The 120,872-nt window shown below is 42.0% G+C and overlaps 3 protein-coding genes across 4 annotated transcripts; all 3 read left to right on the top strand.

Moving 5' to 3' along the window:
- Positions 1–2,564: 2,564 nt before the first annotated feature.
- Positions 2,565–11,677, top strand: fam161a (FAM161 centrosomal protein A; the record flags this gene model as incomplete). The annotated part of the gene is made up of 7 exons (XM_080758892.1): positions 2,565–2,738; positions 4,901–5,157; positions 6,083–7,237; positions 7,561–7,728; positions 8,671–8,770; positions 9,818–9,954; positions 11,320–11,677. The coding sequence occupies 7 exons, from the start codon at positions 2,565–2,567 to the stop codon at positions 11,675–11,677; spliced, it is 2,349 nt and encodes a 782-aa protein (XP_080615018.1).
- A 1,072-nt stretch (positions 11,678–12,749) lies between these two features.
- On the top strand, positions 12,750–37,009 carry xpo1a (exportin 1 a). The gene is made up of 25 exons (XM_080759306.1): positions 12,750–13,354; positions 14,096–14,225; positions 17,570–17,671; positions 19,400–19,472; positions 19,603–19,664; positions 19,802–19,846; positions 20,799–20,980; positions 23,358–23,406; positions 23,504–23,623; positions 23,882–24,010; positions 24,422–24,580; positions 26,145–26,342; positions 26,786–26,924; positions 27,129–27,310; positions 27,933–28,089; positions 28,204–28,367; positions 28,609–28,743; positions 29,081–29,264; positions 29,347–29,453; positions 29,770–29,964; positions 30,288–30,456; positions 31,053–31,187; positions 34,569–34,725; positions 34,866–34,962; positions 36,015–37,009. The coding sequence occupies exons 2-25, from the start codon at positions 14,100–14,102 to the stop codon at positions 36,159–36,161; spliced, it is 3,213 nt and encodes a 1,070-aa protein (XP_080615432.1). The 5' UTR covers positions 12,750–13,354; positions 14,096–14,099; the 3' UTR covers positions 36,162–37,009.
- A 4,382-nt stretch (positions 37,010–41,391) lies between these two features.
- On the top strand, positions 41,392–108,535 carry usp34 (ubiquitin specific peptidase 34). 2 transcript variants are annotated; one of them, XM_080760243.1, is made up of 79 exons: positions 41,392–41,731; positions 49,216–49,306; positions 53,019–53,577; positions 55,058–55,108; positions 57,479–57,628; positions 58,334–58,401; positions 61,683–61,875; positions 62,519–62,580; positions 62,970–63,051; positions 63,148–63,240; positions 63,620–63,745; positions 64,058–64,187; positions 64,928–65,049; positions 65,529–65,833; positions 66,813–67,295; positions 68,063–68,277; positions 68,909–69,027; positions 69,416–69,543; positions 70,506–70,595; positions 72,358–72,453; positions 73,005–73,087; positions 74,498–74,652; positions 75,024–75,137; positions 75,627–75,726; positions 76,759–76,921; positions 77,060–77,186; positions 77,946–78,096; positions 78,223–78,326; positions 78,444–78,659; positions 78,968–79,093; positions 79,620–79,742; positions 80,862–80,945; positions 81,245–81,331; positions 81,988–82,188; positions 82,783–82,865; positions 83,033–83,073; positions 83,229–83,353; positions 84,219–84,371; positions 84,824–84,928; positions 85,050–85,105; positions 86,043–86,347; positions 86,887–87,050; positions 87,153–87,218; positions 87,483–87,629; positions 88,046–88,102; positions 88,401–88,478; positions 89,039–89,133; positions 89,475–89,647; positions 89,835–89,985; positions 90,358–90,436; positions 90,531–90,584; positions 90,669–90,764; positions 90,895–90,959; positions 91,519–91,594; positions 92,045–92,092; positions 92,194–92,259; positions 92,404–92,484; positions 92,849–92,934; positions 94,006–94,174; positions 94,384–94,458; positions 94,937–95,088; positions 95,187–95,340; positions 96,171–96,215; positions 96,661–96,765; positions 96,964–97,111; positions 97,370–97,674; positions 98,990–99,319; positions 99,600–99,757; positions 100,022–100,100; positions 100,607–100,733; positions 101,419–101,526; positions 101,814–101,918; positions 102,701–102,825; positions 103,601–103,724; positions 104,060–104,139; positions 104,583–104,723; positions 105,197–105,343; positions 105,888–106,044; positions 106,788–108,535. In XM_080760243.1, exons 1-79 carry the CDS (start codon positions 41,689–41,691, stop codon positions 107,597–107,599), a joined length of 11,136 nt encoding a protein of 3,711 aa, XP_080616369.1. In that variant the 5' UTR covers positions 41,392–41,688; the 3' UTR covers positions 107,600–108,535. The 2 variants fall into 2 exon arrangements, with proteins under 2 accessions (XP_080616369.1, XP_080616368.1); XM_080760242.1 differs by having other exon boundaries at positions 94,907–95,088.
- The last annotated feature ends 12,337 nt before the right edge of the window (positions 108,536–120,872 follow it).

Here is a 120,872-nt window from a genome sequence, read left to right as displayed (position 1 = left end):
GCTGGGCACAGGCCGCAATTTTGATTAATTAATTAATTTGATTAATTAATTAATAAGATTAATACATTAAGATTAATTTGTATTATTGCTCTTGTATTGCTATTGGAGACACTGGGGGGACACTGGGCAGGCACTGAGGAGGCACTGGGGAGACACTGGGGAGGCACTCAGGGGCACACTGGGGAGGCACTGGGAAGGCACTCGGGGGCACACTGGGGAGGCACAGGGGAGGCACTCGGGGGGACACTGTCTAAATGTATACGTCTAAATGTATAATAATAATAATAATACATTTTATTTATAAGGCGCCTTTCAAGGCACTCAAGGTCGCCGTACAGGTTAAAACAGTACAAGTTAAAAGCAGAACAGTTAAAAGCAGAACAAAAACACAGCTTGTATACAGACGTCTAAATGTAGACGTCTAAATGTGTACGTCTTCTCTTATGGGGGTCCCTGGCATATCTTTTCAAATGGGGGTCCACAGGCTAAGTAGTGTCAATTTGGGGGTCCTTGACATGAAAAAGTTTGGGAACCACTGCTTTAAACACTTTAGCACTTATGAACATGAACAAAATAGATGGGTCCCCCCTGGAACTCCCTCAGGTACCCCTGGGGGTCCCCGGACCCCACTTTGGGAACCACTGATCTAGTCTAAATCCCTGTCTCTCAGCTGGTGCGCAAATGGCTAGGCTGTGGCAATAATAATAATTAAAAAAAAGAACAAAAAATAACTAAAATCGTTCATTTTTTGGAACCATGAACTTTAGTTCAAAATGTTGAATTATGAACTGAATTAGTTCCTTTAAAAAAAATTAACTGTGAACTGAACTATAGTTAATAAAAAAAAAGAACTTTCCCAACACTGAACACATGAATCAGCCACACCGCAAGGTACATTAATACAAGTAAATGTGAAAAAGTTGACACCAAAAGCCAGACAGAGGGCTTGTTTCCAGTTTGTTTTTTAATAAACAACCAAACTCAGCATTTTTGCCTGCCTATTAGGCTATTTGTTCGGTGGAAACTTGATCATGAAGTTGATAAAAATATTTAAAAAAAAAGTAGTGTCCATGTAGCTAGCTACTTTTGCCATGTAGCTTATAGTGTAGCTTGCTATAATTATCTGGGGATAGCTTTGTTGTAGTTGAGCTATATTTAATAGAGAGTAACTGGTAGTGTAGCTTACTACATTTTCCAAGTAGCTTGCCCATCACTGTTAAAAATACAGATTTAGATGTTTATTTTGATAGTTTATTTTAGCCAATGACAGCTCGTTTTTCTGGGTGAAATGATGATTGGTTGTTGGTACAAAGGAAGTGACCATATTTGGATCAGACCACAGTCAGCTCGAGGTCCAGACCTTTCCAATGATATATGCCATTATATGTTGTTGCCAAGGTTTGGATGAGATATTTTGTCTCCAAATAGTGGCTTCAAATAAAACGTTTTGGAATTTTACAATACAAATCTTTAAAGGCCGTTTTCTCAAAATAGGTTTTCCTCATACCTGGGACAAAGAATCTCCACTTCAGTTGAACTCACATACACCAAACGTTCCAGTCTCATTCATAACTATATTCCGCAGACATTTACACATGGATTTGTTGATATATCATTCACAGCCTGATTTACATCACATTTTATACCTAAAAACATGCCAAAAATGGTTTTTTTATGCCTGTTGACACTATTTTCTGATTTGTGGAGTGATAATTAGAGATATCAAAAATCCCATGAGTAATTTTCTTTGTCTCTAATGTGCCAACAAAATGAAATGATAATTTTGAACCTGGCTTTATCCGATCTTCAGATTTATCGTCCCGAAATGTATGCAAATTAGCGCATATAATTCCTAATTTGCATATTTAAACATATAATTTCAGAAAACTTGTAATACAAAAAATCTTATTTTTAATATAAGTAATCAACTGGAGAAGTTTCGTTGTGATAGCTATTATTTAACTTTTTTTCCCTATTCACCTGGGGTGGCATACCATTATGGGAGGTCCCAAAAGATATGACCCCCCCAAATAAGGGGTGGGGGTCGGGAAAATTTGAACCCCATCATTTTCTGACAGTTTGGTCCCTATGAAAGCCAAAAAAGCAAAAAAATCACTTTTAGCAAAAAAATCCTACGGAAATACACATCGTACCACACTATAACTCTGGTCCATAGCTCTAATGTAACGCATTAGAACTATGGACCAGAGCTAGTCCCGTCCCGTTCATAGGGGGGTCCCGTCCTAGCTCTAATGAGTTCATTAGAGCTATGGACCAGAGCTAGTCCCGTCCATAGGGGGGTCCCGTCCATACTCTAAGGAACCGTCCCCGCCGGCGTGTCATCACTTCCTGTCACCATTTGACCGTTTCCTTCACAACCACGCGTCGCGTCGCTGTTACCAAGGAGGTGAAATAAAACGTCCGGGTTTCCGAGGCTACCAAGGAGGAGTTAGGACCTGTTGCTGGCTGCTGTCTGATCTGAATTCTGGATGTTCCTCGGTAAACAACAAGATATTAGCCAAGTAACAGTTTCAAACTCAAGAGCAAGTCGGAGAAGAGAAACTATGGCCAACGACGCCCATCGGACAAATGTGTTGGTCACGTCGTGTTTAAAAACCCCAGTGGACCCGCTCACCAAAGCGCCGGTGGCTTTGTACGAGCGTGAGCGAGCCGTGCCATACAGTACCGTCCCAACAGGACACAACATGAGGCACAACCTGGACTTCTTTCAAAGAGAGGTGAGGGTGAATGACTAAATACAGTTGAGTCAATCCAGACGGTGAATGAGAAATTGTTCAGCGAGTGTGGTGTCAGTTCAGTTGAGTGCAATACAAGCACAACGGTGTCGCTTGTCGACAATTACAGATTTTCAGCTGTCAAGGTCGCATGATCGTCTGAATTCCTTTTCAGTATACATTTGGCTTTAGTTGACTGACATCCTTAATTTTTTACTTTTTGGAATGCTGTAATGTAGACTAATTCCTTTACAAATTTCAAGTAGGAACATTCATCATTGTCAACTTCTCTCATTTCCCAGTGTTTCCAGGCCAGCCTGCGTGATTAGACCTGTATATTATGTTGTCTTTACTATTTCTGGCCTCCTACCTTGACTAGATTATTATAAGTCACAGTGCTATCATAATCCCAGATGCTTAATTTTCGTCTGGACAGACAGACAGCAATGCTCTGGTGCTCTCATGCAGCAGTTTAAAATGCCTGGACCCCGGCCTGAGGAAGATCTTAAGCTGTCTAGTCAAAAACTAATGATAATTGGAAGAGAGATGGAGGAGGAGGCACCGAGGCAGCAGACATCTGACGTCTTTATTTGCGACAGACACCCTGTGTGCTCCACCATATGGCTGTACTAACTGCAGTTGCAGGGGGATAATAAGCTTAGACCCAAAGAGGAGTCATTTGTAATTACACTGTGTGCCGTGCCACCACTGATCTGCTGCAGGAGGATTTGGTGGTTAGGGAGACCTTTCTGGTCTGGGTGATGGCAGGTTGACCCCTAGTGACAGATACAGAGTGTATCACCATTAAGGAATGCAACTCAACCCTGCATTAAACCTCGTTATGGCAGCCGAGGCAGGCAAGAACCCCCCCAACAGGGATCAAATGGGGACTAAGAGTATCACAAAATGTAGCCTACTGTTATCACTTATGAAACTCACACATCAGTTATGTTGTAGTGTCAACCTTCAATCTAGCCTGGTATCACTTCTTGAGTTGACAAAACTGAATGAGTCAAACCACAAATACACACTTGGCATAATGTTGCGGCGTGCATATATCTATTCAGTGATGCAAATAGCCTGCATTCTACATCCTTAGACTCACTAAATTGAGAAACAACGCAACCGTGTCACCCTTCGGGGCTCCTGGGATGCAATACTGTACTCAGTACTGTACTCGGACTCATAAAATGTCCATGGGAACCCATCTTAAAAGAAACACCCCTGGGTCCAGGGATCAATTACATTGAAAACCTATTTACATCACTGTCTATTCATTTGTGTATGAAACTTACTATATATAGAGCACAACAGTGGGCGTGGTTTTCTGGACCCACTTAAAAATCTGCTATTAATTTTTCCCATACAGATTTACAAAAATATATCAATTATTCTAAGACTAGAATCAAGCCATCCAGGATCCCGGTGAATCATGACCATAAAACCTTTGATTCGGTGAAAAATAATAATAATAATACGAAATTGAATATTTTATTATATGATATACTATATTTAATAAATACCATTTGTTTTTCATTTTCATTTTTTCACAGAATCAAAGGTTTTATGGTCATGACTCCCCAGGATCCTGGATGGCTTGATTCTAGGCTTAAAATAATTTATGTGATTAATGCACCCTGCTTATATGAGACAATTTAAAAAGAAACTTCTATGACCGTGCTGACATAATGAAGTGACATTATTCCGGTACAGTGTGTCAGCCTAAGGTGTCAGCCCTTCGGTCGCCCGTTGCCTTAAAGCGTCTTACTGGTATAAATAGTTTTGTAAATCTTGATCGGAAAAATGAATGGCAGATCTTTCAGAGGGTCCAGAAAACCACACCCACTGCTATGCTCTGCTAATTGCTATGCAACCCAAAGACATGTGGCAGAAGTCTGTGAATTTACCTCAAGTACCTCAATATGTGTATAAGAAAAGCTGTGTAATGCTGTCACAGAAATCATTCAGACTTCAAATGCACAGTATAGATCAATGATCACCAAATAGCACATCCTTCATGCAGTCTGTTGTACGACGGTGTTGCGTGCTGAAAATAACTGCTCTACAACCTCAAAATGCATAGCATCGCAAGCAATGCATTGTGAGCTTGTAGATCTGTTATTTTAGGTGCGTAAATTAAGCTTAACCCATCACCTTCTTCTCAGATGGAATACGAGGACTCTGGCTCTGAGTTTGGCGATAGGGAATCTTCTGGAAGTAGCCCTCTCATGGTCAAGGACTACAGGGTAACGGGGGATCAGCTGGACCTGCGTGAGATATTCTTCTCCAATGAGGAGTACTACAGCAAACTGGAGGAGCTTAAGAAGGCCCATCTGAGGACCATGGCTGAACTGGAGGGCATGTACCGCAAAAATCTGCAGCTTCAATCTCCCCTGGATGCAGCAGTGGAGACTGGGCAGAGGTGTTTTGTTATTTCTCATGATAATATCAGTCACCATATATAATTACATTACATTAGCCTGGTAAAATAAAAGTATGAAACATAAAATTGAATTCCACGACCAGGAGGGTTTACCCGGCTACCATTATTTCAGTTGATCTAAACTTCTAAAGGGACATACATTGTCAATAATTCTTCACAATCCTAGCCTTTTTGACATTTATAATCCAACATTATCTGCATTGCAAATTAAATTAAAAAATAGTATATACAGTCCTGTCTTTTGTATCATTGTGGAAAAAAATAAAAGACTTGTATGACATGTTTGTCTAAATAGAAATATCTTAAATATATATATATATTACATACCATACAACATGGTACGCATATTCATGGTATGCAAAAAAATAATAATGTGCTTACTTACTTAGGCTTAGTTCCTCCCGTTCCTATTGGAACATTTAATTGGGCGACGAGTGCTCTCCATTTACCTTGCACATTTATAATGTGCACAATGCACATATAATGTTATAATGCACATTTATAATGTGCAAGGCCTGTCAAATGATGGCTAGTAACTTGGCTAGTAACTTATGAGTTACTTTTGCCAGGCATGTCATGTCATTTGATTCACTACGTTCCGTGGACTTTTTTGCTACTAAGTGACAAAATAGAATCCACGGAACGTAGTGTATCAGGATGGATCCTAGTTTTTTTTTTTATATTTTATTCTGCTTTTTATGCCTTTATTTCATAGGACAGTAGACCCCCCCCCCCCGACATGCTGTCAGGATGGATTAGCCTAGGTGCCCGGACGTCTACGCCAGCCGTCCGGGCCTGAATTTTTATATTTTATCAGCTTTATGTATTAGTGGTGATATTCTAATTCTCTATATTATGAAAAATTAATCACCTTTGGTTAACAGCAGAATGTGTTTCTCACTAGACTACCCTGGGTAAAGGGCAACCCAGCAGCTTCACAAGGACTGAGGAAGTTCCACTCGGCTATAGAGCTCCGCAGAGGTTCTGGACTCTGTTGGACTCAGATGGACGCATCCGATGAAGAGGAAGCCAATGCTAAAGACATGGAGAAAGATCCAAAAGATCACATCAAGAACATGTGGAAGGACTTTAAGTTGTCACACCGTCACCCATCCTCCTCCTCACTCCAGAGTTTGCCATCAGATAACAGGACAAAAGGGAGGGGAAAGAAGAATCAGGGACGTAAAGAATCGAGTCACAGGGTTACCGTCCCAGAGCCCTTCCACATGACCTTGCGCGAAGCAGAGAGACGCCGACGCGGCATCAAAACTCGCTCAGAGATTGAACATGAGAATGCAGAGCTGCGCAAGCAACTGGAGGAGGTTACAGAGTGCCAGCGAAAGTTCCGCGCCAGCCCCTTGCCCGCACATGTTCGCCTGCCACTTCACGGAGATCTCCGTGGAGAGGAGCGGCGCCGTTCTACACGCGAGCGGCAACCATCTGTCCAGAAGCCATTCAGCTTCCTGGAACGGGAGCGCCTGAAGAAGGTGCAGAGAGAGGAGCAGCTCCGTCACCTCCAGCCTTCTGAGCAGGAGACAGTGACGCCCTTTAGGGCTAAACCTGTGCCCAAGGCTGTGTATGAGGCAGCGACTGGGGAACAGATGAAGGAGGAACAGCTGTATCGTGCCATCAAGATGCAAATGAGAGCTAAGGAGATGCTCTGCAGCTCTTCTATGCCATCCAGCATTCTTGCACAACGACTCAGTGAGCGGAAGACAGCCTCCCTGGCTGAAGAAGACTCCCACAGGCCTAAGATAAATAAAGAGATACCGGACTTTGACGCCAGTTACAGGCGCTTCCTGAAGCACCTGGAAACCCGAAAGGAAGTGAGACCTGTGACCACGTGTGAACCCTTCCAATTAAGGACGTCCCAGATCTCCTCACACCGCGAACGTATTCTGGCTGACATTGAAAAAGAACTGACAAGCCCCCGGTTGAGACGTTGGTCCGGGGCCGCCCGCACACACAATTCTAGTCTCTGTTCTTCTCTCTCAGGAAGCCTGGAGCTCCTCCCAGGAAAAGTCACAGATGCCGCCAAAAAGCGCCAAGAGGCTGTGAGGTACCATTATAGTGGATACCGATGGCACCCTAGATAGACGAGATAGTCAGAGCCTCAGAACCCACATGGTCCGTTTAGACATATTGACAGTGAAAATTATTTATTTAATTTAATTCTACAATGGATACTGTAAATCCCTCTGGAACTCATTTCCCATTTAACACTCACCCCAAACCCTCCACCTACAACAGACTTCCTCCTCCTACACTATACCCCATAGTTGATCATTGTACCTAAAAGTCCTCAAGTCTCTAAGTTAGTCCTCAAAGTCCCTTCTCCACACGTCTTCCACCATCTGTGACTTGATTGTCTTCCTTGAGTAGAAAGGTGCTTGAGCAGAGGAAGAAGGCAGAGGAAGATGAGGAGATACAGCGAGAGAAACGGAAGCAGAAGGAGAGGAATCTGCAGAAGGTAGTGCTGAAGCGTGCTCAGGCCAACGATCCCCACCTGGCACTCTCACAGACCAACCAGAACAAACTCAGAGAGTTCAGGTAATCCAAAAAAACAAAACAAAAAAAGAAACAAGACACTATTACTGTTCACCCCTACAAATGTATTGTTACTGCAGTGCACAGTAACTACATTCACATTTCAGATGTAATTGTATCATTATATTTGGGATGGATGGAGTACTTTATTTCACACATAAAAAATGATTAGTTTGTTCTGCTTTATTAACTGTGAGATCTAAGACCTGATGTCATACTATTTTAACCATGTTCTAACTAAACTGTCTGTATAAGATTATGATATAAAAGATATTGATAATGTAGCTGAAAGAATGTCAGAATTCCTAGCTTCTTTCTACAAAGTAGTATTTTGTCATTGTAATATTAATCAACTTAGTGGTACTTCTGTATTATTTTCGCTCCTATGCCACCAAAATATGGAACCAACAGTCATTAAGACATGTGAATCCCTTGACTCCTTCAAAACCGCTCTCAAAGGGCACCTACGGACGGCTGCAATTCGAAACTGGCCTCCGTAAAATCTGAATCCCCCCCTCACTGTATAATGTTTCTTTTCCCATTTTGCTTCCTTTATGATGAATTCCTGTTTATTTGTACGCCTCTAAATGTTTTGATGAATTGAACATGGTGGACCCTCTTGTAAACAAGTGTAATGCTTAATTGGGTCGTCCACTCACAGTTAACAGTCTTTGTATTGAGTTTGTGCTTGAAATGTAGTGTAATTCTGCAAACTGTTAATACATATTTCAATCAATTAATCACACACACACACACACACACACACACACACACACACACACACACATACAGTACACAACCTCCCTCCCTTTTGGTAGTTATGGTAGCTGATGCTGTTATCCACACTTTGTATGTCAGGATATTCTGTGTGTATGTTGCTTGTCAGGTTTTGAAAGAAGACTGTTGTGATTGTTTGGTTGATCATAGTATGTATATTTTATATAGGAAACAAGACCTTCAGCGCAAGAGGGAGTATCAGCAGGAGATCAAAGAGATCCAGGAGAGGGTAAAGGGGAGACCTCTGCTATTAGAGCAGGTTGCACAGGTGAGGCCCTGGACCTTTTATGGGTTTCAGGTTATGTGTAGTGTGAGCATACAGTAATTATATATCATTGACTGTCAAAGATTGTTTAGCCTGGAAACCAGACGAATCTGCCACAGCTAAAATAAATAACCCTGTGCAGATTTGTCTGTCACTCGATTTGAATTACATTTCGCTCACCCAGAGTTGTGGGTGACCAATCAGTGCCCACTATTCAAAGTGGCTGTGGCGTTTGAATCTGTTTATACCGCCCCTTGGAAATAAATCTTCCACACTGACGTTCCACGTTGGCCATGCCAGGCTAATAATGTTTACTTCCTTATTAGTTTTATTAGTACCGGTAGTATGTTATTTTCACTAACATGCTACTTTTAATTCAAGGACTTCTTTAAAAAGGTTCACATTGTGGTTTGTACAATTCTTATTGACTGTACTACTTACCCTATTAAATGGTTTTGTTATTTATAAATGTGTAAACGTTAGATATTATTTAATTAATATATTATTCTTACTGTTTACACAATTTTTGAAACAGCAAGGCCTTTTTTTGTGCGATTAATTCACGTTAATTTAAACTGTTGTTTATGTCACGTGTACATCCACACAGAACACGAATATTACTCAGCAATAAAGCAACCTAATTTTTGAAATGACGCAATGTATGATGCATTAACAAACAAATAGTTTGATGTGAAATATTTGCGACACATTTTCATATAGTTTATTACACCCTCCTGGTGTGTCGGGACCTAAAGTTTTGAAAAATGCAGAGGCTGTAGGTTTGATGAACATAGCATTAAAGCTGTCACAAATTTTAACATTTTACATATACAAAATACATTTTTGATTGGCTTTTAGGCTTTGTAAACAAATAGGAAATATAAACGGTCATGGTGTGATGTGTTTTGAGCTTGTAGATGGGCCATTTCTACTATTTAAAATGAACATTTTTCAACATGAAAATAATTGTTATCTCAATTAATTGCGATTATGTAATAATTGTGACAGGCCTACATAGCATTATGACAACTGTCTGTGTGTTTGATACAGAGGAATGCCAAACTGGCAGCTGAGAAGCGATACACAGAAGCCCTGCTTAGCTGTGGCCTGAGTGAGGACTTTATCAGTAGGAAGGTGCCCAAGTCAACAAGCACTGCCCGCAAGAGCTCCACTGAATCTAAACAAAGGTAAATATATTAGTTACCCGCTGGTAAAATACCATCCAATCTCAATCCTTATCTCTCTACTGTTGTTACATTATAGTACCCCTTGTATCTGTTGTAAGAGTGCAACGGGTAGTCGTGTACCTGGGGTACTCTGAGTCTGACAACAAATAAACAACAAGTACAATGTGTATTGCATAAACGGGTGGTTCATATATTTCAGCCTTACATCGTTCCTGACTTGCCTTCTACCCAAATAGGCTGCTGCCCGTTTATAAATTGATTGTAATATATCTAACTTTATTAGCATTGTTGTAACAAGTACTGCACTGGGTTCTCTAAAAACGGTACAATAAGTACTCTTGACAACAGGTATAATGGGTGTTGCATAACTTCCTGTAGCGTGCATTTCCAACGCGTGAATTCCGTTTGTGTCCGAGCATAGGCATGGTAACGCCCCACCTGCCTGTGATTGGCCTACCGACACTGCCTGTCTTGACTGTCCTCCGAGGTGGATATGGTGGACAGTCTGATGCGAGGTTACTCCGTGGTGGGAAATTATACAGTATAGTATAGTATGGTGTGATACGAGAACGCTAACTTGTAAAATTTATTTTTGTAGGCAAAACTAATATTGTTTATGCCGTTTGCTTTGATGGAATAATTGATTGAACATGCACGCCATAATATGATTTGATTTGGGTGTGTTTGTGTTGATTATTGTGTAATTTGTGTAAACTTGAAACATTATTGTATATAAAAAGATCTATTTTCCCTTCATCTTTATCCATTGTAGTGTAATAGCATTAGTTTACTATAATTAGATTAATACACGATAATCAACACAAACACTTTATTTAGAACACACCCAAATCAAATCATAGTACAACATACGTGTTATTCAATCAAAGCAAACGGCATAAACAATATTAGTTTGCCTCTTCTACAAAAATAAAACGTACAAGTTAGTTACAAGGCTGCATTCTGTTGCGCGTGCCAAGCTGTCATTCTCTTGTAGCCTATTATTTATTTCTCACTCTCACCACGGAGTAACCTCGCGTCTCGGAGGACAGTCAAGACGGGCAGTGTCAGTAGACCAATCACAGGCAGGTGGGGCGTTACCATGCCTATGCTCGGACACAAACGGAATTCACGCATTCCCAACTTGTGTCGTTCCCAGCTTACATCATTCCTGACTTGTGTGCTCCCCGAGTAGGCCAGTGCGCCGGTCTAGTTCTATAACTTTTATATAATCATACATAGCTTTAACTCTTATTTACCATCCAGCCACAGATTGCTTGCAGATTGTTTATGTAATTAGCTAGCTTTCTAATCAGATAAGAGCATTCTGCAGATAGTTCTAATGACTTACTTCTTTTGATATTTTAGCGACAAGGAGGCAGATATGGACTATATTCCTGTTCGCTTCAGAAAAGTCTACTTGGATGACGAAGATGCCGAACCAGGATCAGAGGAGAGGGACAAAATTGAATCCAGCAAGGATGAAAAAGATGACGGTAGCGCTGATGGAAAGGAGGCTGACAACGGAGATGCCCAAAATTACTCAGATGACAATGACCACTATTCGGATGATCACGATCACGAGAATGACTCGCACAACAGTGAGAAGGACTTAACCGAGGAAAGACAGCAGGATGATGACCTCATTAAAGAGCACGAAAGCAACAGAAGTAACCAGCACAGTCGCAATAGTCAGGGCTCAGACAGAGCTGAAAGCACTGTATAACTTAGTGATGAGGAAAACAGAAATTATTTTCTATGAAGTTGTCAAAATGTCAGGAAAGAAACAAGGTTACATGCCAGGGAGGGATGAATTGAGTCTTTATAGAGGACCCAAGTGCAAAAATGGGACCTTATATAGCAATATTATTTTGTTAAAACGTTGTTTAGTGTATTATAGAAGAAATGTGTTTCTATACTGTCATCACATTAAAAAGTATTACGAGTTTCTTGTAACATCGACAATAAAAAGTGTTTATATTCAGTTCAATACATTTTGTAACTATCTGTGATTGCCATCTATCTATTCATAGAAAATCTCTGTCAGTCCTTTGCATATTTCGAGACCTGTAGTGTACAATCCAATCTGCTTCACTCATGGCAGCTGAGGACCCAAGGGAATGCAGTCGAATGTGAAGTCGATCAGATCACTCATATTCAACCTGTGGGGTCCCAAATGATTTTGAGGGGTCCCCAGATGATATTCTTAATAGAGGGTATGCGCGTGACATAATCATACCCGGAAGTTATGTGGGAAGCCGTGAACGCACACTGAGTGGCAAAAGAAAGACATTCTGGCCTTGATAGCCCATACCCCCAAACAGCTAAAAGTCCTATCTGATTGATTACATTAAGTTAAACTCACTTTGCCAAAGTTAACCAACATACAGTAAGTACGTGCATCTATCTGCACATTTCTAAAATGACAATTGTGTTTAAATTATTATGTTAATAGAAATGATTACGTTTAGCTGTATTTCTACTAGAATAGAATGGTTCAATTTGGCTATATATTATTAAATAAGTTCTTGCATTTTGGTTAGAGATGGCATGTTGCACGGCAACGGTAAGAACAGATCTACAAGCTTAACAACAACGCACGGTCGCGACGCGTTGCTAAGCTTGTAGATCTGTTCTTTTTGGTCAAAAGAAGTCCGCCCTCACGCCGATGACGCGGCACCACACGCGCCCAATCAGACGGTTCGAAGGGCGTGCACACGGTCCAAATTTTACGCGGCGCGCGCCACGGGCCCGACAGCAGCACACCGCGCGAGCGAGATGGAATATCCCGGTCTCAACCGGTTTCAACCGGTCCTCCTTTGGGTTTGAAGCATGAGCTCGAGACTGGAGGAAGAACTGAAGCACTCTATATCCACGCATTAAAAACACTCCTGCTTTATCCAACATTATTTAAAAACAATCCGAGCAGAAACAAAAAGAAAAATAAAACCCCGAGAGTGTTTTATTTCGTCATCTTTATTATTATGACCCGGGATACGACTAATAAGTGACTCCGTAGAAATCTGGCTGTATGTGCTAGCGCTTGAGCTAACGTTAGCACCGAAATCTCATTGACTTGTGTGCATTTTGTATGCTAACTGGTGCTATTAGCACAGTTAGCACTTCGTCCTAGTTACGAGAGACAGGCTAATATTGTTATTATTATTTGACAGAAAGCGTTTGTGCTCCGTTGCTAATTTGTGGAAATAATTGCAGGGCATTACAAATCGTTTTACGTTTACGATATACTAGTCTGTTAGCCACGGAAGCTAGCTAAGTTGCTATCGTTGTGTCCACAGCAGTGTGCCATGAGATAGTTTAGTCAGCTTCCATTCAGTCGAATAGTTATAATAAAGAGGGGGAACCATTTCTTTTTCGCCGAGAAAACCAAGAACACGACCAGGTAAGTTTGGCCGAAATCACAACAATGTGTTGCCCTTCGCATTAGACATCAGGTTTCTGTGTGTCTTGCTTTTAAAAGTGGTGTGTATTGTTTTTATAACACTGGATTAACTAACAGGGGATTATAGCGCTAGGCACAGGCTAGTGATTGTTGTTGGTCGACTCACGGATTTCCCCCCCGTACTTCTGGACTTGTTTGATTTGTTTACATCATTCATCACAGACACACCATGGCGCCGTTGCGTTAATGCTTATATTTGGGAGGGGTTGCTTGGCTGCTGTAAAAATACATGCTACCACATAGGGGAGCTGTTCCTCCCTTTGATTTAGTTTGCTACTGTCACCATCTTTGGTTCACATTTTGGGTGTCCAGAGAAGTACTTGCATTCAAGCATTTTACTGAATGCACTACTAATGTGATTTAGGATTATTTTAATTCACATGATAGTGATTTTAACATGCATTTTCAGGCTTTTCTGTGCTTTTTATTCCTTGAACTGCACATGTGAAAGCCTGTGAGTTTCACCTCACTTAATGTTTATTGATTAATTGATTATGTATAATGTACAAATGAAGCTTATGCGGATGTGTTTGGTCATAGTTTGTATGATATCACCCTAAGATACGTGCGCTGTCATTGGAATATACTACAAGTTTAACCTTTAAGTTGTTAGCTATTTGATATGGAAAGTCAGGACAACTAACTAACCACTACATTCATTATCCCCACCCCCCGCCATAGCTCTATGCCAGCAGAAATGACGATGTTGGCGGATCACACAGCCAGACAGCTGCTGGACTTCAGTCAGAAGCTGGACATAAATCTGCTGGACAATGTTGTCAATTCCATGTACTATGATATTGGATCCCAGGTGAGACAACATTCCATCATTGGACATTGGCCAAGTCTCGTATCACTTTGATGCATCTGTTCTGTGCAGTATAGGATTTCACACATCATGTGTGCTAAATTGAGATATTCTTAATTCAGGACATTTGGAGGAAAGTCATGGCGGGTAACAGTGATCACTGTATAGCCGCAATTTGCAACTCTAGATTTTTTATATAATGGGATGAATCTAGAGTTGCAATACCCTCCACTGACTCCCCATTCATCCAATTTGCTTTTGCGATCTGCTTATATTAAACGTTAACTCACCAACATTGCAGCTCCAGGCCAAGCTTGAATTATCCTCTTTCAATCTGCCAAGCTTTTGTTTCATAAAAATCCACCATAGACATGTTATGAGCTACTTTCTCTCTCTCGTCGAAGTCACTGAACGGCCCTCCGTACCACCAGTTTCGCATTTTCACATAATGCACGAGGCAGCACCGCGACCTGTTCAGTGACTTCGACGAGTGCTTAAGTTCCAAACTCCAACACTATCCAAAAATAATCACCTGCAGAGAATGTCTTGACAGAAAGTCACTCAGTAGTACCGGTAGTCTACGGTGGATATCTATGAAACGAATGCTTTGCAGATTGAAAATGGATAATTTAAGCTTGGCCTAGAGCTGCAATGTTGAGTGTTGTTTAATACAAGCGGATCGCAAAAGCAAATTGGATGAATGGGGACCATTGGGAAGTCAATGAAGTGCAACTCTAGATTCATCCCATTCTAAAAAAAATCTAATTGTGGCTAATCACAGTATAGTGAGAGGGTGTGATTGTTATGACCCTGGCCTAGGGATGCCAGGGAACTAATCTTTTCACCAAGGGGAAATGTTGAAGAGACACAACCACCAAATTAATTTTGCTTTGGGCCCGTTTGTTCGTTTGTAATGACTGTTGCACAGCCCGAGTAGAACATAATGATCTGGGAAAATGTTTAGTCAAACATGGACTAGAGCCCTGCGCGGGAGTGATTTATTAATCCCACCCACTCCCGTTGAAATTCAGACCAATCCCGCCCGCTAGAGCAATCATTTCATTTTTGTGCCGCTCCCGCCCGCAACAAAAAAGGAAGTCCCATTTAGTCCCACACCTTCCCGCAATTTTACCCAAACAGTTGCTGAGATTGAGCAGGCGTGCATGCACGAGAGAGAAGTTATATATTAGTGTGAGTAGCTGATCACAGTCACAGATAGAGGGAAAGTGTTAGATTAAGCCTATTATGCTATATATATATATATTATAATGTGACACTCACAGACACTGCGCAGCAGTGTGCACACGGTGGATGGAGAGACATGGAGAGAGAGAGAGGTGCTGCCAGCGTTATTGGTTATAAAACAAATTGTATACTCATCTTCGTGTTCTGTTTAATGTTATTCCTGAGTGGTGCACACAGGGAAAAATGCACAGAGTGATTACTAATGATGGACAGGTGCGGCAGCTGGGAGCGCCTGAAGATGTCTGTTGGAGAGAGTGAAGGCTCATACATAGTCTGGATTTACGGTGGTGGGGTGACCACCGAACTACAACATGACGTCACGAGCCGCGGTGAAGAGCAAACCACCGCCACCGCTCCAGCCCTTCTCTCTGTTTTTACTCACCACCACTCAACGTTATTTCAGCTCCGGTGTTCGGCTCACCGCCGGAGCGGTGGTCACCTTACCACCGACAATCCAGACTATGAATAGGCCTTGAGACTCCACGGTGCTTGTCCAGCGCACTAGGGAAATTATACGTTCTCCTCACACATTAATATTTTTCTAACGTGTATATAAGCTCTGTATCTGGTTAATTGTGGGATTTTGCGGGTTTTATCTTGACTGTCCGCAGGTATTTTAATACCGCCCACGCACTCGCGCAGCCAACATTTACGTTTTGTCCCGCGGGCGCTACGGCCCCCGCTTCCTCTATCATGGACCTAAGTACTATTAATTTGGTGCTCTGCGTTCATTAAAAAATCACATCTGTGTGAAGTGAGGGTCGCTTTTATCATCTCATTCTGGCCAATCACAATTTGCGTCCTCACTTTTGTCTTCAATGTTTGTGTTTACACACTTTTGTCTTCAATGTTTGTGTTTACACACTTTTGTCTTCAATGTTTGTGTTTACGCAAACCCTCAAAGCTGGACATAGGAGGGGCTAGCGGCCCTCAAAAAATATATTGTACATGACTAAAAATCCTTTACTCACGAAGCCAAGAAAATACAGATAACTAGAACTGCACTGTCGAGTGCCTACTTGCTTGTTGCACACAAGTAGGCCATTTTGGCCTACTAGTGCGCAAGCAAGTACTGTAGACCGCTACAAACTTTCAAATGTCAGCCTCTCTGTGAAAGAACGTTTGCAATATTGAATTATTAGGTTTAGCTATTTGCAACATACCTTGCTTTTGGAGGAAAAAAACTAGTATTTAGTATGGTAAAATCGTTTATCTATAAAGGAAATACAGTCCCATCATTTTAGAAGTGTCCAGTATCCACTTGTAGTTTCTCAAAGAAATAAGTCATGGATATCAGATGAAAAAAATATATATATTAATTGAAAAAAATATGTTACGTATACAGTATAATAACATTCTCAATAACATTGCTTTCCTGGTCCATCGGTTTCATTTATTTGGTTTTCCTTACGTATTTGGTTGTCCTTATGGTTTTGGTTTTTCTTTGTATCCATTCTTTGATCACACAGTTCTAGTTTATGAGTTTCATTTCCGTTTCTAGTTTTTGTATTCCCATATTATTGAGATCTTTTTTACGCATAACCAACCGTTCCTTTCGTCTTTCATCCGTTTCCTTTGTTCGGATATTTCGAAGTCGTCTGTTTCTCTTAAGTTTTTTATTTTCAAGTGGTATTTTACTCATATCCTTTTTAACGTATGAATTCCGTCTTTTTGAAAGCCGTTCCTTTTTTGTCCATCAGTTTCATTCATTCGGTTTTTATTTTGTTTTTCTTGGTCCTTACGGTTTTTCTTTTTCTTTCTATCCTCAATTATTTTATTCGCATATGCTCATATGTATGTATATATGTATGTATATGTAATTTGTGAGTTGATTGACACTGAAACATATCATCATTACGTCACCATCGTAAACCAATTGTACCCTGGAATTGGTACATATCTTCATCACGTCATGGGACATACACTTCGTAGCATGACGGAAAACATACCTGCACGGTCTGCTTCCGTATGTCCCGTGCCAGCATATGACGTCATATCATATGCTGCTAAGGGACATGCGCATCGTAGCACCTGACTAATAACATTACTTGCACGCTCTGCTTGCGCAAGTAATAACCTCAGTTGTGGTTGATCTCTCTTAGCAACGGATGGCCCAAGAGGTACTGACCAACCTGAAGGACCATCCAGATGCCTGGACCAGGGTAGACACCATCCTGGAGTTTTCCCAGAACATGAAAACAAAAGTAAGGAATAAGGATCACTAATGGCATGGTATCCCTCTGCAATTGTAAATGCTTTCAGACGGCTGGCATTCAAAAAAACATTATTTTCCTAGATTGAATGGGGACCATTTAATTCATAATCGTGTGATTGACTGTCATCAACATGCATGCAAAAAGTCTCATAAGTCTGTCATAGGTATTTATTTGACCTTGTTGTTTATCCAAAGAAGATTGCTGAGCCACAAATACCGGGAGACATAATCTTCCATTCTTACCTCATGCTGGTCACGCTAAAGTCTCTCTAGAAGCGTTAATATTCCAAACGAGAGGCATGCTAAAGTCAGAATTGAAGACGGAACATTGCCCATCTGGTTAAAACCATAGAGAGTTCCCTAGATTAGGAGATACAAGCCATTCTTTTCTAGCCGCAAACAAGAAAGTGAAAGGCAGTGCGCATGCGCAAATCAACAAGGAGTACATTGCAAAAGGAGAGGCCAACCTATTTTTTATATATCAATCAAAAAGACCTAAAGACTCCTATACACGTGCAAGGCACCCCATGGTTTTGATATAAACTACGTATACACGTCCAAGGCCAGAATTGTGTTAAAAGCTGGTAACTCCCCAACCACAGTCGCTGAGCAGCTCCGCTGGAGTGGAGTACCTTGCTCAAGGGCACATCAGCAGTGTTCGTCCACAAGCGTGCTCTTCTAAATTTTAGACCACCACTGCCGTTATTAATTTGTTTGTTCATGTAGCATGTTCATCTATTCTGGAGATAACAAGCTCACAATGTGTCATGTTGCGACATGTTGTGAGCTGGTAGATTGGATATTGTCAGCGTAGATATTTAATTAACCCATTTTGGACTGACGTCGATTAAAAAAAAGGCTTAAAAAAATCTGAAAAACCCATGTTTTTATGTCATGAATCCCCAGAATTATCTCTATTGGGCCACGGACCCCCATCTCAAAATGTAGTTCCAGGGACCCCCCAGTTTCATAATGCAATGTTTAAGATTAAACCCTTGTCAAAAGGGTCGTCCCTTTCTAACACCAGTACCTCCTATGTTCAGTGGAGTGTTACTGGCTTTACACGGGGACAGACTACTTTGCTCTCTTCCCTCCCTGTTCGATTACTGTTCGTTCCAGGGCTCGAGAGATGCAGACACTTGACTACTGTTCACAACCTGTCTGGGTTCATGGGCTTTTATACATCTGCTATGCTTCACATGAATTGAAGCCAATATTTTAGTTAAAAATGTTCACTCTGAAATATATATTCAAAGATTTGCGCCACATTTTCACGACTTTTCAAAAATCGCAGACCTACAAGCTCGTAGCGCGCCACTCTGTGGTGCGCTATGAGCTAGAAGTACAAGTTAGCACTGAGTTTATTGTAACTCTCAGTTGCTTCCATCTACACAAAAAAAAACATAATAAATGGAGATTATGATTTTTGTGCTGAGTAATTAATTATCTCCATTGCATTAAATACACAGGCAGACGATATTTCTATCTTACAATATCATGACGTCATCAAAACAAGCTGCACATGTGCACTGACAACACTCCCGCATGACACGATTATGTGTGTCATGCGGTGAAAGTGAAAGGGGTGATATGACATCAGGCATGCAGAAGCAGTCACATGTTGACAGTGTCAATAACTTGTGCATCTCTTGTCTTCTAGTCCTTGATTCCCTATGTAACTGTCTGACATCTTACCCGTAATATCCCCTGTCCTCAGTACTATGCACTGCAGATCCTGGAGACAGTCATCAAAACTCGGTGGAAGATTCTCCCAAGAAATCAGTGTGACGGTATGTGTAACTCTCGATATGCTTGTTCTTTCTCACAGAGATGGCACAAAATGAATGAAAAGATTAAACTATATTGTTTTGTAGGCGAGTGTAGCTGTAATATAATATGAACATTTCCATGTGTTTCCAGGAATCAAGAAGTATGTTGTCGGACTGATTATCAAGACGTCATCTGATCCTGCAAATGTAGAGGTGATGAACACATCATATGAAAAGCTCATGATCAACTCAGATGAACTTCATGTGACATCATATGAAAAGCTCATGATCAACTCGGATGAACTTCATGTGACATGTGTTGCTATATTAAATCTGTTTCTGTGTTGCAGAAAGAGGGAGTGTACATAGCCAAACTCAACATGATCCTTGTCCAGGTAAAGGAAAATGACTGGTAGAAAACCCATGCCCTCTGTACAGCAAGCTGCAAAATGTCATAGACTAGTTTTTGGTATATTGGTGCAGAGATTTGGTGTCACAATACTGGGACACACATTGTGCAAGAATCATACACAGACTGCAAAGAGATGTTTCAAAACATGCTACTGACAATGATGACTATAGGGCTTTATGCCTGTAACTAATAATACTTTTCAGAATTGATTATGTCATTTGTCATATGTCAATTGTTTAAGTTCTTAGAATCTATACAAATAGTTCTGATCCTAAAATGACAAAAACATAAGGTAATGGAAGTATAACAAAATTATGCTCATAACATACTATCTGAACTCAAACAGACATCTTGCAATTGCTTAGTATGTTTAGCTAGCAGGAAAAAAACATTACTTTTCCTTGAAACTAATAACAATTACAATTGGGTATCGTTCTAAACGGCATATATTGTAATTTATTATAACATGATACCATAGAGTGTTGTAGTCACGCCCCCTTCAGAACGTCGAGTCGCCCAGGAAATAATTTCCTATAAATTTTCCCCATAGGCTTTTCACGTTTACACCGTGGACAAAGCCAACTCTGCTCATGACAAATCATGACGATAAACACAATGTTTTGGGCCGATCAAATAATTAGTAAGAAGAAAAACAAAACAAAACAAAGTGTTTCCTTCCATCTCTGCTTATTGTCATGATTTGTCATGAGCCGAGTTCGCGGTGTAAACGTTTTTAAATAAATACTTTTTGAAAAGTCTATGGGGGAAATTAATAGGGAATTATTTCCTGGGCCACTCGTTGTTCTGAAAGGGGACGGGACAACGACGCTCTATACAGATAATTCAATTAATTGACTGTGGCCTAAAAATATATTTAATTTTCTGGTTCATTATTTAACCCTAGACTTAACATCATTCACGCTCTGTGGTTCTAGATCTTGAAGCAGGAGTGGCCTAAGCATTGGCCTACCTTCATCAGTGACATCGTAGGAGCCAGTCGCACCAGTGAGAGCCTCTGTCAGAACAACATGATCATTCTCAAACTGCTTAGTGAGGAGGTATTTGACTTCTCCAGCGGCCAAATGACTCAGGTCAAGGCCAAGCATCTCAAAGACAGGTAACAGATTCAGGGCAGTGCACTACACTGTACTTTCTAACCAGTCTTTCACTTAGTCACTTAAAACCTACTTCATAATAAGTCTAATTGCTAAAATAAGAGCTTGTCAAGATATGATTCCGCTGTGAGCTTGTAGATCTGCTATAGAGCACCGAAGTCCTGATGTCACTGTCAGTAGAGGGCGCCAGTCCACAGGTTTGTGTACTTTTTATTTGCATTGAAATCCCCATAGGGGGATTTTAGATCTCTTCATATAAGAACTTTGTTTGAAAAATAAACCGATCATCCCGGCCTTTTCACTCATATGGATATGAAGCATCGACTGAAGGTGGAAATGTACAAATATACCCAAAGAGTAACACAATAAGCGCTAGAAACGAGTCAAACAACCCAGAGACTACATTCCCGGGTAGGCGGGATGGCTGCAGCTGCCCGTCGCACAACATAAACTGACATGTTAATTAAGTTTTTATTTTATATATTTAATGTTTCGTGGTTAGTACGAGTCGAGTCACCGCCAGCTGAGCTTACGTGAACGAGGAATCTCAGGAACGTGTTGGCAGCTGGGTGTGACGTATATTAGCAGCGACATTGCTTTCATAATATGTAGTTTCAACTTTCAAGGCTATTGCGGCCACATTAATTCCCTTTTCTCCAGAAACTGGCTGTATCAAATATGAATGGACATCATTAACGAAGCACAGCCACCCCCCTGACAGAAAGGCCAGGATGATCGATTATTTTTCAAACAGTTCTTATATGAAGCGACCTAAAATCCCCCTATGGGCATTTCAATGCAAACTAGAAAAAGTGCCCTTCTGGGCACAGTTCTCCACCAGGAGGATAGGAGTGTTTGTGATGTTTGGCATGTTTTTTGCAACAATTGTCTTCATTTTGTTGAGGAAATGCAGAGCCAGATCACTCATAGCATCTCTGAGGATAGAATTATGTGTGCAGCATGTTGTACAAAACGGGCCACTCCTGAAAACTTAGCCAGTCAGTGTAGAATCTGAGAAATCCAACACACTCATCTTGATCACATGACTACAGAGATCATGTACCGATTTGGATGAAATCTGTGCGACTAATGTAAACAATGTGTTTTGCACAATCCGGCAGATGTGGAGGGATGCAGGGAAACTGTTTTTCCATGGCCTCTAGGGAGTGCACATATAGAAAGATGTACACAGATCGATGCAGTTGTTGGTAGAATCATAAATTGCCCTGTTATAGCGCCACCATGAGGGTGATTTTGAAAAAAAATGAAGTGGCATGGCATGCTCGGCATAGTGGAAATGTTCGTGTATAATTTCACGTAAATTGCACACTGTGTTTGTGATTTGTGGCATTTGGTACAAAATTGACCATTGAATCATGTGAGCTTTGGAAGCCAATCTGGTGCAGATCCGTGTTGATCACATGACTATGGAGATAGTGTATACCGAATTGTTTGATGTATGGATAAAATGTGTACAAGTAATCTACATAAATGGGTTTTGCCTAAATCGGCCTCATGGTGGCGCTATAACAGGCAGTTGAGGAATATTTGGGGCAGAGGTTCATCGTTGGCATCCAGGGAGTGTGTGTGCAAAGTTTGGCATGGATCAGGCCAACGGTGCCGGAGATTAGCTGGTAACGGACGGAAGGAAGGAAGGAAGGACGGGGACACACACGGACGTGCAAAACATTCTCTCTCCCCATGCCTTTGGCCTGGTCGAGACAATAAAGAAATACATTAACCTGTGTACTGGCTCCCTCTACTGAAAGTGACGTCGGAGTTCAGTGCTCTATTTTTTCTGTTTTAGGAATGAAAGGAATAAGACAGTGCTTAAATTGTTTTAGAGAAAACGTGTCTTTATTGAAGTTTTTCAGATTTAGAAGTCGTTTTTAGAATCTACCTCGGTCCTAAATGGGTTAATCTGTTTCAGATATACAAATCCCATTACTTTCTTATGAAATGTATTTTCTCCTCAGCCCTTGCGTTTTATTTTCTTTATGATCTGGTTGATTAAGCATTTAAGATTATTTCCTGCCTGAATTAAATGTAATTGAAACAGCTTTGACAGATGTGTTTGTGGAGCATGAATGTACTTTAAAAACATATACCGGTATATATATTTCATTAGCAAAGTCTTAGTACAAGATATTCTTATACTGAATTGTTGCTCTTGAAGTAAAAATTATTGAGCAAATGTATACTGCAGGTTTTTTCATTGCCTGAAGACAATGCTTCCTGTTCAATATAATAAACTGAATATCATGCATCGTAATACTGCTTGAAAACATATCGTGATATTATATTGTTCCTTATCGCCCACCCCTTACTGAACCTAACCTACCAAAAGACTGAAACATTGATCATCTCAATCTTTTTCAGCATGTGCAATGAGTTCTCACAAATATTCCAGCTCTGCCAGTTTGTTATGGTAAGTCAAAGCCCTCTGCAGCATGGATATCGGGGCCATCTACCTGTTGTATTCTCTTAAAAACCCAATGTTATCTCATGAATCCTTGTTCCATTAGGAAAACTCCCAGAATGCCCCTCTGGTCCAAGCCACGCTGGAAACGCTTCTTCGCTTTCTAAATTGGATTCCGCTGGGTTACATCTTTGAGACGAAACTAATCACCACGCTGGTGTACAAGGTATAACAGTAAAGATGTTAAATTAGTTTTCTATTATGATTGTCTGACTCCACCTCATCTTCTAGGACTTTGTTTCTTAACTTTTTATATAATACCACATATGTGGATTATTAGTAGGCCAATGCACAGTATTTTGTTTGTTTCAAAAATAGAAAACGTGTACAGATCCTGATGTGTAATGCATGCTAGAATGTCAAAGTTGATATCCAATACTACTACAAACTGTTTATTTTCTTTTATTGTTTGTGTGAATTTCAGTTCTTGAATGTGCCCATGTTTCGCAACGTGACGTTAAAGTGTCTGACGGAGATCGCCGGCGTGAGTGTCAATCAGTATGAAGAGCAGTTTGTCAACCTCTTTACCCTCACCATGTGTCAGCTCAAACAGGTACATGGCAAACACATACGCTTATTTTATAGGCAGGACATATACATAACCATACACACTGTCTTATTATTGACCCACTCTGTATGCATATTATCTTTTGTAAGAAGTGCACACGCAGTCCTTTTACTGTGCTTAACTATTTATCTGCTGGGTATCTTTTTACCGAGATTAACCAGACGGTTAAGAGTTTATGGTTACTTGAAATACAAACTAAACAGTATGAAATTGGAAGGAATTAGTCACCTGCTCTCTGTAAATGGGAGACGAATACTATCCTATTTGAAATGGCATATTACCGTATATTATTATTATTGCATTAAATAAAAGAAAGTAACTTTTTCACTAAGCGTGAATCTTTTCTTTTTATAAATCCACTGAAAAGGCTTGTTTTCTGTCCCTTGCTCTGGCCAGATGCTACCTTTGAACACTAACATTCGGCTGGCCTACGCCAATGGGAAGGACGACGAGCAGAACTTCATCCAGAACCTCAGTTTGTTCCTCTGCACCTTCCTCAAAGAACACGGTCAGCTCATCGAGAGGAGACCCAACCTCAGAGAGACACTTATGGAGGTAAGATGGAGACAATGACTCAGGTCTGTGGTCAATTATTGCTGTGCAGGATAACAAAGTTGATCCTCACTGCATCCAATTTCTGATTCCCCAAAAACGAGTTTTAGATGTAAAAGTCACACCCGTGTGAAGTGAGGGACGCTCTTATCATCGTACATCATGATGTAAATTCTCCATTTCAATGTGAATGTGAATGTAATGTTTGTGTAAGACAAAAATGCAGATTTGATCAGACACGTATGACGTAAATTCTCTATTCATTGTCAATGGGAATTTAATGTTTATAAGACGAAAATCTACACTAATAGCTGAATATAATCACACCCGTGTGAAGTGAGGGGTGCTCTTATCATCATACATCATCATATATCACGTTCCACGAAACCGTGGCCCCTTTTCATAGAACCTCAAATGGGCCTGGAAAAACTACCAAGAACTGGTCGTGATATTGTCAATTCAACATTTACATGGACATCAGGAACTTAAACAGAGTGAAATGTCTGAACTGTGTTGATAGCTGACAGTTTGATTGCGTGAGAAATCTAAAAGCCAATTATTTATCTTCCAGAACATTCTCTAGTGTCCTTCCCCCCCCCCCTTTACACACCTTCCCCAATTTATTTATTTGATTTGATTTGATTTATTTAGAAAAGCAATCATAATACAACATTATAATCAGCGATTCAAGGATTACACAGTAAAGTCCAAAGACTTATTTCCACTGGGGTCCTCTCACACTGAACACTACTTTAAAATACATCACAAATACATAACAGTACATACATACATTACATACACAACACAACAAGTACATCCCTATCCATCCCTCTAAGATGACCCTTTATAGGGGAACCTTTTCCAGTAGCCATTTCTTAGTCTTCTGTTTAAATGTCCTCAAATTGGAGGTCAGTTTAACGCTGGATTCCAGGCTATTCCACTGTGTGGCTCCTATATAAATGAATGAGCCTTTGCCCACTTTACTTTTAAAAGCAGGGAGCACCACATCTGCAATACTGGCTCTGGTGAAATGGTTGTGTACCTCGTTTACCTGCCTGAAACATGTTCTTAAAACTTCTGGGACCTCTCCGTATTTAATTTTATGGACCATGTTTAGTCTAGCCATTGTAACCTTTGATTCTACTGGGAGCCAGTTCAGCTCTCTGAACTGGTTCCTTCCTATATGGGTTCTGGGTTCCATCCCTAGTATAACCCTGATCAGTCTATTTTGAGCTGACTGTAGCTTTGTTTTAAAAGACTTAATTCATTTAGTCATTGCCAATTTCCCCTGTGCATTACCTGTCGTTGATATAATTTACCACACTGTTGTGACGAAAAGAGAGCTCTACCGAGCAATTTTTGTTCCTACTCTCACCTATGGTCATGAATTGTGGTTCATAACCGAAATAATTAGGTATATATGATTATTTTTATATATTACATATAGGCGGTTGCAACACACTTACTTAAGCTGTCATAATGTGAAGGGTACCTGGCTGGTACCGCATTTCTTTTAAATATATATTTCCCATTGAAACCTGACATGTACTTGTCTTTTCTTCTGCAGGCCCTTCATTACATGTTGTTGGTGTCTGAGGTGGAGGAGACGGAGATCTTTAAGATCTGTCTGGAGTACTGGAACCACCTGGCAGCAGAGCTCTACAGAGAGAGTCCCTTCTCCACCTCAACGTCACCTCTGCTGTCTGGCAACCAGCACTTTGATGTACCACCACGCAGACACCTCTACCTACCTGTGCTGTCCAAGGTAGGGAAGCTTTGCGTGTGTGTGTGCACAGTCAATTCGTAACTTTGCAATTTAAAAATCACACTTGTGTGAATTGAGGGGCAATCACTTTTGGTGTCTTCACTTTTCTGCCCTACTTTTATCCTGAATATGTACTTTGCTCAGCCAATCAAATCATCGCTATGGGGTGATCAGCCAATCAAATCATCGTGTTTGTGTTCACACAAGCAGACTTAGACAAGCTTAGGAGGGGCTTGCACCCATCAAACATTTTAAAGGTACTGTTCAGTGTACAAATCAGGGCTGCTGATTGGTTCATTTACAAAAAATGTTTTTTTTACTATATAACATTTCAGCATTTATTGACACATTTGAGACTTAATGGGGAAACATCCTATCTAAATTACATTTCATTGTTTGTTTATTATATACATAATTACCTCCACGCATGTCTGTTCCTGCAGGTGCGTTTGCTGATGGTGAGCCGTATGGCCAAGCCAGAGGAGGTGCTGGTGGTGGAGAACGACCAGGGGGAGGTGGTCAGAGAGTTCATGAAGGACACGGACTCAATCAACCTCTACAAGAACATGAGAGAAACGCTTGGTAAGTGTTAGTTCTGCACGCTTATAATGCTGTCATGCTGCATTCGTTAATCCCATCATCTCCCATACCACTTCAGGTATGCTGTGTCTGTGAATAGTGTTAATATGTTAATGAATCATTCCTTACATCGGAACAAATTAACAATCAAGCAACCGCATTTTTTCCATATAAAAAATGTATCTCTCCATCTCTCTAAAATTGTAGTGTACCTCACCCACTTGGACTATGCGGATACGGAGCGCATCATGACCGAGAAGCTCCACAACCAGGTGAATGGGACTGAGTGGTCGTGGAGGAACCTTAACACACTCTGCTGGGCCATCGGCTCCATCAGTGGGGCAATGCACGAGGAGGACGAGAAGAGGTTCCTGGTCACTGTCATCAAGGTGAGCGGCGCACATTCACATCTTGTACCTACTACAGAAATGTAAGATATTTCAAGTCTAGGTCTATGTGTCTGGCTCTAAGTGAAAACTGTACAGGATTCCCTATTTTCCAGAGTATTTATTAAGAATACAATCAATGTTTTGTTTGTTTCGGTCACACTGACCTTCATTGTGTGATACAAGATGAAGGTCAGTGCAACCGAAATATTGCATTCCCAATCAAAACTTTGGCTGTAGGAGGCATTGTCGTTGTTCCCTTTTTTCATGCATTGACTGCCTTCTTCTACGCACCTGTCCTTGAACAACTAGTTTTAACAACTAGCTCTGTGTCGAAGTGTCCCTGGTCACTAACCATTAACTGAAAATGTGAAATATGTATTTATTATGATTATAAACCGATTATCAAATTGTGATATTTTTACATAAAAGGCTCATCTACCGGTTAGCCATTGATGTAATGAATCCTTAAATCTACCAGGTCTAATTTTTCATTCATGTTTTTTTCTTTGACGACATTGGTGTTAAAATGGTAGGAAAAGTCTTGTGTTTAACCTGCTGAAACATCCAGTCAGACTGTATTAACTGACTCCTTGTCCCCACCTTCCTGTCCTGCCTAATGAAGGACCTACTAGGGCTATGTGAGCAAAAGAGAGGCAAAGACAACAAGGCCATCATAGCATCCAACATCATGTACATCGTGGGCCAATATCCACGTTTCCTACGCGCCCACTGGAAGTTCCTGAAGACTGTCGTCAACAAGCTGTTTGAGTTCATGCACGGTGAGAAACTGGAAGATTTTGATTTAGTATATGTTAATCTTAGTGTCACCGAGTAGACTGGCTCTTACATCTTTGTAAAGGTTCTCAATTGTAATTGTCTCGTGCTGATTTCAGAGACCCATGATGGTGTGCAGGACATGGCATGTGACACCTTCATCAAGATCGCCCAGAAGTGTCGTCGTCATTTTGTCCAAGTTCAGGTGGGAGAGGTGATGCCCTTCATTGATGAGATCCTCAATAACATAAACACCATCATCTGTGACCTTCAGCCACAGCAGGTACGTCCTCCTAATTACACCAATGTGTTAATTTATCACTTCCAGCTTGTTGAAAAATATGCTCTTCCATAGTTGTTGAAGAATGTAGTCAGTACAGTACAACAAATCAGGATTAGTCTCAATAATGTGAGGAATAGATAGTGAATACCTAAAGTTAATAGAAAATTCCTCTTAAGGTTTTTATAATACAAATTCCATCTGTTCCCCAGTTCTAATCCTTGCTTGTCCTCTCTGACTTCAGGTCCATACATTCTACGAGGCAGTGGGCTACATGATAGGGGCTCAGACAGACCAGGCAGTCCAGGAGCACCTAATAGAGAAGTACATGCTGCTGCCCAACCAGGTGTGGGACAGTATCATCCAACAGGCCACCAAGGTAAGGACAAGCTCCCCTGCTAAACATCTTGAACATCCAAAGGCATTCGTCAAGCATTCCGTAGCCCGTCAATTAGTATTTTAATTGATTTAAGTAACTATGCATATTAATTAGACCTTGAAAGCGTGGTTAAGTGCAGTAATAAAACGATTAATCAATTCCCAGAAAATGCATCAAATAACATTCTAGTTTGATCAAATAATTGGTTTAGTGATGTATCATGTGAAAGTGTCCAATATGTGCTATTTACAACCTCATCACGATGTAAATTCTCGTCTTTGTGACTGGTGTTAATCCCCCACTCTGGTTTAACCACTCATGTGGACTCCCTCTGCAGAATGTGGACATCCTAAAGGATGCAGAAACTGTTCGTCAGCTGGGCAGCATTCTGAAGACTAACGTCAGGGCCTGCAAGGCCGTAGGACACCCATTTGTTGTGCAGCTGGGACGCATCTACCTGGACATGCTGAACGTCTATAAGTGTCTGAGTGAAAATATATCCTCAGCCATTCAAACCAACGGTAAGCTACAATCCTAATGGGGGTGGGGGGTGGGTGTGTGTGTCTGCTTTCTGAAGCTAACTTCACTCTGGTATTCTAATAGGTGAGATGGTGACCAAGCAGCCTTTGATCAGGAGTATGAGGACGGTTAAGAGAGAAACATTAAAGTTGATCTCTGGTTGGGTCAGTCGCTCCAATGATCCCCAGATGGTGAGCCTAAACCTTTTTTTCATCCTATTAATAAATTAATAATCACTAATATGTCCACTAAATGCTATGTTCCATGGATATATTTTAACCCCATATCGATCTATTGTGAGGATGATCTGAAAGTGTGACATAACACTTCCCTATCTAGGCACTGAAAAATAACGTTAAAACAAGTTATCCGATATAGTGAAGAGAGACAGGGCATCAGAAACGGGGAGGAATATTTGTGTTTATGTGCTGAGTTCCAGTAATGTGCCTGAGGAAACTGACATAACAAAGAATGTTGTCACACACCACTTTCTGTGTGGTTGTATAGGTGGGTGAGAACTTTGTGCCCCCACTCCTGGAGGCAGTGCTTATCGACTACCAGAGGAACGTCCCCGCTGCCAGGGAACCAGAGGTTCTCAGCACCATAGCGACCATAGTCAACAAGTTGGGGGCTCACATCACCGGTGAAATCCCCAAGATCTTTGATGCCATCTTCGAATGCACGTTGAATATGATCAACAAGGTAGCGTCCCTTTGAAAATGTATATGAATAATGTAAGATATTAAAAATGTATGTACTAAAAATGACAATCTATCGGTATAGAATTTTATGTATAATTTCTTAAAGACAATAAAAGACATGAACTAATTAAGATTTAATCTGGTGTCAGATTCGGATACATAGCCCTTAATCGTAATAAGACCCCTTAATCTTGAGGTCTTTTCTATCCCTGTTTATTGTATGTGTTTAATTGAATGGCAACCTACCTATGTCTGCACAAATTCTGCTAACCTGGAGGCTTTTTGCTTGTAACCTCTAATGACTAATTTCTCTGCCCCCTTCAGGACTTTGAAGAATACCCTGAACACAGGACACACTTCTTCTACCTCCTTCAGGCGGTCAATTCGCAGTGTTTCCCAGCCTTCCTCTCGATTCCTCCAGCCCAGTTCAAATTGGTTTTGGACTCCATTATCTGGGCCTTCAAACACACCATGAGGAACGTGGCCGACACAGGTACCAAAATGAACACCGTTCTGTGCTGTTCTTCCACCCGGAAAATGCAGCCTATAGTCAGTGTCAGTGATAATGTTTTGGTTTTGTATATCGAACAGGAAATGCACTCAGAGGGATGCTGCACCCAGAATGCTTGTACTGTGCAACGTGTGCATGAGCTTGTGTTGTAACCTTGACCTTTTGTAGATTTTAACAGTCCTAGCTATAACGATAGATATTAAAACATCTGGAATGCATCTGTGTCATTTTAGCATTGGCTATTAAAAAATGGCACATACAAGCTCATAGTGACGTGCTATGAGCCTGTACATCTGCTATTTCTGAAAGAATATATATAATATATTGTCTGTCCTGATGAAGGTCTAAGCGACCGAAACGTTGACCTAATAAAGTGTCTGACAGTGTGTTTTTCAAAGATACCCTTTTTAAAATATATATTGAAAGTGTTTAAATATATATAAATGTTGAATATATTTTTATTGAGAACCACTGATTTAGAAGGCATTGTGTAGTACCAACCTTGGGTTTTAATATGTCTGCAGAAGAAAAGGGGTTACTTAAAAAAAACAACACTAATGATGTGATGTGTTGTGTAGGTCTACAGATCCTGTACACCCTCCTGCAAAGCGTGGCTCAGGAGGAGGCGGCTGCACAGAGCTTCTACCAGACATACTTCTGTGACATCCTGCAACACATCTTCTCAGTGGTCACTGACACCTCACACACCGCAGGTACACTGTTTGAATCCATCATATTGATGTGTGATGATGTCCACACATAACCATAATCACTGTTGTCTTGTCAGACATTACACTGGGGATGAAAAGATACAATTTTGTTTCCAGGTATGTTTGTTTTAAAAACGCCATTGACAATGAAGAGAAATGAATGTTTGTTTAGTTAGCTCACTGCGTTCGCAATAAAGAGTTAATGGGAGAGATTTGTGAGTTTGTACCGCATCGCTGAGAAAATGTAGCTGGTTGTACAGTACTGCTAGCTAAAGGCTGTGAGCTAATGCGAGTGGTGATCTCCCGGAGGCCCCCACCTTCCTGTTTAACCCGGAAGGGAAACGAGCTCCGTAGAAACAAAAATGTTTATCTAGACAAATGCAGGGTAACATCATGCACTCAGCTAGTGACATAAATGTGGTCTTACAAACCAAAACTAATTTCATGTTTAAAGGCTTTCTTACCTTTATTTGTAGTTGTTACGTCCCCACCAAAGAGGTCCAGGTGTTATTTTGTTAAAAAGTCCATTATTGGCTATTTCCCCTACCATACGCCCACAATGAATTGCATTGAATTAGATTATTGTTTTTAAATATATATATCCTCTCTTCATAATGTAAATAGTATCCCAAGCGGCACACTTTACTACTTATTTCGATGGAAATAAGAGAATTGGCACAAAAACCCAACACCCATTGAGGGCTTATATTAGGGGAAATAGCCAATAATGCACTTTAGCACAAAATAACACCTGGACCTCTTTGTTGGGGACGTAACGACTACAAATAAAGGTAAGAAAGCCTTCTAGCATGGAATTCTCCGTTTAATGTGAACAAAAAAAGGCTCTGAGGCTCTAAGTGGACTCATCCATCAGCAAGAGCCTTATCTTCTTCAGATGCTTCGCTATACTCTCACTCTCTCTTGACCTGTAACCAGTGCTGGGACTTTGCCAACATCTTGATTGACTATGTGGTCTCCGCTGAAATGGATTCTTGGGTGTTTTCGTCCATGGCTTCCATGGAATCGGGTTATAGAAGCTCTGCGATGGGTAGCCTTTATAATATGGACTAGCTTTCCATTTTTCATTGGTCTTTTCTAGCCATACGTTATACTTGTCCTCTGCCTTCTTTCGACGTTCGTGTTCCTGGTCCTTCTTCTTGACCGATTCCTCCTTTTCCTCCTTTACTTTCTCATTTCTTTCCTGGTTCTTCTTGCAGAGCCATTCTTTGTATTGTAAATTACGGCATTCTGCCTGCCTCTGCTTCACTTCCTTCCACTGCAACTCCTGTAGCTCTTTGCTCTGCTTCAGCTGTTTCTCATGTCTCTCCTGCTCTGCCTTCACCTTAAGCCATGCCTGGAACCTCTCTTTCACTACTGTCCTCTTCTGCTCCTGCTCTCTCTCCCCCTGCTCTTTTCCCTCCTTCAGCAGGCGCTCCTCCTCTACTTTATTTTTCATTTTCAAGCCATCAACTTTATTTTTCCTAACTAGCCACATCTTCCACGCACTAAGCGTTGGCGAGGCTGTGGACTCCTCAGTTGTAGTAACTGCCTCTTCGGGTTGTGGTTTTGGAAGTTCACATCTGACTGGAGCGATTGCAGGTCTTTGGTCTTCAACCTGTTTTCCATAACGTTTATGCTGAACAGTATAATCTATGTCTTCATTACTATGAAACCTGTCCTGGTAGATGGGAGGGAGTATGATGAATGTACTGTCAACAGTTTCTGGTTGATACTGCGCTGTGTAATCAAGGTCCTCGCTAATTTCAAAGTTGTCATGGTCGGTGAGAGAGAGCACTGGGAATGTCTTGTCATTGTCGGGTTGATGCAGAGCTGCATTATCCAGGATTCTGTCACTATCAAAGGTGTCATTGTAGAATGTATTGTCGGTGTCAGGTTGATGCTGAGCTGCATAATCCAGGTTTTTGTCGTTATCAGAGATTGGAGAGAGTAGGGAGAATGTCTTGTCATCAGTGTCATAATCCAGATTTTTGTCGCTATCAGAGATTGGAGATAGTAAGGAGAATGTCTTGTTGTCAGTCTCATACTCCAGGTTTTTGTCGCTATCAGAGATTGGAGATAGTAAGGAGAATGTCTTGTTGTCAGTCTCATACTCCAGGTTTTTGTCGCTATCGGAGATTGGAGGAGATGGTAGGGGAAATGTCTTGTCATCAGTGTCATAATCCAGGTTTTTTTCGCTATCAGAGATTGGAGGAGAGACTAGGGAGAATGTATTGTCATCAGTGTCATAATCCAGGTTTTTGTTGCCATCAGAGATTGGACAGAGTAGGGAGAATGTATTGTCGTCAGTGTCATAATCCAGGTTTTTGTCGCTATCAGAGATTGGAGAGAGTAGGGAGAATGTCTTGTCAGTGTCATAATCCAGGTTTTTGTCGCTATCAGAGATTGGAGAGAGTAGGGAGATTGTTTTGTGGTCAGTGACATAATCCAGGTTGTTGCTATAAAAAATCGGGGAGAGTAGGGAGAATGTCTTGTCATCGGTGTCATAATCCAGGTTTTTGATTTTGTTGCTATCAGAGATTGGACAGAGTAGGGAGAATGTCTTGTCATCAGTGTCATAATCCAGGTTTTTGTCGCTATCCAAGATTGGAGGGAGTAAAGAGAATGTCTTGTCTTCAGTGTCAGGTTCATCGAGAGCTGCATAATCCAGGTCTTGGTACATAGGAGAGAGCTGGTAGAAGTTGTCGGCAGAAGACAGATAGTCGTACATGATGCTGTATCTGTTGGCCCTGCTGTACATAAGAGGTGTCTGTCCAAATGTCTTGGAATTGGGATCAGGGGAAGGTAGTATTTTAGATCGAAACGCAGTCATTGTTGCTCAAAGAGAGCTCTGTGTCAAATTGATCCAATGACTAGCGTGTCACCACCGGTCCAGTAACTCTGTTTCAAACAAAACATTCTCTCCTTATATACAGTATGTACTTGGTCTAACCCAGTGACATCACTGATGATGCCACCTAGTGCTTAAATACAGGGGGTGGTTGTTTTTCTTTGATGTGTGAGCTGTAATTATCTTTGCCATAAGAATTGCCATCAACATAGACATTTACAACTAATAATGCATTACCTGTGTTCTATTACAGCTCACAGCAGCTCAGAGTTCTTAGTGTAATACAGAGTACATGGAAGCCAGTCTATTATGTCAGGTATCTTAGGACACCAGCTTGGGACAACAGTAGTGAGTAGTAAATGGGCATTGGTTTCTAAACAATCGTCAAACCCGATATGGATTTATACAAAGGTCACAAAAAGATGGACCATAGAAAACAATTTCTATGATCAAATAAAAAATGTGGTCTAAAAGAATGTTTAGGAAACCCAATCTTGCTGATGAGCTAAACTGCTTTCCTTGCTTTGTGTTGACAGGTCTGACCATGCATGCTTCCATCCTGGCCTACATGTTCAACCTGGTAGAGGAGGGAAAGATCAATGCATCCCTTAATCCCACCAGCAACAACAACCAGGTTTATGTTCAAGAATATGTGGCTAACCTTCTCAAGACGGCCTTCCCACATCTACAAGAGTAAGTGTTCTTGCCTGGTTTATGTCATCAAAGCCCCGGTGACTTACTGTATATGTGATTTGGTACAGAACCAGCACACTTACCGTCGGGTTCTATTTCCAAACTGCACACTCACCCCACTTTTTCCCCCTCCCCTCTAGTGCCCAGGTGAAGGTGTTTGTAACGGGCCTATTTAGTTTGAACCAAGACATCCCTGCCTTCAAGGAACACCTGAGGGACTTCCTGGTGCAGATCAAGGTCAGAGAAGCCAGATGACAGTCAAATGGTTTTGTGCTTTAGAAAAGATACTGAATAGAATGTCTTAGTTTCTGAAAAATCATATTCACCATAGTGTGTTGTGTAGGTGCGTATATGTGCGTACCGGTATACAAGTAACCACAATCCATGGGAATTTTTTTACACACTTTTTTTCTCAACGTTTTTGGATGGGGACCCCCGAAAAATTATTTGGCCATGTCTCGCAACCCTCGCCCCCCCCCCCTCCCCACCACCAATACAAATTGACCACTACAATTACCTTAATAATAGAGAAAATAGTCAAAATACATCATAAATAAATAAATACTGAAACCAGATATAATCATTAACGGGTAAGACTACTTTTTGAGAGGTTTGGGTTGTTTTCTTACCTTATTATGGGCAAATTATCTCTATTCCATGAGTTATTTCCCTCCGTTGTGTTGTTTATTAGCAATTTAAGAAATAAAAAATTGTCTCTCATTGACTTCCATTGTAACACGGAAACGGCTCTCAAAGTCATTATTTTAGCACATAAACCAACGCAACAAAAGCTGATTCTGACAGTTTATGACATTAGAGAACTCATGCGGGTTTTTTTTCGTCTTTTAAGATAGATTTATAAAGTTACTATTTTGGTTGGAGATATACTGAAGCAGTACTCTGGCATTCCCAACTCTCGCGGGGACATCTTGAGAGGTTTCGTTTGTAAACAAGTCTCCGCGCTGTTTGAGATGCACCCAGCTGCAGCCTCGCATACGAGCAGTCCCAGACACGTGTCTTCTAAAGTGTCTCCCTCAAACCCGTCCATTGTGTGTGTTTTTAGTGACAAGCGGATGAGATCAAATCCATTTGTTTACATCCCCTCAACGGCATTCCAATATTACGCTTCAGGAGTGTGTGTACAGTTTTGATCCAATCAGATCGTTTTTTACTCAACACGAACAGCAGATCCCCGGTACTAGAGCACCTTCGTTAAGGGGCAATGTTGACTCCTGCGGTTCTCTGTGCATGAACTGTCCCTTCATGTATGGTACCTTTTTCGTGTGCAGGAGTTTGCTGGTGAGGACACCACAGACCTGTTCCTGGAGGAGAGGGAGGCGTCGTTACGCCAAGCCCAGGAAGAGAAACACAAGATCCAGATGTCTGTTCCTGGCATTCTCAACCCTCACGAAATCCCAGAGGAAATGTGTGATTAAAAGAAAACTATGGAAGAAAAAAAACAACCACCACATGTACAATCCTGAAGGAAAAATGTCAAGTTTGAAGCTGGAAGCTCTTCTTGACTATAGTGTTTTTCAAGCGTGTGTGTGTGTGTGTGTGTGTGCGTGCGTGTGCGTGTGTGAAAAATGTGTGCGTGAAAAATGTGTGCGTTTGAGAGGAGAGGGTTGGAAGGATCCTCAGCACTCGGTTGTATGTCGACCAAATCAATGCCAATATGTAAATGAGAATTGTGACCCCCCCCCCCCTTTCCCAAAATACCACATCGCGGATCCCTTTTTTTGCATACAGAAGCATTTTATACAGATGTTTGAGTAATACTTTATTGTTTTGTTTTCTTGGTAATTTGAGCTTTATGTTTGGTCACACTTTTCTTTGTTTAGACATGCATGAAGTTTAACAAATTAAAGATTGGTTATTTTAATTCCCTTAATTCCTTGTATCAACCCCACCCCCCCACCCCCCATCCATTACCTCTTTGTTTATATGTAATATAACAAGTTCAAAGCTCATGAGGTTACTTTAACAAAATACTCTAGTTTCAGGAAAACGGGGAGCTTGTGTGGCCTATGTACACTGCAAGATGAATGTGATGGTCAAGGGTAGAGAGATAATGCTGCTTCCTTTGCTGTCCATAGTTTGGTTTGCTTTTTTTTCTTTTTCTCTTACTCCCGAGGAAAGGTGGAGCTTCGATTTGCATCCAAATCTGACCGTTCTGAATTTGGATAAGAATCTTTGAACAAAGGAAGTCTATGTGCATATCATCCTGTTTGTAAAGCTGTCTTAGTACTATGGGAACATAAAATTGGTTATTTTTACAAAAACATCACTGTGATTGTGTGCTACTTCTAACATGTTACTTTTTACAGTGTAAAAGGTCATTGACAAGCCCAGGAAAAAAATTACATTACATTTATGTTTATTTATTTTTTCTCCAGATTGAACGCACCAGTATCCCAACCATAATAAATATTTTCTGTTTACTAAAGAACTGGAGAAATGGGAGAGTAAACAGTGGCACCACAGTCATTACTATAAGAATATAAAGCTTAAATCCCACGCCTTTGATGTGCACTAGGTTCTGCTAGATGCCCTGAAATGGGCAGAGGATAAGCAAACTGTTGCCTGGGTGTTTTGACATGTATCATTTCAGTCCTAAAGTGAACTCGGACACTAGGGAGACTTTCTTTGCACATGTGAACACTCCAAAATGACTTACTAGTCTATACGCTACTAAGGTTCACTTCTAGTCCCTGATGTGGTTTGTTTTAAACATGCACTGTGAATACACGCGTTCCATGTTCCTTCAGCTTTTACTCTTTAGTCTAGGCTGTGGATACATCAGCCATTAACACAGCCAAGTATATTACAAAAGGTTTTTGAAAATGTTTTTTTTATCAAATATTTGGTAGAAAAAACTGCACCAAAGTGCATAGCCTGAACTATAGAGATGTGCATTGGCACTGACTTCACGGTTCAAATTAAGATTCACCAGTCACTCACGATGCATCACACTTCTATATTAGTGCACAACATGGCCATTTTTTAATTTTCAGTCAATAGAAGCAGTCATACAGGTATACTGAACATATTGTATTTAGAAACTGCTGTGTAATCAATCACTCATGTCCCCTTGACATAAATGTCTTAACATTAAATTGAATTAAATATGTAAATGGTACATCAATTATGTCACACTGCTGCATCGAATCGTGTGCGACCGAATCGCGATTCATTGCAGAATCGATTATTTTTTACACCACTATCAGGCGTTGACACAAAGGGTTGCCCACCTGGCACTGGCTGGTAAATTAGACTTTCGGGCAGGTAGAGTTTGCTTTCAGGTTGCCCGACGGGGGCAAGTGTTTACCTATAATGTGCCGTTTTCACTGTTGCTACACTTATACGTGTGAACCTATACCAAGTATGTAGTATTTGGCATACAAATTGAGGTATAACATTCTTTATCACACAGCCCCAGAAAGTAGAAAATGTTACCTTTTATAATGGAAGATTTACTTTTTGGGCAAGTGGGCATAACTATTGGACAAGTACAACATGACCTGTTCTTGCCCGACGGGCAAGTGCTGCTGAGACCTTTGTCAACCCTGGCTGCTACTGAATGAATTATGAACATTAGGAAGTACAGCAACAAACCACCGTCTTGTTTCAGGTGAAGACTACCCATGATAAATCAAGTACAGGTCTGAGCTCCACAGATCTTACACTAGTGTGAACAGTAAGGCCACATCAGAGTTTAGTGTGAACAGTAAGGCCCCATGATCAGACCTGAAGTGGGCCAGAAAGAGAACAGTGTCCTCTTTCAGGTGTACAGACCAGCATAGACCATGTGAACACAAAAAGAACAGAGTCCCTTTTCTTTTTTTTGTCCCACTTCTTGGTCCACTTGAAGAGGATCTCGTATTTCTCAAAGGTGATTTCAAATTAAATTAGTGTCACGATTTCGCTGGCCTATATCGCTTTGTGGGTCCTTTTCAAGAGGAAAGAGTATAAATTGTACATGAAACTGAACAGTAATGTCATAGGACATCGGAATACTGTATATGGTAAACCATATACACCCCTACCCCCATTTCTGCCTTATTTTTTAAAGAGACACTACAGAGACACAAAAGGCAGGAAAGAGATTGAATGACATTATACAAAGAACCCTGGGTCGAACCTGGGCTAGCAGCATGAAGAGCTTTATTTAATATACTATTAAATCATGGTGGATAACAGCTGGACTATTGAAAAATGACTATAAATGTCACTCAATACATTCACTTTTTATTTTAATCATTGAATGTTTAAACCATATATTATAGACTATAACAGTGTTCACCTTTTTCAGATTGTATCAACTGAGTTGATCCCAGTGAATCGTTATGTAATAATACTTATTGATAGAGTACAATAAGGGTTTACACTTCCAAGGTAGCATGAAAATGAAATGAATCAAAGAGTTACTGCCACAATTTAATAGAAATAGAAATCAACTCAAATAGAAATTAAACTAACTTAAAGTATATTGTGTACTTGCAAACTAAATAGATAACGATTTGAAGATATACAAGTACCGTATATTGTGTAGCCTACTTGCAAAACTAAATAGATAACAAAGATATACTATAAAGAATTATTATTATTTTACATTAATATTTTTACTATTACTTTGTATTAGTTTACTTTGTAGTATTTTACCCTTGAATCTTAGTTGTATCTTCTGGTGTCAGGAAAGACACAGCCGAGATAGTTAGAGTAGACTGTAGAGAGATGCAATTTATTTAAATACATTGAGTGTAAATTGTAATTGTAATTGTAATTGTAATTGTAATTGTAATTGTAATTGTAATTCTACTCCAAGAATCTCTGCTGTATATTTTCTGACATCAGTCGTCAGTCAGTCAGTCTGTCTTTCTGTCTGTATGTTGTTTTAAACTTTAAAGCGTCTTTGTGTCCTATGTATTGTAAATATAATATAATTTTGTCTCAATAAAGTATATAAATATATATAAATACATTTAAATAAATAAATAGGGAATGAAAATAACTTATACTTGGCACCTAAAAACACAAAACGGTGCCCGTGTGTGTGTGTGTGTGTGTGTGTGTGTGTGTGTGTGTGTGTGTGTGTGTGTGCGCGTGCGTGCGTATAAATGACCGGATACAGTAGGCGGGCTCTGGTGACCGTGGCTCTGCTCATTGGGTATAATGTCTATGTGCTCGCTGTTGATGCTGTTGCTTGCTGACGGAGGTCTGTCTGGCCAGGCTAGCCGGGTTGCCTTGTCTGCTTATCATAAGCGACTACTGGTCTAAAACAACATACACAATGTTTGGCTGACATGGGGGCCAGTTTCAAATTGCAGCCGTCCGTAGGTGCTCTTTGAAGGTTTCTTCGTCTGCACCTCAAACTTTGTCAAAGGCTACTATACTTGGCCTCACTCCCAGAACACACCTCACCCCTGCTGCCCATTTTTATAAGCTGGAATGGCTTAGGGTTGACGACAGAGTACAGCATCTTGCAATGGGCCTGCCTGTCTACAAAATTCGCTACAACACCAACCATGTCTAAATACTTCCTAAATGTCAACGAAGTCCACACAGACAAAGCCAGAGGAAGTTCAACAAACCACATGCAACCCAGATTCGCCTCAAAAAAGGGATTAAATTAATTTAGCTCCTATGCCACTAAAATGTGGAACGCCCTACCAACAGCCATTAAGAAATGTGAATCCCTTGACTCCTTCAAAACCGCTCTCAAAAAGCACCTATACGGTCCGGACGGCTGAAATTCCAAAATGTCTGGCCCCCGTAAAAATATGTTTTTTTTAAAAGTGCCCATACCGTACGTTTTTCCCTTTTTACATGATGATTTTCTGTTTTTCATAGAAGTGTATATTTGTCTTTAAATGTTCAGATGAATTGAAAATGGAGGACCCTAAACAAACTCAATCAATTCAATCAATCAAACAAACAATTAACTGACTGTGCCTTTCTTTTTGCAAACTGGTAATAAAGTATTCAATCAATCAATCAATCAATCAATGATTCTTTGACTATATAGAAGTGCCTATTTGTACGTCTCTAAATGTTTTGATGAATTGAAGTGTAATGCTTAATTGGGTAGTCCACTCAGACAACAGTCTTTGTATTGAGTTTGTGCTTGAAATGTACTGTAATTCTGCAAACTGTTAATAAATCTTTCAATCAATCAATCAATCAATCAATCAATCAACACGCCTGTTGTAATCAATTTATTCTCCCTTCCAAGTCTAATTGCTTCTTTTGGGCTTTTACTTTCGTAGACCCACAAACCCTATACCTAAACTTAACCCCAGTATGCCTAAACGTATTTCTAACCTTATTCTCAGTAAAACCAAATAAATAATATAAGAACCCTCGGAGTCGGACCGAGCGGTCGGCCGGCTTGAGGTCGGCGGAAAAATCGAGGGGCGAGATGGTTTAGGGGCAACCGTACAGTACCTGATACCCCCACTGACCCCCCAGTGTCCTAGTTACGTGTTTCTCTCGTGAAATTTCAAATCTGGCAACATGATTGCTGGCTACGCGAGCACTACGCGAGACTAGTCGACTATTCAGAGCGAGCGTGACCGCGAGACTAGCGGAGAAAGACGAACCAGACGGAGGAGACAGGACGAAAAGTTCCGAACCATCAACATGCTATGCCCCCCCCCTCCCCCCATTTTCAACATGGCTGCCGTATCTACTCTCTCAAGTAACGCTCAGATTGGGGACTGAACTCGAATCTTATCGTCTAGTGCCTCTTGCTTTGTGTACAGTTGGATGCTAAGTACCAGATGCACGTGTGATTTCCTCTGGTTTTGCTTAGTGGAATTATACATTCACCAATCACTTGTTTCCACTGGGCCTTTCACCCCAAAACAACCAACCAGCTGCCAGTCAGTTGTAACAGTGTCAACCATTTCCAGAATTGCAATGGTTTGAGGAGGTCCACTCAGTTTCTCACCTTCTTCATGAACAATGTGTGAAAACTGCGCCGAGCTGGTGGAGGTTTTAAATGAAAGTAAGTAACCAAACAGAGTTTTATTTATGTGGAAGTGGGCGATGCTAAGCTAGCTTGCTTACTGTTAGCACAGTAGTGGACTGGACACTATAACAGCTTCATAGCATGTTAGCTTGGCTAGCTAAACATTATAAACTTTATGAGTGTTGGTGCTTGATTTGTTTTGCTTAGCGTTCGGTTTATTTTTCCATCCGCTGCCTGTCGCCTGTTGTGTATGTTGTTGTGTCTGTTGGAAGTGAATGCCAAATGTCATAATTTCAGCAGCAGCACAATGCCAGTCAGTCTGTCCGTTTCGGGGCCTGGTCTGCTGCCTTTCTGTCAGAATCCTCCACGCCGGGACAACCTCGCCAGTTCGCTTTACAAACAACGTTGTTGTGTATGGTTGTCAGGTTGTCAGGTTGTGTTTGCGTGGTTGTGGTGGTGGTGTGTGAGTCCAGTCAGCCATTCTTGTGTACTCTTGAAGTCTTCTCTTACTTCTCGGGGTGTGAATTATAACGTGGTTGCATTGCCTTGTCTGCCTGCCTTGCATGGATGGACTATAACTGAGGGAAGTTAGCAGGCTAGTTAGCTGTAGCGCAAGCCTGCTGCTGCTGCTGTGACTTTTTGTTTGATTTGTTTGTCAGGTTCAGTGTGCAGTCAGTGCACCGGCTGGCTGCAGCTGTCCACTTCACCTAGTACTGCATCCTTTGTTTCGTGTTGTGCGGCCACATGTACACTATTTGCAAACAGTTTGCTGTTTGTCAATACATACCTGGCTACCGGTATACTACCCAACCACATTTCATCACATAGCTCAGTGAACTATAACATGTTATATCGGGGGGAAACAAAAGATACACCCCAATATAGTGTGTATGTACAGTATGTGTGTGTGTGTGTGTGTGTGTGGTGTGTGAGCTCCATGTGGACGCATGGATCGAGAGGGGGGGGGGGGGGGGCGGGGGAGTTATAAGTTATTCTAGAGCTTTATTCGTTTAATGAATCAAGTGTACAAAAGTTGGTGAAACATTTCATCATACTCAAACTTTTCTGCGCACTTTGTTTTACGAAACCACTTTTTTAACTTAAGTTCGGGTTGTGGGTGGTGGTGGTCAAGAATAACTTGCAATTAAATACCATTGTCACAGTTCTATAAAATGGTCGCAGTTGGATTATTATTATTATTTTGGTTGAGCATCAGCAGCAGCCCTCCAGCAGTCCACCCTGGTAGTTGAAGCTGCGTGATCACAGCTGCAAACGACGCTCACACACATAACACAAGATGACACGATGGCTATTAGATCTTTTTGGGCCTTGATTCTTGATTCTTGTGGAATTATTTGCATTGCTTGCGATATTGTGGCTATTAAATACACCAAAGCACATCCCCATCAGTCTGTAGAGCTAACATTTGCTCTAATAAATAAATACAAGTTCACTAACAACAAGGCCATGTAGCCCAACCAAATCCCTGCAGTGGAATCATGAACAAATAATTATATTATTACACTGTCATTCACCATTTTATTCAATAGTGTCTGACATTCTCTCTATACATCTATGATCCATTCCCTTTGTCTGTCAGGAACTTCTGTCTCAAATTCCTATACTAACAAGTCAAAGCGCTTCAAATTGGATGTATAGAAATATCCAGAGAGACATTGAAGGAGTCGTTAACCATTCACTAAGTTACTACCATGGAATGACTGAGGCAATCTTCTAAGGGAAGTTGAGTTGACTGTTGAGTTTTTTTCTTTTGCATTTACAGAAACATGACTGTTCTGGAACACACATATGACATATCCATCACAATTATGTAGCCTACTAGTGGAAAAAAGTGCCCATAAGTCGTTTGGTCCCTTCCTACATGAAACACACTGACAATTAAAATTGTTTTTACTAACTTTGGGTACCCAGAAAAGCGCTATATAAATGTTATATAATATTATTATATTATTGTTGTTTTCCTGTAAAGTCGCTTAAATATTCATAGTTGCGTGTTGCTTTAGTTTGGGCTTGTTTCTGAAGTGTAGTTATTATTTGTCTTGATTTCAAGATTATTTTAGAAAATAGCTGATGTAGGTCTACTAATAGTGGTGAAACTGGTCGCTTCTTTTGGGCTTGTTTTCATAGACCTGGTCGCTTGTTTCACTCACAGAATTTTGCACCAAATCACACATAACATTTTTGCCTAGCTTTGATTTGGAGTTGATCGATTTGAATAGGAGTTGAGATTGATGTTATCTAGTTCAAATGTGTGACGGGCAAATGTCTCTGCATTTAGGCCTGTTTCTGCACCAGTAGTCAAATATGACGAGTGTTGCTGTTGTGTGATCCATGGCTACACCAGTAGCAGACTAGAGGTCCACTCTACAGTGGAGTATTTACCCCCTTCATCACTACCACACATATATTGACGGCTAGTCGGCTACCGAGGTGGGCAATAAATGATAGAACATGCTCAGTTCTTCAACGGTATCTGTGCAGTGGAGAGCTGGCTTAACTTTTTCAGTGCCAAGGTGCCCACCACCACCACCACCACCACCACCAGGCAGTTAACCTAGACCACTGGGTACTTGGTGCGTCTTGGAAAGTCTCGTGACCCGAGGTTAGGTGCTTCTCTTGAATCTAGGGGGACTCGTTGTAGCGTGCATGCGTGTGCAGCCGTGCACCGTTCTGTTTCGTACCTACGAGTGCACGGCACATTTATTTTGGTACCACAGTGTTGTACTGCGGTCTATGAGCATGATACCACTGGTGATCGATGAGTCGATTACCACAGCGGCTGGGTCGGTATGGGGGTGTGGTGGCCGGTGGACAGCTGAAGTAACCTTTCCGTGCCACGGTGCAAGGACCCCCAAATTGATGTATTTGGCCGTGGACACCAATCAGAAAATGTTCTAGGGACCCCTAGAAGAGAAGATTTGTGCAAAAAATTATCAACATTATTCCAAACATTTTTGAACACTTTCGAGATTGTGAGCCACTGTTCTAAATCCTAAGAGTTTTCTGAAAAAACTATAGCTTAACTCTAAAATGAAATTATGTTTTCCCAGTTTCAATGGGTTAATAGTACACAAGTTGCTGGTTCTCTTTCCCCTGGAGAAGGTTGTGTTGAGATACCCATGAGTAAACACAAACTAAAGGCCTATTCATACTCCAGTTTTAGGTGATAACGTGAGTAAAAACAGAGATGTGTTTGGGTGAGTGGTGAGTCGCTTACCACTGCGGCATGACGTCATGTCGTTTTCGATGGTCATCTTATCACCTAAAACTGGACTATGAATAGGCCTCAAGGTAGTAGTGAATGGGAATTGTAATTTGTGTCACCATTACACAGAAATATACCAATTCAGGATGGAAAGCCCTTTTGGTGTTTTGACCCTTCAAGACGGGAACCCCTTTGGGGGTTCTTGTTATGTACAGTACTGAGTATACAATTTTTGTAATGTTTGAATAGTTTTTTTTCTTCAGAAAACTCAGGAAGTCAGGAAGAATTTAGAAAGAGTTTTCGGTCCTACTCCTAAATGGGTGAGGAGAAATAGAGTACACTTAGTCCACTGTCAGAAATGTCAACATGTCTGAGGCAGATTATGTCAAAGCATGTTGGAGATTCATGGGGGATAAAGTGACCAAAATCTGGTACAAAAATAGAATATTTAAAGTAAACTGTACAATTTATACAACTTACAATTATAGTCTCATATGTTGTTTAGCTACAACATAATCTGTCTGTCACTCAGTTGTTGTGACAACAGGCCTTTGTCTTAAAGTATAAAAAGTAGTATTGGATTGTTTTTTGTGTGAATGTGTTTTGGAACTGTCCGCTCTCAGCAGTGACAAGTTAACCCTCCAACTCTTGGGAGAGTGACAGGCCCATTGGGCTTTCTCTTGGTAACCCTTGACCTCTAATTTGCTATAGTTGCATCATGTGTGTGCTGTTTGTCTGTGTGGTAGAGACTAGAGAGACGGATTAGTACAATATGCCAGCAAATTCCTCTCAACACGTTACCTCCTGTTACACAAGGTGGGATTGTGAGGCCAGTGCCAGTCAAATGCGCGAAATACCACAGTAGAAGAAGAGATCCTTGGCAACCAGGAAGTGCAGTTTTTACAGTAGGCTACAATAATGTTTCAAGTTTACACACATACAAATACATTTCACAAACACATTATTTAGAACACACCCAAATCCTATTACGGCGTACATGTTCAATTATTAAATCAAAGCAAACGGCATAAACAATATTAGTTTGGCTCTTCTACAAAAATAAAACGTACAGTTCTCTTGTATCATACCGTACTTGTATGTATTATTTTCCACCACGGAGTAACCTCGCATCAGACTAAAACGGCAGGTTACAACACTTTTTGTTGTTTTTCTTCTTTGTAATTATTTGTTTGGCCCAAAATGTTGTTTGTTGTCATGATTTGTCACAACTCGAGTTGGCTTTTTCCGTGGCGTAATCGTCTTTAAAGAAATACTTTTTGAAATGTCTATGAGGAATTCACTTCTGGTCCTAGCGTTGTCATGAAAGGGGGCGGGACTGCGACGCTCTATATATTCAGTGATTTTGAAAAAAAAAACCTGGTTCGCTAGGAGTGCCAAAGAGTCACCTCCTTCTCCAGAAGTCAGTCCTGTGATACATGAACGCGCTTAGCTTTATGGCTACTAGCTAGCTTTTACCATCGCACATTTGCCGTCATATTAGCTAAATATGGCATTCAAAAATTATGTAACGAAAATCTTAGTTATGTTGCATGATTGCAAAATCACACTCTACTCCCGTGGTCTCTAAGGCCTGGTCCCTACGGGATGCTCTAAAGTCTAAACTTCGGCCAAATGCTCACAGAGAGATCCATATGGGACTCGGGAGTACATTATATATACATGTGGGTCTAATATAAAATGCACCCCAGGTTACAACGTCTTGCAATAAAAAATACTGTTCTATTAAATGTCTTTTTTTTAATGCAAACATTGGGGTAGCCTAATATTTAGAGCAGCTGGTTGCCTAGGGACAAGACTCGTTTTGTTGACTCTTTGGGCTGTATTTTGCATGTCTTAAGTACCAGGTCTTATTACCTAACTTGAGTAAACTAAAGACCTGGAGGCGTGATCAATGCCATTTGGCTATTCTGAGTGGCCAAAGAGCATTGATCACGCCTCCAGGTCTTTAGTTTACTCAAGTTAGGGAATAAGACCTGGTACTTAAGACACGCAAAATACAGCCCTTAGTCTCAGAGGTTGACATTGCTCCAGTTGTCATATAGACTGGCAGCCTCTCCTATTGGAGGCCAGAATACCACTGTCTGACTCATCACACTTGTTCATCACACGTGACTAGAATCATCTCATCTTCCACACTTTTCATCATTCTGCTCACAAAGTTATCTTTTGATGTAGCCTACTTGTGATTGTGAACCTATATCTATCTATCTATAGCTATCTATCTATCGGTCTATCATCATACTAAATTCGTCCATAAATTGGCCCCCGTACACCAAATGTCTACACACGCAAGCATACACTACAGGTTTATCAGCAGTCTTTTTGTGTTACTCACGAAACGGCATACAGAGACTGTATTGTTGTTGGAGTCAAACATGACGAGCAGAAGGCTGAAGATGTATGTGTGAAACAGAAATATTTTAATGGAAATTAATTAATTCTCTGTACAAAAATTGTAAGTAGGCCAGGATGTAGACCCACAGACCCCCCCCCCATCTTAAAATAAAATGTTTTTCAAAAATAGCAGATCTACAAGCTCATACAGTTGTACATTTCCCTAAAGGCCAAACCTCATGTTTTATGTACTACTTTGTAAAAAACTAAAAGTAACACTATTTCTCTCTTGACGTACTAAGATGATTTATAGGACTTGTGGGAAAGTGGCCTATTATTGACTTTAAGCAACTAATAAACAAGGGATGATTACATGGTAATAATGCGTCAAGTGAAACAGGCGCTGTCTCCGTTGTCTCCCCCGTCGTTTCCCCCCCATATTATTATTATTATTTTAGTATAGTGTAAGTGTTTGTTTCTCTGTCACAACCTCGCGGCCGTTGCGGTGCAGGCGACATTGGCAGAGTTCCGCAATTCGCATGCTGTCTCCGTTGTCCCCCTAAAGCAGGGGTGGGCAACCGGGATAGGTTATTGCTATTTTTTAATTGGAATCCTGAAAAGTAACCTTTTTATTGAATTTCAAATGCATTTAGTTATAGTTATGTTGTTTATGAACTGTTAACATTCTACAGTGGACACAAAAATAACATTTTTATACTACATTGACATTCATACATTCATTCATACATACATTATTGAGACATGCATTTGCATATTATAGCCTATGTTTTGTAGTTATTTGGCAGATTAGTTTGGAACAAGGGGGCAACAGTGGAAAGATCATAAATATTTTAATCAGCAGCGTTAAGGCCCTTGAACACAGAGTCTGCTGCACTTCATTTTATTGGTCAATCAGTTGTTAAAGCATCTGAGAAATAAGCACAGCAAGTCTGACAATTATCTCCTGCTGTAGCTATTCATTCGCCATACAGAGAGCTTCTATGTATAGTGCAGCCAAAACAGCGAACGGGGCTGAAGATGCAGGGAGGAAAATTTTCAGCATCCATCCACAGCCAATTGTGGCCTGGGCAGATACATTTGACCACCCCACGAGGCCACATTGATGGCACACTTTTTGAAGTGACATTTCTACATGTATTAGGAAAATTGTATAAATGGCATATTTCAATTAACACATCATTCAATATGCATTTTAGTTGACGTGGAGACATTATTTGCCATGAAAACCCTGAACTCACTACTATTGACTGCTTGTGATCTACTGTATGTGTAAATGATATATCAATTTGTTCAGCTAAATGCCTAATCGTGCATCTGGTGTGTGGTCACACAACAAATGCCAAATAATATGTAACGTTACGTAACGTGAGGCAGACATTTTCCGTTTCTGGTCAGTGTGGCTGTGAACACTCAATAAATGAAGTGTATTTATATTGTACTCTGAGCCTGAGCCCATGAACATTTTCATGTCATGGACCACTAATATTCTATATATATATATATATTTACTATATATATTTTTGCTGTTCATATATTCAGAACGGGTAAGGACTAGTAGGTTTAATTTTAGAATACAGATTGGAACTACTGTTTCTGTTGTTCCCTTATGCCATCATAGAATTCAAGCAATATTGATATTCCTTGTCTTAGGCCTTTTCTATTTTGTGTGCATATGTATGCACCTTTTGTGCACAGACTCTGCATGTAGGTTTCCATATATCCATTTATATTGTTTAACAACCAGGCCAGTGGAAGTGGTCTTGGCACAAATTTAAAAAATCCCTGACATAGTGAATACACAAAAAGATGCAGTTACTGTGCCGGTCACGTCATGACTCCTCGATAAGCATTGAAGTTCACAGGACCAGATGCCTTGCTGTAGGTCTCGGTGACTAACAACCGTGTGTTCTTTCCTCAGTATCGGATGCAGAAGGCAGTGAAGGAGGTCTACAGCTGAAGAAGGAGCATGCTTTACGAGTATTCAGCTACATCAGCTCATGGACACAGAGGTCAGTGGCTTCCCTTTCATGTGTTACACCGTTTATCACTGTTTCTGATGTGCTTAGCAGAAGTGGAGCACCAGCAGCACACTGTACAGCAACAGTGTACAACAATGTATTGCCACTGCTAGAATGGCATGATATTTTGTCATCAAAATAACACACACACACACACACACACACACACACAAACAGGATGTAAGAAATTGCTTAGTGCTCCTTTTTAACTAAAAGTAAAAAACATACGCACACCATAATGGAACTGAAGTAGGTTACTACTACATTGAACCAAAGCAAAACGGCTTCTGAGGACGACCTAGAGAGACTGCTTCAGATTACAAAATGAATGCTGAATTCATTCCTCACTGACAACGCAACAATTCACTTTTCATCGACAACCCGCTTCATTACATAAGCCGTATGAATAGCCCAGTGTAATCTTGGAACAGTTATTATCAGTAGTCTGCTCCTCAGTTTCCTAATTGCTGGCCATTGTGTAAACTCTCTGCCTGAATACCAGAAGGCTAATATCTCTAGCCTAGGGGGAATTCCCTTTACAGGGTTTCCTGCAGGGGTAAAAATATGTAGTCTAGGTACTACTGGAGGTGGGTCCATGTGCCTGCACACACCGGGTGTGTACAATATGGACCGCATTTATACCTCAATATTTGAGCCAAATATCATAGTGGTTGTTCAGCTTCAGACCCAGTACAGTACATACATACATTTATATATCGCCTTTTTAAGTACCCAAGGACGCTTGACCCTCAGACTGTGTGTGTGTGTGTGTGTGTGTGTGTGTGTGTGTGTGTGTGTGATGCCATTGACAATAAAAGGAGTCTTTGCGTCATGTGTCTGAGCAAATCGACATGTTACGTCATGATGATAAGAGCTCTCTTCACACGGGTGTGATTTTTGTAAATGATATGCCATAATGTATTAACATGCAGGAATATATGTATGCATCATCAGAGAGTATTGGACACGTCAATGAGGTGCTTTAACTAGAGTTAAAGCTGCTATAAGCAATAATGTGTCAAAAATGTAATGACCTTTTTTACTTTTTATTTTTTTGTATTCAGATTCAGCAATTAGTAAAACGCTCCCAATGAGTTTTTGTCTCTGACTCATCTAGGGGCCACAGTCCTATCGTAATAGGTTCTAAATGGGGATGCACGATATAATCGGTAGCATAATCGGAATCAGCCATATCGGATTATCGGCCATAAAAATGCCATATCGCTATCAGAATGGTCTCACAATAATGCAGATTATTTAATTGGTTTTCACCAGCAAAATGTAAATGAAAAACTTAAAAATGCATCAATGTAATCTGTATAATATCAGAATTGGTATCGGCAGTTATGACCCTGCAAATAATCGGAGATCGGTCATAATTTCATAATCGTGCACACCTAGTTCTAAATATGCCCTAAGGACGGATCAGAAATTAAGCCTCTCTTTGCAGGGTGCTATGATTGAGCAGGTTAAAGAAGTTAAACTGCTGGGTGTCATTATTGACAACTCTGTCATGGTCCACTCAGATCAATAATACAGTGGTGAGAATGAGTAACGGCATCTATGCCATTAGAACGAGTGCTCATCTGCTAACTAATACAACACTTAGACTAGTCATACAATATCTAGTTCGGTCAAATCTGGACTACTGTCCTGTTATCTGGTCTAGTGCATAAAAGCAAGACCTTGGTAGACTTCAGCTTGCTCAGAACAAAGCAGCAAGACACTTCACTGCTCTGTCAGGACTCAGGACTAGTGTGGATGCTATGCGTGCCAGGCTGTCATGGATGAGGGTGAATGAAAGACTGGCATACAGCCTTATTCTGTTTTAAAAAAATGTGCATTCCTCACAGAAACCCTTCAGTTTGTCTTTCTACAGCTATTACCTGCAAATGAGAGACATGATTATAATACTAGACGAGCACTAAATGGTCACTTTACTTCCCCTCTGCCCAAAACCCCCCACATTTGACTCTAACAAGAAATACTTTTTGTTTCAAAAGGAAACTTAAGGCAGCAATAGTCATTATATTAGATTAGGTTGTTTTGACGGACAAATTGTCTTTCTTTTCTTTTTTTTACTGTTAATGTAAATTTGGTTCTAAGTTTGTGTGTTTGTTCACGGTGCCGAGTCTGCTGACCAATTCAGTCTTGGTGCAGACAATTTATTTTATTTACTTTATTTAGCCAATAATGTCATTAGTATAGAAATTCTGTAGAAAACCACCCAACAGCCAGGGTCAAATACTCAAAATCCACTATAATCTATTACGGCATGGCTTAGTAGGAGGCTATATATCTGTCTGTCCGGGGCTAATCTCCCACAGGACAGATGGCATATTTTTTCATACATGTTTTATATTTCTTGAAATAATTAAAGTGAATATGATAATGGAAGTCAATTGAGGTCGGATCGGGCTGGAAGCTTGTCCAATTGTGGAGTCAAACGTCCCAGAGATGACTCAAGTTACAAACCAATATAAAGTCCCAAATACACATGGGACACATGCCCTTATTATACCGTGTCTTGTTTGACAGAGCATGGTTCTTATTGTTGTATGCAGAGCAGGTTGCAAGGTTACACCAGTCACCAAGCACCAACCTGAGGTTGGTATATTTTGGCTGCTGCCAAAAAATATGTGTATCTGTATCTGCTCTGCTCCATTTGTCACATAGGCGTGTTCGCAGCATCAATCAAAAGTTTGATGAGTTCCATTACTAATACAACTTCTCTGTTTGGCTGGTTTATCTAATCTAGTATTGGATGATCAGTCTCTTCAGCGAGAGACTAGGTTATTGGAGGCCAGGGCAATAAGTAATAACTGATTAAGTAATGAGCCCCTTTTTTATTTTTAGCTTGGTAGGTTGTTTTTCATCTATGTTAATTGCGTGTGTGTGTGTGTGTGTGGGGGGGGTGTGGGTGTGGGTGTGTGTGTGGGTGGATGGTGAAGGAGCCTTGAGGAGGCGTTGACCTTAATGCAGTGTGATTTCTCATGCAAAAGTGCTGACATAGCCATAAAGTTATTTAGAAGCAGTCCTTGCTTGTGTGCTGTGTATTTGATAGATAATGGCTCCATTTTCAATTTCATACCATATAATTGGATATTGTTATTATCCCACATAAGTAATTGAAAAAGAGAGAATACACTAGTACTACACATACTTTGTAGAGTGTGACAAGAAGTTACATTCTGGCTCTCGTTTGTTATGCCTGCTGTCTTTCGATATACAATAGATAAGAACTTTGATGTTTTTTCCTCCCATTAAGACAGAGCCAAGGAAGAGGTATTGGATTGAAGTTTACTAACTTGACTAAGTTTCCAAGTCCTCACTAGGACACAAGATGGAACACAAGCAATTTTGTCAGTGGAGAGACTCCACTGACTGCACTAGACTAAATATGAGATATGTATATTATATTTGCAACGGCAATAAATACAGTACTTGTGTTTTCAAGTACATGACAACACGTCACACGAGTAGGCTATTAAACTGTCAGGTGTGTGCATGACATGAGCGCAACAGTTGCTTCACGTCACTTGCATCAGACAGAATTGAAGCTGATTTCCTGCTTTTTATGTTGTCTTTCTGATCTGTTTTACCCTGCTATGGGCAAGCTGGTAACATACAGTAGGTTAACATTGGCTTCCATGTACACAATCTTTGACTTCTTCTCATTTGCACCTCTCCACCCTGTCCTCAGGCAATGTCTCTGCTGCTTCAAGGAATACAAGCACCTGGAGGTGTTCAACCAGCTGGTGTACGCCCTCATCAACCTGGTCATCGCGCAGGTCAGCACCCTGAGGGACCGCCTCTGCACCATCCACGCCCACGAGGGAGGTGGCGGGGTTCGGACCGAAGGGGCCGCTGACTCCGAATGGAACGCAAGCACGGCTATAACCGGGTCACTCCCCCAGCCTTCCTCACCTGGGGAGGACGAGCCTGTCAACGTGGAGAGGGACTCTGCCGAGGAGGACACTGATGCCCCCGACTTGAACCAGAACAAGGTTCAGGGCGCGAGCAGCAAGCCAAGTCATGTCCAAGTCGAGGCTCTTGGCAGGCCCGGTGACAGCGGGAGTGGGTCGGAGGGTGACGATGCCGCGGCTGTTGCTAGCAGCAGCGCCGGCGTGGACAGCCAGGACCCCTTCAGCTCCTGGAGTACAGAGGAGAGGGAGAAGCTTTTGCTGTGTGCTGCTAAGATCTTCCAGATCCAGTTTCCTCTCTATACGGCCTATAAACACAACACACACCCCACTATAGAGGTAAAGATGCTATGGGGTGTCCTCGTTGAGAACCAGTGTTCTATACATACAGGGGTGAGAAACTAATGCCAGGCCAACGGTCGTAAAGGTTGGCCTGGCATTAGCCCCTCCTATGTCCAGTTTTTTTTGTAAACACAAACTTTGTCCTAACATAAACATTAAAGGCCATTGATAAAACCTGCAAAGCCCGTCCGTAGCTCCGTCACTCCGAACCCTGCCCATACCTGTTTTTCATTGTACATTTTTTGGTCAATGAAAAACAGGAGAAATATTTGGGAATGTCAATATATGGCCATATTTATTGTGACGGTCATGTGTGGTTGCCGAGACATGGGTCACACTTGCAAATGAACCAAGTTGGAATGACCAGTTTTATGTCATTGTGAATAGGCCTATAGGACGGCTTGCGCCCCTCAAAAATAATGCTAAGGCACGTTTTGTATTTACATTCTTTGCTATGTAAAATATCGGATATTGACAAATTAATATATCGGATTGGAATGGAAAAAACCTGTATTGTTGCATCCCTATCAAATTCAGCAGAATACCGCCCAATACCTGTTGATACTTATTCCAGGTTCTTTTCTGAAATGTAGTGAAATGTGGAACTCTTTAGTCCATGGGTTTTCAACTGGTGGTCCGTGGACCACTGGTGGTCCGTGAAGGTATTGCATGTGGTCCCTGACCATGCATTTACTATGTAGGAAAGTGTAGATTTAATTGTATTATTTTATCGACCACTAGTTGAGAAACAATGCACTAAATGACCTGGTGAAATATGATGACGTGTCAATCTTGGCAGTTACTGGGACATCAAGAACTTCCACAGAAAAGGGAGTTAGCATCTCAAAGGAAACCGTACCGGATTACCTGGTTGAGTCACCATTATAAGGAAATGTGCCGCTAATCAATCAATGTCATGTCTGTGTGCTCACTCATACATACATAGCAATGAAGAGCATCGTGAGTTTAATATGGAAGGTTAATTTCCCCCACACCACGCCCATATCACCCCTCCCAACACAGCTGTGGTACCCAGATTGATTCTCACTCAGGGTGGTGGTCCCTGGTTCATAATCAGTTGAAAACCCTTGCTTTAGATTTGCCAAGCGTTGCCATGGTATTTTTCTGTCTTTGAATGAAATTGGGTTTTGTTGTCCACCGTTTTAGCAGGTGATGACTGCTGCAAGTCACCAGCTATTTCATTAACAGCCAAATGAGTCTAGAAATGATCAATCGTATTATGATAATTGTTATAAACTAAAGGATAAGTACTTCTGAGTGCTTTTATCTGTAATTATACTGTTATAACCAGATTATAATGCAGTATAATAAGTATCTATAATGCATTATAGACCTGGGCTTCATTTTAAGTGTTAGTGATGCGTGTATTTGATTAGTGTTAGTTGTTAGTTGACAAAGTTGTAACCATTGTTTACTTGAAACGTGTCTCATATTTTGTCTTCCTGTTTGTTTCCAGGACATATCTGCTCATGAAAGCAATATCCTCGGCTCCTTCTGCGACATGAACGTAAGCTTTTCACCTCCCACTTTTTACTGTATATTTTGCTGTTTAACCCCCACATAATCTGCAATGACAAGATGAGGTCTTAATAAAAACGAATAATAAAGTACATGGACCGAATTGGGAAAGAAATAATTTATATGCTCTGCTCTCCTCACTTGGAATAGCCTTCAAAAATAAATTGTCTCTCTGCCTGATTCTAAAGCTATTATAAGTAGAGCCTGACTGATGTCCGCTTTTAGGGTCTGATCTAGATTTTGTCCTAGACAATGATTACAGATGTTTTGACCGATATTTTAACAGTGTTAGTTCACCAGAGCCTTGACAAAATACGTTTTGATGGAGGATGGATGAATTTAACAAGAGTCCAGCGCACATAGCAAGTATCATAGCATATGTTTGACAAATTGCTGATCTGGCATTCATTTACCATAGGAAGTTAGACATATCCCTTTTAGGGGTAAAGCAAGGTTCATGAGCAAAACATGAACCGTGTAAACGTTGACAGTCCTTATGTAACCTTGGTGGTCACATGTTAAGTAAAACTCCCTCAAATTGTTATAGTCAGTCTTAAACAAACTATTTTTTCTTAACCACGTTAGCCTATCTATATACTTTGTCATACTTTGTCAAATAGCGAAAACAGGTGATGTACAAGCTGCATTGCATTGGGAGCTTGTGTGTGTGTGTGTGTGTGTGTGTGTGTGTTTGCAAAAGTGTCACCTGTATTGGTATGCCAGGTATAAAGTGGTTAACCACAAAAAAATTGACGTAGGAGGTAAAAGCTGATGAATTGCAGTGTGACCAAACTAAGTCTCTCTTCATCAGTCTGCCTATTCATAGAAATGTGATGCCTAAGGGCCCAGGTCCAAATATAAATGTCCTTTGACATGAGGTTTCAGGTTGCTGTAATAGGCTTAGTGGGCAACTATTGAGTCAGAATTTGTTTTGTATGAATGATGTCGTTTCCATGTAAAGAGTGACTGCTTGGCCATGGGTTGCCTTGTCATTATAACGCATCACATCTTTGTATGTTGTTTTTTTGAGTGAGTGCCTGTTCGTGAACTATACGCATGTGGTGTATATGCACATTATGTATGTAAATATATTAACTATGGCGTCTTTATTATGGTTATGTCATAGCGGGAAATGCACAAAAACCTTTACCCCAAAATGTTTAAAATCTCCAAGCTCATGCGTTATATGAAGCAATGTGTTGAAACTTGTAGTTTTGTAATTCATTTTACAACAAATTCTATGGGGCTTAAGTGGTTGCCATAATCATCTGTATAGATGATTTATTTTGTGCATGCTGGATTTTTTTGCAGATACTGAATCTTTACTTGACTTTATTGGTTTATTTGGACGGGACAGAGTATATTAATGAACATTACATAAAACTGTAGCGTAACATTTTAATACACTGGATTTATCAGAGATGCTAATTTCCATCCACAGTCCCCGGATGTGAAAGAAAAGAAGGAAGTTGTGATAAGCGAGTAGCTTTAACATGACCTTGGAAGAGAAAACAAGAAGAATTGTTTTTCCTTTATTGTGTGCCAAGCCCCGTTGCTTTTATTAAATTCAAGTCTGATTTCCTGCAGCTGAAGTCATTGTCCCCCAGAGAACAGTAATGCGTCCCAGGCTAATTTGATGGCTCTCCCTTGTACCTTTCCACTCTTAATAACGTCTTTTATTAAGCCCAGTAGGCTGTGGCTTTGGCACAGGTTGACAGGTTGGAGCAAAATTACATTGAAATCCTGAAGTAAAAAGTGAAAGTTACTGAGTTGCGGTCTCAAGGGGGTTTCAACCGTCAGCGAGAAGATTTGGTGTACAGAGATACAAGCAGGATAAACTGCTGTGGGACCCTGTTCAATGAAGTTTAAGGTTTTAGTCCTTGTTTTGTCATAAATTCTGCCATAATCGGGCTGTTCAAATGATGCAAGTGTTCCCTTGGCTTGCACTGTGAACTCCAGTCATTAAATATCTGTGAGTGAGATGGAAGAGAGTAGTTGGAAAGGAAAGTAAACGTTGACAGTCCTTATGTAGCCTTGGTCACATGTTATTTCCTGTGGAATGTGTTTGTGCAATTTGTGTCTCTAAAATATGTCTATCTATGGTCTGCTTGAGATTTCTTCACAATTGCCCATTCAAGGTACAACCATGAAACGGCTCCCACTGTGCTCAGTGGCTATGGCACCACAATAGCTCCCATTGCCATTATTCAAGGTGGAGTCAAAAAAACAAGAATCACATTCCTCAGTGGGCACATGCTGAACAAATGACCCTTTGACCCCCTACCCCAGACGAGGTTGGATCTCAATACAGATGTCATAGGACGCAGTCCTCTGACAGCCTCGTGTGCTTCTTTTTCAGGACGTTGAGGTTCCACTGCACTTGCTGCGTTACGTGTGCCTGTTCTGTGGGAAGCACGGCCTGACGCTGATGAAGGACTGCTTTGAATCTGGAAACCCAGAGAGTCTGCCCTTCCCCATCGCCCACGCCTTCATCACCATTGTCTCCAATGTGAGTCTTGCGTGCTTAACCCATTTAGGCCTGACGTCGAATTTAAAAAAATGTATTTAAAAAAATGTCTTTTTCCCTGAAACGCAAGTGCTGACATTTTTACCATTGAGCTAATGGAGCCTGCCTGATTGTTCAGGGGATAATTTGACCTTCGTGTCAACATTTGTGTCAAATCAGAAACACGATTGTGTCAAAGATCATGTCTCACCTAGACATGGGATCTAAATATTTCAATAGAAGAGCAGAGAAACCAAATACAACCACCCCAAAAGTTATATTGTATTAACAAACATATTCTATCATACAGATTGGATACATTTTCATTTTATTCATTGAAAAAGTCCTTGTATATGTGGCTAGAAGGCTGCTGAATACACATAGCCATTATGACATCATAGACTTTCCTCCTCTGGGTAGAATGCTGCCACATCAGGTTAACTGGTTGAGTAAATGGAGCACAAAGGAGAAAAAGTAACTTGGATAGTAGACATCAAAGCAACGTACTTGGCATCAAGTAAAATACACATGAAAGGAGGGAACAGCATGTGAATTGCTCTGCCACTTGCAATTAGATTGGATCATAAGCACTACTAGGCCTTTACACTGATGGATTGTTTTATTGACATATCTGTTTTTACCTGCACTTATTTCTGAATGTCACCTCATGTCAACATGTTATCTTTTTCCTTTTGTTTCTGTTCATAGATTCGAATATGGTTGCACATTCCTGCCGTCATGCAGCACATAATACCATTTCGTACTTACGTAATACGGTAAGTTGACCCCCAACTAGCTTTTTACAAGTCAACGTTCTCTACAGAATACAAACAAAAAGGGATTTCCCCTGTTTGAAAACAATTCTCTTATGAGATAAAATTAGTAACGTGTATTTTAAGGTCTTTGCAGCGTTGCTACATCTACTCCTTCTGTTCAGCTATTGTTATTTTCTTTCTTCAGTGGAAGGCAATAAAAAGCAGGGGCAGAGGAAAGAGACTCACTCTTGCAGTCAAAAATAGCCCTGGGCTTGTCAGATACTGTATTTACTGTGTGTTTGACTGAATGGCTGCCATGTTGTTAAATAAGTTGTCTACAGAGCAGCACAGAATCAATCACCATACTTTAGGATCCAAGGTGAAGGGGTAGACAGTTGGCCTATCCAGAATATTACATCTCAAATAACAAGTTATGGCCAAATGTCGACATCCATATTTACAAGCGCAAGCTTGGCTTACACAGCACGCATAGCATTTTAATTTGTTGGCTGTGTTATATGACACATGGTATGTTGGTGGATAACGGCGAGGAAACTAGACTGTCATCGTGTGTGTGCGTGCGTGTGCGAGTGCATGGGCGCATCGTACAGTACAGTCGGCGTAATACCTAAACTTAACCCCAGTAAAACTATGCCTAAGCCTAAACTTATTTCTAACTTTATTCTCAGTAAAACAAAATAAAGAATACAAGAACCGCGGCATCGAGAGGTTGGCGAAAAAAAATAGCATAGCTCACTCCTTCATACCAAAGTACCACACGTTTGTTGCTAGGAAGAGCTTCCCTCACCATGGCAACTGTCACCAGGGCTCCAGTCAGCTTCTCCTCACATGACCTTGGCATAGCCAGACAGCTCTCAGTACTGGTCACGTGATGTGGTGAACAGACACTTCTGTTTGATGTTTCTGCTTTTGCTTTTTGGATCTCTTTTCGCTGTTTCTGCATGGGATTATCTAATGCACAGCACAGAAGAGACATAGTAGTTACTATTGACTTATAACTAAAAAACATCACATGGATGCACCTGTGCACTCAGTGATGTATCCTGAGGTCAACGCGGTTTCGGGTCTCAACATCATACCCCTCCCTCAGGCGACCCAGCCAGGAGTGATCAAGTCCCGACTTACGTCCGCAGGGACATGGTGCTGCGGTTCCGCTTGCTGCTTGTATGGCCCTCCCAAAGGCCTCACCGAGGGTTGTTGGGCTTCCTCCTCACGGAGGACACAGGCTGGGGCGCTAACCCATACTGCTCACCCGGGTGCCGTCTACATTCCGGCTGTCACCCGTCTCTCCGGTGGTCACCAGACTATACCTGGTTGTCACATAGTCTATTCCTATAAGTCACTATAAATAGAAGAACTATAACTAAAAAACATCACATATAATATTAACGAGTAAGACGCGCGAACACGGGAAGCGAACGCAGATCGTAAATTGCAATAACAATTAGAATAACCAAAAGGGGCCAGGTCCACTCAGCTCCATATATGGGCACAAAAGGGGCCAGGTCCACAACAAACAAATCACTGGCCCCTTTTGTGCCCATATATGGAGCTGAGTGGACCTGGCCCCTTTTGTGCCCATATATGGAGCTGAGTGATTGCTGATGCAACACACTCCATATTTGGATTGCGGGACAGACAGACAGACAGACAGACACACGGACACACAGACATGATCTGCTAGGTCTCATAGTAAGTGCTCACTGCGTTCGCAATAATCATAATTAAATTGTTGTTTTCCATTTTTCTCCCAATTTCGGCCTAGTTTTTCCGCTCACATGTAGTCCCCCGTCACTTCTAACTTCTACAGTTTGTCATGGAGGAGGGTATAGACAACCACATCTCTCATCCTTTCACCGAGATGCGGAGGAACACACACAATTACACATCCTACCTAGTTTACACTCCACTAAACGGTTGCCCTGACCAACCTGTAAGAGTCGCTACTGCAGAGAAAGAGATCCTCCTCCCCGCCCGGCTTCACCGCCCACGAACATCGAACACGGCCAATTGTGTTAGTCAGAATGCCTGGCCAAGCCTGAGGCACAGTGGAGCAATCAAACCCCTGGTGTCCACGTATCACACTACTCTTGACACTTTTCAAGGATTGAGAGGAGATCAAAGTATACCCGCACACTCATTGCTTCAGTGCCAAAACAGTGCTTCATTGGCGGACGAGAGAGATAAGAACAGGAGCCAAGGTTTCATAAGACGCACTGCCCTCCTCAGAGTATGAGGTTATGATAAAGCTGTTAAGCGTAACTCTTGCCATTTTCTTATTCTTCAGAATCAGTTAAGCCACAATGTACAGTCTTCTCAAATCTTAAGAGGAAATAATTATGAAAATCCACGTGCAATCTAACTCAGGTTATTTAGTGCTCTGCATTTTGAAAGCTCTGCTAAATCCCTTTTGATCAGCAAAACATCAAAGCCCTCGTGGAGGCTATAGTCCCCCAAGTCATCAGAAATGATCTGAAAACAGCCATTTTACCTCAAATTGAATACTGCATGATTCAGCAAAGTTTGCGTTTTAATCATATAACATGTTGTAACGAATGCCTCAAACCTTTTGGCTCAGACTTCATAGGAGATGCAATTTTTACCCACTGTAAATTTAATAACTGGACATTAAATAGAAATACATTGTTGACAACACATTCACATATCGTTTCTGTCGGGCAAAAACCTTGTATCTCCATATTTCATCTTTTTATGTTTAACTTTTAAATTGATAGGCTTGAATGGATCGAATCTACGTGGCTTTTTAAAAGTCATTTTTTGGCCAATTCTGACGCACTAATATTGGAACAGAAGTTCTTTTTTCCATTTAATAAAAGTTTATGCCCAACAGCGACGATATCGGAGAGGGTTCATGCATAATTGAGCAGAGAATTGACTTTAGTACAGAATATATTTCTTATACTTACACCACGTTGTAGTGTCACATTATAGAGTTGTTAATCTAGCTTCAGTTATAATCCATTTCTATTCTACTTGCATCTTGTTCTTGTGTTTCTTTGCATAGTATTGTATACAACTCAGTCTGTAGAGCACAACCCCTTGTGTATTTAGCACATTTTCTCTTGAATAGAGGCAATCAATTCACACCTGGTATTGTAAAGCACTTTATATTACACACACATTACATTACTTATATTGCCCACTAAATCAAGTACTGTAGTATCCCTGGTACTGTAATATCTACAGATGAGTTAACCTGCTAGTTTCTATTTCTGTCCTGTGTGTGATTTGGTCCTGTGCTGCCCGTTTCCCCCCCCCAGGTACCTGTGCAAGCTGTCAGACCAAGAGCTGCGGCAGAGTGCGGCGCGGAACATGGCCGACCTGATGTGGAGCACAGTGAAGGAACCGCTGGACAGCGCGCTGTGCTTTGACAAGGAGAGCCTGGACCTGGCCTTCAAATACTTCATGTCTCCCACGCTCACTATGAGGCTGGCCGGCCTCAGCCAGATCACTGTGAGTTACCTACTGTACATGCACACACATTCACTTCTTGTCCCACCCCCGCAGTGCTTCCCAAACATAGATTCATGACCCATTTTGGCGTGTGGGTCCATTTTCATGAAAGAAATGGGAAAAAGGGGGGGAAAAGTATAATTTACTTGCAGTAAATTATACTTTTTTTCCAAAAGATTTTCATACCTTTTCAAAAATAATTTTCATTTTCATTAAAGGGAGGTATGGCTGTTTAATTCATAATGTATTTTGTACATTTGGATCCCGGGGAGACGCCCCCCCCACACACACACACACACACACACACACACACAATTTCACAGTAAAATGTGTCACATGGAGCAGAAATCTACTCTCTGGAAAAAGGTTTACATGGCTTTGTTTTTACAAACAACCAAGTTAAATTCTTAGGTTGGTTGGTCTGTTGGTTGCTTGTGAATGGTAATGGTTGCAATGCATGCATACCCCAGGTATTATGAAAATGCTTAAAATATATACGGTCCAGTAAATGCAATGTATAGAACCTGGGTTTAGCACTGTGCTGTTGGCACAGTATTAAGTGCTTATTTTGAAAGTTAAACCTGCGTATGTGTGGTGAATTATTCATCTGGGTTATTAATGGCCTGTCGCTGTATTCCCTCAGAACCAGCTCCACACCTTCAATGACGTCTGCAATAATGAGTCTCTAGTGTCCGATACAGAAACGTAAGTCGCTTCACACCACATGTTGATTCTGTTCAAAGTAACACTTAACACATACATACCGGTAACACAAGTTCTGGCTTCACAGGCTTTTTACCTTCAATGTGAAGTGCCTTAGGAAGAAAATTAACCTATCAAAAATAGACTATCCCTTTAACTGCATAGTGAATCTGTGCTGTTTAACGACTTAAATTGTATATGCCATGTTGCTTGATGAATTGTGAAAATAGCAGATCTTTTTTTTTAAAGAATTTCACAAAAGAATTCATGAGAGATGTGTACTACACAACGTCTATTGTACTATACCTTTGTGGTATCCCTTGCCACCAAGACAAACCATTTTACATTTGTGGTACTTGAGTACATAATGTGATTGTGATGTATCCCTCCAGGTCAATAGCTAAGGAACTAGCCGACTGGCTAATTAATAACAACGTAGTGGAGCACATATTCGGACCAAATTTGCACATTGAGGTGAGTTTTGCTGCAGTGACATGGTTGTTTTTCTGACTGACCGCATCTATTTGCTGTTAACACATTGTGGATGTTGGCCCCTGTGTGTTTTTCCAGATCATTAAACAGTGCCAAGTGATCCTGAACTTCCTTGCTGCAGAAGGCAGGCTCAGTACTCAGCATGTGGACTGCATCTGGGCCGCAGCGCAGGTAAACAAACAAGCCGAGACTGAACAGGGTTATTTCTGTCGAAACGCATCTGAATCCAACAGGATCCATTGAAATCAGGGTCCAGTCCGAACTGGCTGAACTTCTCACTTCACATACAACCGATGTTCTATTTCATGCCTTACTGACCGCCAGAGGTGACTGCACTGACGGAGTGACGGGGCTCTGGCGGTCATTCGGGATTCACAGAACCGTAGTTGCATTCACAACTCTTTTTGATCTCTGCTGAATGCCAGAGCAATCTGTCGGTGCTTTAAAGCACCGCCACTGGCTGTCATTTGGTTTCATACTGACTGTTGAAAAGGACTTTTATTATGTATTATGTAATAATTCTTTCATACGTTTTCTTTTTGCCTCATAGCTAAAGCACTGCAGCCGCTACATCCATGACCTGTTCCCTTCTTTGATCAAAAACCTGGATCCTGTGCCCCTGCGTCATGTCCTCAACCTGGTGTCAGGACTGCACCCCAGTGCCCACACTGAGCAGGTGATCTCATAGCATGGATCTTACTAGGGCTGCCCTGAATACCTTTCATTTCAAATAATGAAAGTGGAAGGCATGAAGTGAATGTGAAACTTATATAGGATCATTCAGGCATGTAAAAAATAAAACCGGTGACACATTTATGAAGGACACATTACTATGCCCATTACACATTTTAGCCAAACAAAAATAAGTTTTACTCTTCTGTACCTGTACACGAGATATAACAATAAAGTCCAACCTTGAACCTTCCTGCAAAGTCAAAACTACTGCTCTTGAATGTCGTATTCTTGTCTATTGTCCCGCACCTCACAGACACTGTACCTGGCGTCCATGTTGATCAAGGCTCTGTGGAACAACGCCCTCGCAGCTAAGGCCCAGCTCTCCAAACAGAGCTCCTTTGCCTCCTTGCTCAACACCAACATTCCCATGGGCAACAAGAAAGGTCTGTCTCCTGTCACTGTGGTCTGACTCACTGTCTCGCTCTTCCTTGGGTGACTGGCCAGGAAACTGAACCTTTCTGTCCTGCATCTCCAAATACAGCCAGTCAGTTTTCACTGCTTTACCAGCCAATTGGGACGATCTGGAAGAGTTTCCTAACTTGACCAGCATTGATCTTAATTTGCCATAATTTGCCAGACGCCTTGTGGTAAAGTTTCCTCTCTTCTTTGGAAAGAATAAGCAGCTTTAGGTTTTTGCTAAGTAGAAAACGAGCTATTTTCTAACGGTAAACATTACTGTTATACATTGAATAAAAACAGAGCCAGAATGGTAATGTAATTCGTAAAACAATACGTAGATTAATCCGTAATGGCATGCTCCGCTATCGGAACAGCCCACCACAAATCCATTGCATAAACTGACATGACAGTGTCTCTTACCCCAGCCAGCTTGTAGATCTGCTTCTTTCAAAATATTTTGAGACATTTGAAAACTCAAAATGGGACATTATCTGCATTTTGATGCAAATACATTTGTAGTTTTACTCGAGTACATTTTGTACTAGATTTTACTTGTAACAGTATTTCTAAATTGCAGTATTTATACTTTGACTTAAGTAGACAAATGTTTGTACTCTTTCCACCACTGTGTCTTTGTTGTGTGCCAGGCTAGTGGTTAAACATGGTGCTATGTGGTAATAAATGAGTAATCAATGTGTGTGTGTGTGTGTGTGTTCTGCATCAGGCTCGCCAGCAGCCAGTCCAGACAGCAGTGACACTCAGCACAGTGGAGGCAGTGATATGGAGATGGATGACCAGATGATGAGTGGCAGCAAACGAAGCCAGCAGAGGTTGTCTGACACAGAGGTACAGATGATCAAATTAAAGTCAATGTTGTTTGGAGGCAGGTGGTCGCCACTGTGTGCTAATAAGACGGCAGCATTAGCGGTCACACCCAACCTTCGTTCTCGTTTACAGAGAGATTTTTTTTGTCCCCGTCGTCTTTCAACTTGAAAATGCTTGAAATGTCGTTTCTGAACCATGAAACGACAGAAACGACATTAGCATTTCTCTGAGCTGTGTTGACTACAAAAGTAACCTTACAACCTACAAAGTCATCTACAGCTACAGGTCGTCATTACATTAACATGTTAAATTGTGTGTGCGTTTACTTTCCACGCACATGCAGAATCCCCCCCCCCCACAAATTACGTAGGGGTTGTCTTTCTGTGTGTGTACACAAACACGCGCATATTGGGATCTTGCGCCCAAAAATCAGATCTAGATTTCTTATTCATGTGAAGTAGTGCCGACTGTGGTTTGCGTCGTGTGTGTGTCCCCCTTAGGAGTCGATGCAGGGCAGCTCGGACGAGACGGCCAACAGTGTGGAGGAGGGCAGCAGCGGGCCGGGCAGCAGCAGTGGCCGCAGCGAGGCGTCCAGCAACGAGGCGGCCTCCAGCCGTGCCAGCCAGTCGGCCGGCAGCCCCGGCAGCGAGATGCACTCGGACGATATGGCCGACAGCGAGGCCCTGAAGGAAGAGGAGGAGGAGGAGGAGGAAGATGAGGAGGAGGACGAGGAGGAGGAAGACGATGATGACGAGGAAGATGAAGACGAGGAGGGGGGGAACCGTCTGGCTGCGGAGACTAGCCAGTAAGCCTGTCGCAGTTATTACATTATTTGTCCAAGCGCAGATAATCACAATTATTTTGCATAATGGTCATAATCGTTTCCATGTTGAGAAAGGTTCATACATCTTTAAGCAATTTCTAAGAATAGTGGAAATAGCTGATCTACAAGCTCACATTTCCACTATTTTGTAACACATTTTGAGTGGAGTGCCGTGATTTATTTCCAGTTTTTCATTTGTATGAGGTGGTCAGTACTTCGCTAGACCCCTTGGTGTGGTTGTTATGTGCAATAATGTATTTAGGGTTTCTTCCTGGAGGCTGAAACCTTGACAGTCAAATCTGCCAATGAAAAAACGGTAATATAGTGACATCACAATATCATCCCCTCCCCCTTTATCATACAACGATAGCTGTGGGTGCGGGCGGCTTCAGGTGGATCACAACCCACCAGGCATACTGGTGGGGGTGTCCACATAAAAACAACATTTTAACAAATGCTGTACACTTTTTTGAAAAGAATATTCGTACTTATATAACCAGTAGAGCTGGTTATATAGCCAGCTAAAGGGCGAGGTCGCGTGCACGCATCTGCCTGGGTGACGGCGAGCGCTGGTGCTTTGAGGTCAGATGTAGAGTTGCTGGCCATCGGGGATCTCCATCCCTGATGAAGTCACGAGGCCTGGGGGTGACTAAACTGACGGGAAATGCACGATTTCATAGTAAATGCGAGCTGCTGGCGTAGTAATAATACCTGATGATCATGTCTTAATGTGTGGAAAAATATCACGGCACTCTTATTTAAATATGGTGTATTTTGGCCATAATTCTGTATATTATTTATTTTGATTGATGGAATCGGTCATTTTCTTTGTGTATTTCTTTTTTATTCTATCAATTTGTATTTTATATCTGCCCCCTGTGCAATTAAAAGCCACACAATGAAATTGTTAATCGCATTAATTTGAATGAATGTAAAGTAAAATGTCACATAATCATGACAGCCCTACCAGCCAGCAGCAGCAGAAGGAGACCCGGGAGCAGCAGCCTGGGGAGGTGAGGAAGAGGAAGGCCGGGGAGGCACTGGGCGACGGGCCGGGCCAGAAGGTGGGACCCGGCGGGGGCGAAGGAGGAGGCGGCGGACCCAAACCCAAGGTGCTCCCCTTCAGTCCCGACACGGCCGCCGCCCTGGTGACACCGGCCTCCACGTCCTTAGAGGGCCGCATGAGGATGTTGGACGCCTGCTCTGCGTCCGCCGCGGCGCGGCCCGAGGGGCAGGAGAGAGAGCCTCAGCCTCAGCAGCAGCAGCCGCCAGAGATGGGGGGACCTTCACCGATGGTTCAAGGGCCCCAGGAGCCTCCTTGTCTGCCCCGACCCGGAGATTTCCTAGGGGACGCAATTGGCACCGAGCTGTTCAACTGCCGGCGTTTCATCGGTCCCCAGCACCATCACCACCATCATCACCACCACCATCATCACCATGATGGGTAAGGATGGCTCACGTCTCCCCCAAATGAGTGATGTTTTCAGTAGCCCTCAAATCGCAATGCCTACTGTATCTAACAGGGTCTTAAGCTCTACAGTGTTGTTATCTAAGCTTTGTCACGCAGCTCATGCCACAGGGCTTCTACGTAGGTTATGCCATGGGTTGGCTCTTATACTGTAGGCCCCTTTTCCACCAAAATAACTTTGGTTCTAGATTCTTGGAACCTTGGTGCTTTCACAGAACCGCCAGTAATTCTTTGGTTCCAACTTTTAGGGTTCTGAACCAATTCATTCATTCATTCAGTGGAAACGCTCTGAACTGGTTAAATATTAGGCGAGGAAAAAATGACTGAAAAGGGCTTATATTGTCAGTTCACTTGCCTCTAGTTCCGGGTGCCTTTCACAGTGCCCTGCCAGCCTCATCCTTCTCTCTCTGAGTTTCTCTGTGAGCCATGGTAGATCCCTGTAGAGGACCACATTTCTGGTGTTGTCCGTCCATGTGACACCTAGTGCCATTCGTAGCATTGTTGTGTAGACTCCACCCAGGGACCTTTCCTCTTGTGCTGTGAATTACGGTATGTGATCTTAACCCATTTTGGGCGGGAACCCCTTTTGGTGTTTTAAACATGTTATAATTTAGTGAGTGGCAACCATAGACGTATAGTGGCATTTCATTAAATGAATGGCAAGATGGGCGCCGTGTGAATATGGTCTATGCATACATACAGTACTACAAATATGTAATGTATTTATTTTTCCATCTCTCCAGTCACATGGTGGAGGACATGCTCAGTGCTGATGATGTGAGCTGCAGCAGCTCCCAGGTCAGCGCCAAGTCCGAGAAGAACATGGCTGACTTTGACGGCGAGGAGTCGGGCTGTGAGGAGGAACTGGTCCAGATCAACTCCCATGCTGAGCTCAGCTCCCATCTACAGCAGCACCTCCCCAACCTAGCTTCCATCTACCATGAACACCTGGTGCAAGGTTTGCAATGAAACACTTGCTGCTCAATATACTACTGTCTGTATCCCAATGTTAATTTTGTCGACTACCTTTTATCGCTGACAAAAACCACATAAAAACTAACTAACTATATATTGACAATTTCGTCTAAAATGTGAGGAAGGGGGGACTAGTGGGGAAGAGATCCAGTAGAACTAGAACTTTTATGCTTGGCTGCTCGTGAATGTCAAGCTCTGAAAATGGCAATCTACAAGCGTCTGTGACGTGTTGTGAGCATCTAGATTGGCTAGTTTGGGTAGTCGGTGTACAAATCAGGCATTGCAACAACATTCAAAGCCTGCCAAAATAAATGTTAGTCGACAGTATCCGAACACACTTGTGGATAATTTCTCGTAGCTTTGTTTTTTTCTCACTAAGCTAACAGTTGAACATTTTATTTTGGTATCCAGGAAACTGGCAACTGGGTCAGGTTGCAAATGTTTTCATTGATTACAACGACTATACTATAATGTGGACCTGTTCACAACTCTGACCTTCTCCAAAGACCACATGCAGAGATGGACTTTGAAGTTGATCTCACAAGGAGGCAACGTTCTGCTCCATCAGAGAGATAACAGTCTCTCTCTCTCTCTGACCGCCACCTCTCCTGTAGGACCTGCCGTCCATAAGCACCAGTATTCCAGCGGCCACGCTGTCACAGACATCAACCTGGATAATGTCTGTAAGAAGGGCAACACTCTGCTGTGGGACCTTGTACAAGATGAGGATGCGGTACAAATCCCTTTATTTTCTATATCATAGTTTCATGCATAGCTGAGTGTTTCCCCTGGCTATAGTCACAGGGTTCTGCCAGGGCGACCACAGCTAATCAGTTCATACCACTAATGAATAGGGAGTGGGAAATTCATTGTACCTCGTATTTTGGGTGATCCAGAAATTAATTCTGTTGCCTTTACTGTAAGTGGAGGCGCAATTTCATGCTTCATCATAAGACCATTTCACTCAAAAATGACATATTTTTCATCTGTAAATATTTTTTTGTTGAGCAGCAAAAATGGATAATGGTGCCATATAAATCCCTGAAACATAAAGCTTTTAGTCCTTGTTATGAAGTTATGGTGGAAGGTTTCACTGTCTAACTTTGACTTTGTGTCCTCAGATCCACCTGTCAGAGGGTTTGATAAATGAAGCGGAGAAGCTGCTGTGTTCCCTGGTCTGCTGGTTCACTGACAGACAGATCCGCATGCGCTTCATCGAGGGTTGCCTTGACAACCTGGCCCATCACCGGTGAGTCTGTCACCGGGGAACATAACATTGTCGATGTCTGACCGAAACCTTGTATGTCCAAAATTGTAACTTTTCGGGAAATAAAAATAGCAATAATCTGTCTTCCAATGGATCCAATGTTGTTATTTAGTCACAAGCTCTTGTTAATGCTTTTCATTGGTTATATATATTTATAGAGACCACAGACAGACTTTGAACCTGTCTTCCAAATTTTGGGCATGTCCTTAACAACATGTGTTGTGAGCTTGGGAATTGGCTATTTTTACTACTTTTGTCATAAATCAAATGATAAAATATGTTCTGACAAAACATTACAAAATTAACTATTGAGATGAAATGGGGAGATGCAAGGTTTCATGCCTGACAGTGATTATATGGATGTTCTGACAGATGTTGAAAGATTTGACAAATGCAAAACATATCTAATATTTATTACTAGACTGGTTCTTGAGATATGCAGGGGAGAATTCAGTGGTTCCCAAACTTTACAGGTTGAGACGTTTAAGTGGGACCCAAACAAAAACATTGCAGATCTTTACAAGCACACGATGAGTTGCTTCGCACATACCGTGTTGCGCACTATTTTCACTAGTTTTTTTTTGTTTTGTTATGGAATTTCTTAGATGTGTTTGTTTGTTTTTTAACATTTATATATAGTTAATTAAAAATATATATATTAAAAGTAAACATTTGTTTTTGAAATATATTATATATATTTTAAATGTAGAAAAATAATTCGAGTTGTGAGTTGTGACCCATAAAAATTGTCCTACAAATGTGTCCGTTTGAGAAACAGTCATGTAGAATCTACATTACTGTCTCTCAAACCGTAGGTCGGGATTTATCTACATTGTAGGTTGTAGATTAGATAGAGTGTGATTCTACATTGTAGATAAATCACACTCTTTTAATCTCACATACTGTAAAAATGTTAAACAATTCACCTGTTTTATCTCTGTCAGGTCTGTGGTCGTTTCATTACGGCTTCTACCCAAGCTTTTTGGCACTTTTCAACAGTTTGGCTCCAGTTATGACACCCACTGGATCACCATGTAAGTGACAAATATGTGACACTGTTTGTACACGTTTCGTATCTCTGTTGTGCCAGTTTCGTACCTCTGTTCTTGATTTATGCATTATGCTCTGTTTTCCCTGTGTAATGTACAGTAATGTATTCTGTTTTTGTTTTCATGTGTTTTTTGTGAGCAATGCAGATGTAAATTAGCATATTTGCTCAATCTGGTGAATTTACATTACATTGATATGTATGCATTAATATGCAGTGTCCCATCTAAATAAACAAATTAAGCAAAGACAAATATGCTCTGTTGACACGCATGTATTCTTAGCTTTGTACAGAAAAGGAGTTCATCTTTGTTACCTAGATTTGGAAAAGGTTCTTAATGAAAGCCTTCAGATAAATAAATACATATACAATTATTAGTTTTTGTAATGTATAATATTTATATTCATTTATTCAATACAGCCAGTCCAAAGTGTTATGATGTGTGAAAGTTCTACAACTTATGAGAATAGGATTTCTTTGAAGCAATTAATGTAGGCTTTCTTTATTAACACTCTTATCGACCTAGACGGAGGTCTCCGCCATATTAAATAATTACGCCCATCGCCCAGGACGGAGATTAATCAAAAGATGGATTGATAGATGGATCATACGTCCGGTGGCGACACTAGCTTTGACTCCCATTGTAACAATGGAATGCGGAAGTGCTCATTCTATCTCAATGGGATAGTTCCAGCCATAGGAGCAATGTTTGGAACTATAGCCCATAGGCACCCGCTTTGCGGTGAGATCAAAGCGTGTCGCTACTCTACACTCTGCTCGGGGGGTCTTTTGGCTACATGCTATTATATCCTAGCACAACCTAGATGGCGTCGTGTCACCTTGAAATGGGCTCTGAAGCTGCAAATCACTGGGCGTACTGATTAATGGTTCCAAATGACGCTGGGCGATAAGAGTGTTTGTTACCTTATTGTATTTGTCCGGATTTTTCTTCTTTTTCCGTTTTTCCGCCAAAAATAGCAGTTCTGGCTGGACCATGCAGTTGGTTTTTGCGAAACTTGACAATATGGTAGAGGGCCATGCCAAACGGTGCCACTCAATTGAAAATACAAACTTTGAACGCGTATAGCTCATCAACCGTTTGACAGTCGGCAATGAAACTTCGATACGCACATTCTTCTGCCCATAATACTTACATACAGAGTCACATGCTTATGAAACTTTACAGTATGGTAGAGGGTCATGCCAAATCGCACTGAAACCAGTCTTACTCCAATTGGCCAAAGGGGGGTGCTATGGCTTTTTTTTTTTAATGAAACGGGTACTCATGCCTCGTTTTGCCAAAAGTCATGGCATTTGTTTCCACATGTTCCTTGACTCATGGGGAACACATCTGTCATTTTGACCATTAAGCTCCGCCCTCAGATGTTCCGCCATTTTGAGCAGTTTGAAAAATACTTATACCTGATTTTGGCACCACCTAGAACACGCCAAAAAAGTAAAATCTTCACCTGGTGTGACATGTCATGCACTGTCAGAATGATAAATGCTGATATATCATCTACATGGTATATAAACCTTTTTCTATGCTGGTTTGACACTCTTTGTAGATTTCTTGTTTCATAAACAACACTGTTGTCTTGGCCTGGTTACATGAAGGTTAAGTTTAAAGAAATGAATGAATGAAAACATAAATAAACGTAAACATTTCACTGTGATGTTTCCTCTGCCTCTTCCTCAGTCGATGTATGTATTTGACCGAACATTGTTTGTGTTTGGTGTTGTCTCAGGTGGGCTGAGAAGGAGCTTCACATGATGAAGTTGTTCTTTGAGAACTTGCTCCACTACATCCAGGAGGTCAGGGAGCAGAGGCATAAGTTTGCACTGTGAGTCAGCCCTTCTATACGGCAGATAAAAACACACTTTCAAAGGACTTGTTTTTTAAACGGTTCACATTGTTGGCTGACCAGATTTTTCAATGTTCGATTGAGACTGGAGTGTTGCATGTTTTCCCCCCTGTTTACCCTCAGCTTCCTGTCTTTTTACACGATTACATTTCTCTATAAATAAATAAATAATACATAAAACAGCATATCGGATAGTTTCTACCAATTTATTGTTTCAAAGAATTAGATGACAATCTAATCTAAGTCCCTGAATGAAAATCCCTGCTTAGGACATTTACATACAGTATGTGCCTCCTCTGTGAAACATTATGCAGCTGTGATAGTCGGTGGTGTGGGGAGTTATTTGTGTTGACTGCACACATCCATTTAATTTCACCAAATTATTGCTTTGCCCTTTTAAATCTCCCCTGTCTTATGAATGTGGTGTTGAATGCGCGCCTCTCCTGAATGGGGGGTGAAAAGCCTCTGACCCCGTTGGTATTTTCCTAACTCTACAGTACAGAGTAGTTACTTGTTGTCCTTCATTACAGGTACGGCCACAGCGCAGAGGTCCAAGTCCGTCTACAGTTCCTCACCTGTGTCTTCTCCACCTTGGGCTCCCCTGATCACTTCAGTAAGATTCACATCCTCCAATAAAATTTAAAAACCATAAAATGTCTGGTTAAGGATTTCTTTTTCAAAGAATAATGGTTGGCTTCCTCTGTGGTGTGTAGAGATTTTTGTCAAAGATTAACTTGGAGATTAATACATTATTTTGTAAAGAATACTTTGTTCATCTCCTGTTCAACGGTGGTCAGATAACGATGTTGAAAGAGAGAAAGCATCCTGAGAAACTTTAACCTAGAACAATGACTCAGGGACACTGCTCTTACTTAGTGAGCCAGGCCGGGGAACACTGGGAACCATTCAGTGTCACACAAAAGGATGATACTGTATTCAGCCGGTTTGATTCATTCTGGCCAAGTTGTAACACTAGGACTCATCATATTTCTCACCTGTCAAACTGCGTTTGAACCTACAGAAATCACAGTTAGCCAACCCTGATATCAATGGAGACCTTATGCCTAATGTAAAAAAATAACCTTTAAAAAAAACCGTGGCCGCCAGGATTTATTAATACGTTCGATACAATTCACGCCAGCATTTTCCCCCGTTCAACCCTTATTTTGAAGAGGCAAAAATCCGCGAACGGATGTTATGCTGTCTAACTAGTGTGTGTGTGTTGTCGCATATCACTTCTGGTCTCCTGCTGGATGATCAGAAAGGACTACCACGGCGATCACAGCCGCGGCCGTGGAATAAAGCTTGTTTTGACCAGAAATGCGTGTTAAAGATGTTCGGCAATGACGCTAAGTGTATTTAATAATTGCTGAAATGACATAATTGTGGAAATGACATTCATTGGTTAACCACATAACATCTACATAGGACAAATAGAGAAAATAGCAGATCTAGAAGTTCACAACAGGTCGCATTGAAAAATTTAAATATTTCAAAGAACATTTTTTTTCAAATGTGCCCACAATAAGGACTGCATGGTTAGTGTGGTTAATGAATGGTCGTCTGGAAAGGAGCCAGCTTAGTTAGTTCAGGTATCTGGTTAGGATGCCTCTTGGGCGTCTCCCTAGGGAGGTCCTTGAAGCACGTCCCACTGGGAGGAGACCCCGGGGCAGACCAAGGCACAGTTGGAGGAAACGCATCGATTCACTGGCCTTGGAACGTCTCGGGATCCCCCAGGAGGAAGTCACTAATGCTCTGGAGAGGGAAGTCTGGAACACTCTGGTGGAGCTATTGCCCCCGCGACCCGACTACGTATAAGCGGTTGAAGATGGATGAATGGCCATTATCCAGTATAATTGTATTAGATCAGTTGATCAGTTAACATAATTAGATAATGAATAAATCAAGAGCACAACTCTGTGTGATTCCAAAACCGAGTGGAAAGTAAAAGCCAGCTAAAGTGTATGTACGCCTCCTGCTGTGTGCTCCCTGTTTGACGTGTCCTGTGCTGCTGTTCTCTCAGGGCTGAGTCTGGAGCAGGTGGACATCTTGTGGCACTGTCTGGTGGAGGACGCTGAATGTTATGACGATGCCCTCCACTGGTTCCTCAATCAGGTCCGCAGTAAGGACCAGCACGCTATGGGCATGGAGACATACAAGCACCTCTTTCTGGAAAAGGTCAGCACATGGACAGACACACACACTGAAAACCTTGAAGCCCTAGACATTTCTGATGGGTGGGGGAACAATTACTTGTTCACCCCTCTCCAACATACAGCTGAGCATTGACAAATCCATAATGTATGCTATGAATCATAAGTTATATAGAACCGAATAATCTCAGGAAAAGTGGAATTTCATTATCACATTGTGTGCCTCGAAACCCTGCAGGCACTTTGTGTGGGAGAGAGACAGAAAAACAGACCAATCATATCCTCACCAATGTTCCAGTTCCACACAAAGCACTGTGATACTGACACTGTGTGTGTGTGTGTGTGTGTGTGTGTGTGTGTGTGTGTGTGTGTGTGTGTGTGTGTGTGTCTCCTCAGATGCCACAGTTGAAGCCAGAAACCATCAGCATGACGGGTCTCAACCTCTTCCAGCATCTGTGTAACCTGGCCCGCCTGGCAACCAGCACCCTCGACAGTGCCTCCAACTGTGAGGTAACTATCACCGGTTACTCATAGTCAAACAGTAACACGCAACTTTCTTGTCTGCAGTATAGGACACAAGTGGTAATGATGGTAGTAATAATACAATTACCAGTCATTTTGCTGTCTTGTGTAATGAATAGGGAGTGGGAAATTCATTGTACCTCGTATTTTGGGTGATCCAGAAATTAATTCTGTTGCCCTTACTGTAAGTGGAGGCGCAATTTCATGCTTCATCATAGGACCATTTCACTCAAAAATGACATATTTTTCATCTGTAAATATTTGATTTACAGATGAAAACCTCTGATTTATACTTTACGTGTTGCAAGCCTGTGTTACACACCAAAGATAGCCGATCTAGCACAACCAAGTATCAATCGCGCTTCTGTCATATCGTGCTTAGTTACTATACTGTACACAGCACTGCTGGCTAGTGCGTGGTTATCCCTGTGAGTTCTTCCATCTAAGCACCCTGGTTGTCTGTCTGTCTGTCCCCAGCTGTGCGGGATGGACCAATTATGGGGTATCGCCCTGAGGGCCCAGTCAGCTGACATCAGCCGCGCGGCCATCCAGTACATCAACTCCTACTACATTAATGGTCAGTACGCTCGGGCCGTATTACAGATTGAGAACATGCTTGCTGTGAATCAATTTCTGTGAAAGCACAAACATGGGAACACTTTCTGTACATGCAATTTTATATTCTTAAACCAAGAGTTGCTCGCAATTACAACCAATCTCACCTTTATCTGTTCTGACACAGTTTTACCACTAGTAAATCAAATATGACATACACCATCTGGTGGGTGCTTTAATATCCCTAGCTCCCCTAGGAACATGTTAGTAAGCAGTAAGGGCTGCACAATTATGACTAAAATGTTAATCCCAATTACTTTGATGAATATGGTAATCACTATTGTAATCATTATCAATCATAATAATTGATGGTTGCCGGTGGAAAGATTATTGTATTGCTTTATCTGGGCCAAATAGTATTTAATGGCTGCTGTGAGCCTAATGGATGGAGAGAGATGGGATGTGCTTAAAGTGAGTGTTAGCCTCTGTGTAATGCTAAGAAGACTAGGGCAACAGCTGACCAAATAAGATGTTTGAATCAATTGTAAAGTTTCACAATTACATAATGTGAATGTGAAATCATTTATACCTTAGAAATTGTGCAGTGCTGGGAAGCAGCAGCGCCCTTGGCTTGAATTACTGTAAATCTCTCAAAATAGATAGAATAATATATACATTTTACACACGGACAACAACGGGCAAGTGCATGCCCTTTGTTGTCTGTGTGTACGATGTATATACATGTACGTGACATGTCACTTTTCAATTTTGCCCTTTAACTGGGCTCTATGGCTAGCCTTAGTCTAACAGTTAAACACACAGTACTATTGAAGGGTGAAGCCTACGATCATAGAACTGTACTGTCGCGGGTATAACAGTGGTTGTATTTGGGCTTGTTTGTTTGTGTGTGCCTTGACAGAGCGGGGGCGGTAGAGTATCTGCTATCTGCCTACCGGTTGTGGTGGGCCCCGTCTGGGCCAAATGTCATGTCATGTCATTTTTGACCCAGCCCTGAACTAGAGTTAAACTATATATCGCAACTGCTGCTCCATAGCTGGCAAGACTGGTCTGGAGAAGGAACAGGAGTTCATCAGGAAGTGTATGGAGAGTCTCTTGATGGCCTCAGCCAACCTGGAGAAAGACTCTCACACCAGCCTCATCAGCATCGAGAGGGGACTGCTCATGCTCAAAACTCACCTGGAGGCCTTCCGACGCAGGTATACACACACACTCGCACACAGACCAAAGCTGCGTATGTATGTCACTGCACAAAACTACGATACTAAAAGACATAAAAGATCCAGGGTGTGCTAAAGTATTTCCTCTCATCCTGTTCTCCCACTCTCCTGTGCCAGGTTCGCGTACCACCTGAGGCAGTGGCAGATCGAGGGCACGGGCATCAGCAGCCACCTGAAGGCTCTGAGTGACAAGCAGTCCCTGCCCCTCAGGATCGTCTGCCAGCCCGCAGGTCTTCCCGATAAGGTACAGTCGTGATGGGCATGTGGGCTCTCTTGATTATGTCACAGAATCAAATTCCAGTCCAGAGCTATTAAAATGATCAAAATAATGTACAGTATATCAGACTTTGGTCATTACTAAATTCCATATATCCAAAGTGCAGCATCGTGCAGACTGCACTGTTCTGTGACCATCATCATCTGTGCAAAACGAAAAGACCAATGCCATGTTCAAAACAGAAAGCTTGCTCAAGTATTTATTGGCAGTTTTCCCACGTCATTAAAATGACGTGGAAGCCAGTTTCTGATTCTGCTGTTGTCATGAATAAAGAATGAGCACGATCATGGCAAATTCCTGACACTGCAGCACAGCCACCATTACCAGCTAGATGAGTGGAGCTCATGGCTTCCTTCACTAGTGGGGATGGGCTAGCACAAGCAAAGTAGATATCTTATATAGATATAGTTTTGTATTAAATACATAGATTGAGTGCCTCAACAAATGTTTTGTTGTTATATGTATGTGTGTGTGTGTGTGTGTGTGTGTGTGTGTGTGTGTGTGTGCACTCTCAAAAGTAACAGGGGATGTGCCCTGTTATTATATGAGAAATAATATGATATCGCTGTGATTATAGATATATAATCTCATGTTTTTGAGAATATATAATTTCAAAAAATAAATCCTACACAATGACAATGTTTCCAGATGCCCAATTCATATTTGAGGAATCCGCTCTTTCATCTACCTTTTTCCCCCACTCACATACATTTCCATTGTTTTTAGATGACCATCGAGATGTACCCCAGCGACCAGGTGGCAGACCTCCGTGCCGAGGTCACCCACTGGTACGAGAACCTGCAGAAGGAGCAGATGAGCCAGCAGGCCCAGCTCCAGGAGTTCGGACAGAGCAGCCGGCAGCCTGCAGACTTCCCAGGTCACCTGCTTAGACCTTGTTCACCCAAAGACAAAAGCCATGAAAATAGATTTTTTTGTTTTTTGCACTGACTGTTGTACCAGTGTGTTGATAACCTGATTGATTGATGTGGTGATGTCTTTTCAGCTGGTGGTTTAATGGGACCAGTCAGAATGATCTCCTCTGGCCATGAGCTGACGACAGACTATGACGAGAAGACCCTGCATGAGCTGGGTTTCAAAGACATGCAGGTGACTGCAGGGTAGCATGGTTTCATATCTGCCCACTCTTGTGGGCAAATGGATATTCTCTTCAATTATCCTCAGCCCAACTGAACTCCTTTCTGTCTCCTCCTGGCTCTTCCCCAGATGGTGTTTGTGTCTCTGGGTGCCCCTCGGAGGGAACGGAAGGGGGAAGGCGTGCAGCTGCCAGCCTCGTGCCTTCCTCCGCCCCAGAAAGAGCACATCCCCATGCTCCTGCTACTCCAGGAACCACACCTCACCACCCTCTTCGACCTGCTGGAAATGCTGGCCTGCTTCAAACCCCCCAACCCCAACGCAGAGAGAGCCCTAGAGAGCACTGAGGTGGGTGTACAGTGTGTGTGTGGGGAGGGGGGTAGAAATGGTGAACGAGGCCATCAAGGTTTCTTGTACGCCTCATCTGCTTGATGATGACCACAAGAAAAGCACTCAACACAATTACACATGCCGGCTCCATATAATTTCTCTCCAATTCGTCCATCGTTCTCACATCAGTCTCTGTATATCACGCTGCTGTCAGACTTGTTCTCTCATGCAGTTAAATTAGTTTTCCACACGCAAGGATACAGCTTTACCAAATTGCCAGATTATTTAATGGTGTGTGTGTGTGTGCACATGTCTTGTCCACGCAGAGTGCACGGTGCGAGGAGCTGCACCTTCATGCAGAGAACCTGTCTCGTCGGGTGTGGGAGCTGCTCATGATCCTGCCCACCTGTCCCAACATGCTGCAGGCCTTCCAGAACATCTCCGATGACATGGTCAGTCACCTGTCCTCTGCAACCATCAATTGACCGGTGTAGCTTCAATGAGACGACTGTTATTTTGACCCATTAAGATTCTACAAAATGTCTTTTAAATTCTGGCAGGTTTCTGAAAAACGTAACATTGGTGCTCAAACATTTTCATGTCAAGGACCCCCAGAATGATCTGTATGTTGCTGCAGACCCCCATCTGAAAACATTTTGTTCCAGGGAACCCCCAGAAGCAAATAATTGTGTTAAAACGTTCACTGTGAAGATTTGCTCACATATTCACCAATTATTACTTTTTTTACTGAAGCCTCAAAATGTATGTTTCACCCACATAGTAGAGTGTATAATTAAGTATTGTTTTGCTACTGTTGTTTATCTCTACCTCTGTGTCCCGAGACTTCTGACCACAAAAAGCATCATCAATCAAGATATTGCACCATCAAGAACGTTATTTATTAAAGTCCAGTCGTGGCTCTATCTCTCTGCGCATGACGGACAACTAGATGACCTGTTATTCATCTGCTGTGTTTAGAGCGGTGAGGGTCTGTGTTGGAAAGACCTGCTGAGGATAAAGAGTCCTCACAAGCTGCTGTATGCCCTGGAGATCATAGAGGCACTGGGGAAACCCAACCGCCGTATCCACCGAGAGTCCACGGTGAGTGAGACCACTCGTACCATCCATTAGGATCCTTCTTCTCACATAGTTATTATAGCTGGTTGTTAATGTTTGTTTTGTCGACGGGGCATAGTACCTCTACACACATACTAATAAACATGAACATTTACTCTGTGGTTACCAAACTTTATAGCTCAAGACCCAAGAGAAATTAGACGTTACCCGGGACCCAGACTAGTGAAAATAGCAGAAATTACGTCATAGGCCAGCCTTTCTATGTACTTTTAATGTTTGTTTAGAGCCTAATTATAAATTTCCCGTCCCAGCTTAAGTCTATGGACTTTTGAAGGTTTGTTTAGGGTAAATTAGGATGTAATTTAATTTATTAAGACTATAGACTTTATATTTGTTTAGTTTAGGTATTCAACTAGATTGCGGCCCCCCACACACAATCATTCTCACAATCATTCTACAGCTGTGGCCACAGCTGTAGAATGATTGTATGTTAGTTATGTAGGCTATTATAATATATATTTGTGCACAGTATGAGCACAGGGTGATATATGTCTATACAAGTATATGCTATACCTTAGAATAGACCTATTTGACAGAACGAGCGTCAACGAGCACTAGCTGAAAATACAAACATGCACACACACACACACACACACACTCCACAGGAGTCTGTCTAATTTCTCTCCAAAAGCCCTTAAATATAATTTAGGAGTACTGTCATTATGATAATCTAGCACTTTATATATTGCATACAATTACATCATACCTGTAACTTTCTCTCTTAAAATAATAATTGGCCCGCGTGCTGCCAGTTGAATAGCCCTGGTTTAGAGTAAATGATGATGATTTGCCAACCAAATCTATGGACTTTAATGTTTGTTTAGGGTAAGATGGTGGTAAGATGTCATCTTGCTATCTCAATATACATCTTGTAATAAATGTTTCATTTTTCACATGCATGAGAACATCAACATCTCTCTACACGAGTGTGATTTAGTTTTTATATATTTAAGAAAATTATTAGATTTTATTCATGAACCACGCGACCCACATAATTCGGCCCGCGACCACAAATGGGTCCCTACCCACTGTGTACTGTGTGTACAGTACAAACGGTGAAGTATGAATTGTTTCTCTGTCCAGGGGAGTTACAGTGACCTATACCCAGACTCTGATGACTCCAGTGAGGACCAGATCGAGAACAGCAAGAATACATGGAGCTGCAAGGTATAACCGACAACAAACTCATAAATAAAATGTATTAATCCTTAAGCACATTCACTTTCAAGGACTTTGGTCGGCGTCAAAAAATATATCACCATTTTTAACCCAGACAGTATGTTAGCTATTCAATGTTTGGATAATATCGCTGTGAATAATGTCAAACAGAACAAACGTGTCATCGATTCGATCACAGCATCCATGAACTGCTGAATGTTCCATCCAGCTACTACCTTTCCCTTTCCCCAGTGTGCCCTAGTGTGTAGCCCTTGTGAAAGTCACCCACTTCTCCCCATTTTGTCCAGTTTGTGTCGTCTGGAGGGCTGCAGTTACTGTTGGAGATCTTCAACTCGGGCATCCTGGAACCAAAGGACCAGGAGTCCTGGACAGTGGTGAGGGATTGTGTTAACGACTTTAAACATGGCGTCATAGTTTTGGTCATGCCATTATATTGTTTCAAACCCTTTTTCAAAAATAGCCCAATTTTACTCACTTTGTTCTGGCGCTCTTAATTTAGAAACGTTATGTTATCACGTTTGTTTAGAAACGGCATCACGTTGCCAGTCCAACTAAGGGTATTTGTATCATAGACAGGTTTCCTACTTCCATATGTCATAAGGAATGAATTATCGATGTGCAAGTACATCTTAGTAGATGGTTATTATTATATATTTTTTTAGATTCCATTCCATTATATTCCATTACAAACTATACTTGTGTATATAATATAACTCAAATGGCAGAAAATGCTCTAACAAGAGTACATTTTATATTCAAGCCGTGCTGTCTCCGGTGGAAATTAATTTCTTAGTCTGAGGCTACCTTGAGGGCGGGCCAAAGAGTACCAAAACCCCATTCTCAGTTTCCAAGCAACACTTTATTTTATTCGCACGCAAGAGCGTGAGCTGTGATTGACACGCAGACAAATCCTGTGCTAAGACGGTGTGGTGTGGCTGTATGGCAGGGAAATCTAAATGGTAGTGAGTTGAACCTGCCAAGCCTACTGTAACTGTGAATGAATCATATTTGTGGCGATGTCTCCCCTCAGTGGCTGCTGGACTGTCTGGCGTGTCTGCTGAAGCTCATCTGTCAGTTTGCGGTGGACCCGGCGGACCTGGACCTGGCCTACCACGACGTCTTCTCCTGGTCCGGCCTGACCGACAGCCAGCGCAAGCGAGCCTGGCCCAGCAAGTCCCGCAAGGCTGCGGGGGAACACGGCAAGGGCCTCCACATCCCCCGTCTCACCGAGGTAAGGGGGATGTAATGGGAGTCATTTTGGTGCCGAACAGGAGGAGGGAGGCGTCATCTTTTTTCTTTTTTTCTTTGAGTGGTGCAACCACTCCAAGGAACAGCAATGTACGTGTTCACCTATGTGTCCGCCATAGACTGTAAAAAAATATGGACAAAGCGTTCCCCGGGTCTAACATGAACGTAAAATGAAGCCTGTCAGTCCTTGTATTGTAAATCGCCATCTTTCTAGATCCGTTTGGGCCCAGCTGGCCCATTGGCTGGCCCAGACAACGAGGCGGGACTTCCCCCCTTCTTCTTAGTTGGTTTTTATTTTGACTCGAGTGGGTGGGGAATCCCGATCATAGACTGTAACGGTAGCCACGCCGCTCAGAACATACGCGACTTTATGGTCATTCTTTTAATAAATGGGACCATCATTTTCCAAAAAGAATATTATGACATTAGAAATGAGACTTTAAACTAGTGACTGGAAGCAGAAAGTATTCAAGAAGAGTTTGTGTATAGGGTAAAAAAAAGAAACGGTCAACAAAGTATATTGGGTGGTTAATTATAAAAGAATTGGCAGAGCTCATAACTGTCATTTAATTCCTAGGTTTTCCTCGGCTTGGTCCAAGGCACCAACCTGATCCAGCGGTTGATCAACGTGGCTTACACCTATGATAACCTAGCACACAGGTAAGAGAAGTATGATCCTCTGCATGTTGTTGACTTACACTATGCGTGGCCAACTATTCATTATTTTATCTTGCACTATGTATGACCAACTATTTATATACTTATATTATAGTATACTGTATTGTTAGATCATTTTATCAATACAGCCAACCATTTCTCTTGCACAGAGTTCTGAAGGCTCAATCAGACCACAGATCTCGACATGAAGGTAAGAATTATTTAACATTGGAAATGTCAAGGGATTTAATTATTTTAAATTATATTTATTAGTTTCAAGTCTGCTTCGTCATTGTTTTGATGTCAGTCACTCTGTCTCTCTGTTTTGAACAGTACCATTCATATAAAGTGTATTCTGACCCACAGTGACCCACTACTCCATGTGGTTGTTGGTGAGCTGGGCCCACTGCTGTTCCATGGTCAAGTCCAGTCTGGCTGACAGCGACCACCTCCACGACTGGTTGAAGAAACTTACCCTGCTGGTGCCTGAGGTGAGAACTAGTAGGGACCGTCGGCTGTTGCCTTTTAACCTGAATCCTAGGGCTCTCACCATTACAAATTTAAGTTGACTATTTATTGTCACACTAAAACTTTATTGTGTTTTCTGTTTGCCGTTTGGGCTTCGTAATCAAATATTGCACAGGGTAGATATGACAAGAATTGCGTAAACAGCTGATCTATGAGCTTACAGCGCTTAACACGTAAGCATGTAGATCAGCTATTTATGTATGAACATTTTTCAACATGGAAAACGATCGATGATTATGACAAAAAAAAATGTTTTATCTCAAATAATTGTGATTAAAACACACAAAGACAACACACAACACAATTACTGCATATTCGTCTAATGTGAAAATTAGACATAAAAGCTTATAAATGTGTTATGGGATATGTGTCTGGAGAACTCGACAATGGTCGGCCATCGCGACTAGAACGTTACCATTGCTGTTTAGAAACGGTTATGAGTTCGTCATGCATAGAAGGAAGCATGAGGTCAGTCCCCCTCAGGTTGGCAGAGGAAGTGTAGCTCCCAGGATTACATTAGATAATTGACACTGGGTGAAAAAATGGGTTGCACAATCATGGGACCCTGTCTGCAGAGGGCAGACAGGGTAGGGGTCGAAGGTTATAATTCATTTTCTGCACTAGGTATGTTGGGTGTGTTTTTTTTTTATGTTGTACGGGTCACTGTGTGCCTTTGTTGTCTTGTATTGTGTATTGTATTTGTATGCTGCAGAGCGGATCCTTGGGGTCCAAGACAAATTTCTCTCTTGGGAGACAAAATAAAGAAACCTTGAACCTTGATAAAAATTATTAAAAACAATAATTGGTTATGTGTGTTTGTGTTGACAGCCTGCAGTGAGACATGAGGCCTGTAACGGCCTCTACAAGCTCTCCCTGTCAGGCCTGGAGGGAGGAGAGTCCATCAACCGCTCCTTCCTGCTCCTTGCTGCCTCTACACTGCTGAAGTTCCTGCCCGACGCACAGGCTCTCAAACCACTGCGGGTAGGAGACGCACACACACACAAGGCCTTATTGTACAAGTCCTCAGTTAAACGCATTTACAATGTGTGGTCCATTCAAACACCGACAGCAGAGGGTACCAACCTCCTCATCACTGTCTTGCTCAAGGACACTTCGATGTGATGCCAGGAGGAGTGGGAACCTTCTGAATCCTTCTGCTCTCCGTCTTGACATCGCAATTTTAAAATCAGCCAAATTTCTCAAACCGGATCACAAACGATTCTGAGAATGGGCAGCCAGTTACACTTTCTTTTGCTCAATTAATGATACAATATATGGTCACGGTGGCACAGTCGTTAGTGCTGTCGCCTCACAGCTAGAAGGTCCTGGGTTTGATTCCCGCTGTGGGTGCTGGGGGCGTGTTTACTCTTGTCGACCAGGAAACTGTCATTGGGTTTATGCGTGTGTCTGTGTCTGTGTCTGTTTCTGCACAGGTGGAGGATTTTGAAGAAGAGCCTATGTTGAGGACTGGGTGTAAGGAGTACTTCTGGTTGCTGTGTAAACTCATAGACAACATCCATGTTAAAGATGCCAGCCAGGTGGGACCTTCAGATTGTAATAGTAGCGTAACGCTGGTGATGGCTATTCATCTTCAGTGGTCAAATGTTATTACAAAGCTGGTGTCTCTCTGTCTCTCATGCTGACATTAATTCTCTGTAGACCACCCTGTTGGACCTAGATGCTTTGGCCAGACACCTCGCAGACTGTATAAGGAGGTAAGAACAACCTTTTATTTCTGAGTATCGGCAGAATAAACTAACCTTTTTTAGATGGTTTTAATCTAACAATAATGTTGAATGTTCAATCTAGCCCATTATCTCAGTTTCCTTGATGCCTAAAATGAGAAATGGTCAGCTGCTAGCTTAGCTAGATAGTTGGTCACCAATCAGAGAAATGGCTTTTATTGTGTAATTCTCTCTCCCCGACGTTTAGGGACAAGGGGTTTAGCACTGACGAAAATAGGGCCCTTAGGGCTCTAGTTTAGTCCATGCTAAACCCCTTGCTAAACAACTGCACTGGCCATCTGTCAAGTTCCGTATCAATTATAAACTCCTCCTTCTCACCTACAAATGTCAAAACGCCCTGGCTCAACAGTACCTCTCAGGCCTCCTCCATAAACCTCCTGTGACAGGGAGCCTGCGCTCCACAAACTTGGACCTCCTCTCTGTCCCCAAGGCAGTCAAGCGAACCTTCGGGGATAGAGCCTTCAGAGTGGCAGCCCCCCCCACCCTGTGGAAGTCTCTCCCAATAGAGATTCACCATGCTCCAACACTGGACTCTTTTAAGGCTGCCTTGAAAAGACACTTATTCTCTCAGTCTTATGGCATATAGTTGTTGATTGTTGTTGGTACATTTTGTAAAGCGTCCTTGGGTTCATGAAAGCTGCTATATAAATTCAAGCTATTATTATTATTATTATTATACTACTTAGCCTTTTTTTAACTATTTTGAAAAACATTTTTGATTAGTTAAAATCTACAAGATCACAACGTGTTGATGTAGGCTATTTAACTATTCAAAAATGTTTTTCTAAATTGTAAAAAAAAAATCTAAGAAAATAAAATATAGCCCTTAGTGTCCTAGCAACACTAGTGTTTGGATGTAAGTTAACAAGCCATCATAAGTGACCCTTGACCTTCCCCTCCTCCCCAGCCGTGAGATCCTGGACCAGCAGGACGGAACCATCGAGGACGACGGACTGACGGGTCTCCTCCGTCTGGCCACCAGCGTCCTCAAACACAAACCCCCCTTCAAGTTCTCCCGCGAGGGGCAGGAGTTCCTGCGAGACGTCCACAACCTGCTCTTCCTGCTGCCCAGCCTCGCTGACCGCGCGCAGCCCAAGTGCAAGTCCCACGCCGCCCGGGCCGCCGCCTACGACCTGCTGGTGGAGACCGTGAAGGGCTCTGTGGAGAACTACCGTCTGCTCCACAACTGGGTCATGTCACAGCATATGCAAGGTGAGGACTTTCTTCTAACTGTAGATAACCTTTGCACTCAAAGGTTATCAGACCTGGTCCAAGTCCAACTACTGTATATTTGTGAGTAGAAAGCTCGCAAAAACGGCTTTGGCTAGCTGACCTTTTCACCACATTTTACGAGCCCGATTATTTATTTTAGAGTTGACTTAGTTTCTTGATGGAGGCGTCAAGCTTACCAACCGCTGACAAAATGGATAACCTTTACTACATTTTCCAGGGTCTTCTACATCTTTGGCATTTTAACCAATTGTTAAAAGACCTGAGGCCGATTATACAAATGCCTTCTAAATCAGTAGTTCTCAGACTTTCAAGCTTTTTGAAAAATGTTCAATAATAGTACTAGCTCGCAGCGCTGCACGAAGTGATGCCCTGTGAGCTTGATACAATGCTTTCCCAGTTTTAATGGGTTAAAGAAGCAATCCTACCACAAACTACCGTATCAAAACCAGAAACAATAACTCATAGCTAAGTTAACAGAAATTAAAATCTACGTTACCTTCTGTGTTGTTGTCCATCAGCCTCTCATGCCCCATACAAGTGGGACTACTGGCCCCATGACGATGTCCGAGCGGAGTGTCGCTTTGTGGGGCTGACCAACCTGGGTGCCACCTGCTACTTGGCCTCCACCATCCAACAACTCTACATGATCCCTGAGGCCCGCCAAGCCGTGTTCACAGCAAAGGTCAGTCACTGTTTACCCGTCCATCCAGTGTTTGTTTACTCCTGCCCAGATTATTAAAACTACACAGCATAAATTCTCATGTAATGTCTTTTATATTTGTAGTATGCAGAGGAGATCAAACATAAGACCACTCTGTTGGAACTCCAAAAGATGTTCACCTATCTGATGGTATGTGGGAGAATTAAGAAATGTGCATTCAGTTAACCATAATCCTAAAGTGGCCATTTTGCTGATAATCAAACTCGTTTTCTACCCGGAGGGTGACATAATTGCACAATGGCCTCCGTAGAATTATGGTTAATGGCGTCATGGTTTATCAATACGCAACTATTCACTAACTCCTGGTTAATTTGTCAAAGTAATTTGAGTTGTAAAAAAGTGTATTTGAACCTTTCAACGGCCAAGCATTTATGCCTCCCTTTGTATGATTAGGAGAGTGAAAGGAAGGCCTACAACCCCCGTCCTTTCTGTAAGACTTACACCATGGATAAACAGCCTCTGAACACTGGAGAACAGAAAGACATGACCGAGTTCTTCACCGACCTCATCACCAAGATAGAGGAGATGTCACAGGACCTGGTACACACACACACACAAACACAAACACACACCTCTAAACTGGAATTCAAATGCATAATTTTCTTTTAAAACATTACTCAATAGGTGTTAAAGGAGAATGCCCGGGGGTATTTGTAACCATTAAATCAGGACGCCCAGCGGTTTGTTTCTTCAGGACCTATTTCAAGGTTGTTCCGTGCCATTTAGGAAATAGCTTGAAGTAGCTAGATGTAGCCAAAACACCCCCGAGGCGATCGACAACAACGGGAGGTATGATTAATTCTAACGCGACTAGCGACGGGACCGCGATGGGCAGTCAAAAGGCTTTGGTTTTTATTTGGCTTCCTCACAATTGTACGATGAAAGCAACCATATTCTTTTATATAAAAGTAAAGAAAAATCCTAATACAGTATTCTGCTTTTTTCTCTCCTGTTAGAAAAATACAGTGAAGACTCTCTTTGGCGGCGTCATCACCAACAACGTTGTCTCTCTGGTAAGAATACAGCTCAATGTCGGAGGAGTGAAAGGTTGCTGTGTGTCAGTGTGTTGGGAGGTTTGTTATCCCATTAAAACCAGGGCTGTAAAAACATCATAAAAATGTGTGCAATATAAAATACATATATATATATATGCCAAATACATATACATTTGACTCAAATGTGGTGCTCAAACCGTTTCATGTCAATGATTTGAGGGTCCTTGACATGAAAAGGTTTGAGCACATATAGGAACATACGTTTTTCAGAAAGACATTTCCAGACATTTTGAATAACATTCTGCTTCTCCTCCAGGACTGTGACCACGTGAGTCAGACAGCTGAGGAGTTCTACACAGTCAGATGTCAGGTGGCTGACATGAAGAACATCTATGTGAGTCATTTGTACATTTTTCATTGATGGACTAGCAAGACGAAATAAAAAGAATAATCCAACAGGATAATAGCATGTTAACCACTTAAACCCTATGCTTTCCAAAACATTTGACAACGTGTCGCCGGTTGTGAGCATGCAGATCAGCTATCTCTGCAAAAATGCACTGATGTAAGACACAACAAACCATGTCCCTGGGTGCCTCTTCTACACCTACATACTGTAGCAGTAGGATTTGTGGTGCGATGTAGGTGTGAGGGCAGTGTAGCGGCCTGAACTCTTGATAAAGCCCTTTTTTAATTGAGCTTTGTTAAAACCCTATACAGTATATGCATACATGTTTATAGCTTGAATTTGTATACGTAGAAACAACGTACTTCGACTACAAGTGGGGTGCATACTTAGTTTAGACTAGTCATTGGTTAGACATGGGTTACGGTTAGGTTTAGGTGTGCTGCCCCGTGGGAGGTTAGGTTTAGGGTGAGGGTTTGAGATAGGTTGTAGTAGACCCTACAAGTTAGTCGAAGTATTCTTCATATTCCTTACCTGTATCCCCTCAGGAATCTCTTGACGAGGTAACCATCAAGGACACTTTGGAGGGAGACAATATGTACACCTGCTCCCAGTGTGGCAAGAAGGTCCGAGCTGAGAAACGGTGAATATAGACAACATACTTTCAATTGAATGCTTTATTATTAGCTAATTAATGGCCTAGCAGTCGCTAGTACGGTAACCACCTACAGTACCAACCACCATGCACAGTGCAGATTAAAATGGACTGCAGATTATTATTGACATTCCTTTAATATATCAAACTTCAATCAATTATCAATTACAACTTAATACACATATCTTTCTTTATCTTTTACAGTATCTACTTTCAGTTAGGCCACAGTCTTCCAGAACTGATCTAAGTTGTTCTGCTGGACTCTTGTGTGGTTGGAAATGAATGGATCAGAATTTGTTGATCACACGTTGACGTTGCGTTCATTTCAGGGCATGTTTCAAGAAGCTTCCTCGCATTCTGAGCTTCAACACCATGCGTTACACCTTCAACATGGTGACCATGATGAAGGAGAAGGTCAACACGCACTTCTCCTTTCCCCTGCGCCTCGACATGACACCCTACACAGAGGACTTCCTCATGGGCAAAGGAGAGCGCAAGGAGGGTATGGACATTTATTATTTAGTATTGGCCTATTTCCCACAAATGTTTCTTTGTCCACTGTAATGCCCAGAATAGGGCGTTCAAATGGTTAGTTAATTTGTATAAAAGCAGTGGGAAATCCATCCGATCCATCTAGTAATCTCTGTATTTGATCAAAGCAATGTGATTTAGAGTTTTCATATTTTCAGGATTCCGGGAGGAGGGCGAGGCAAAGGTCACGGAAAGCTACGAGTACGACCTCATTGGAGTGACGGTGCACACGGGCACGGCCGATGGCGGTCATTACTACAGCTTTATCCGAAATATCGTCAACCCACATGCCTACAAGAACAACAAGTGGTGAGCAGATACAGTCTACCATTCATTGTCAATGTAACCCAGCGACATAAAGATGCATCCGATGTTTGTACAGTAGCTGCTGCAAAAGATACAAAGCTACACAGCTACAAAAAAGATGAACTGGCTTCAACTTCAGATACAAAGAGTACAAAGTGACAAATATGCTGTAAATCTTTTTTGCATCTGCCCGTGTGAACGCTGCATGATGGTTAATTTCATAATCTTCTATAAAGCTGTATAATTTTGGATTAGTCCATTTAAACATTTGGTTAATATGTGTTTTTCTTTTTCTTTACACAAAGTGATGAAATGGATAGACTGCTTAATAATAATAATACGTTTAATCTCTCCAACCCCCCTCTAAAACTCCAGGTATCTGTTCAATGACGCTGAAGTGAAACCCTTTGACTCAGCCCAGCTCGCATCTGAATGTTTTGGTGGAGAGATGACGGTAAGAGCCAACACCAGAGAGAATAAAACGTATAGTGTTAGTATGACATTGGGTTGGATTGCATAATATTTTGTTTGTGTGTGTGTTCTTTCAGACTAAAACGTACGACTCTGTCACTGATAAGTTCATGGACTTCTCTTTTGAGAAGGTGAGCAGGGTCTTTTTATTCTCTGTATGTAAATGCACTTACTTTTCATGAGTGTTTTATTGAACATGACCTCATTCTGTCCAGACACACAGTGCCTACATGCTCTTCTATAAGAGGGTGGAGCTGGAAGAGGAGAATGGCAAAGACTTTAGTTTTGATGTTTCTCCTGATTTACTTGAGGTAACCTTCGCTCCATTTTCCCCTTTTATTAGTTGATCCAAGAAGCATTCCTTTATCGATGTGTCAAAAACAAACTGAATTCGGACATGAAATAATGCATTGTTTGTGACCTGCCCTAATCTCTTTTCAGTGGATTTGGCATGACAACATGCAGTTCCTACAGGACAAGAACATTTTTGAGCACACATACTTTGGGTAAGCAAGGACTCTAATAAATAATCTGTATTATATGTAAATATATAACATATTTATTTAATTATTTGTGTAACTGATCAACCTTACTCTAACCAGGATTTTAAAAAAAATAAGTATGTACACTTTTAAAGATGTTTTATCTACAAACATCTAATTAGAAAGGAGTGCCCAGTGGAATGCATATTATTTTCCAGGCCAGGTGGAACTCGTATGCAATAGTCATCTATGACGCATCTTTCACGTTTGACTTCATATTTGGGCAACCCCTATTGACTTTAACTATAAAATTAAAGTGATTATATTTCAAAAACATAAACACAATGGGGGGGGGGGGGAATGCTGGTGCTCATCATTCCAATGGTTTGCTAGATTAACCTCAGACAGACAAATACACAGGTCCCTGGACAGACAAACAGAACCCAGACAGACGGGGACGGAAAGATAAACTCCCTATTGCCTTTGGTGGCCTGGCAGAGATAATAAAGCGAATGATTCAAGTCAACTACACACAGCAGACATCTATGGCTCCTTGTGTGTGACGATTGTGATTGCGTTGCAGGTTCATGTGGCAGCTTTGCAGCAGCATTCCCAGCACTTTACCAGATCCCAAAGCCATCTCCCTTATGACCGCTAAGGTTAGTGTCCTGGACCACTTTGCTTCAATGAACGCATTGTGACGTGTTATACTGTAGATCTAAACAGATTTTGAATTTATAATATAAGCATCTTTTTCTGGCGTTCCCCTGGAACGCCCTTCAAGGACCCCTGTATGGTCAGCCGTCTTTGAGCATGTTGGATAGATGTTAAGCATGGATGTCTGAACTGTACGCAGTTTAACCATTTAAGCTCCATTTTATTCTTCATCTTATGATGGTGTGGTGTGGGGAAAAATTGCAAATCTAAAAGCTCACAATGTATTTTGACATTGTGGATCACACTCATTTCACAGAAAAGTCGAAGGTTGTTGTATGTGGAGTGTTTCGGCTTTACCGAGTTTCTCTGTGCACACTTTGGATGAGAAAACCATGACGTCAATCTGAGATAAATAAATAACACTGCTTTTATTGTCTTCATTTCGATCACAGCTGAGCACATCGTTTGTCCTTGAGACTTTCATTCACTCCAAGGAGAAGGTAATGAACAACACAGCCTATCAGACCCTACAGTCATTTTTGCACACCTGCTTTTATTCAGTACCTGGACCTACTATAATGAGTTGTTGTTATGTCCACAGCCCACGATGCTGCAGTGGATAGAACTCCTCACCAAACAGTTCAATAACAGCCAAGCGGCTTGCGAGGTTAGGCTTAGAAAAACCATCCGTAACTGTGTTCATCCTATAAATGTGCTCTCAATGCTTCAATTCAATGATTTCCAGTAGCTTAGTGGCCCACAATTAACTACTGTGCAGTTAAACATTATCCTTGGATATTGTGCGTTTCAGTGGTTTTTAGATCGCATGGCGGATGACAATTGGTGGCCCATGCAGATTCTCATCAAGTGTCCCAATCAGATCGTCAGACAGGCAAGTCAAACCAAAACTGACCGATTAGCCCTTTGCTAAGTCCCTCCCCAACCATCCTTAGCAATGGTTGCTAAACTATTTGGATTGGCTTTTTTTGGGTGGGGTTAAGCTAAGGGCTAATTGTAATTTTGTGTTACATTTCCTGAAATGTGCCTTTCAGTTTTACTTGACATATTTTCACTGTAATGTTACTATTACTCCTGTGCATTTTTCTGGTTTGCTGTAGGGATGTTAATGAGAGTATATTAAATGTAATGTGTGTGATTTATTCATTTAATTTTCATGGTATGATAGAAATGTACAGTTGGTGTTTAAAAAGAGAGTACAGACATTTTACACCACTGTCCCTCTCGTATCCCTGCAGATGTTCCAGAGGTTATGTATCCACGTCATCCAGAGACTCAGACCGGTACACGCTCACCTCTACCTGCAGCCAGGCATGGAGGACGGGTAAGGATGGACACACGTGTTGCTTAGTTAAGCTTAGTTACCTAGTATTGCTTCAATGAAACTATGACATTTTTAATTCTGTCATTTGTATTCACCATAACTTTTTTTTTCTGGCTGCATTTAGACTTTTTTTTTATTTGCTTATCTTTAGTAGTCACAGAATATTCATACTGTTGATAATTCGAGAGACGTTCACTGGGTGTTCGCAAGAGAAAAAGAAAAACTATTATAAAGCTCAATAGTTAGTCAATTGAAAATGTAATGTGGTCGCGATACAGGAAGAGGGGTATGAGCGCTCTAGAAAATTGTCTAACATGGAAGTGGATGGGAGGCGAGTTTTAGCAATCATGTGATTTCCTTGTTTCTGGCTTCATTCATAAAGAGGAAAAACAACAAAAACATCACATCGCGATGCATTGTGAGTAGATCTGCCAGCTAAGTGGTGCAATGTTACCCAACATGACTATGCCACTAGAGGTGTGCAGTATGACTGAACGTTGTCATGTCTGTGATAATAGTTGGCTGACAGTGATACACACAGAGGGAGCCATGTCTCACCCAGTGGCCATGCGTTTTGGACACTTGAGAAAGTTTCATGCTCCAACAACATTGCTGAAACACACTTAAGGGTTAAGTGGCAATAGTCTATAATTGTTTAATCACACTGACGAGAGAGTGTTGGTTAGTAATTGTAGTAGTTTCTTGACTCATGGGAACTTTGCGGTTATGTATGCATTGACAACACTTTTCCAGTCAATTATTACTTGCACCAGCTCCTATGACCACTGACCACAGGATGGATAGCCGACTGTGAGGCAACTCACGCAGTTCTAGACACTGAGAACTAGGCTCTGACGGACGTTCTGGCAGTGACCAAAACTTTGGCCAATAAAGGTGTCACCTGAGTCTGACATTCAGATGATTTGACCTGAAGGCACATTGCACCAGTCACATACCTTAAAGAAGGCCATAATCAGAGTGTGTGGACTACTTGCTGTATATGTCATGCCCATTTGCCCAGACCATTCATCCTAGTCACTCTCTCCTCTTCCTGTCTCTGGGTTTCTCCAGCTCTGATGACATGGATGGACCGGTGGAGGACATTGGCAGTCGCTCTTGTGTGACACGCTTTGTCAAAACGCTGCTATCAATCATGGAGCACGGAGTCAAGCCCCACAGCAAACACCTCACAGAGTATTTTGCCTTCCTTTACGAGTTTGCAAAGATGGGGGAAGAGGAGGTGGGTTGGTGCTCCTCAAGTACAGCAAAATTGAAAATGTTATCAGAGTTGAGGGACAAATAAAGATTGAAAATGAAGTCTTTCTTACTAGTTTGAATTAAATGTGGATAGAAAGATGTTTCTACAAAGACACCATTTGTGATAAATAGTATACGGTATAAGACTTTGACTCACTTGATGTCTAAATGTGTTTTTTAAATGTTCAACAGAGTCAGTTTCTACTGTCTCTACAAGCCATCTCTATCATGGTGCACTTCTACATGGGAACAAAGGGTCCAGAAAATGTAAGTTCCAAGCCTACTGTATAAAAGTTTTGAAAAACAAAATGCTCGAAGTTATTATCCCTTGGTCTCTAAAAGTGCATTACATGCGCCTTCTGATAGTCATTCAGAACTTCTGATGGGTGGTCTCAAAACTTTAGCAGAACTCCTGCACCCCCAGATGTCCTGACTAGTTCAGAAGGAAGGAGCATGTGTTGACTTTAAGCCTGTGTGTTCCCACCAGTCATGGAATGTCAGGAATATCATGGAATTCCATTTGATTGTTTATAGAGACATAAATTGAGTGAGGGGCAAACCCATCCTCTCTGAAAGGTTGCAACACATGTCTCCAGCTTAAACTGAGGAGATTGTGATTATATGAGCAACGCGCTAAGAAATTCTTCAGATACATTTTAGTCACATCACACAGCAAACTGTTGATTTTTCCATGGTTTTGTATTCCATGTGACAGTACGTGCGTGACCTGACTCCTCCCCTTCAGCCGCAGGTGGAGGTTCTGTCTGAGGAGGAAGGAGAGGAGGAGGACGAGGAAGAGGACATCCTGTCCCTGGCAGAGGAGAAGTATCGTCCCGCTGCTCTGGAGAAGATGATCGCCCTCATCGCCCTGCTGGTGGAGCAGTCCCGCTCAGAGAGGTACAATCTCTACATGGATGATTCACCTACTGTTAATTTACACCCTTTAAGACCTCTATATGTTTTTCCGGTCACCCAACCTCCGTTGTTTTCCCCAGACATTTGACACTGTCTCAGAGTGACATGGCGGCTCTGACCGGTGGGAAAGGCTTCCCCTTCCTCTTCCAACACATCAGGGACGGCATCAACATCAGACAGACCTGCAACCTCATCTTCAGCCTCTGCCGCTACAACAACCGCCTGGCTGAGCATGTAGGTTTACTTTCTCTACACACACACACACACACACACTTGTGTTACTATCAACAACATCAAGAGCACTCGAATGCCTAACCGTAGCTCAAAGAAATTGCCATGGCCATTATAATGACCACTGCCCTCAAGAGGGCCTGAAAATTTTCCCCATGAGTCACATTTGTCTTGTTTTACTGTCCTTGAGTTTTGACCCCACGTGGAAGCACGCTCTCTCTCTCACGCACTCACTCACTCAACACTCTCTCACACACACACACACACACACACACCCCTCCTTTCTGTCTGGAGTGTAGTTTTGCACTCTGTGTGTGTGTGGCACAGTTAACCCGGTCGATGCCAAATTTTGCACACACACTCCCTAGATGCCAACGATGAATCTCTGCCCAATTATTTTCCAGAACGGCCTGTTATAGCCTGTTATAGTCATCACACTATCTCTATAGTCATGTGTTCAAGCCGGATCTGTCGGATATTTCATATTCCATCCTAAATGGCTTTCAAAGTTTTCAGTATTGGCTCGTTTTGAACAAAAAGCCTCAAATCATGAATGCAGCGTGCAATGTACGTGAAATCTTTCACAGACTTTCCTACTAGGCTGAGTAATATATCCCACCCTTTTCACATTGGCCTGTTATAGCGCCACCAGGAGACCTGGTGGAGACCTGTGCCCTGAGGGGCACTTTATCTAGTTTTTCTCTAATCTCTTCTCTACAAGCTTGTGTTGTGAGCAGAATGTTTACACCTGTTGTGACCTGCCCAGAATTGGGACGCTAGGTTTGGATGTTGATGGTATTTGCTATTAACTCATGTACTTCTTTCCATTGCAGATTGTGTCCATGCTCTTCACTTCAATAGCAAAGCTCACTCCTGAGGTAAGCATAGTTCTATGAAAAATAAATAAACAGTGACGGTTTAGTGAACACATCCAGCTGTGATGTCAGTATATTGCTTCAAGCGTAAATGTCGTCTGGTGGGAATATAACAAGGCAGCATGATTCATGTCGTTTGTTGTACTGTTGTTGTTTGTCTCGATGTTTGAGTGTTTATGGACCACAATAGAAACAAGCCTTTGGCTTTTTTGTGATTATTCATTTGGCTTTTTTTTTAACGTACTGCTGTACTTTGAAACTGTTGTTAAATTAATGATAATTGTTATCGCTACTATCAAGTAGAGCGTTAAGTTATGAACAAACGGCAACCATATTCTGCCATATTCTGCTCTGATCAGTCAGCACAGGATATAAGAACAGCTAAAATGATTTTTTTTCATCTACTTGTTCTTCATCGTCGTGTTGTGGTGTTTTGTTTTGCCGTCAGGCTGCCAATCCGTTCTTCAAGCTGCTGACCATGCTGATGGAGTTTGCTGGTGGACCTCCAGGCATGCCTTCCTTCGCCTCCTACATCCTGCAGAGGATCTGGGAGGTATGGCACTTACTATTATTTATGGTCACGATGTGAAGTTCAGTAAAAACAAAATTGCCCACATTTATAGGCTACTACTCTATGTTCAGAGACTGAATGGCCTGACGTGGCCTGTTTCACATTCACTTTTGATAAATGCACCAAAAGCGTAATGGCCACGAATACAAATGTGTTTATTATTTGTTTTCTTCTCATCAGGTGATTGAGTACAACCCATCCCAGTGTCTGGACTGGCTGGCCGTGCAAACGCCCAGGAACAAGCTGGCACACAGCTGGGTGCTGCAGAACATGGAGAACTGGGTGGAACGCTTCCTGCTGGCACACAATTACCCCCGCGTCCGCACATGTAAGAAACCTTATTTATACTCCAACAGGTAGTTGAAATAAGCTCTCTACAAAAACACAGCTGTGGCTGATAAGACGGCGTCTTAGCAGAGCAGAGCCGGCTAAGTGACTAGGGTAGCAGCACTCTGTCAGACGGTGACCCATGTATTTCCAGGATAACTGAGAAATAACACTATTTTGAGAGCGAAATGCCCCACAATATGAATACATTTGTATATGTTTTATTTTGATGGTAACTGTCTCGCCTCTCCTCCCTCAGCGGCGGCGTATCTCCTGGTCTCCCTCATCCCCAGCAACTCCTTCCGCCAGATGTTCCGCTCCACGCGCTCGCTCCACATCCCCACACGAGAGCTGCCGCTGTCCCCAGACACCACGGTGGTCCTCCACCAGGTGTACAACCTGCTGCTGGGCCTGCTGGCGCGCGCCAAGCTCTATGTGGACGCCAGTGTGCACGGCACCACCAAGCTGGTTCAGTACTTCAGCTTCATGACCTACTGTCTCATCTCCAAGACGGAGAAGCTCATGTTCTCTGGATACTTCATGGACCTCTGGAATCTCTTCCAGGTGAGAATTTGGAAGTCATTGTCTTTTTTTTTTTTTTTTACCCCAAGTGATGTTGGGGCCTTGGTCTAGAAGCGAGGAGTTTGGCATGCTCAACTCTAGATCTTTTCAAAAGGACTAGAGTCCTATTTTGGGCATGTCATTATAGGCAACGTTTTTCAACATTTTTAAGAACCATTAAATGTAGACTCTGCCAATTTGGAGTTGGATTTAATTCAGCCTTAGTGTAATATCATTACTATTTTAACCCATTAAGACACTGATTCTAAATGCCTTTTAAATTGGAAGTTCTTAAACTATATATTTGGCTCAATGTTTGTTTTGTAAACGCCATTGACAATGAATGGAACATTTACGTCATAATGTATTACGTCATATTGTCTCTTCATTGTTAAAGGGACACTTCACCCTTTTTGCAAAAACATAAATGTTAATGACGTTTAGGAGCTTTAGAACACTTTCCTGGGGGTCTTTATGTGTGTAATATGTGGTTTTAGATATTTTAGATTGTAGCAGTGAGCCTGTTGTCTCTGATGTCATGGACACTGGTCTCACTACCTTCCTGGACTACAATTCCAATAATTCTTTGGTGCACTGCTCCTCCTTGTGGATAGGGGGGAGAGCTCTTACTGAGACAACATGTAGTCCAGGAAGGAAGTGAGCCCAGTGTCCATGACATCAGAGACAACAGGCTCACTGCTACAATCTAAAATATCTAAAACCACATATTGCACACATAAAGACCCCCAGGAAACTGTTCTAATGCTCCTAAACGTCATTAACCCATTCTGACCTGAGATCAGATTCATACCAGGTTTCCACTGGACACACACTGGTCTGATTAACCCATTCTGACCTGAGATCAGATTCTAAAAATGTCAGTCGTTCTTCGATTTTTCAAAAATAGCAGACCTACAAGCTCGTATCGCGCCACTCGGTGGCGCGATATGAGCTTGTAGATCTGCTATTTTTCAATAGCTAAAGCATAACATGATGCTAACACCAAAATGGGTGCCAGGTCAGAATGGGTTAACATATATTTTTTTGCAAAAAGGGTGAAGTGTCCCTTTAATGGTTAATGTTTGTGTTGGCACAGTTTGTTTTACATCACCTAATCAACATGAGTTAGCCCCTCACTTCACATGGGTGTGATTTTTTTTAATAATAATGGGTTAAGCAAGTAATTAAAATATGTAGTTCATCAATGGAATAATTCAGAAAAGTTCAGACCCCAGACTGCAGACCCAATGCAGGATTGTTCACCACCAGCAGACAGTGACCCACAACATGTCCTCTCTCCTCTCTGTCCCACACACAGCCCAAGCTGTCGGAGCCCGCCATCGCCACCAACCACAACAAGCAGGCGCTGCTGTCCTTCTGGTACAACGTGTGCGTGGACTGTCCCGAGAACGTGCGCCTGGTGGTGCAGAACCCCGTGGTGACCAAGAACATCGCCTTCAACTACATCCTGGCCGACCACGACGACCAGGAGGTGGTGCTGTTCAACCGCGGCATGCTGCCCGCCTACTACGGCATCCTGCGCATGTGCTGCGAGCAGTCGCCCGCCTTCACCCGCCAGCTGGCGCAGCACCAGAACATCCAGTGGGCGTTCAAGAACCTGACGCCGCATGCCAGCCAATACCCCGGGGTGAGTGGACACGCCTGCCTTTTCACTCCCAATCTCTCCCCATTTCCTGTCAGACTACTGTCCTATCAACAAAGGCCTAAAAAGTCCATACATCTTTAAAAATAATAATCCTAAAGGATCCCAACCCTAATTGTGGGTAGGACACGTGAAAATAAGACTGAAGGATTCTTTATGCGGTCCGTTTCAATTGTGCTGGAAAATCACAACCAGCATACGGTACTGCATGTGAAACGACACGTTACGACTTATAGTCTTAAAACGTGTGTATCCGTTCGTTCAGGCGGTGGAGGAGCTGTTCAACCTGATGCAGCTGTTTGTGGCTCAGCGAGCCGACATGAGAGAGGAGGAGCTGGAGGACGTGAAGCAGTTCAAGAAGACGACCATCAGCTGTTACCTCCGCTGTCTGGACGGACGCTCCTGTTGGACCACACTTATCAGGTACGTGTTAGCATTATGCTATGCTTTAGCTATTGAAAAATAGCAGATCTACAAGCTCATAGCGCGCCACCGAGTGTCGCGCTACGAGCTTGTAGGTCTGCTATTTTTGAAAAGTCGAAGAACGACTGACATAGAAACATAGCTTTTTCAGAAAACTGTCAGGATGTAGAAGACATTTTTAGAATCTGATCTCGGGTCAGAATGGGTTAAGTTCATAACACACACTGGGTGACACTGCGCTGACAGTTGTGTTTGTGTCTGCAGTGCCTTCCGTGTCCTGTTGGAGAATGACGAGGACAGACTTCTGGTGGTCTTCAACAGAGGCCTCGTCCTCATGACTGAGGTACACTGCCTAAACCCAACAACACATGTATCAACTGATGTCCTGTGTGAAATATGGAGAATTTACAGAAAGTAGGCACCCCAGGAAGAGTGTGGATATCAGTGATATTTTTTTTTACAAAATGTTAAAAAAGTAAAATATACATGATTAGACAATGCTTAACCAATTCAACAATAAATGTGTAATATTTCTATCTCCAGTCATTTTGGGGCATAAACAAGAAGTTGAAGGATACAATTAAGTCTGATAATGATGTATGCATGTTCACATCATGTGTACTTAAGTATTAGTAGTTTGTATTAGATTTTTCAAATACATTTTAACATTTTGGACAAAATGGCTAATTTTACATCGAGGTGTCCAGATGTCCCTAGTGCCCACCTATCTGTTATCCAACCTACCTACCAATGTATTGTACTGTACATCATAATTGAATGTTCCATCTCCCCTCTCACTTTCTAAAACTGTTGCTTTCTTTCTTCCCAAACTCGTCATCCTCCCTCCAGTCTTTCAACACACTACACATGATGTACCATGAGGCTACAGCCTGTCATGTCACTGGGGACCTAGTGGAGCTGCTGTCCATCTTCCTGTCTGTCCTCAAATCCACGCGGCCGTACCTGCAGCGCAAAGGTCACTATTCTTTGGCATTTAGCTGACATTCTTAATCTGATGAGACACTCGGACGCTCCGTCCCGATAGAGGATGCGTGGCAATACATAGACGTGCATTGGCTCTGGCAAGGGATCAAATGATATGTGACATTTGTTACTGACAAACATGTCTCTTTCTACCATGCTCTTAAATGACTGAACAAACTGTTTTTAACCACTGTACATGACTTATTTATTCATGGGAAGTGAGTTTCTTTTTTGTTGGATAATTTCTGTTTTTATACATCAACGAATCAAAGCGGAAAAATCTAATACACATTTTTCAATCGTCAAAATATATTACCGGTACTTATACCACTTATTACTTAAACCCTTTTCTACATTGTCATACAACGTTGTCACAGACATTTGCAAAAATTACCAATCTACAAGCTCACAACGCATCACATCTATTTTCCCTATTTTTGAAGATTGATTGTTTTCATAATCGATTCATTAGACTCCTAGTTAACTGACCTGTATTGTCTCCTGTGCTACAGGCTCTCATACAGTGTTATCTCCTGTGCTACAGATGTGAAACAGGCTCTCATAGTGTGTTATCTCCTGTGCTACAGATGTGAAACAGGCTCTCATACAGTGTGTTATCTCCTGTGCTACAGATGTGAAACAGGCTCTCATACAGTGTGTTATCTCCTGTGCTACAGATGTGAAACAGGCTCTCATACAGTGGCAGGAGAGAATCGACTTTGCCCACAAGCTGCTGACCCTCCTCAACTCCTACAGCCCCCCCGAACTCCGCAATGCCTGCCTGGGTAACTTGCACACACTGCATCAGGTTTCTTCTTGTAGTGTGTTTTATTATTATTTTATATTATTATTATTTTTATGAGCACACATGGTTATTTTATTCATTCGGTCAAAAAAAGTTTAATCACATTATAATCATTGCGCAAGCGTGTTGCTTGCCATGAAGAACAGAGCTACATGCTAACAATATGTCGTGACATAACACTTTATCTTGTAGGTCTGTTTTTTCCTTTTTCTTCAAAACGTGAATTGTCGCATGACAGCTAGCTTTATTGTTTTTTCCTCCCCGTAGATGTTCTGAAGGAGTTGGTGCTACTGAGTCCTCATGACTTCCTGCACACACTGGTGCCCTTCCTGCAACATAACCATTGCACCTACCACCACAGCAACATCCCTAGTGAGTACTGTATAAACCACTGTACCTATCACCACAGCAACATCCCTAGTGAGTACTGTATAAACCACTGTACCTACCACCACAGCAACATCCCTAGTGAGTACTGTATAAACCACTGTACCTACCACCACAGCAACATCCCTAGTGAGTACTGTATAAATGACTGCACCTATCACCACAGCAACATCCCTAGTGAGTACTGTATAAACCACTGTACCTACCACCACAGCAACATCCCTAGTGAGTACTGTATAAACGACTGCACCTATCACCACAGCAACATCCCTAGTGAGTACTGTATAAACCACTGCACCTACCACCACAGCAACATCCCTAGTGAGTACCGTAGAAACTGTTAACATGAGTCTCCTCTACTCTCTACCCAGTGATTTACAAACTGTTTCTGTTCCCAAAGCACACCAATGGACATGTCACAATCTCAATGAACACCTTGTATTCTATTTTCGAAACTGAAACTTCAAAACCTTTCTCCAAATAGGGATGCCAGGTCAAATATATATATATATTTGTAGGGTATAGAATTTGCCTGTTTTGGGCAACGAGGGTGCTCAAAACACAGTCAATCAAAAAATATAATTCACAAGTTTTTGGACGTGTCTCACTGCACATCGTTTGGGAAGCTTTGTGGTTAGAACTGGCAACAAAAAATATATATATATATATATATATATATAACGGCATTCATGATATCGCCTTTCTAAAATGTTAACCTCATCACAAGTATAGTAATACTTAAGTGTGTGTGTGCGTGCTCTTCCCAGTGTCGTTTGGTCCCTACCTGCCGTGCAGAGAAAACATCAAGCTGATGGGAGGTAAAAACAACATCCGACCCCCCCGCCCGGAGCTCAACATGTGTCTGCTGCCGTCCATGGTGGAGACCAGCAAGGTCAGACTGGTTTTACACTTTTACCTTATTACGGAGTGTTCCTCAGCGCTGAGGCTGATGTTTAAATACATACATTCACATGAACAAGGAAGTTCAAAATCTGTCGGCTATATTGGTCAGCCATGCTGTGTAGAGCTAGATATGCCATTTTGGCGATATCTTGTTTTGCCAGCAGATGGCAGTTAAGAGCACAAAACGGACCAGAGTGAACTGGGATCAATGATAGATGACTGCTAAAATATGATCTTCTGGGCATATTGCGTGATTTATTGAACGCATGTATCATTTGGTTACAAACTGCCTATTTTATCAGGAGAGAGCAACTTATTTTCTAAATTATGTTGATTATTGTTTTATTTATTGAAGCAGCATTTAGCTCCATTGATTACTATCTGTGATGTGTTGGATGATCTGGTAAAACAGGGTACTGTAGCCTCTTTCTTGGCAGTCAATGAAATTTACATGTCTGTCTATACAGTTCTCTATCATCTCTGCTGTAGTCACCCCCACTTGAATTGGATAGGAAACCCATTCTCCCATGCTCTTACATAACGGAGAGTTGAAACTTTAGATTACCGGCAACATAGACTTTATTGTTGTTCCCCAGAGAGGGAAATTCAAAAACTAGCCATTATCGAATGAAAGTGAATAGAACAACTTGCATTCCCTGCCTCTCCCAGTGATGTTTGTCATGCATGATTTACACTTGGTTGTTGCTACGTGACATCGCCAGCATGATTTAATCTTGATCTTATATTAATAATGTGTGTATCAGGGGAAAGATGAGGTGTACGACCGGATGCTGCTGGATTACTTCCTGTCTTACCACCAGTTCATCCACCTGCTCTGTCGAGTCGCCATCAACTGTGAGAAGTTCACAGAGACCCTGGTCAAACTAAGTACGTTTGTTTGAATATGAGAGAAAGTGTGTGTGTGTGTGTGTGTGTGTGTGTGTGTGTGTGTGTGTGTGTGTGCGTGTGTGTGTGTGTGTGTGTGTGCGTGCGCGAATATGAGAGAGACCCTGGTCAAACTGTCTGTGTTTTATATCAATGTTCTTATTCATGACAAAAACGGTACAATTAAATATGCTGGCAACTATGAAAAAGTTGACATGACTGACATCGTAACAGACCAAAAATAAATAAATACAAGTCACATTTGGTTCACTCTCGGTCTAAACATATGCACCAGCTTCCTAGCTCTGATTATTAAATCATTGTACTTTGTTTTCCAGGTGTCCTGATAGCATATGAAGGACTGCCTCTTCACTTGGCCCTGTTCCCAAAACTTTGGACTGAACTCTGTCAATCACAGGTACGTCGTCGTTCTCTCTCTCCCACCCTCTCTCTCTCTCTCTCTCGTCTTTCTCAGTCATGATAATTGTGAGGACGTGTGTGTTCTAAAGAAAAATACAGTTGGAATTATTTTTCAGGCCAGCAGTATTGGTATTCTTGCTTGAATTGCGTACCATTACAGAATGAATATCCTTAACTTGAAACTTGAATCTAGGCATATTGGGCAAGGTTTCAGTCCGATCCGAGCCCCATTGACTTCAATTATAAATGTTAAGTTAAAAATATCCCCAAAACCTATTACTGTACTGAATTACTGTATTTCTTTAGTCTACGGTGTTGAAATGAAATTTGGCACTCATCTGCCACAGTGTTTGCGAGATTAGCTCTGAACAAATGCACACCCACACAGACGTACAGCAAGCCTCATACCGAGCCTGCTGACATCTTCGTTGTTGTTTTCAGTCTGCTCTGGCCAAGACGTGTGTGAAGCTGCTGTGTGAAGACCCGGCATTTGGCGAGTACATCAAGTGCATTCTGATGGACGAGAGGACCTTCCTCAATAACAACATGGCCTATTCTTTCCTCACCTGCTTCCTGCACAAGGTAACACAGAACATTATGATGATAACCATATAACGGCATGCTCAACCACTGGTGCTGAATAAAAAAATATATATATTGTTTTTATGTGCACATTCAAAAACGGCAAACAGCTGAAGAAATGAGGGTGTGCATAAGAGAGGGAAAAAAAAGAAAAACGTATCCACGAGGTCTATAACTTCATTATGTGTGTTGTCCCTCAGGTCCTGTCAGGTGTATAATGTGCTGTGTGTGTGTTGTCCCTGCAGGTTCAGGGTCAGGTCCTGTCAGGTGTATAATGTGCTGTGTGTGTGTTGTCCCTGCAGGTTCAGGGTCAGGTCCTGTCAGGTGTATAATGTGCTGTGTGTGTGTTGTCCCTGCAGGTTCAGGGTCAGGTCCTGTCAGGTGTATAATGTGCTGTGTGTGTGTTGTCCCTGCCGGTTCAGGGTCAGGTCCTGTCAGGTGTATAATGTGCTGTGTGTATGTTGTCCCTGCAGGTTCAGGGTCAGGTCCTGTCAGGGCCCAGCTGCAGCAGCCTGGTCAACGTGTTGGTCACCAACCTGCTGAGTGAGCAGCACAGTCTGCAGCCTGAGCTGGCTGCTCACCGCCTGGAGCTCAGCAAGACCAGCAGCCTGCTCAATGCTGTACGTACACTATATCTTTAATTCCTTTGAGTCCACATTTATAAAATACATTTCACACTTCCATCTGCTATATAACCAACACCGGAAAAACTAACAACAACCTCATCCAAAAGTCTCAAGTTTACAGTAGGTATTTTTTTTCTTTCTTATGCCGGGGCTCCACTGCAGCCTTCAGGCATCCCGTCAACGCTGATGCAGGGAAAGTTCCCTTTTTCACCAATGAAGGGTGCTCCACTGGCGACATTGCGCTTCATTCGATGACTGTAATTCACCTCGGTTAACTTTTTTGACACGTCAAAATGCACCACGATGCAACACAGTCAGTGGAGCTTCAGCGTAGCTGAATTCCTCATCTAGAGAATCTGAAAAATGTTATTGACATCAGCATGCGTTAAACAAGGTCACAGTTTAGATGATTTCAAGCCAACTCAAGTTTTTTTTTATTGCCAAGCAACTCTGCATATCCAATAAAGTACTGATTTTGTGAAACGGAAATGTTTAGATTTTTGTGATCATCATCACATTCTCTCTCATCCCTCCTCAGGACCTGCGTGCGTTGGTGCTGCTGCTCTCAGTGCATCCTCCACAGGCGTTAGACCCCGCCCTCTGCCCCACCCTCCACGAGCTGCTGGGCCGGTGTCGGGCCTGCGTCCAACAACGCACAGCCTTGGAGCTGGAGGCCAAAGACAGCAAGGCCAAAGGTAAGGCTGGCTGGAATGGGATTGAACCCATCAGATTCTAAAAATGTCTTCTACATCCTGACAGTTTTCTGAAAAATCTATGTTTCTATGTCAGTCGTTCTTCGATTTTTCAAAAATAACAGACCTACAAGCTCGTAGCGCGCCACTCGGTGGCTCGCTATGAGCTTGTAGATCTGCTATTCTTCAATAGCTAAAGCATAACATAATGCTAACACCAAAATGGGTTAAGTTGTTCTATCAATCAGTCAACTAGCCTTATTGTCACAACACAATTACAGGTAAAAGTGAGCTTTCACATTTGCAGTTTTTAAAGAGTAAATAAATAATTAAATGTAAAAGAAGGGGGATTGAGATTATCCAGAACCAGACATTCCCAAGTAGTGGTAAAGAGAGTTCACCCAGAATACAAAACCGGTACCATTTATCGAGCCATGTCTTTTGGGTGTGATTTGACGAGGTTTGTACGTCTCTTGTCAAGATGTGTGCCGTCAACCCAATGCAATGGAGCTCAATGGCATTTGGTTTGGCCCTCAAGGCAACAAATTATGTAATGTAAATTTCCCAGACATGATAGTGGTCCACCTGTGTGATCATGGCCGGTAGACTTTGGTAGAAAAAAAGTAACCACCACCCTCTTTTGCCTCCAAATTTTGTCCAACCCTCACCAAATTATGGTACGAGTATACTAACGACACTGAGGTCTCATATTGACATCATGCGTTAATTGAGGTTTTATTCCGCAGCTGAGGAGGAGGGAGCCACCCCGGTGAAGCGTCGGCGGGTGAGCAGCGATGAGGAGCGAGCCGGCGAGGGCACCAGCTCCTCCATGATGGGCTCGTCAGCCTCCATGCCCTCCACCTCCGCTGCCTCCTCCTCCTCCACGGCCCTCCCGCCGTGCGGCGAGCCGAAGGCGCAGGCCGATCACCAGGAGGCGCTCACGCCCGCCAGCACCTCGGACACGGAGACGCGCGACTCCTCCTCCCTGATCGACCCCGGCACCGAGCAGGACCCGCCCTCTCCGCCCGACCCCGCCCCCACCACTGCAGCCCCCGCCCCCAACAGCATGGAGGCTGCGTCTTCCCCGAATACTGCCGCCGCCAAGGAGGAGAAGATGGAGGCCTCGTCTTCCTCCTCCACCTCGTCCTCATCTTCCTCCTCCTCCTCTTCCTCCATGCAGGAAGTCGGGGAGACGTACATCCGCGGGGAGGACCCGGAGCCTCCGCCTCCTCGGCACGACGAGGAGGAGGAGGACAGGAGGAAGAGGAGGTGTGGCGGGGAGGCCTCGTCCGCCGCCTCGGAGGAGACCAAGGAGCAGAAGGAGATGATGGCTTCCTCTAGCGCCCACGCCCAGCCCCTGGTGGAGGACGCCATGTTCCCGTCAGCCCTGGGAATGGTGGGGGAGGGGCCAGAGGTCAGCGGCCACGCTCCCCCAGCTGTCATGGCACACGCCGGCCCGCCCCCAGACATGCTGGACATGCTGTACAGGACGGTGGAAGCCACCATTGCCATAGTTACTAAACTGACTGGCAAAGGGCCCTGCCCCCCCTCCTCGTGACATCATCAACTCACAGCGCTTTCAGATCTTTGAGAAATCTTTATTTTCCTTCTTTTCTTTTCCTTTCGTTCTTTTCTTTTCTTTAAGCTGAATCATGGTCTTGGTTGAGGACTTCCTTTCCCTGTGTTCTTGTTTGGGTTTCTTCTTTTGCTGTATGTGTTGCGCTGGCCTTATGCTCATGACGTATTTAAATTGGTTGGCTCTGTGCTGCGGTCTGTCCGTGATTTCAAAACCTTGTGGCTTTCAATTGCCGCCATCTTCCTCCCCCTGGTGTTATGCTCAAAAGAAACATCCCTGGACAACAAGTTGCACAGCCTGCCATTCGTTTGACAAAACAAGAAGAAAAATATCAAGTTGTACAAGCTATAGCACATTTCTTTCATTTTTTGTTTGTTTTTTTAGTTTTGCCTTTTTTTTTACTGATTTACTGAGTTTCTTTAGAAAGTGATTTTATTCGTTTGAGGTTTGCTGTAACGGGGAAAGGTTTACAGAAATTTTAGTCTGTTTATGTAATTTAATTTTATTGCATTTTTACTGTGTATAAAATTGTGTCCCCTGTGCCAGTTTTGTACTTTAATGAAAAAGAGGCGAAAATTGCCTTGGCTTTTTTCTGTGGTTAAATATCCAAACTAAGTTTACCTGTACATTAAAAGAACCACAAGAAACTTGATTCTGTAAAGAATCCTCTCTAGTCATTGCCTGAAGGTGTATATGAAAAATTATATATATATATAAATAACTTTATATATATATATGAATATATAAAAATGGTGCTTTATTTGACTGTGGCTGAAATAAAGCACACTTGATGTAACAGTTGGAGCTTTATTTTATTTACTGAAATACATTCCATAATCTATTGTCATTCTTGCTTCTTTTGCTGTTTGGTTTTTTCCTGATTTTATTTTAATAGAGATAAATTAATAAAAACTTTAATATGAATAATTATGAACAGAAATCTATTTTGAGACATGAGATTTGTTTTCTTTCTTTCTCACCCGACACATGAATGTACAGCTGTTATGGTTCAAGATTTCTACAGAGCATACTGTACTGTTATGAGGTGGTTTCCAACACCGGTGAAGCTTCAAATACAGACAGTATACTGTAAGAGTTTATCCAAAAATGGACGTAAACATTATTAGGGCACGATCACTTATATTCTACCTACCAGATTCTGCCAATGCATTTCAATGGGAATTGAGTGGGGGGTGGGGGTTTATCTGCAAATGGAAGCAAACCACTCCATTCCCATTGAAATGCTTTGGCAGAATCCAATCCACCCTCAGAATAAAAGTGCGGTGTGACCGTGCCCTTATTCTGCAAAAGGAGACGTGTGAAAAATTGAGCAGGAATTATTTAATCTAGCAAAAAGCTATGTTATCCGAACATTTGCACTAGTCATTGGACATACTGTGTTATGGACAGGGGTGTTGAATATTATAAGTTAATAATGAATATACTAATTCTGGCTGTTAATTTCATTGAGTCATGTTTAGACTAGAGACTAAGGGCCGATTCATACTCCTATTTTACCGCTGTTTCGTCGCTGTAGTGCCGAAATGATTTCGGCTCGTCAGAAATTTTCAGTAGCACCGAAGAGCCGACTTTAGGACGGTACCCGCCCCCCCGAACCTCGAATGACGTCAAATTGTAGGCTCTACAGCGCCGAATCGACTTTTATTCGGCTCTAGACTAGGAGTATGAATTGGCCCTTACTGTCTATTCCCAAATCGGCTCCATTATTATTAGTGCTTTCATCTCTTTTAATCTGTTTGAGAGATTGTGTCAGAGCTTTAAAGTATTATTTCTGCAATATGAGAATAGCATGTTGGGACCTTGTATTAACAATCTTCAGACTTGACAGTTGTACATGCATCTTTTCACAATTTAGAATGTCTGAGCTCTTGATTGCAAACTAGGAGAAATATGGCGCACTCACTATCCTCCATAAATGCACCATGTCTCTGCGTGCATGTGCGCGCGCGCGCGTGTGTGTGTGTGTGTGTGTGTATTGTAATGCACGTAACTCGAGAACCGTTTCACCCACCGACTTCACATTCAACACACACGATCCACACCCCCGCAGGGAGTGCAGTGCCCTGTAAAGAGTCGGTCGGACCCACAGTTATCCAAAACCACCACAAAAAGGCTGTGGTCAGGCTCTGCCAGTGGGCCTAATGAGGCCAACTCCTTTCACCTGGTCAGGCTCTGCCAGTGGGCCTAATGAGGCCAACTCCTTTCACCTGGGCCAGGCTCTACAAGTGGGCCTAATGAGGCCAACTCCTTTCACCAGTGCAGAGACACAGGCACATACACAGATCTCCATGTGCGACTGACAGTTAAAACGGGTGGTATGACAACATATATCATTAGGTTCCCAAGTTGCATCGTTCCCAAGTAGGCCGGTGGCCGACTGCGACGGGCACTTACAGGTCTAGTATAGTCTAATGACCAAATATCAGTTTTAACAGTAAGCTGTCAAAACATTGGATTGTATATTGCTGTCCAATGTGCCCATATCACTGCTAAGAGACAATATCCAATATCCTACTATAAATACACAGAATCTCTGTACTTTTTGTTCATCTGATTGATTGGCTGAGCACGGAATGTGATGTATGATGATAAGAGCGCCCCTCACTTTACACAAGTGTGATTTTCTTTGTTTTATCTCCGAAAACTTTGTGTATGGCTGGCTGTTGGTTTGAGCACAGAATGTAGGCCAGTCAATCTAAGCTTTAAAAAAAAGGTGGGTGACCCACAAACTACAGGAAGGCAGGCAGACAGACACATACAGATCTCCATATACAGTATGCATAAAAGGGACACAGCAAGACAGACCGGTGCAAAAAACCCTTGTGTGAAGTGAGGGCCATCTTTTGAGGCACGCAGAAAGGTAAGAAAGTTTCAATTTTATTTGTCCTCCACTAGGATATTCCTATCATTCTGGTGGACAGTCCAAATGTTGTAGGTTCTGCTTATTTTATGGCTGCTGGTTGGCCCAAAGGTGTGGGGGTGTGTGTGTGTGTGTGTGTGTGTGTGTGTGTGTGTGTGTGTGTGTGTGTGTGTGTGTGTGTGTGTGTGTGTGTGTGTGTGTGTGTGTGTGTGTGTAGTGGGAATAGGCATGCACGTGGATATGCACGGATAACCATGGATATGCACGGCAAACACATACATTATTCAACGTTTCTTTACCTATACTGGCAGGTTAAGTGCTCTGGAAATATCCTCTTTAATGAAACTGTGGGTGCTACCCCCATCTAATAGGCACCATGGCTACTTGGCTTTGCGTTGGTGCATCTATCCAAATGGTAGCTGTCTGCAGTAATATTACTCTACTATTGTCAGAGTTGCTTGCTACACTATAACTGCATGATTGCAACACTGTGGTCAGCCTGTCTGTCGTTGCCGTGGTCGGCGCGTCTATCATGCGCTGTATATTGACTGGCTGTTTGATTGCAAACTGTTTTGTGGTGCCTGCGCCCGCACTCTTCACAGTGAATGCCCTGCGTTCTACAATTACGCGCGACATGCCTGCCTAGCATTTTAATTGCATTGTCATAATTCTGGTCTGATAAAGCCAATCCCGCGACTAGCCGCTGTGCCACTTAAGAATGACTTTAAATATGTGAATTTATCAGACTTACTGAGACTCGTGTTTTTGTCTATTGCTGTCTCAAATTGACTCCAAAAGCTTTGCCATTGACTCACATCTCCAGTGAACTTCTCCATGGTCAGTTTAGGCAGTTTGACGGACTGTTGTCTTGTCACTGTATTTCCCGAGGCCGTGGATGCGATTTCTCCTTCCTCATTTCTCACATAAAATTACTAAGCTAAAAATGCATCACAATTCATATTGAGCTTGTAGATCAGCAATTTTTTTATATATACTGATGAATGATGTAGATTGTAGACGTTCCTGAACTTTAGTCATCCCAAATGTTTACAGCATGTGTGTGGAGTAGGGGTGCAACAGTTAATCGTATTATTCAATAAAATCGATAATTGATTATTTACTTAAAAAATATATCGATTAATAATGTAGCCACCGGAAAGTAATAAAATAAAATCACAGAATGTAATACTGATAACTAGTGAAAATAGCAGATCTATTGGACAAGCAGAGTAAGCTCACAATGTTGTGACCTAATAGATCTGCTATTTTTAAAGCACATTATTTTAAATATAAAAAACACATCTCGATTATTCGATTGAAAAGCAATTGATGGAAGAATCGCTACAAAATGTATGTATAGTTGCATCCCTAATGTGTAGATACAGTACATACAGTAATGTGTTCTCAGAGAAAGTCACTGTCACTCGTCTCACCAACATCAGTAATGTTTGTTTCTGCTTTGCTACTGTTACTGTCCTTTCCCATTATTTCCATCTCTTCTCGATCTTCTCCTGATGTATGAGCGTTAGTTACTGTCCCGTTGCCGGCCACGCTATGCGCTACAGTCTTCTCTGGCTCCACCACCTGTGATGACTTGCTGTCACTTCTCGCCTACAACACAATACACAAATCAGGTACTACAATTTACAATTTTGGCATTTAGCAGATGCTCTTAATCAATAGCGACTCACAGAAAGCAAGGACAAACACAAGGTAATACATCAAATGCATAGAAATAGTATTCGAGGTAAACCAATAATCTGTAGATTGAAACTATACACACTGTCAACAATGACGTGTCTACATAACATGCTATCTAAATTACATTTTAGGCTTATGCAATTTTTACATTGCATAAGCCTGCAAGGTCATCATAATAATATGGCCGAGCTCAGAATGAGTATAGGCTACTTACCCGCTCTGAGGTTTCAGACTCTGAGGTTTCAGACGCTGAGGTTTCAGTCTCTGTGGTCATACCTGTATTTCTGAGAGGACAACAATCACATCACATTCAAATTCCTTTGGATGTGAAGTGTGAGATACTGTATAGACTAGTACCGTTTCCCAAACACTGAGTCGGGGAACCATTTGTGGGTCGCAGACACATTTTTAAGGGTCACTTTGATTTTTGTTTCCTAGATTTTGCTTCTAGTCATTATTAAACAAAAACATTCCCAAGAAAGCAAAACTAAATAATTAATTAAAAGTAAAATTCATTCAAAATCTAAGAAATTCCATGAATTAGAAAACAAATGTTTAAGAAGTAGTGAAAATAGCCGAAACGTTTCATTGCTTTAGGGTCACGGGCTAAAAAGTTTGGGAACCACTGGTATAGAGTGTTAGATACTTACATGTAGCCATTACTGGGCTTGCCAATGTCAAAACTCTCCGTGTCAGAATCCTCCTGATGTTTTTTTATCCTTCTGAACCTGGGAGGGAAAAGGACACAGTGATTATTAACTTTTCATTATGAAATTAGAATGAACAGTCTATTCAAATGTCTTTACAGCATTGGTTGTATTTTCATATCAAGGACCCCGAATTGTATTTGGCCACGGCAGAACCCCTTTTGAAATTATTTTGTGCAAGGGACCCCCATAAGAGAAGATTTATCAAGATTGGTCAGAATCTTCTGAAAATGCCAATCTGTATAAGGTCACAAGTTAACACATCGCGATCTGAAAAATAAGGATCCCTGCATCCCTTAAAAATGCCTCTCCTTTCCTTCTTCTACATGTCCTCATGTGGTTGTTTGAACTAGCATAATGATTTTCTACTGTAGATCAGTGGGATTTTTTTTTGCCTCTTTCTAATATTATTTGTCAATTTGGCCAATGTTTGACAAGTGTTTATAGTAAAGTTTGTTTTTGATGCAGTAATAGCCTTTTTTATTGTATTTCTTTTTTTGAGGGGCGCTAGCCCCTCCTATGCCCAGCTTTGTCCGTTTGTGTAAACACAAACATGATGATTTGATTGGCTGATCACCCCATAGCGATGATTTGATTGGCTGAGCAAACTACCTAATGAGGATAAAAAGTGAGGGCAGAAAAGTGAAGACGCCAAAAGTGATTGGCCGAATGACATTTGTGATGATTTAATTGGCTGAGCATGGAATGTGATAAGAGCATCCCTCACTTCACACGGGTGTGATTTTCAGGTATTCAAAATAAAAAGGTCTTAAAAGTCCTTATATTGTCACTTCATTGTCATCTGGGGACCCCCCAAGATCATGTGGGGACCCGTCCCACAGGTTGAGAACCAGTGTTGTAGATAAAGTCGAAGTCCTCTTTTTGGACTCCATTTAGGACACTTACTTGACAATGGTGAATGTCACCATCAACAACAATCCCAGCATGCTCAGGGCCAGTAGAACACCCAGGGCGATCACTGTGGCCTGGTTGGTGGAAGGACCACCTTCCTCCTCCTCCACTTCATGCTGTAGCCCCTCCCCAAACACTTTCTCTAGCTCCGCCGTCACCGTCACAGATTCACTCTTCAACTTCCTGTTTACGATGAATGGGACCATGTGACTTACAGAGTTAATGAGTTGATAATCAATTACGTATGATGTTACCTAAAACAATATCTGCCTATTGGAAAATGTCAAAGGCAAAGCCTTCATAGCTTTGAATGTCAAAATGTCTTACTCTATAACCTCTTCAGAGGAAACGACGACCTGTTCATTTATAGAAATGAAGCTTATGAAAGACTTTGAGCTTCTTCTTGACAAGCGGTAACCAGAGTGTCCATGTGTATTGCTGCCACTACTGCCAGACACATCAATCACCGTCACAGTCCAGCCCAGGGCTTTACCTAAAGACCTGAAATTAGTAAAGACAGACATTTGAACTCTATTCTAGGTACAGTATCTGTCCAGGGACACATACAAATACAAAACTGCCAGCTTTAGACTCTCGTTCGTTTTTGCACACAAATTCAGAAACCATCATGATTATGAGGAAATGTTAGTAGCATGGTGAAAGCATTGTAAGCATACGAGGAGGAAGAGGAGGTTAAAGAAAAACAAACATGCTCAGTACAAACAACATACGTACTCCTCCATCTCTGCAACTTTCTTCTCCACTATGTTGGCGGGCTGGTTGATGGAGATGATAACTATGTCACTGCTGCTTGCACTTCCCTTCACCTCCACCTGGGGGGAGTGAGGGGATGGGAATGGTAGACAGAATCATAGGGCAGAATGAAGATGCATTCTCTGTGGCAAAGTGGCAAACTGTCTCTACCACCACCATCAATTAATATACTTGTGTGTAGCTAAACGGGACGAGCACAACACTAACACATATCCAAGCATATGATTTACAACTCCTGTGCTCACTATAGCCTATTTCAGGGTGTTTAATACTATGCTTGATTTTGTGGAGGCCCACATAGAATCCAATCACTTATCCATACTCACTTCCACCTTAGTGGTTGCAAAAAGTCCCTTGGGGTCTGTGGCTTTCACTTGTAAAGCCATCTCCTCTCCAGCTAAAGCTGTTACTGACACCACAAAGACCTCGCCGGTGGAATGGTCTATGTCAAAATAGTCACTGGCTGCCGACAAACTGTACACAAGCTGACCGCTCTCCCCGATGTCAGGGTCTGTGGCCTGGAAGGAACAGACAACAGTTAGAGAAGTAAGCGTGTACAGTAATTATTTTTCAAGTCATTACTTTACACCTCTGAATGATTATGGTAAGAACTAAGAAAACAGTGGCTGAGATACATACTGCTGGTCTGGCTGCTCTGGCATGATTTTCAAAGAAGCCATTGGACTCGATCCATTCATTTCAAATATATAGTATGAATATCAACTTGCAAAGACTTTCTGCGAGAGACTTGCAGACACTGTCTAACATGGTCACTGTGTGTATTCTCATTATTACTTGTGCCAGTGGCGCACAAGTATGGTGATGGTAGCCGTCCGTCTGTGTGTGTGTGTGTGTGTGTGTGTGTGTGTGTGTGTGTGTGTGTGTGTGTGTGTGTGTGTGTGTGTGTGTGTGTGTGTGTGTGTGTGTGTGTGTGTGTGTGTGTGTGTGTGTGTGTGTGTGTGTGTGTGTGTGTGTGTGTGTGTGTGTGTGTGTGTGTGTGTGTGTGTGTGTGTGTGTGTGTGTGTGTGTGTGGTTGGGTGGGTATGTGGCCAGATCAGCAGATCTTGTTCGCACTTCGCAGCATAGCTTGGTAAAATAAATAACCGTATGATGTTCATACTTGGTACATATATGTTCCACCCTGACCCATTTCAACTTGATTAGATTAGGGAAGTCTGTGCAGGTCTTTACTTTAACTTGGATGACAGGAGATTTGTACGGGGCGATGCTGAAGATCTTCACATTATAGGATTCACTGGAGAACTGTGGCGTCTCATTCACATCCTCCACCTGCACTTTGACCTGCAGAGAGAATTCACAGTTTAAGGAGACCGGCACATGCTGGGGGTCTGGGGTCTGAGGGGCTGACCCAAAACAATAAGAAAAAGTCATTTAGAAAAAAGACAGTAGCGTCTTTGGGCCGTCTTTGGGCCGATTTCCTGTGCCAGTCCGTGCCTGATCAGAGTGATATAGGTACTGTATGTCCAGTGGTTCTCACATATTTACATTTTGAGGATTTAGAAGGCCCCGAAGGAACCCTGAGGGTCCCTGGACCCCACTTTAAGAGCCACTAGTCTATATACAGTATGACTATTGCTATGTCTATTGCTATGTTGTATGTTTAAAGAAATGGGTTGTACCAATGCAACGGCCGATGTAGGGGGCACCCTGGTATCCACTGCCTCCACCTCCAGAATGTACCAGTCCTGGGTCTCCTTATCCAGTGTCTCTATGGCAGTGAGGGCTCCATTGGCATCAATGGAGAACAGGTCTGTGTGTGTTGTCAGTGTGTAGGTGACGTCATGGCCGCCGCCTGCGGAGGCCTTGACGGCCCCAACAGACGTTCCCATTGGCTGATTCTCTGGAAGGCGGAAGTTGTAGGAGGAGTTTTCAAAGACCACGCCCTCAGTCAGGGTGTTGATTCTGAGCTCGATGACAACACCGACTGTATAAAGAACACATATACACATTTACCATACATGTACCAGTGGTGTAAAGTCACTAAGTAGTAAGTACATGGACTCAAATACTGTACTTAAGTACAATTTTGAGGTATTTTCACTTTCTTCAGTATTTCATATTCACAGTTCTCAATACTTTTTGATGATGTTTTGATGATGATGATGTTGGTAATGCCAAATCAGTGCTGGTGGACAGACCTGTGGAGTTGAGTGGAGGTTGTCCGTGGTCCTTTGCCATGGCTGTGAGCTCTAGCGTGGTATCCTCAGTGACTTCAGTAAGGTCAGAGGTCAAGGTTACTGCCCCCGTCTCACTGTCCACAGCCAAATATGGAGAAGCTCCTTCAGAGAAACTACAAGGTCAGAGAAAAGACCAACATGTCACTCACACATTATCCACTTTTGTATATGCTTATACCTGCATGAAACCATTTCAGGAACACACTGAATATGATTATTTGGGTGATGTATTTATTTTCCTTCATTTGAAAAGCTTAATTTGTTTTTCATTACTGTGTGCCTGTAGTTTCAGTAAATTAATGTTGGCACTGTCAAGATGGCTGTGTCTTCAACAGACATGTACCAACACCACATGTCTGCTAGCAGCGTTTCACAGTTTCATATGGCCAACAAACCATCATAAGTACAAAATCCACTCACACTTATCTTCGGCAGAGAGGGGTTGAGTGGGAGCTAATCCTCACTGGTGGGTGGGGCCCTATCTGATACTAACGAGGCACACCTGTGCAGGACCTACATATGCCCAGGTGGTATCGGCAGACATTCAAACATTTGCCTTTGCCTGGAGAAGTGTAACCTCGTGTCACCAGGCTTTCCACCTCGGAGGAAAGCCTTTCCTATGTTACTAAATTGCAGTGTGATCCGGTTGGGAGTGGATGATATCTTAAGTCATGTTGTAATCCCTGTTTTGTAGTCATCAGGCCGGAACCCTCAAACCAGAGCTTTTTCTTTCCCTCAAAACGGAAGAATAATACCTTCCCAATAAAAGCGTATTTTTGCGGATTTCTAAAATACAAAATATATATGTGAGTGTGCTTCCCAGAGACTATTTAGCGTCTGTATACCTTTGTTATCCCACAGGGAAATTCTATTCTCATCGCAGCTAGGCTACGAGAGAGCGAGTCATGCGTTTATTGGGAAGGTATTGGGTTTGAAGGAAGAATGATGAACCTCCAGAAAGGGCAGATGCACTGTGTTTGGCTCTAACAAACAAGTCTGCCGTTTTTGAAGTTTTGGTTGTATTTTTGATGACACATGCCACAGTGTGAGTTCATCACTAACCAAAGAAATGGCTACCAAGGGAAAGGAAGTTCAGGTTTGAGGGTTCTGGCCTAATAACTACAAAACAATGACCACAACATGACATAAGATAATATCTTAAAACCCAAAAAGGAATGCTGCCCAGGCTACTGTGGGAACCCCACGGCTATGTGCCAAGTTGTGATACATAATATTTACAACATTTCTATCACCAGTGCACACCATCATCATCAATGTTTCTGATCACCTGTTAAAGCCTGAATAAATTCTGTGAAACTTCAATCCTGTCTGGTCTTTGTGCTCTAACCGGCAGTAGACTTCTAGCCAGCAGACTTCCTCTTATTACCCAAAGACATTTATTTTACACTACTGTATATTTAAAAGTATACCAAAGTATGTATCCAAAGAAGAACATTTTCAAAAACATATTCAAAATCTCGAGCTGTCCTTCAAGTTTGTGAACAGATTGGATGAAACACCAACCTGTAAGTGATGAGGGAGTTGTTCCCAGAGTCTTTATCAGTAGCAGACAGCGTCAACACCACATCTCCTTCCTTAGCGTCTTTCACGAAGATGCTGTTGGTGTAAATTCTGGCACTGAACACTGGTGTGTTGTCATTGATGTCTGTGATGCTCACAGTGATGGTGGTGAAGTTCTACAACATAGCATTTAACATGGTGTCAGCAATGGAGGTTGTGTTACTGTGGTGATTTGCATACAGGGTCAAATACAGGTGAAGAAACTCAGGTTCCATGAAAAACTGTTCCTGTTTTTCACTGCAGAGCTGTGCTATAAAGTTTTACAGTTTTACAGTGTTACAGTATAACATGTTTACATAGTTGTACATAGTTGTTTTTGTATCTGTACATCTTGTAAAGAACTACTTGTCCCGGAATATTGATACACCACTTCGCACATTTGAATGGCTTGTTTTAGAGTCATTTATTGTAAAAGTCAAACTATATATACATTTAAATGTATCTTAATCTATACCAGCTGCAATGTTAGTGATGACTGTGGTATTGCTTTTATTTAAGACAAATATCTGAGCACTTCTTCCACCACTGCTCATAACCTAGCCCCTCTCGGAACCCCCTGGGTCAGCCCAATCCGAACCGAACCGGGCTGACCCGTAGGGTCCCTGGTCATGCTAAGATTTTCCAATGCGATTGTTGGAACGCGGATATAAAAAACTCAACCTTTCTTCGATCGGCTCGCTATTACCGCGCTTTGTATTGTGTTTGATTACGGATGTGCGAACTATAAGTACCTTACATACCTCTGATAAAATCTCCTGTGTCGCGGAAGCCGTTAAGTATTTTTAATCCATGTTTGATTAAAAATGTCGCTTTGATTTCTTCTTGTTTATTTACCGTTTATTGTACCGCCTCCCGATGTGCGGTTGTCTTTGCGGGCTACGTCCCTGCCTTTGATCTGCTCCGTCATAGCTGTAGCACCACTAGCTAGCCAGATAGGCGGTACAATGAGGTGTCAATAAACAAGGTAGGAAGAAGCGACATTTTTAATCAATCATGGATTAAAAATACTTAACGGCTTCCGCGACACAGGAGATGTGTCGGTATGGTATGTAAGGTACTTATAGTTCGCACATTCGTATGTCAAGACATGAATAAACATGGTAAAAGCGCGCAGAAGTCCGTCTCATGGCGTGTTTACATTGTATTTGTCTGTGCGTAACTGGCGACAGCCCAGCGTGAAGCAGGACCCAATGGGTAAAGTAAACAAAGTATCAGAAACTTTACTACATTCGGGTTCTGCTTGCGGGGCTACTCATAACCCTGTTCCTAATGTTTGCTGTCATGTACTGTACCTCTCTCTGTGGTGTTCCTCCGTCGGAGGCTTTAATGACCAGTTCATAGGAGTCTCTGCTCTCTCGGTCCAGAGCCCCCACTACCAGCAAGGTCCCATCCTTCAACACACAACATCACACACACTGGCGTCAGTAAATAATAAACATTATTATACGATGAGTGTCTGTGCATGGCATGCATGGCACTTCCCTCTACAGCAGAAAACACACATATTGTAGTCATTTCGTGATGCTCAGTTTGAATGCACATCGATAACGAATGAATGGTGATAGAGAATAGAATCATACGTGCAGTCCATTATCTGCATCGTCTCATTGAACTGTGTGCATGCAAGGACTTGTCATTGTACCATGTGTGTACAGTTATGTAGGTACTGTTAGACTTTATTATGAATCTTGATTCATTATTTACAATGACTATACATCTGTCAGTAATATACCAAACCAAATTTAAAACCTGACAGCACATTAAAAAATATATATACTAACTAATTTCAGATTTCTGAGCCATGATATATTTCCTTTTATACGACAGGGAAGCTGACCTCTGTGAACCTGAAGAGTGGGTTAGGTGAGGGGAAGGACAGGGTGACCTCTCCGTTGGGCCCAAGGTCAGCGTCGGTGGCCAGGATCCTGATCACCTTCCCTGGGGACATGTCAGAGTACTGTCCTTCAGGAATGAGGAGAGCCTCGGGGAGATGAGGGAACTGTGGGCTGTTGTCATTAAAGTCCAGGACAGTGATGTTGAGCTGGGCTGTGGCATTCAGGCCTGCAACAGGCTGATCCACTGCTACCACCTAAACACAAAGACAAAATCGATAAACGTCGGGTGGCGTCCTCATTTTAACTCAAGCTCAACAAACTGATCTCCCTATTAAATCTCATCTGCTTCTGTGGAGTTGCTAATTGGCCAGCAACAACAGAAGTATTACAAAGAAGACAATACAGCGAATAAACAGTGTTGGTGCAGAGGTTTACCTGTATGATGTAATGATCCTTTGTTTCTCTATCCAAGGTGGCATTCTTCCTCAGAGACACAACACCCTGCTGGTTGATTTCAAATGTGTCACTGGTGTAGAGGAAGAACCCTTTGGAGAATCCACCCTGTAGAAGCACATACGCACAGCAAACTCCTGCGTGTTAATCTAACTCTGAGAGTGTAGAAACGAACCCATAAGGTTCACATACAGATTCGTCACAGTTAATGGT

Source organism: Protomyctophum bolini (genome assembly GCF_963924005.1).
Source record: "Protomyctophum bolini genome assembly, chromosome: 3".
Taxonomy (NCBI): domain Eukaryota; kingdom Metazoa; phylum Chordata; class Actinopteri; order Myctophiformes; family Myctophidae; genus Protomyctophum; species Protomyctophum bolini.
This window is presented reverse-complemented; position numbering and strand designations above follow the sequence as displayed.

Excerpts from the sequence above, each read along its gene's own strand:
- xpo1a (XM_080759306.1), top strand. The coding sequence starts at position 14,100 with ATGCCAGCAGAAATGACGATGTTGGCGGATCACACAGCCAGACAGCTG. Across the intron at positions 19,665-19,801 it reads CTGATCCTGCAAATGTAGAG|AAAGAGGGAGTGTACATAGC; the intron begins GTGATGAACACA and ends TCTGTGTTGCAG. Across the intron at positions 24,011-24,421 it reads CCATGTGTCAGCTCAAACAG|ATGCTACCTTTGAACACTAA; the intron begins GTACATGGCAAA and ends TGCTCTGGCCAG.
- usp34 (XM_080760242.1), top strand. The coding sequence starts at position 41,689 with ATGTGTGAAAACTGCGCCGAGCTGGTGGAGGTTTTAAATGAAA. Across the intron at positions 53,578-55,057 it reads ACACACACCCCACTATAGAG|GACATATCTGCTCATGAAAG; the intron begins GTAAAGATGCTA and ends GTTTGTTTCCAG. Across the intron at positions 97,675-98,989 it reads ACCTCTGGAATCTCTTCCAG|CCCAAGCTGTCGGAGCCCGC; the intron begins GTGAGAATTTGG and ends TCCCACACACAG.